General features: G+C 43.6%; 4 protein-coding genes across 4 annotated transcripts; 2 read left to right on the plus strand and 2 right to left on the minus strand.

The window, feature by feature from the left end:
• The first annotated feature begins 38,780 nt into the window (after nucleotides 1-38,780).
• LOC147427648 (ubiquinone biosynthesis COQ9-like protein) lies at nucleotides 38,781-47,347 on the plus strand. Its single transcript, XM_086496703.1, has 7 exons — nucleotides 38,781-39,125; nucleotides 45,232-45,344; nucleotides 45,707-45,814; nucleotides 45,927-46,091; nucleotides 46,170-46,341; nucleotides 46,428-46,501; nucleotides 46,849-47,347. The coding sequence occupies exons 1-7, from the start codon at nucleotides 38,909-38,911 to the stop codon at nucleotides 46,915-46,917; spliced, it is 918 nt and encodes a 305-aa protein (XP_086352829.1). The 5' UTR covers nucleotides 38,781-38,908; the 3' UTR covers nucleotides 46,918-47,347.
• LOC147427649 (uncharacterized) lies at nucleotides 39,165-45,196 on the minus strand. Its single transcript, XM_086496702.1, has one exon. It carries the CDS (start codon nucleotides 44,354-44,356, stop codon nucleotides 43,115-43,117), a length of 1,242 nt encoding a protein of 413 aa, XP_086352828.1. The 5' UTR covers nucleotides 44,357-45,196; the 3' UTR covers nucleotides 39,165-43,114.
• A 4,950-nt stretch (nucleotides 47,348-52,297) lies between the features above and the next one.
• On the minus strand, nucleotides 52,298-97,811 carry LOC147427650 (putative prolyl 4-hydroxylase 10). The gene is made up of 8 exons (XM_086497005.1): nucleotides 97,556-97,811; nucleotides 77,792-77,882; nucleotides 54,420-54,517; nucleotides 53,995-54,092; nucleotides 53,775-53,904; nucleotides 53,062-53,249; nucleotides 52,879-52,981; nucleotides 52,298-52,564 (listed from the first exon to the last, which is right to left on the minus strand). The coding sequence occupies exons 1-7, from the start codon at nucleotides 97,759-97,761 to the stop codon at nucleotides 52,908-52,910; spliced, it is 885 nt and encodes a 294-aa protein (XP_086353131.1). The 5' UTR covers nucleotides 97,762-97,811; the 3' UTR covers nucleotides 52,298-52,564; nucleotides 52,879-52,907.
• A 31,395-nt stretch (nucleotides 97,812-129,206) lies between these two features.
• LOC147427651 (uncharacterized) lies at nucleotides 129,207-129,929 on the plus strand. Its single transcript, XM_086496743.1, has one exon. It carries the CDS (start codon nucleotides 129,207-129,209, stop codon nucleotides 129,927-129,929), a length of 723 nt encoding a protein of 240 aa, XP_086352869.1.
• Nucleotides 129,930-144,179: the final 14,250 nt, after the last annotated feature.

Genomic DNA, 144,179 nt, shown 5'->3' on the forward strand with positions numbered 1-144,179 from the left:
TATTAACATGCCATTGTAAGGGTTCCAATTGTTCTATCCCATCAAAGGAAACATTCTATCAAACCCTTATTCAAGGGGTCTTTTCTGCCAAAAATTTGTGGTCATTTTACCATTGAAATTAGGTGTAATCTTGTTTTAATTTTTATTTTATGTGTCTGAAACCATGATGTCATCTATGCATACCAGCATGATGTATCCCCCTGTGGAGCTAACTGTCTGGAGGACTCTAGGACCAACCTAGCATATCTATCTTTGGTAGTATCCCATAGGCTCTGTACAAAGGAAACTGATCTAGTAAGCACCTCAATCTCCATAGGGGGGCAACTAGCTCTGCTCGAATGATATCATGCGGTATGGAGGCCTTGGCTCTAATCAGCCGAGAGATCCCAAGGGTCTCTCCATACGTCTCCAACCATCTTGGCATACAAAAGCCTGAAGGTCCCCAAACCTAACCCCATATAGCATAGTAGAGGCAACCAAAGTATCAAAGCGCCATAACTTTGTCCTAGGTTCCTGGAACTGAACGTGCAAACACATCCTCTCCATCCTCCCAAAGCCGCATAAGCTCTAGTCAGTCTAGTCTCTGTTGCTCTTCTCAGACAAAATTTTGACCCAGTAAAGAATACCCCCAGGTAAGTGTATGCATCTGTATACTCCACAATCTCCTAACCATATGTGAAAGTAGGTGTTGATCTCCTGATCCATTGTGGTATGGTGTTAAACACCATGACCTTGGTTTTACCAAGGTTTACACACAATCCACTATCCTCTGCAAAACTGTGTAGTGTATCTAAATGTTGTTGCATACCCTCTGGTGAGTCAGATATCAACACAATATCATCAGCACATACAAGAATGGGATCCACGTCCTCGTTAGCTAGGCACCTCTGTCACCGTCTCTTTCAATGTAATCAAACACCTCATCAACATACATACCAAATAGAGTAGGAGACAATGGGCAGCCCTGTTTCACCCCAATAGTAGAGTGAACTAAATCAGATACCCCTTTTGGAGTGCGTACATGTCCCATCATTGATCTGTACAAAGCCATAATCCCCCAAATCAACTCTATGGGCACCCCCATCTCCTATAGTTTGCGCGTCAATTGAGCTCTTGGTACCATGTCAAATGCTTTGTGGAATTCCACAAAGCTACAATAAATCCGTCTCCCATGTGACCTGCCGTCCTCATTGATGGCTCAGAGTGTCAGAATATGATCAAAAGTGGAGAAAACCCTTTTGAAACCGGCCCGACCCTTTGCTCGTACACCCTCACCTCTGCCCAATTACTCAAGTGCTGCTCAAGAATGGATGCATACAACCATGCCAGTGTGTGTCCAACCATAATAGTGTAGTAGTTCCCAGGATTTATAGGATCACCTACCTTGAAGATAGACACAATAGTAGACAACCTCCAAGTCTCAGGTAACCCCTCACACATGGCATGATTGAACAACACTGCAAGAACCTCCATCAACATATCCCTAGCATGTATAAAGTGCTCTGCTACAAGACCATCATGATCATATGCCCTCCCGGTCCTCATCCTGTCAATGGCCCTCTGTACCATCCCAATGGTAAAGAAAGTACTCATAGTTGGGCATGGGTCTGTAGGGTCTGGAAGGGGTTCTTGTCCAGGAACCGTATATAACGATGTCGCATATTGGCCCCACACATCAGGTGAAGTAATCACTAGGCGGAGGGGAGTGCTCATGAAAGAGTTTCCATGCCTCTCCTGAGTCCCTATTCAAGAACATTTGATATAAGTCTCGCTCCATCTGAGCCATGTAAGCTTGCTTCTTCCATTGCACAAGGCACCGTAAAGAAATTCGAGACTATCTGTAAGTGATGACTCCTAAAAGAAGATCCCTCTGAAGCTGGACTCTAGTCTCTCTGCACTCCTCATCATACCACGTATTCTGGGGCATGCTCCTAGAATGTCGTCTCCTGCACTGTTGAGTGTGTGGGTATGCCACTTTTTTTGGCATCTACAAGTTGGGCAGATAGAAAGTGCGCAAGCAAGAGAGAGAGAGAGAGAGAGAGAGAGAGAGAGAGAGAGAGAGAGAGAGAGAGAGAGAGAGAGAGAGAGAGAGAGAGAGAGAGAGAGAGAGAGAGAGAGAGAGAGAGAGAGAGAGAGAGAGAGAGAGAGAGAGAGAGAGAGAGAGAGATAATTGTTTCTCATCGACAACCCTTTGGAGTCTTCTACTTTGTTACTGCCCTCTGAGGCTTCTATGACACTAGGCCTATCTACATACTTAGATGTTTCCAACTTAGCTAATGATCAATTTGAGTTCACCAGTGCTGCCAGGGATAACATCTGTAGCTCATCTGAGTGCGGACTTTTTGAATGGGAAGTGGAGTTGAAAAAATTCCTCGATGGTTGTTGTTTTTGTAGGATGTATGTTGACCTGCGCTTTTGAACGAGCAAGCCTCGCAATCTCATTAAGGATGCCTCCAAAATTTTGCACTCGGTGGGGTCCGTGCTAGTAGCTTCAATTGAACAAGTTTTTATTATTATTATTATTGTTTAGGCTTCACAATCAATACACCTTTTTACCATTTGGTAGTGATGTGTGTAAACACACTTGAGACCATCGAGGCATTTTTTTTACTCACTAGGAGGTTTTTTCCCCGTGCTTGTACTCGCTTTGTATATACACCCATTACTCTAGGACACCACTATATCACTTCCAAGGGGAATTTTTTGCCATGTATATGGTAGTGATGTGTGTAAACACGCTTCGAACCATCAAGGCACTTTTTTCCCTCACTAGGAGGTTTTTTCCCTCATGCTTTGTACTCTATTTGTATATATACCCATTACTCTAGGACATCACTATATCACTTCCGAGGGGAATTTTTTGCCATGTATATGGTAGTGATGTGTGTAAACACACTTTGACCATTGAGGCACTTTTTTTCCCTCACTAGGAGGTTTTTTCCCATGTGCTTTGTTCACGCTTTCTTGTATATACAACCATTACTCTAGGACTATCTTATCTTGTATTTGCACACTTAGTAATATGCACTTTGTTGTGTGCCTTCAGCTTCTTCTCCATCTACAAGCTATGTGTGCATTCTTGGAACCCTAACTCCAACATTTACCTCTTGTAGTTATGGCCTTTTCTTTCCAAAAAGACATTGCCTCTTTTTTCCAGAAAGACATCTATAACATCAGGAAGTTTGATGGCACAAACTTTTCCATATGGAAAGAGAAAATTTAGGATGTCTTGATCCAAAAAGGTTAGTTGGAGCCATTGTTTGAGTGCCAATAGGGTGATGGCTATATAGATGCACAATGGAAACTGATTGATGTCAAAGCTAGATCCACTATTTTGTTTGCACCTTGTGGAGTGAGTTTATTTCACTATTGTTAGTGAAGCTACTTCTAAAGCCTTATGGGACAAATTGTATAGTACATATGAGAGGAAGAGCACAAGTAATAAAGATTACTTGACAAATAAATTATTTTTAGCTTCATATGAAAGAAGGTGGCACATTTTCTAAACACTTAAATGAGCTCAATGTAGTACTCATTTAGTTGACATCATAGGGACTAGATTTTGAGGAAGAGGTGCATACTAGCTTCTTGTAATGCTCTCTACCCTCCTCATGGGACACTTTTTGCACACCCATAAGTAACTCTACATTGAAGGGAAAATTGATCTACAATGATGTAATCAATGGTCTACTCATGAAGAGACTCGTAGAAAATCCATTGAGCCTACCAAAGGTGGTGATGCATATGTTGCTAGCTCATGGAATCTGCGAGATCGCTATTACAATCGTGCCAAGTCTAAGGATCATAAGAATTTTTGCAATCACACAAGATGCCACTTTTGTAAAGACTTGGGTCATTGATTATGGTGCAAGCTTCCACGCTACACTGTGTAGAAATTGGTTCTCTACTTATGTAAAGGCTCAAAGCATAGTGAAGCTTGGAGACTCTTATGCACTTGATATACTTGGTATCAAGTTGGTGTGCATAATGGCATAGAGTTTATACTATGCAATGTCAGACGTGCTCGAGCTAATAAAGAGATTGATATTGGCTAGACAGCTAGATGATTTGGTGTACACTATAGTCTTTGAGAATAGATCTTGGATGATCAAGAAGGTGTGAAGAGCATGCGTAGATGGGTGCAAAGTGTGAGGAGGAAGAAGAAGGACACACAGTGTGGGGTGGAATAGAGTGGCAAGAAGGCACTGATTGCTTATTTTTGTATGTATATAAATAATATAAGGGTCAATGTAGTAAGTGGGTGGTCGGACATCGGACGTGGCAGTCCCTGCTCGAATGACAGTCCCTCTTGCAAATGCTCCCACTGCACCTACGTCGATGGGACTTCACACTAATAGGTCAAACATGAGATGCTCAAACACTGACAAAATCTGCACAAACTTGGCTATACTAGCCTCCTTGGTGCTATTTGTATACATTGCATCATCATGACTACTCATCACGTATGAATGTGTCATCACTAGCATTGGGATGGCTGCATTACTGTCATCCATAGGTGGAATGATGTTTCCTAGCACATTAACTCATCAGCCTCTAGCATGAGCATATCAAAGAACTCCATGTATGTCATCTCTGTGTGTGTCCCTAGGGAGAAAACCCGCTCTACCTCTATCTGCACAAACTCTATCGACACCTATTGTGTCTCACTGGACCAATCTCTCTCCACCTCCATTGATACATCTCGCATAGCCACATGCTTTGTCTCCTGAGCATACTAGAGCTCACCCACGAATGAGACACATCTTGTCTCTTGCTGCTACATGCTAGTGTATTCACTGAGACTATGACATCTTGCATTTGAGAAACATGCATTGGATAGACGATGTAAGACCTAGCTCTTAGTGCAATGACTAGGCGACACAACTATATTTGGAAAGAATGATCTTGAGGTAGTACCTGACAATCACTAATCTCTTAAGCATCTCACTGAGATTAAGCTTTGTGAAATCTCAAGAACATAATGCGCATGTTGTAGCATATAAGATGGCCCACCAGGTAATAACAAGCATACATCATTATCCTCCATGCCATATGCTGATCCGTCAGCTAGATGCACATTACCAAGGCTCCCACTAGCAAAAGTACTAAACCACTCATGGCATGATGTGACGTGGAGCACTACATACTCATCTAGCAACAACCAATGGGATAAAGTGTCATCTCTATCAAGCATAAATGCAAGAGGAACATGAGAGGTAAACATGACATTACCTTCACTGGCATACGAAGCCGCCTCTCTATTCTATGCCAATTCCATCTCTGCATCATGCATACATCTACACTGCTACCTCATACGTCTGAAACAACGGAGTCTAATGTGCCATTGTGACCACAAGGTCAACAAAGCATGTATAGATAGGAGCAAGACCACTATCTCTCACGAATCATCACTGCCGACTCTGATCTATCACACATAATGGATGTCATATTGGTGAAGAAAAACGCATATGACTCGACCACTACGCTAATCAAGCACGAAACCGCATCAATCCAATGCTTGCATATGCAATCAGTAGCTCGACTAATCTCTACTACGGGATGTACAGAAGCGGTGTCCAACATCTGCTCTAAACAAAGCAGAATCCATGCAAAAACAAGCGCCAAGTAATAATGTAGGCACAAAGAGTACCAACAACTCAAGAAATGGGATAAACATCTCTCAATTGAGCATAAAGTTCATAACCATACATGCAATTCATGAGCAAACATTGTGCTAAACACTAATCCCACAAGTAGTTTTGCAAATTTGACAATTGCATAAACCTACACATGTAAACATGTAGTAGAGTGACTACCAATAAATTGTATGCAATAGACTTACAATCGGAATGTTCGTTGATAAAAAATAGTGCATACCATAAATCTATTTGTAGCCACTACAAGCATACCATAATCTCACTCCTGTGGGAGTTGATACAAGAACATTAAATCCGTGTCCAACCTGACAATATCTGTCAAATGAGAGTCAAAACTCGATCACTGTCAAGGTGGAAGTAAATCTTGTGTATGTGTGTGTGTTCTACACACACTTTCCTCCTTGTGACTGCTCTTGTGGCTATGTGTGTGTGTGTGTGTGTGTGTGTATGTAGCATGCACACATACACTCCCTTTGCAACTTCTATGTGTGCTTTCACTTGCGCTACCTCTATGGTGCAATTTGCGTGCTTATGTTTTTAGCACTTCAATATTTCTCCCTCAACCATGTTGCCTTCCAGCTTTTGCTTCCCTTGTCTTAAATCACTTTGAAGTCCAACGCTACCAAAATCTACCAACGCTATTGGACTTTCACTTTGTTGGGTTATTCCTTAGAAGAGGATTTAGTGCTACCTTGGTTTTAAGATACCAGCACTATGCTCACTTACTAGCTCAATTTAACCCAAAAGCCTTAGTTCAAGGCTCTCATTTGCTCACAATTGTCTAGCCTAGAGCTCTTCCAAGAGCTCCCATTCACCGAGCTCGAACCACTTTTCCAAACTCTGGTCACTGTAGCATTCTAGGCACTGATCAATTTCAATTTCTCCACTATGTGTTGAGACCTTTGCCAAGAAAACCTTAACTTGCCGTGAAGCATGTGCGCATGCGAAAATGAGTGAGGAGTGTGTGAAGAGTGTGAGGAGTGTATGACTCTAATACCACTTGTGAAGAGTGTGCACGAATGCATGTAGAGCGCGAGGGAGAAGAAGCAGAAGACACAATGTGGGGTTGAGGAGTGGAAAGAAGGCACTCACTCATTATTCTTCTATGTATATAAAGAATAAGGGTTAGTGCAGTCAGACACCAGATGTCCGGCCCAAGGCAAATGCACATCCACCTTTAATCCCAACAGAAGGGTAAGCTTGTGATTATCAAAGGTCATAAGCATGGTACTCTTTACTCCATGCATGTGTCTTATGTATAAAATGATTTCATCTCTATAGCCAAGCTACAGTTTCTTGAATTGTGACATACCCGGCTAGGCCATATGAGCCAGAAGGAAATGAAGACTCTAGTGCATTTTGGTTACTTGCTTGTGTTGAGTTTCAATTTATTTATTTTTTGAATGTGAGCATTGCATTTATGGCAAACAAACTAGATCTATACACTTGCCATTGGGTAGAAAGCATCTTGAACCACTAAAACTAGTATATAGCAATGTATGCGGTCCTATGCCTACCGGGACTAGCTATTTTGTGACATTCATAGATGATTCTACTAGGTAGGTGTGGGACTATCCTTTGAAACACAAGGAAGAGATCTTCTCTACATTTTAGAAGTTTCTTGCATTATTTGAAAATTAGTAAGGCAAGAAACTGAAAATTTAAAGGACAAATACGAGGGAGAATAAGCCTCCAAGGAGTTTATAGATTTCTATGTTAGAAGAGGGATTTGGCGCCCATTTACTGCACTTTACACAACTACCCAAAATGTAGTAGCTGAAAGAATGAATTGTACAATTCAGCAAAGGTTCACAAGTATGCTTTCTATGGAAAACTCGACTCAAGGTTTTTGGGATGCTATTTTCACAACGGTTCACATTATAAAGAGATTACCTAGTACGACGTTAAATTACAAGATTCTAGAGGAATTGTGGTCAGGTAGGAAACCACAATATGATTATTTATGCATCTTTGGTTGTGAGGCATATGCACATGTACTGAAAGAGCTTCGATGGAAGCTTGAATCAAAGTCACACAAATGTATCTTCATTGGTTATGGTGTAGATGGAGAGATGGGCTATTGTCTCCAACATCAAAAATCTTGTAAGATCATTAGAAGCTCAGATGTCATATTAAAAGAGTCCAAATGCATAAGAAGCCTATCAAAGAGGTAGAGTACAGGAGAGTCACATTCAAGGACGTTGCCTCGAGTATCCCCATGCCAACATATTTGAACTTAGCAAGAATGATTCTCCTAAGTCTAATGCTGAGAAGGCCGAGTTGACTAACATTCTATATTCCTCAATAGTGGGTCATCTCATGTATGCTATGGTGGCTACGAGGTGAGACATTGCATTTGGGAGTGGTGAGTCGTTACATGGCTATCCTGGTAAGAAACAATTGAGATGCAGTGAAACTTATCCTCAGGTACTTGAAAGATACAATGAGTGCTTACACTTGAAAAATAGTGACACATCCATGGCTAGCTACATAGATCCAGAGAATGTAGACAACATGGAGTATAAATCTAGCTATATTTTCATGTTTTCTTGAGGGGATATTTTTTGGAGATCATGTCTTCAAAATTGTACGTCCTCTTCCACTTCACGGGCTCAATATGTTGCAACGTCAGAGGCCAGCAAACGAAGCATTTTGATTTGCACATTTAGTGGGAGTCTGGTGTTTGCAGTGTGATAGCCAATGTGCCATTGATTTGGCAAAGAATCTTGTATTTCATTCCAAAATGAAACACATAGAGGTGAGGTATCACTTCATACAAGATGTGTTGGTACATAAGCACATTGAGCTTGTCATACATAGGAAAACCCTGCCGATTCTCTTATGAAGAGCTCAATTTTGTAGCGGTTTGCACATTTCATAGAGATGATGGGTGTGGAGTGAAGCCAATGTAATGCTTCACAATTGTATATAGTTTTGTTTTACTTCACTTAGCCCAATTGGCCGTTAAGTGGGAGGTTGTTGGGATAATGGCCAATATGGTAGGCCAAACACACCCATACTAACCACACCTAATCTTATTCTTATATTGGACATGAATAAGGAGTCAATGATTGTTATCTCCCTCCAGGCTCCACCATACACTATGTACTCTCTTCCTCATTGCACTCGCACTCCTTTCAACGATGGTGTGCAATAAACCATGGATAATGCTCCGGACGTAAGGGGTCAGGAGCAATCCCTACTCGTGAAATGATGCCTGCATACATGACAAGCACAATATTGCCTTCATAATATGCTATGAGTTTAGATGCTTCACTTGAGAGCCCTTTCACAATCTTTATAGCATGGAACTCGTCTATAAATCCATCTTCAAGCATTATCACTTTAGCCATGATGCTGAATCTACCCTTGTCAACATTGCAGAGGAGACAAGCACTCAATGTAGGCATGGTGCACGATACGGAGCATGTGGGACACAAGGCAGTCTAGATGTGGTGGTGATGGGGCTATTGGCACCCCCACCATTGTTGCTTGGGTCTCTCCACTAAGACAAGGCTCACCATCCGTGTTTGGATGCTTGTTCTTCCTCTTCTAGTTGTCGTAGAGAGCCGCTACCAGCTTCATGCGAACCATAATGCGTGATCGAGTCTTCCAAACTCTTGGGTCAAGGAAGTCAATAATCTTCATTACTTGGCCAAACATTCGTGAGGTCTTGTTTGCTAACTGGCCTCCTGACAGAATATTTATGCCACAAGATGCTTTGCCAGCTCTTTGAAGTAGAACATTGTACAATCTAGCATAAGGGTGTCAACAAAGGGCTTGAATGTTGCACCCTCGAATGAGCTTGAAGATTGTCCTCTCGAGCAAAATAAAGCTTCATGCATATAAACTCCTCTATAAACCGACACTTTGGTTTTGTGAGCTTGCTAACCATGATGTGTGAAGTACCTACGTCAGATGTGCACTAATCACATAATCATAAATCTAGGAAAAAAGTAAGCAATAGATGAAAAAAATTTATTTTTATTGACATGATGACAACATACAAGCTAATGTGATCATTGTGAACATACAACAATGCAATCAAGCAAAATGAAATACAATCAAACAAACTCACAACCACCTTGAGATTGAACGTAGGGGTTTTTAGCCCCATTGAAAGAGCAAGAAGTAACAATGGATCCGAATGTCGAGAAAGATTACATTGAAAGCAACTCGCTATGAGTAGCAATGCCGCTTCTCTCTTTGTAAGAAACAAGGCTATGCCCAGGATCAAAACATAGATAGAAGCGTGAAGTTTGATAGCTCACAATATATTGAAGCTATGCTAACCCTTAAACGCATTGCATGAAGTAGAAAACGCTGTGGCGAGTCAAACAATGTATCTGGTATCTAGAGCCACACCTCAAGTAGGACCAATGAGTCAAACAGGAGGTGTGCTACCTAAGTTTTTCCTAAATTACTATGGGAGAAAGAGATTGCATCAAATCAGAACAACCCACAATAATGGTTTAATCCCAACCCCCTAAACTACCTCAAGTGTAGGATGCACTAGATTGTGAATCAAACCTTGCAGTTAGTGTTTGTCTACTCTACACACCCCATACGCAAGTAGAACACACTAGAGACTCATCAAACACACATACACGAAACTTGAAAGTATTAAAAAAATATAATTTTTTGCAGTTTAAAATTTGACTAATCATTTAAGTGTAGCCAGATAGAGAGGATGTGTCGCTAGCTAGAGAGAGTGTGTGTGTCCGTAAGCTAGAAAGAGGGTGTATATGCAAGCTAGAGAGAGTGTGTGTGTTGCTAACTAGAGAGAGAATATGTAGGTAGAGAGAGTGTGTGTGTGTGTGTGTTTGTGTAGGTAGCTAGAGAGAGAGAGAGAGAGAGAGAGAGAGAGAGAGAGAGAGAGAGAGAGAGAGAGAGCAAGAGTGAACTATTGATTGAATATGCTTTTGAACAATAGTTTTTGCACTTATATACCCCTGCTTTTGATTGATATGCTTATTGATCTATACAAATATTAATTAATCATTTGTTTGAGTAATATACGCTTATTTTTTAAAGAAACAAGTTTTTTCCATAATTCTTTCAAATAAGTGCAACCCAAGTGGTCGCCAGTTTATCGATGTTCACGATTGCCCCACCCTCCACCTACCCTCCTCCTGTGACCTCACCCAAAATAGACTTCCCGCATGTATCCCTGAGAGTGTGAGCTCACACATGACCCTCGAGTATATGTGCCAGGGTGAAACAAAGGTCCTTGAAGTAGAATGTTTCGAATTCACATTATCATCATACCATGCATGACCCTTGCATTGCTTAGACATCACCCTTGCTAGTTTTTTGCACAATGATGCTCTACAAACTTGCGCTTTCAACAAGCTCAAGAGCATGTCAATGAGTTATCTATCTAATAGGCAATCTCTAGCTGGAGCTCCGCATATGCATGGCTTCACAAAGAAAAGGCGGAATGGTGGAGACGGGCATGATCATTGGTTGCAGCTTGCTTAACAACCTTTTACAGGCCATAAAAGATTATAGACTACCCACCTAGATGGCTCACGCAAAATTGAAACCCCTCCTTTATGGCCTCGTGGTAGCATGCCAATATGCTATGGATCCATACTAGAGGGCCATTCAGATTGCACAAAAATTGCTTAGGGATAGGGCAGTGTAACCATCATTGCGCAATTCGATATATGATGAAAATTGTGAGCCTTCATCTTTAGACTCCTGAGGTCAGGTTCAAATGACACAGCGGTACAACAGCTTCGCAACAAGCCTTTTCCATCCCTTGGTTCACACAACACGTCGGCAGTATAAAAGATTGTTTATGCGGCTTGGAAAGGCTAACAGAACTTACAATGTTATGAGTGCATATAGAGCTAGAAGAGAGCAAGAGGAGGCGCTCACAATGTACAAGAACTTGGACTTGATGATAAGCTTAATATTTGATTACAAGACTTAGTACTTTATTAAGAAAGCTTGATACAAGACTTGGATTACATGACTTGAGTACACGACAAGGCTTGATTGCAAGGACAAGACTTGAACATAAGACAAGAACTAGAAGAGGGATTCCCTCATAGGAGCCTCACAACTGGTATTGGCAAGATTGAGGGGCTTGCGTCCCAAGACCCCTATTTATACTAGTGCTTGAGGAGATTACTTGAGGAGGTTAGAATCCTCTAGAACCTTCTAGTTCTTCTAGAACCTTTTGGATCCTTCTTCAACTTTCTAGAGCTTTCTAAAAACTTCTAGATTCTTTCAGAATCTTCTCCAAGCTTCTAGAAACTTCTTGATCCTTCTAGTTCTTCTAGATCCTTCTTCAACTTTCTAGAGCTTTCCAGAAACTTCTAGATTCTTTCGAAATCTTCTCCAAGCTTCTAGAAGCTTCTAGAATCTCCTTGATACTTTTAAAACCTTCTAGAATCTTCTAGATCCTTCTAGATTCTTCTAGAGCCTTCTAGTGATGATGTATGTGATGACACAAGCAGCGACTGACTCTCAAGCATCCATGACATTACCCCCTCCTCTAGCGATGAGTTCCACGAGGAACGGTGGTGTTCCTTGACTGGGGCTTCCATGGATGTTGTTGATGGAACTCTTGGACTTTGAGAGATGCATGCTGAAGATTGTGTGCTGGTTCCCAAGTTCGTTCACTAACATCATAGCCTTTCCAATGCACCAAGTACTATAACTTGCCATGAGAAACTCGAGAATCTAGAACTTTCTCAACTTCATGTTTGTCATGTCCTTGAATCTCAACCGGAGGAGGTGGTTGTAGGGCTTATCTTAGATGTGTGACAAGGTTCTAGGACTGAGACATGAAAGACCGGATGGATTTTCATGGATGAGGGCAACTGGAGTCAATCAGTGATTGAATTGACTTGACGGATAATTTTAAATGGGCCAAACCTTCGATCAAGCTTATGACAGGGACGAGATGAACGCTGATCATGCCGGAGGAGCCACACTTTATCCCCTTCTTTGTATTTTGGATGTTGCATGCGATGGAGATATGCACTTTCCTTATACTTGGATTAAGCTTCTTTGATATGAATTGTAAGCTCTTTGTGAATTGCAGATAACTGTTGTGTAAGATGAATAGCAGCTGGATTCTTGACTTGATGGTGCCCGTGGATATCCTGTTTGGGATGTTGACCATAATTAGCAAAGAATGGAGTGTGACGGGTGGAGGCATGAAAACTGTTATCATAGGATAATTCTATTAGCAATAGGAGCTCGACCCAATTATCATGGTGATAATTGATAGTACAATGGAGATACTGTTCCAAAACTTGATTTACTCTCTCTGTTTGTCCATCTCTTTGTGGGTGATTGGCTGAGGAGAGGTTGATTTGTACTCCAAGTAGCTTGAATAAGCTTTTCCAAAAGCTAGAGATGAATTGTGGGCCTTGATCACAAACTATGTCATCCGGTAATCTATGATAACGATAGATATGCTATAGAAAGAGTTTGGCCGTACCTTTATCGGTAATGGTTTTAGTGGTTGAAATGAAGTGTGTCATTTTTGTAAACCGATCCACGACTACTAAAATGGAGTCAAATCCTTGTGACAAGGGTAGCTCTACGATGAAATCCATGGAGATGGATGACCATGGTTTGCTTGGAATGGGCAAGGGATGGAGTAACCCATGACGACGATGACGAGGGGCCTTTGATCTATTGCAAGTGTCACAAGTGCCTACATACTCCTTGACAAGCTTCCACATTTGAGGCCACCAAAAGTCATGGGAGAGAAGCTCAATTGTCTTATTAACCCCAAAATGCCCTGCTATAATGGAAGATCGTGTCATTGCTGAAGTACCTCCAAGCGTGTTGGTCCTGGCGGAATATAGAGAAGACCCTTATAGTAAATTAGTCCATCAATTTCTTGAAGTCCTCATTAACCCCTTGTCCTTGTAGTTGTTGTCTAATATTCTTAGCAAGTGGGTCTTTGGCAATTTGCATCTTCACTAGAAAGAGAAGTAGAATCTTCAGGAGCTTGGCTCATGGTGGCGTTTAGCGTAAGCTGCTCAGGTTTCAAAATCACTGACTCTTGTTGATCAAATGCCGCGTCGCCTTCTCTAGGTGCAAGGTAGGATCTTCTTGATAAGGCATCTGGCTTAGCTTGTTGATGGCCAGGCCTATAAGAGATAAGAAAATCAAACCTTGATAGGATACCACTCCACCTGGCTTGGCGACGATTCAAGACGCGGAATGCCATGAAGTATTCCAAATTCTTGTGATCTGTATAGACAGTGATCTTATGAGGAGTTCCTTCAAGTAGGTGATGCCAAGTGTCGAAGGAGTCAATGATTGTTGCTAAGAGCTCTTTGTCATGGATTTCATAATTGATTTCTGCAGCTGAGAACTTGTGAGAATGAAAAGCCACTGGATCTACTTGACCATCCTCTCCTACTTCGGATAGAATAGCGCCAAGGGCAAAATCTGAAGCGTTTGTTTCTAGGATGAAAGGCTTTGTAGGATCTACGTGAATTAGAATGGGTTCGGTCATGCAAGCTTGCTTGAGAGTCTGAAAAGCTTTCGCGGCCTCTGAGTCCCAGACAATTAACTTATTATGGCATGTCAACCTTGTGAGTGCTATAACCACCTTGGACTATCCTTGTATAAAGATATGATAGAAATTTGCAAATCCGAGGAAGCATTGAACATCTCTTACCGAGGTGGGTGTCTCCCAATCAAGGATGGTTTGAACCTTCTTTGGATCCATGGAGATTCCCTTTTCAGAGATAACATAACCAAGAAATCCCACCTTAGATTGATGAAAAGAGCACTTCTCCAACTTTGCATATAACCATGATGCACGAAGCTTTTCAAGCACTAATCGTACATGGTGCTCATTCTCTTCTTAATCCTTGGAAAATATCAAGATATCATCCTACCACAAAATAATCCAAATACTCCCGAAAGATGTCGTTCATTAAAAATTGAAAAATTGCTGGGGTATTTGTGAGACCAAATGGCATGACGATATATTCAAAGTGGCCATACCTTGGGCGAAAGGCTGTTTTCCATTTATCACCTTCTTTGATTCTAACTAGGTTGTAAGCACCACAAAGGTCTATTTTTGTATTTTGTAAATATTCTTGCCTTGCCAAGGCGCTCAACAAGCTCTGGGATCAAGGGAAGGGGATAGTGATTCTTCACGGTGATCTTGTTCAGACCCCTATAATCCACGCACATCCGGAGAGTTTCGTCCTTCTTTTTTACAAAGAGTATTGGAGCTCCTACTCGGGACTTTGAATGCCATATGAAACCCTTAGCAAGATTCTCATCAATATTTTTTCGTAATTCTACCAATTCATCTTGAGATAGATTGTATATTGGGCCAAACGGGGGTTGGGTTCCCTCCTGAATCTCTATAGCACAATCATAGGGTCGATGCTCCGGTCAGAGGTCTGCATTCTTCTTCTCAAAAACATCATTGTAATCTTGACATTGACGTGGCAATGCCTCAATGGTTTTTGTTGTCGACGTGTCTGTTGGTGTTGAAAATATCAGAAAAGTTGGATACTTTTTGGTTGCACGCATGAAGACCTTGGCTCCAAGATATATAGGCCTATTATGTCTTCCCTTCTTCTTTTGGACTTTTCGTGGTTCAATTCTCCGAGCCCTCCAATCGATATTAGGATTATGTAATTCAAGCCACGGTAGCACAATAACAATTGGATTGCTTGGGCTTTGTATAATATTGAATGCTATTTTTGAAACATGCTCCTTCAATGTTACTTCTATGGGGTGAGTTTCATACCTGACATCCCTTGAAGTGAGGGGACAACCATCAATGACTTCTACAATTGTTGGATTAGACTTCTCCATGAGTGATATGTTGGAATTATGGTTGCAGAGAAACACACACAGCTTGGAGAAGACGAAGGAAGCTCAAGGCACACAATAGAGAGTGTGTTACTTAGTGTGCAATGGAAAGATAGATAGCCCTAGAGTGATGGGCGTATATACAATGCACGGGGGAAAAAACCTCCTCAAGAGGGAAAAAATGCCCCGGCGGTCCGCTGGCACATGAGTAAAGGGAAGTGCCATGCCCTGAGGACAGGATCAGTCCACAAAGGGGAGTAAGCCCAAAGCTTTGCGGAAAGCTTCAAGCTTCTCACGAGACAATGCCTTTGTGAAAAGATCTGCAAGGTTGTCCTGTGTTGGCACATAAGCCAAGCTGATCTCTCCTGTTGAGAGCCTCTCTCTGACATAGTGGTAATGCACCTCAATGTGCTTTGTGCGAGCATGAAAAACTGAGTTCCTCGCAACTGCCAATGCGCTCTGACTGTCACTGTAGATAGTGTTGGCAGTGTCTTGTCCAACACCCAAATCAGCCATAAGGCGTCTGAGCCATACACACTCAACCGTAGCTATGAAGACTGCCCTGTACTCAGCCTCACAACTCAAAGTGGCCACAGTAGGTTGCTTCTTGCTCAACCATGATATACATGAAATGCCAAGCATGAAACAAAAACCACTTGTGGACACTCACGTGTCAAAACAACCAGCCCAATCTGAGTTCGAAAAAGCATGTAAGTCTGGCGGCAATGATCCCCCCTTGGGATAAAACAAACCAAGATGTAAAGTGCCACTAAGGTAGCGGAAAATCCTCTTGACAGCCTGCCAATGCTTAGACCCTGGGCTATGCCTAAATCTGCTGACCTGTGAGACTGCAAACTGAATATCTGGCCTCGTGTTGCATACATAAATGAGGCAGCCAATAGCAGTTTGGTAAAAAGTGACATTAGCAGGATCGACAGCATCATGTAGACTCAACTTCAAACCTGTTTCCATGGGAGTGGCAATAGGTTTGCAATCCTCAAGTCCAAACTTACATAGCAATGTCTCTATGTAACTTTTCTGACACAAGGCAATACCACCATCACACTGCTTAAACTGTATACCCAAGTAATGATGCAACAGTCCCAAATCTTTCATCTTGAAAGTAGCATTCAAATCAGCCTTAAATTTAGCAATATGTCTCTCATTTGGTCCAGTGATCAACAAATCATCAACATAAAGAACCACAATGACAAGTACATCACCCTCACGCTTTACATACAATGTGCTTTCTGTTGGACTGTTACGAAAGCCTCATTTAACCAAACGAGTGGCAGCTTTCTCATACCAAGCACGAGGAGATTGCTTCAACCCATACAAAGACTTCTTACATCTGCGCACTTTGTTCTCTTGTCCTTTTATGACAAAACCGCGAGGCTGCGTTACATAAACTTCCTCAAATATGTCACCATTCAAGAAAGCAGTAACAATGTCTGATTAATGTACATCCCAACCAAAATGAGCTGCCAATGCACATAGAAAACACACAGTAGTCATACGACAAGTGGGAGCAAAAGTCTCTTCATAATCTATGCCTTTTTGCTGTGCTTAACCCTTTGCAACAAGTCGAGCCTTATGGCGATCGATCTCACCATCCGGCTTGCGTTTCAACTTGTAAACCCACTTCGTACCAATGGCCTTTTTGCCAGGAGGCAAATCACATAAAGTCCATGTGTCATTTTCTATGAGTGCATCATATTCTGATTGCATGGCAGCCATCCAATTTTCTGAATTCTGTGCTTCATCAAAAGACAGAGGCTCCTCAACATCATGTAAGCTAGACACAGCCAAAGTATAACAATCTGATGCATAAGATGCATGGCGAGAGCCTGAACGAGTACGACTAGACAAAGGTGCATCCAATTTACTGTCACGCAAAGTGTGCACCAGCCATTTTGGCATATCTCTAGCCTGCTCATTTTCAACCCTTTCCTCATCAAGTACATCATGTACATCTACATCAGTAATAGGCTGATCTAGAACATTTTCAGAAACCCCATAGGCTGTACATTTGCCTCATTGGAACTTACATTCGTATTTCCACCACTAAAAAGAGGCAACAAAGTGTCATAAATGTCCTATGAGCTTACATTACTGTATCTAGTACATGACAGCAAGGGCTGAACAGAATCTTCCACAAACACTACATCTCGTGAAACCAAAATACGTTTTGTTTGCGGATGATACAACCTGTAACCTTTGCTTTTAGCATTATAACCAACAAAAATACATTTGACAGCCTTATCATCCAATTTTCTGCGCTGCACTTGTGGCACCAAAGCATATGCCAAACAGCCAAAAACACGCATGTGCTCAATAGAAGGCTTTCTATCATGCCATGCTTCATATGGAGTAATAGGCTGCAAAGCTTTCATAGGACACCTGTTAAGTACATAAGTGGCACACATGATGGCCTCAAGCCAAAAAGAATGCAGTAAAGCTTGAATTTTGACCATACATCGTGCCATTTCTGTCAGTGACTTGTTTTTCCTCTCAGCAACACCATTTTGCTGAGGCGTATAAGGAACTGTACATTGGTGTTTTATCCCACGACTAGCCAAAAATGCATTAAATTCATGAGACATATACTCCCCCCCTCGATCGGAACGGATGGTGCCCATAGTACATTTCGAGACATTTTCAACCATAGCCAGAAATTGTTTGAAGCACATAAAAACTTCGGACTTCACTTTAAGCGGAAATACCCATGCATGCCTGGAGTAATCATCAATGAAAGTCACGAAGTACAGGTAATTGCCCAAGGACGGAGTTTGCATGGGCCCACAAACATCACTATGCACAAGCTGCAACGTGCATGTGGCCCGAACTGAACCATCCTTTGGAAATTTAGAACGCTACATCTTACCCAAAATACAGCCTTCACAAACATGTTTGACATGTGCTTCAAGAGGTGGCAAAGAAGCAACCATATCAGATTTCTGCAAACGCGGCAAACTTGCAAAATTCAGATGACCAAAACGTGCATGCCAAAGTTTTGCATCTGAAATAGCCCTTGAATCTGCAACAACATTTGCAAAATTTTGTCCACACTTTTCATACAAAGTGAGCTTATACAGCCCACGGCACAAAAGCCCAGATGCAACAATTTCATCGCCAAAACTGAGATCATGAACTATACATCTGTCATCCACAAATTTGACTACAAGTGCAAGTCTAGCAAGTGCGTATACAGACAAGAGATTCTTCTTGATCCCATGTACATAAAGTGCATCAACAAGTGTGAAGGAACTGCCATTACCAGTAGTGAGCACAAACTTTCCAACTCCCTGAACTGGATAAGAGGCGTTGTTGGCACAAGTGACTGAATTCCCATGAGGGACAGACTCGAGAGAGGTAAACAATTCACGATGTGAGGTAATGTGCTTTGTAGCACCACTGTCGAAATACCACACATATGAATCTGCAGCACAACTGACAAGCATGCATCATGGACAGCAGGATTGTAAGTGTACTCTGCACTAAAAGCCCATTCTGCATCAACATCAGCAACACAATCTCCTTTCACAGAAGACTCAACAATGGCTGCATTTGTAGTGGAACCAGCATTTGCAGTGGAACCACCCTCTTTCTTCTTAGCCTCTTTGGCCTTCAACTTAGGACACAACTTGATCAAGTGATCATTGGCTTTACAATAATGGCAATGCATCTTCTTTTTTCCCTTATCACCAGAATTGCCAGACGAAGTACTGCCAGCAGAAGCATTAGGAACAGAATTTTTGCCACTCGCAGCAGAACCATAAGAAATGGCTGCATTACTGTTACCACCCTTTCTTTGAGAAGCAATAAAAGCCTGTTCAAGTGCACGCTGCCTAGTCCCATTTTTTCTAGAAAGTGACTCTTGCAACAGCAATGTGCATAATGCATCAAACTTGACAACTTCAGGATTTCCTTGGGTCATCAGTCTCCAAGTACTAGCAGAAGTCTGGTAGGAATCTGCTAAGGCATCAAGAACAGTCTGCACAAGGGAACTGTCTGAAACGACTTCACCTGCAGAAATAAGCTGCTCATTGATATCCTTGACACTAGCAAGGAAAGTGTCCATATCATCTTCCTCATGCATAATCTTCGACTCCAGCTCTTTACACAGCAAAGCAATTTTAGCCTCATTGCGGCTTGCATAAAGACCTGCTAAAATATCCCAAGCCTGTTTTGCAGATTTTGCTGAACGGATGTGAGGAACAATGGTGCGCTTCACAGACAAGGCAATCAATGCATGAGCCTGCGCATCCTTAACATCCCAACGAGCTTGTTCTACCGTAGGCAAAACAACTCTAATAGCTGCAATCCTTGCAGCAAGACCTGCAACATCCTCAACATCGCCTACATCCTCAGAACCAGGACGTACATCAATGCCCTGCACAATGTTCCAGACACCCTTTGACACAAGAACATGTTGCATCATATAAGCCCACATAGGGTAGTTGTCCCCATCCAACCTGTGCTTAGCAGAAAACATCTTGAACACATCTGTGTTGTTGTTGTCAGCCATGGTAAATGTTGCACCTGATGTAAAAACTGCCCGAAAATAGGAGAAACGGAGCGGGAACAACCTGTGCTATATAGCACAAACCGTAGAAGACTATAAGGCACCTGTTATGCAGAAAACGGCACTGACAGAAATTCTGCACAAAATGACGAAATAGCATGTGCAGTACTGCCTGTAGTGGAAACGGAGGCCGAAATGAGCCCAAATCAAAATTCTGAGCAGAACGAGCTCTTCAAGCTCACCCAAAATTTTTGTCGACCTGCGAACGCTCGCCAAAGCTCACTGAAATCGGAGAAAGTGAGCAGGCGAGTGCTGGAGCAGCTGGCGACTAAGCCCGGGAGGACGTGACCTAGTCTGATACCAATTGTTGGAATTAGGGTTGCAGAGAAACACACACAGCTTGGAGAACACGAAGGAAGCTCAAGGCACACAACAGAGAGTGTATTACTTAGTGTGCAATGGAAAGATAGATAGCCCTAGAGTGATGGGGGTATATACAATGCTCGGGGGAAAAAACCTCCTAAAGAGGGAAAAAATGCCCCGGCGGTCCTAGTGTGTTCACACACATCACTACCACATGTATATGGTAACATGATATACCTTGTTCTTTTGCAAATTCTTTGTCCATGAAGCACCATTGCGCCTGAATCTAGTAATGCTTCACAATCCATGTGCCTACCTGACATACGGATCTTGACTGGTAGCATAAAACTTGAAGTAGAATCAGCGGGAAGAAAGAAATCTTCTTTTGCTTGTCTTTTGTCCAACCGGTCGGTCTCTATTGAGGTTGGACGTCCATGTTTTTCAAACACGTTGAGGCCATTGCACCATGAACCTTCATCCTTCTCTTCTTTGGACACTGTTGAACAATGTGCCCCTGCTCTCCGCAATACATACATAAGCCATAGTAAACTCCCTTTATCATACTTAAGCTAAAGGTCAATAGGGACTAATCCCACTAGAAAGCCCTAGTACATTTCACACAATGCTACCTAAATCGGATTAAGAACCTAAGTAACCATTGATTATTAGGAAGGCATTCCCCATGGTATTAAGAGAAGATCTCCAACGCCTAACTTGGTCAAACTAGCTTAGTTGGACTGCTTGATTTTTAAACCTAGACAAGTGCTTATGACAATAAATTACATTGAATTTAATGTTTGATACTAAGCAAATGCGTTGAATATTATGCTACCAATTACAATTAAAGCAGACAAACATGGATGCAAAAAAGATAAGGGGCAATGCTAATGGATGAGAAACACCTGTTTGTGTTGATGATCGTGCTTGGTTTGAAGAGTGAACGAGAGAAAGATTCCATGAAGGTCCAAATACTAACAACAACAACACGTTCTTGTACACACGAGGAAACACAAAGAATACCTCTAGGAGACACATCAATGGGAAGAAAGAACTTTGCTAATCACTAAACTCTAAAACAGAAACACTCCTATCGTACTAATCCTACCTACCCTCCATCACTCGAGTGATGAAAATCAAAGGTGTTTGATGACATAGGTTTCTGTTTCAGTGTACCGGATGTGAATGTGTAGGTCTGGTCAATTTTTTGACTTTTATTGTGCATACTCGTTTGCTAATTGATCTTGCTCTTTACTTTTTTTCTTTTTTGTGAGTATAAGGCTTTATATATACATTCCCTAAGATTGGAAATCTCAAGGGTCGGGGAAAGAAGGGGAAGAGGGAAATAAATCAATAGGCTGACGTGAATGAAGACTTCCCCCCTTCCTTGGGTAGGTCATACTGTATTAAATGTGTTCGTCACCCTTTGAAACCAATTGTTCCAGTTGGTAATAGGTGAGGATTTTTGCCAATAGTTTTCTATTACCTTAGGTGCCTCGTCGAGTTGCAAGGGTGGTAAGGTACTCTCCCATGATCGAACTTGAAGTGGTTCATCAGGTGATGCTTGAACATTGGGAGGTGTGGATTCCTTTGTAGCTTCATGGAGGTCCACTATTGTAGGTGGAGGCTATGGAGAACCTTTTACCTCTATGGATGCATTACATGAGGAGCTAGAAGCTTCATGGGATTCCCCCCTTCTTGAGCTAGGTGGAACAAATCGTTCTTTCTTCAGTACCCAAACTAGCTCTGGAGCGGGTGTGTAGCATTCTGTGATTTTTTTCTTTTCACGATTGTCAATTCATTTTGGATCTACAAGATTGGGCTCACATGGGTCAGGTGACAGGTAAGAACACAATCTATGTTTTGGCACCCAGATTTGATCATTTCCTTGATAGTAGCCTTGGGCTTCCAATAGTCGTTTAGGAATCCACCACCACGTTTTCTTACATTTCTTAGAGCGAGTGGGACGTTTCTTACAAGGCTTCTGTTTTTTAGCACTAGCTATGGTCGCTAAAGAAGCTTTAGGGACCCACTTGTATGTTTTCTTCGTTATATTAGGATGAGTATTATCAGAAGCTATATGCAATGCTTCTAGCATATTTAAGAGTACGAGCATTTCATCCCCCTCAGGTGTTACCCAGGTCGTCCCCCTGTTTCCCCAAATGTCTATGGTTGCTGCTAGGTGGAATCAATCCACATTGTCAGACTCAGTCATTCCAGATAGAACATCCATATAAGCGAATCTTCCCCAACATCAATGTCCGCTTTACACGTGTAACAATATTGCAATTGGGTCGAATGAACTGTGGTGTCAGATCTATGATCAATTATGAACCTATTTCCTAGAAGATGTGCTCGACCAGTTACAAGATCTACTCGAATAACAGAATCTTGAAACTGCAAGTAGACATGGTTTTTAGACCAGTCATGCACCATTTTTGCTTCCCTCATGAAAGGACATCCTAAGATCATCTCAGATGCCATAGTGTGCTTGGAGAAATCCATAACAATGAAGGTAACTCTTATTTTATGTCCAAAGCCCTTGATCTTGAGATCTTCTAGCATCCCAATAGGTTTAACATTAGACCCATTGGCCATCTTCACTACTATGGTTGTGGTCGCAAGGTGAGGTCTTCCCATAGTTTCCCAGCAATTTTTAGTCACAATGCTAACCCCAGTGCCACCAACAAGGATTCCCTTCACAATTAATCCCTTAGTAGTGATTGGTATGGTCGCATTGGATTCATCACCCTCAAACTATTGTCCCAACTTGTTAACATGTATTTTTACCACAAGGTTCTCATTTAGGTTGGGTTGTGGATCTAAGTGTTTCTCCTCTATTGGCATCTCCTCAACTCCATCCATCTGTGCAAATCGTGGCAGCACAGACTTTAGTTCTCCATTGAGGAAGGCTCGAAGAGCTGAGACTAGCTCAGGGTCTTTATATAGTTTGGACATGATGGTGGTTCTAACTTCTGAAGACATGAAATCCATCAATTTGGCAATGTTTAACGGCACATTTTGGACTTCAGTCCCTTGGCGTGGGGAAGATGGGATCTCCATTTCTTCGAGACGATCAGGTAGTCCCTCTGTAAACATTCTTTCCATCAAGAAGTGAGTATGGCCACTTTCCCAGCATGACTTTAAGTCACTTTCTTCTTGGATGACACTAGGTATAGCTAAGGGTCTATGGACTTGGTGAGGTTGTTGTTGCGTAGGGAACACGGTGTCTGTAATCTGGATCTGCCTAGGTGCTGGTTTAGATCCCTTTGGGTATCTTCTACCAAACTCCTTAATTGCTTGACTCGCTCGATCTCCTCTATAGGGTTTGGATAAGTTCCTATCTTCTTCTTGGATCCTGGCCATTGTGGCTCATGAAGATCTTCCTTGTTGGTTTCTATCTTAGTGGTCGTTTTGATCTCCATGATTTCACCTGAATCAGAATCCTCTTCAGCATCGTTCATATATACGGGGTCATCACCAGTCCCTATGTTAATCTGGGGTCCGACTTCGCTGCTTTTTGCGATCTCTTCCTTCGTGTTTTCTTCTTTTTTTGACATTGGGCAATTGATGCCGTGTCTCTTTCCTCAAGAATATAATTTTGTTTTTGGAGCATCGATCATGTGAGTACGTTTACCGGTACCACAGGTGTACTTTGTGATGGCTCCTTTGTAACCTCAATCAGGTTTAATGGCATGATCTTCGGTGCATTTGGATTATTTGGACATTTGGGCAATCAAATGATCTATGGCACATCGATTACACATGAGTATCGGCATTGTATACATGCTCGCTTGATTGGTTTTCATTAGTGTGTCGTTCTTTTGTAGCCCAATAGGACACTCTGCCACACGATGTGGACCTTCACACTCCTAGCATTGAAGAGGTGGTCTTTTAGCAGTGTAATTGATATTTTGGCCTCTTGCAGCAAGAGCAGCTACTTGATAGACATGTTTGAATTGTCCCCAATAGTCCTCCATGTAGTATTGTGGACTTTCTTCAAGTGCATCCATCCCATAGGCAATATTAGGGTCTATATCTTCCTCACAGCCTTCCAAACAAGCAATAGATGACTCACAACCCACTTGATTTACAGAAGTGATTCTTGGATGTGGTGGTTGCGGTCCTAGTACTGGAGGTGGTAAGGGTGTTGTTTGAACAATATTCGGGGCCCTAGGGACCATATGTTTGTTCAAGAGGTGGGATCGACATCAATGCAGGCACTTGAGGTGTGTTTGTCCCTGCTAAGGTTGGTCTATTGGCCATCGCGCGCTTAAATACTATGCAATCCTTAGCTTGATGACCATACCTCCCACAGGCATTGCAGTTCCCATTGAATTTTACTCTAAAAGTAGGGCATTCACTGGTACTATGCGGTCCATAGCATACTGAGAACCATTGTTGCTCCCTTCTTGGATACATATGATTGTTTTGTGGAGCACGATTGTCTCTAAGACTCTCTTGAATGGCCTTGGTGAGATTTGCTAAAGTCATCTCAGATATCTGTGGCTCATTAACAATAGGCTTTAGGGTCATTGGCTGATGCCGCGATGCTTGCGAGCTAATAGATTTAGGCTCAACAGACACTCTTTCTCCTTGAATCATTAAATTATCCTCCAATTTGAATTGCATTGGTGGTGACTGCTTCCCAAGTGGTGATACCTCTAATGACTAGGCCATTGTAGATATCCTCATGTCGTAATCCCCTAATGAATCTATCAAGCAATTGATTATTATTGAAGCGCTCATTTGGATTAAAACGAGAATTCAAATGCTTAAAACGACTAATAAAGTCTCTCACCCACTCTCCTTCCTCTCGTTGGGCCTTCTAGAGCTGAGAGGCTACCACCCAAACCACTCCCTCTCGTATGTATTCGTTTAAGAACAGTCTCCTAAGAGTAGGGTAATTTTTTTTTTCTTCCACCCTTAGGGTTCTATACCAATCCCCAACCTTTCCACTTAAGGTTAGGCTTAAAGCAGTACTCTTATGCAGGTCATTGTGTTCTGTTAGAGGATCGCATATTTGTTCAAACACTTCGATATGCTTTCTCACATCCCCGTCTCCACTAAATTTTTGTATGAGCTTGGCTATTTGTATTGCCTTACCTCTAGGTTCTCTATCAAGCGTGTTACGCATATTCTCAGCAATAGATCGACCGATACCTTGAGCAAATGTTGCCAAGTCACCTAAGTGAGCAGGAACCGTGGGTGGAGGTGCTCCAGAGACTACATGTGGAGTAGGTATTGGCATTGGGCTTGGCGCGTAGGAAGCCCTTGGGTTCCACGTTTGGTACGGTGTTGTGCCATGTGGCGATCCAAAGTTCATATGTGGGGCCCTAGGTACAACAGACATCGGATGTGACATGCTAATGCTAGCCGGTATGGTCCCATGGAAATAAGGGCTTGGGTGTTGCGGTTGTGGAGCATAGGTAGTTGAAACAATGGGAGGGGTAGGGACTACATGAGTACAAGGACCTATAGGTATATACGATTGGTACACACTTGTGGGTACTGTTGCAGGCATTGAGCTACCATGTAGTGGTGTTTTACTAACAAATGAGGTCCATGGTGTGTTTCTTGGCATGCCCATCATTGGGGTAGGCATGGTAGCCGTGGCGTCATCAAGGGAAAGATGAGCTAGACTTGGAAAAGTAAAGCTATCACTGGTGGGCTCAGATTACACTGAGACCCCTGGCGAAACAACTTATGGGGGATCCATCGGACTTACCGAGGGAGTCTCCATTTGCAATAAGATTGGTTGTTTAGCCTTCCCTGTATCCAAGAATCTCATGAGACCCGTTGAAGGCATGTGGATCCCCTTGTTCTGTCTCTCTAGCTCAATAACCCTATGGATGACCTCACAAACTCTTTGTTGTTCATCCTCCACACTAGTAGCACCCATTGTGGATTGTAGGACATCTAACCAACCTACGTGATAGGTGTGACCTGTGTATAGGTCGGTTAGAGTTTTCCGTTTGTAGTTCGTACTCCTAGTTCTCATTTAGGAACGCTCCATCTAGGCTTGAGGTGCTAGGGGTGTCCTTTGAACTAGATGCAATGTGGCTCTCTATGGGTTGACCCTTAGTGGTTGCTAAGTTAGGAGCACTCGATTGCTCTCCTAGCAAGGATATTGATCTAGGAGCTTTCGCTTTTAACTCTCTTCGTTGCTCCACCTTGCGTAAGCTCTCAATTTCCTTTTCCCTAGTCGCAATGATATATCGCTCAACCTCTTGCACTTCGGCAAGGCTTCTACCATAAGGTAAAATGACCTTGGAAAATAGCTCTGAAGAGTGAGGGGGTGCAGTGAATGGAGTATTCATGTGCACACTCTCTAAGAGTATAGGATCTACGTTGGTCATGAATGGCGAATTTACTTCCCCAACCCCCCTCATTTACATCGTTAGCTCCATGTTCGGAGCGAGTGGCTCTACTAAAGGTTTCCTTCAAGCGGCTAAGCACATTCGGCCCGGACCGTGGACCCATGGCATGCATGTTTTGGCTTGAGCTATCAGGATTAGGCATTGGGAAACCCTCCATAACATCGTAGTCAGAGGAAGACACTAGCCGCTATGTTTGGGTCTTGGAACCTAAGGTAGGTGGATATTGAGAACTCGCGTAAATTGAAATGCTCTCTAGTTGCTCGGCCTCTAACACACGACCAGAGCGCAGATGCATGTGCCTTTGGCACCCTACAAGCGTCGACGAATAACCTCAAAGGTTAACCGCTTACTTTTTTAGGCGTCTGTTTTCACTCGTTTTTTAATGTTTTTTAATGATTAGAGCATGTGATAGATCGAAACAAGCGTATTGCTCAGGGGGTCATGGTGTGCTTTACAGCACAACGTTTGATTACCTGAAACTCCGTTGGCTCTCAAAAAGGTCGATTTTTACCTACGCGTGAGACTAAATATGTAATTTAAAGGGGATTGAGGCTTGAGCCTAAGCGTGAGCTTGGGCTTCAGTCTGGGGGATATTCCCGATCCCGGTCCTACTTGTTTTTTTTTTGGTATTAGGTCGTTGCGGCCGTGCTGTGCATGCAAGCACACACACACCTAACCTACCTACTTACAACTAATACAGATATTGTTACACACTAACACACTACTACAACAACTCATTAGCTAATAGAACTACTTACTGTACTTTACACAGAACTAACATTATGGATCTACTACCTTAATCCTACACCTTATCACAGAGAAAACACAGTACCTTTCAACACCTTATTAACAAAAAATACACATCAGCAATACAAACTCCTTCTCAACACATGTCATAATAATCAATATCTAATTCTCCTAATGATTTTCTCATATTAAACTGATCATTTAATGTGGGGAAGTGCCAGGGGAGAAAAAGCTAGAATATTGGTTAAGCTAGCAGACCGGCCACACTAGGGATCCAAAGGAGGGAAAATAGGGATCCAAAGGGGGGGCCATCTGCAAAAGAGCCATGTGCAACAATGGGCTAAAAAGACCCTAAGGTTCAGCCCATTAAGACTTCCAAAATGCTAAGGTTCCAAAATTCAAAGGTTGTGTCCAAAGGTCAACCCTAGGGGAATTGAATGCTTTGTGTGTGACCCAAAAAGTCTTTACAAATCCCTACATAGGAGGGGGCGAGCCTTGGGAGTAGGGGATGAGAGAGAAAGTCACACACACACACACAAGCTCCCTTTACACAAAGGGAATGAGGGACACATGTCAGCTCCCTAGGCCAGATGCCCACAAGGTGTACCCAATTCCTATTGGATGGTCTTGGAGGTGGACCAATGAGAATTAGGCTAGAGTAAATCTAGTTTAATTAATTTAAAACACTTAATAAAAGAACCAATGAGAATTAAGTCTCCTAGATGAGTATTGGACAGTCTCCCAAGGGGTCCAATGAGCATTCAGCAGCCCAATGGCTTGCCTGATTCCTATTGGCTAGGAGGCAAAGGGGTCCAATGAGAGTTTAGTTGAATTATTAAATTACCTAAAGCTCTCACAAAAGGGGAAAGGGGGACACATGTCAGAAGGCTATCACTTATGCTGCTTAATAATCATTGGCTTGACTTGGGGAGGCCCAATGAGGGTAGAGGAAGAGCAAATAGCAAGAGGGCTCACCCAAGAGAGAGAGAGAGGGGGCTGATTTTTGCAAGGCATTATCACACACACACTCACACAATCTCATGTGTGAAGAAAGAGAAGACTATCTCTTCCCAAGCTTTAATGGAGAGCTCATCACCTACTCCAAGCTTGTGAGATAGAAGCCTACATCGATACACTCTTGGCATGTGGATGCAAATCCAAACAAGAGCCAAGCTTCAATGCATGCTCATCTCCTCTACCAAGCTAATTACTAATCTAAGCTATGCTAATATGAGTGATTATGTGAGGAGATGTACATCTTTCTCGTAAGATACTCCTTCTTCCTCTCAATCTACTCTCATACCCTGCTAGCTCTCACCATCTTCGAAGGTGTGTGAGGTCTTGGGTCTGAGACCGGGGATAATTGATGTTGTGTTTGCTGAGTGTTTTTCTTAGTGCATGAAGCTTTCATCTTCATTGCACTAGCTAATCTTGAAGGAACACAAAGAATTGTATTGTACAATGTCTCTCTTGATGGGAGAAACCATAATACAAAGCCTTTTGGAGGGGGGACCGGCTCCATGCAAATCCGGTCCTCAACTGTTGTCAATAGCTTAATTTCTCTCTCTTTTGAAAGTATTGTTCATGCTATCTAACTAGGTGTTATGCTTTTTGTTGCTCTCTCCACCCAAGCACTCTTGTAATTCTCATTAGGAATCTATTCTAATGAAATGCCCACTATGTTCATGCTAATTTCCGCTACACACAAGTTTTTAGGCCATTAAATGTTACATTGGTATCAGAGCACAAGGTTTCTCTTTTCTTGCTCAAGGAGGGAGGTCCTCAAGCTAGCTATAAATGGTTGGTATTATTAATTGCCTGTGAGTAAGTAGAATAGGGATTTTTCAGCCTTGCAGTGTGCCTGCCTTCGTGCAGTTAATGGGGCATCACCGTCGAGAGCTATGGTGTTAATAGTGGAGTCCTATGGGGCTTGCCTACGGCTTAACCACTATTGAGCTATTAGAAGCTTGACAGGAGCCGGTGCTGGTTTGGTGTTGAAAGACCCTCTCTTCTATTCCTTGCAATTAATGGTATTCAAGCCGCGGGTACAGTAGCTTGAGTGCTTTTTCTAAAGGGGTAAAGAGGAGTAGCAACTAGGGCTTGAAGTGCCAAAGTACACCTAAAAAGTTTACACCTAAAAGTTGTTAGAATGGCTGACAATAGTAAAGAGAGTGAAATTAATGTTGATAACTTTGATTTTGCTAATGAGCAAGCTACTAATGATGCTCCGATGCTTGTTAAATATCTTGTTTCTAGGCTTCAACAAGCCATGGGCAATCCATCTCTCCAAAGTGAAGTGCAACGGCAGCTCCGTGCTCACGGGATTCTCCAAGCTCATTACCATGACGAGAGAACACCTGGGAAGCCTCCTTGTGACACTTCCAAAAGAGGTCTCTCTCCGATTCAAGAAGAAGAAGAGAATCCATATGAAGGGCTCAAGAATTTACTTCTTGATGATGCATCTCCTTCCCAAAGGAGAACTCAAGAGCCTCCACCGAAGGAGCGAGAAAGAAGTGAGTCTCCCGCCACCTCGACGGAGATGGCTCCACGAAGACGGCGGGCTAAACGCTCTCCATCACCACCAAAGCGGAGAAGACCATCGCACTCTTCTCCACACCATAATTTAAAGAGGGATGATAAAAAGCAAGAGAAGAAAAAGGCGAGAAAGAGGACACCCTCTTCTCCATCTTCTTCATCCTCTTCCTCTTATGAAAGTGATGGTGAAAACGACGAAGATCAAGATAAGAAAAAGGTGAGAAAGAGGTCACCCTCTTCTCCACCTTCTTCAAATTCTTCACCTTCTGAAGAAAGTGATGGTGCAACCTTTGAACCATAAAAAAGAAGAGGCCATAGGAAATCCTATGCCGCATGGAAGAGGTCATCCAAGCTAAAGAAGTTCAAAGAGGGAGGGAAGAGCATCTCTTTCCTTACCTATGATAGTACCTTTGGTGCTACGGAAAAAGTCTTGGCCTTTATCCAACAGTTCGATGCAGCGTTTGGAGATGAGGGCTTCATGGAGTTCTCTAAGCTACGCCATATAGCTATGCACTTTCAAAAGTCCGCCAGGCAATGGTGGTCTAGCCTACGGGCCAACGGTGAAGCTCCACGAACATGGAAAGCTTTAAGAGCTTCCATTATGAAGCAGTTTTTGGCCACCGATGCCAAAGACAAAGTACTCACCGAATGGCAAAGCTTAAAGCTCTCTCCCTATGAATCCATCCACAAATATGTAGACAAGTTTTGGGACTTACAACTCAAAGCCACTGTCTTCAAAAAGTTGGATTTTGGAGAGCAAAAGCAACAATTTTGTGCGGGCTTAACCGAAGAAATGGCGGAGTATGTCAACTCCCAACGGCCACGTATCATATCGGCGGTAATACACCATACTATGGTGGTCTCTCGAATCAATTTCCAAACGGGGGCTAAAAGAAATAATAAGCCCACGGAAAACAAGGGTTCCAACGAGCCTAAGGGGAAGGACAATGTCCAAAAGTCTCCTAAGGGCAACTCCAACAAAGCTAAAGAGAAGGGAGTTTACAAAGGTAAAAACAAACTCTCTCCTGAAGAGCTTGAGCGTTATCGCAAGGATGACCGGTGCTTCAAGTGCGGCGAACAAGGGCATGCGTACCGTGCTTGTCCCCAAAAGAACAACCGCCAAGATCCTCCTAGAGCTTCCTTGGTTGAAATCCAAGAGGAGGAGACTCACCAAACTCACCACAAAGGATCTCCTCTATGCCATGCTTGGGGAAAGGTAAGAGAACCTGATGCTTTTATTCTCTTTGACCCTAGTTCTACTCACAATTTTATATCTATAGAGTTGGCCACCAAGCTAGGTATACAAGCTTACGAGATGGGAGATGTCCTATCCACAGACAATGCTTTCAAGGAGCAAGAAGCTTCAGTCACTCCCTTAATCGGGAAATTGAGGCTTCATGTTCAAAGCTATGTGGACAAAGAGGACTTCTTTATCTCTCCTCTCAAGCATGAGGATGTAATCCTAGGGGCACCATGGTTTGACCGCTTGGCTGCCAATGTTAAATTTCCTGAAAGGAGAATCTCCTTTAAGTTCAGGGAAAAAGACATGTATATAGATGCTAAGGAAATGGGTAACACTATCCCCATTGTACATACACCAGCTTTCAACAAGTCAATAAAGAGCTCTATTTCCGTGTACATGATTTTTGTTAAAGATTCTCAAAATGAACCTAATGCTTTACAAAAGAAAATAAAAGCAACCAAAAGGAATTAGAGTTATCCAATTTTCTCAAGGGGTTTCAAGATGTTTTTATTGACGACATCCCTTGTGAGCTACCTCCTAAACGAGGTAATGATGACCATGCAATTGAACTTCTTCCAGGAAGTTCACCGCCTTACAAACCTCCTTATAGAGTTTCTCAAGCTCAACAAGAGGAGATTATATGGCAAGTGCATGAGTTAGTTAAGAAGGGCATGGTTAGGCCTAGCTCATCTCCATTTTGCTCACCTGTGCTATTAGTGCAAAAGAAAGACGGCACATATCGTATGTGTGTCGACTATAGAGCACTAAATAGGATCACTATCAAGAATAGGTTTCCCGTTCCACGGGTAGAAGACCTATTTGATAAGCTACAAGGAGCGACCTACTTCAGTAGGATTGACCTAAAAAGTGGCTATCATCAAATAAGGATAGTTGATCAAGACATTGTAAAGACCGCATTTCGCACCACATTTGGTCTTTACGAATACATTGTCATGCCTTTTGGCTTGACCAATGCACCAGCCACATTCAACCGCTTGATGGAGAAGCTGTTCAGGCCTCATCGAACCTTCACTGGAGTGTTCTTTGATGATATTATCATCTACTCTAATTCATTAGACGAACACAAGCAACACCTCCAGGTAATATTTCAAGTTTTAAGAGAGAATAAACTTTATGTTAATCGAAAGAAAAGCGAATTTTTCTTGCAAGAGATTCAGTATTTAGGTCACATTATTTCTCAAGATGGCATCCAAATGGATCCATCAAAGTTAGAGGTAATAAAAGGATGGCCTAAACCAAGGAATCTTCATGAACTAAGAAGCTTTATAGGTATGTGTGCATACTATAGACGCTTCATAGAAAAGTTCTCACAAATTGCGGGACCATTACATGACCTAACAAAGAAAAGCGTTAGGTATATATGGTTTGCTAAGGAGAACAATTCTTTCAAAAATCTTAAAGAAAAGCCTATCTCTCAACCTGTGCTTACACGACCGGATCTCTCAAAACCATTTGAGGTCCAATGTGATGCTTGTGGTGATTGCCTTCGAGCTGTTTTGCTCCAAGAAGGGCACGCCATAGGCTATGAGAGTCGAAGGTTCGACCCTGTTGAGCAAGCTCTAGGCATATATGAAAAGGAACTCCTTGCAGTTCTACATGCCTTAGACTCATGGAAGCACTATTTATTGGGGACTCCTTTCATTCTGCGAACGGATCACCAAAGTCTTAAGTACTTCATGATGCAGACCAAGTCTCCGATAAACAAATGAGGTGGACAAATTTCCTTTCGCAATTTCATTTTCATATTGCTCACATTGCTAACAAGCATAATCAAGTAGCTGATGCACTCTCAAGACGGCCGAGAGTGAATGCGGTTTCCATAGCAACTCACAATGATCTATCTTCAATGATAGATGAGTATGCTATTGATCCCGATTTTAGAGATGTGATTTCAGCCCTTGCATTAGGGAAGAAAGAAGAACCATTTACTTTACAAGATGGTTATCTTCTCTACGACAATAGACTATGTGTTACTAACTCACTACGTGAGAAAGTAATGTATGAATCTCGTGCTCCTCCTTATGCGGGGCATAGAGGGATTCAGTCTACCTTAAAGGGAATTGAAACATATTTCTATTGGCCTACCATGAAAGTGAACATACAAGAGTATGTTTCTAAATGTGTGGTATGCCAAAAGACAAAATTTGATAGAGGGAAGCAACTTGGATTGCTTCAACCCTTGCCAATCCCTAATTCACCATGGGAGAGCATATCCATGGATTTTATCTTTGGATTGCCTAAGTCTATCCATGGGAATACGGGAATATGGAAGATAGTAGACAGGTTCAATAAACAAGCTCATTTTATACCTATCAAAAAGACTATCAAAGCCCATCAAATGGCAACCCTCTTCATTTCACAAATTTTCAAGTACCATGGCTTGCCAATGTCCATAGTGTCGGATAGAGATCCTAGAATGACCAGTAATTTCTGGAAGGGTCTCTTTGAGAATTTAGGGACAAGGCTAAACTTCTCTTCGGCCTATCATCCACAGACGGATGGCCAAAGTGAAATAGCTAACCTAACCATTCTCGATCTACTAAAAGCCTATGTGACGGAAGTAGATCAAAGATCCCAATGGGAGAAGTACTTACCCTTAGTGGAGTATGCTTACAATAACACTGTACAGACTTCCACGGGAAAAGCACCTTTCGAGGTAATTGAGGGGAGATCAAAAAGTCCCTTGCTACTTAAGGTACATGGGAAGATCTTCGCTACAGATGAGTATAGCCGAGACCTACAAGAATCTTTTCAAAAGATTAGGGATGCTATCTCTATCTCACAGCAAAGGCAAAAGGCTGCTGCTGACAAGCACATAAGAGCCCAAGCCTTTAAAGAAAATGATTGGGTCTTATTAAAGTTTCCCAAGGCTCGATTATGGCACACGACAGGCAAGAATCCTACGGGCCACCAAAAGTACTATGCTAAACTAGCAAAAAGGTACTATGGTCCCTTCCAGATTCTTAGGCCAATCAATGAGATGGCCTATCAACTCAAGTTGCCCAATCATTGGCTCATACACAATGCTTTCCATGTGAGCCTATTAAAGCCTTACAAAGGAGAGCCACCTCAAGAACCAACTACTGAAGACCCACCGGAGATCGAGGACCAAGAGGAGGTGCTGCAGCCCGAGTCCATTCTCCGACATGAAGACAAGGAGGCGGTAAGACTATCCGACGATATCTTATTAAGTTTAAGAATTATCCTTTTGAAGATGCTAGATGGATGCAAGGCATACAATTGAAGGATAACCTAAACCTTGTCAATGCTTACAATGCTTCCCAAGAGTAAGCAAATGTACAAAATGTTAAAAATGAACAAAGTTTCTTTTTGTCTTATAAGACTCTCTTTTTCTTTATTGTGCACAAAAGACTGATAGGACTAATGTGCAAACATGCTTGCGGTAGCCTCAGGCTCTGAAGCGCCAAATGGACTAGTCATCCATTGTGGAATGATGTCGTAGGGTAACATAGGGATCCTCTACCCGCTAAGAAAAGGACTCATGAATATGCTTTATCTTCTCTACACCATAGTCGAGGACGACTGTGATTTCAAGAGAGAGGTAATGTCATAATAATCAATATCTAATTCTCCTAAATGATTTTTTGATATTAAACTGATCATTTAATGTGGGGAAGTGCCAGGGGAGAAAAAGCTAGAATATTGGTTAAGCTAGCAGACCGGCCACACTAGGGATCCAAAGGGGGGTTCATCTGCAAAAGAGCCATGTGCAACAATGGGCTAAAAAGACCCTAAGGTTCAGCCCATTAAAACTTCCAAAATGCTAAGGTTCCAAAATTCAAAGGTTGTGTCCAAAGGTCAACCCTAGGGGAATTGAATGCTTTGTGTGTGACCCAAAAAGTCTTTACAAATCCCTACATAGGAGGGGGCGAGCCTTGGGAGTAGGGGATGAGAGAGAAAGTCACACACACACACACACACACACACACAAGCTCCCTTTACACAAAGGGAATGAGGGACACATGTCAGCTCCCTATGCCAGATGCCCACAAGGTGTACCCAATTCCTATTGGATGGCCTTGGAGGTGGACCAATGAGAATTAGTCTAGAGTAAATCTAGTTTAATTAATTTAAAAACAGTTAATAAAAGAACCAATGAGAATTAAGTCTCCTAGATGACTATTGGACAATCTCCCAAGGGGTCCAATGAGCATTCAACAGCCCAATGGCTTGCCTGATTCCTATTGGCCAGGAGGCAAAGGGGTCCAATGAGAGTTTAGTTGAATTATTAAATTACCTAAAGCTCTCACAAAAGGGGAAAGGGGGACACATGTGAGAAGGCTATCACTTATGCTGCTTAATAATCATTGGCTTGACTTGGGGAGGCCCAATGAGGGTAGAGGAAGAGCAAATAGCAAGAGGGCTCACCCAAGAGAGAGAGGGGGCTGATTTTTGCAAGGCATTATCACACACACACTCACACAATCTCATGTGTGAAGAAAGAGAAGACTATCTCTTCCCAAGCTTTAATGGAGAGCTCATCACCTACTCCAAGCTTGTGAGATAGAAGCCTACATCGATACACTCTTGGCTTGTGGATGCAAATCCAACCAAGAGCCAAGCTTCAATGCATGCTCATCCCCTCTACCAAACTAATTACTAATCTAAGCTATGCTAATATAAGTGATTATGTGAGGAGATGTACATCTTTCTCGTAAGATACTCCTTCTTCCTCTCAATCTACTCTCATACGCTGCTAGCTCTTACCATCTTCGAAGGTGTGTGAGGTCTTGGGTCTGAGACCGGGGATAATTGATGTTGTGTTTGCTGAGTGTTTTTCTTAGTGCATGAAGCTTTCATCTTCATTGCACTAGTTAATCTTGAAGGAACACAAAGAATTGTATTGTACAATGTCTCTCTTGATGGGAGAAACCATAATACAAAGCCTTTTGGAGGGGGGACCGGCTCCATGCAAATCCGGTCCTCAACTGTTGTCAATAGCTTAATTTCTCTCTCTTTTGAAAGTATTGTTCATGCTATCTAACTAGGTGTTATGCTTTTTGTTGCTCTCTCCACCCAAGCACTCTTGTAATTCTCATTAGGAATCTATTCTAATGAAATGCCCACTATGTTCATGCTAATTTCCGCTACACACAAGTTTTTAGGCCATTAAATGTTACAACACACACACACACCTTCCTTCTCTACAGTTCCTACATATCAAAATGCACCACAAAGTAGCATAGAGTGCTACTCAATCTTAATGCAAGGCATTCCCCGGCAGCGGTGCCAAAAATGTGCACGTCTGTTGCACGTGTCAATGCAAGGAACTTGTCGATACACTGTGTGCGAGCCACAAATGGCTGCAAGCACACAACCAGACTAATCTAGCAAGCTCAAGAGAGCAAGGGTGTGTCACTCACCGCCCTACGCTCGCCTTCGTGGAGGATTCCTCGTCGCGACTTGCCGATACACTATGTGCGAGCCACAAATGGCTACAAGCACACAACCAGACTAATCTAGCAAGCTCAAGAGAGCAAGGGTGTATCACTCACCGCCCTACGCTCGCCTTTATGGAGGATTCCTCGCCGCGAAGAAGAAGCAGCTACCGCCGTGCCGCGCTCAACCGCCTCGCCACCGCCGTGGGGTCGTCGCAATGCTCGATCACACACACACACACATTCTCTCTCTCTCTCTCTCACGCATACATACACACACACAAGGAGATGAAGAAGAAGAAGATGGAGATGGAGCAAGAGCACTCTTCAATTGCACAAATGAAAGAATGAGTGATTTTTAGGTTTAGGTGACTTTTATATGAGCTCGCCCCATTCACACTTGGGCGCCCTTGCTTAGCCAACTAACCCTTAAATGTTCCAGTTAGAGTGCGCCTCTCATCGGCGATCACTCTTACCCTTTTCCTATTGGACCGACAAGCCCGGTACCTGACTTTACCAAATAAATAATATGGCGTCTGTCGTAGGTGATAGGAATGTGCGTGAGGGTTAACAGCGTTCTGAGTTCAAATCCTATGCAACGTCCACGTGCACGATGAACCTGCGGCGACTGTCGCGGGGAATTTTCTCTTCCGAGGGCGGTTGCCAGAGAAGTGGTGGGCCGAGCGATGGGATGCTTTTGGCGCAACCAATCAAATATGTCCATGCAAGGTAGCTCTTCCCTTCGAAGATCCAACCTCACACAAAGTTGGACATCCCAATTTCCAAGCGCTTTTGGCAACGTGATTCACTCATTGCTTTCTATAGTGTCGGTATAAACATACAACTTTTTGGCAGCAGTTCCTACCCAGCACTATAGACCACATGGTCTTTAATGAAGACCAAGCGGTGGGATCAACGATGTGCATGCACGCTCAAAATTTAAAAACATCGTGGGTTGTCACATCTGGTTTGAGTTTAATTTTTTTATCTGAGTTCATTTTTCGCGTTTGTGTCTACAATATAAGGATTTGTTTCGCCTTGGATGCCATCAAAACCTATGCGCCCTCGTGGTAAGAGCATCCGCCTCTCAACGAGCAGGTCGTGGGTTCGATTCAAACAATGGGCGTTGATCATGGAGTTTTTTCTGATCGTCCACTTGCCTCGAGATTCCCACTCTTGACAATGGGTTGGATGGGATCAATGGCCCATGCCTTTTTTGGGGAGCGCAGAGGGGAGCGCGGACATCATGGACCATTGATCTCGTGACGCGCCCCGAATTTACCCGTTTGCCCGAATTTACTAAAGCCGCCCCGAATTTACACACCGACGGGTTTATCATAAAACTCCTCCTAGTCCCATTGCTTTCAACGAGCACGCGCAGGTAAGGTGGTTAAGCTGATAGGCTTGCAAAGGTGGCGTCCGAGGTTCAAGTCCGAGGGATGACAGGGGGAGGGGGGGAGGGGCACCCGAACTTACAAGGTTTGGTGTGCTCGAATTTACCTGTTTTCTCGAATTTACATAAGTTGCATCGGACGGCTCATATCGCATCGGATCCCCGAAATGGGTGTTGGCCATTGATCCCATCCAGACCATGCCCGTGTGAGATAGTGAGGAGGGGAGTGGTCGCCACAGGTTTCGGACTCTGCAAGTCAGCGTGACAACCCAGTTCACTGCCTGGCCTATATCTCACACGGACATGGGAGGAGATGGGATCTACGGTGGAATGATTGAGCACCGTAGATCTCGTGCTTCCGTGGACAATGTAAACTCGGGTACAATGTAAACTCGGGTACCCGAGTTTACTTCGTCCCTTCCCCCCGTCCCCAAGGATTGAACCCACAACCTAGGGTTTGAGGGCCATGTGGCCTATCCACCACGCCCGCGCATGTCACTGTGGAATGTACACCTTTCCATGGAGTTTTGACGTGCAAAAGTATCGGGGCGGGCAAAAATAAACTCGGGTATTTTTTACAAAAATATTCGAATTTATTTTTGCGACAAGATCTACGGCGCGCACCTAATGTCGGGGCCCAAAAGTGATGGGAGCCTTTGATCCCATCTCCCATGCGCGTGTTAGATATAGCTGAGGAGTTCACTGCTCTAGTGTGACACCACTTGTGTGTCAACACAAGTCAAATTGGAGGCTGCCGGGTTCTGACAGGGGCCTTAGTGACCAGGGCCAGGGTTCCTCTTATTTTGTGAAAACCACCTGAGCGTGGAGGGCGGTGATGGCGTCTTTGTGTACCCGATCGGCTCGCAGTTGGTGCAGAAGGGCCTTTCTCCGACGCCTCTCTCCTCCTTTTTCTGATCATCAAGCTCCGTCACCGTCGTGCTTTGTTGCTGGACACGAGTCACCTGACGCTCAGTTTCCTTCGTGGTACACCACCGTCCGTGCTTTCTGTGCTCCTCATACCGGCAAAGACGGCTTTCAAACTCCTCCTTCAGGTAAGCACGTACATGCTCTCTCTCTCTCTATCACACACACACACACCTTTTTTTTTTTTTTTTGTAAATCTGCTTTGATTAATTTACAAGTGGGAAACCTCAAAGCGAGGAAAACCCACCAAAAGAAAGGGATACAAAAGACGGAGCACTATAACAGTCAAAGTAAATCCTGTAGGCATCAAGAGTGATGTCTCCAGCTTCATAGGCAAAATGTAGCGCTTAACCAAGAGATAATTTGAAATAGGGAAAGGGGTCAACAAAAGTGCCCTGGAACATTAAGGAGTTCCTATGATGCCAGATGGCCCACATAGTCCAAAATCTGACCCAGGTGAAGAAGACCTCAAACTGAGATTGTGGTGACCGAAGCACCCCAAAAAGCCAAAATCGTCTGTGAAAGAGCGGAAGGAAAACGTAGTCGAAGAGCAGCCGACACTTGCCGAATGAAGGCTCTAGAGTGACGACAACACCACAGCAAGTGTGGCATGGTCTCCTCAGCTTCAAGGTATCTGGGGCAGCGGGAAGGTGCAATATGCCGAGCATGCAACACACTGCCAACAGGTAGAGCTCCCACCAAACACCACCACAAGAAAACACGTTCCTTCAAAGACAGATGACTCTGCCAAATGCGAGACAATGCGTGTTGCCACCACAAGGATGACTCGGAAAGCGACCATAGCTGATTATCCCGATGCACAATCCATATATAAGACTGAAGAATGGCATAGACACTGGCAGCTGAGATGCAGTCCAATCTAGTAGTAGCCAGATTCCAATCAGAGAAGCGAGAGTCTTCATCCAGCGGAGGAATGGGCAAATGAGCAGCAAGCATGTTTTGAATCTCCCGCCAGAGAGGAGAATAGTGAAGACCCAACCGAAAGCGGGAGACGGCATTAACAAAAGAAAGAACATAACCCGAGTCATCAACTACCTGATGCACCTGACAGATTCCTTTTTGGGAAAGAAAATACGCTTTGCGAGGAGACCGTTGAACCAAAGTCGAAGCAAAAACCCTGCTCCAATGCAGACTCTCCAAGCGAAGAGAGTTACCCCCATAGGATTGTCGACCATCTCCAGCCAAATGTGAAGTAACAACCTTCCAATCAACAATTAGAGAAGAAGTAAAGGGACATCCAGGAATGTGTCCTTCAAGCTTCCCAAAAACAACATCCCAATAAGTCAGGCCAATGACCAAAAGAATGGGTGACAATGTGCGCACATAAATGTGTGACCATGAGAGCTCAAGTTTGCTGTTGCTCCACCAAAACTGGCAACAACATAGCTGTCCGAGCCAGAAGATGACGTCTTAAGTCCAAAATATTCAACCCTCCAAGCCGCTTGGGAGAACACAGCTTGTCCATAGATAAAAGCCGAATGCCCCTCTTGGTAGACGAGGTCCGCCAAAAATGTTCTAAAATATTGGACATGAGAGACTGCAAGCACAACCGAGGCCAAGACAACAAAGGCAAGTAAAACTGCACATAAGCCACAAGGATGCATTGGACAATCTTGAGACACACATGAAGTGGCCACGTGGACAATTTCCAATAATTCAACTTGGAATGTAGACGTTGGAGCACCCAATCCGTTTTCTTCATAGTCGATACATTCCAACCCAGCGGATAACCCAAATGGCGAACCAGAACATGGGGAGGAACAATCTCCCCAGGCCACAATATCCTATGCCAGTCACACTCTTTCAAAGGCAATAGCTTGGATTTGCAAAAGTTAACTTTGAGACCTGCTGCCAATCCAAACAAATGAAGAGTATGCATAATCTGTTGTACATCATCATAGTTATTACGAGGCATGAACAAAGAGTCATCCGCATAAGCCTGACCAGCAAACTGTCAACCAGAAGGTAAAGTAAGGCCATGTAGCCTACTAGTGGAGGTCAAGGAATCCAAGTACATAAATAAGGGATGAGTAGCGATCGCATAAAGCAAAGCACTTAGAGGGTAGCCCTACCGTACCGACCGTCCCAAAGGCCAAGATTTTGTGAGAGAACCATCTAGCGAGCCTGCAGAAGTACTGTTTGCATACAAGAAAAGCACGACACGGGATAGCCTAGGCCCAAAGCCCAAATGTCTCATGGTATCCGCAATGTAATCCCAAAGAACAGTATCAAATGTCTTTTCAATGTCAACCTGCATGACTAATACATCCTGTCGAGTATATTTTGCATATTCCATACCAATAATGACATTTGCGAGGTTATCAGTAATTTGACGTCGCGGAATGAAGCCGTATTGAGATTGATGCAAGCCTTCATGCAGAAATCATTTGAGTCGGTTAGCAAGCATTTTTGCCATTATTTTATATACCACAGACATAAGTGTAATAGGCCGCCAATGTGAAAATTCTTTACACAATGCATGCTTAGGGATCAGCTTGAGCAAACCTTCTTTCCAAGAGGGTAATTCCTGTTGTTCCCAAGATGTATTCATCATGAATAATAGAGGCCACTTCAAATAATCCCAAAAAGACAAGAACAATTCCACAGAGAGACCATCCCAACCAGGAGCTCTCCATCGACCTAAATCAAGCAAGCTGACATACAATTCAGACACAGTGAAAACAGCTTCCAAGTCTTGAGCTTGCCGCAACGAGAGGATGGAAGTAACATGCGATATAAACACGTGACGCGCTTGGCGAGCTTCTCTCGTGGGAGAAGAAGGGGCCTCAAAAATCTTGCCATAATGAGAGCGTAGGGCTAGTGCTAGCTCTCGAAGAGTGGAGGTCCACTCCCCTGACGGTAATTTAACTCTCCGTATAGCTTGAGACTACGTCGAGTGATGCAAATGCTTAAAGAATTGTTTAGAAGCACATCCTTAATCTGCAAAAGCTTGTTGACGAGCTCGAGTTTGTCATTTGGCCAATTTCCTCTCATCATTGTGCCTTAAGATTGCACGAGCAGAAAACAACTCAGTCATTTGAGCATCAGCAAGAGAAGAATGATTATGATGACTTTGTATGCGAGATGACGATTGATTATGCTATGTCTCTCAGATCATTTTCCCGTGTGCTTGAAACTTCGTTTTGGCTCTTTTGATGTCAATGATCGCCTACCCAAGAAAAGACTTCCGCATGTCAATAATGCTTATCTCAAGCATGAGCCTTTTCGCACTATGATTGTGAATATCATCCCACCTTTGCTATCCCAGATGTATGTTCACTTGGACATAGCATGGTTTTGTTTTGTTATGCGTGTTCAATCAGTTATACAGGATTATGGCAGGGATTATTTGTCACAATTAAGGGAACAGGTTAACCAGGCAAAGGATGCTTGTAGCCGATTAATGCACTTGGCTGCATGTGAAAAAGATACCAGCGATCCAGCCGAGCGCGATACATGGATTGAGCATTGTGTTGAAAAGCAAAGCCTGGATCAATCGCATGCAAAAAGGGCCACAAATCAAGCCCATTACAGGTCGACATAAATTGGTCCCAAGATTGCCGCTCCATATGAAGCATATGAGAATGGCCAGTAGTATTATTATCCGCAAGGTTTGGTGCATTATTAAAATCCCCGCAGAGAAAGGCATTGGAACGCCAACAATAAGAACAGATAGCACTCCACAACCGTGCTCTATCTGCAAAAGCTATGTATGCATATAATCCTCCAAATTCGAAAACTTCTCCATTAACAATACATTGGATGACCATCCATCTCCCAGCCGGGTCATTAAAGACCAAAGTCGGGAAGAGTTCATGTCGAACAAGCATAAGCACTCCAGAATGGTGAGCTGATCCTGCATAAGCTATCCAGTAGCCCGCAAAGCAAGAAGTTTGTCCTGCAAATTGATGCTGATTTTGCTCTTGAAGAACCACAATGTCTGCTTTACATATATGTACATAGTGCCAGGTAAGCCGCCACTTGTCGTGATTGCATAACCCACGCACATTATAGGAGATGCAATTCAAAGAACTATGCATTCTATATGGTATATACAGCGGACGAGGAAAGAGGGAAAGAAAGGGGGGAATAAAACTCAAGTACCAGTGCCCATCGACATATCCTCCCCAGCTGAAGGTGCCTGAGAAGGTGGGTCAATACTTGGACCTGGATAATTGAAAGGAAATGCACCTTGCGATGAAGAAGCTTCTCCAGTTACAACCTCCTTGTAAGAACAAACATCCTTGTCCCAAGCTTCAGCCAAAGAAGTGTTGTCATTACAAGGGAGTTTTTTATGAGCAACATTCTTCAAGGGAGACACATAATTACGAGAAGATGCTGGAACACGAGGTGTAGCAGCTTTGACTGGTTTCTTGGGCACTATCCAAGTTTGAGAGGTCGAAACCTGTTCTTTTCCCTTGTCTTTAATATTTGGAGAAGCAGTAAGTGCAGACAATTGTACTTGTTTCCCCTTTCCTTTAATGGCCCTAGCTGACGGGGAGGAGGTTGAAACTCCTTTAGTTTGAACCTCAGTAGAAGGTTTCGAAGGCGAGCGAGGTTGAGGAGCAGGGACGGCTGAAGGAGGTGGTTGCCAATTTGATTCCGGACATTCGGACTGCATACGACCAAATTTGCCACATCGGAAGCAAGAATTCGCAAACTTGCCCCATTTAAGCTTAAATGGGCGCTTTTCAACCACTGTATCCCCAGAATCGATCGAAATACCTGCTGGTGTGGGGATATCCGTGTCCCACAAAATACAAAAACGGTTTGTGTTTGCTTCCAGCTTAGGAGGGCAAATGACTTTGCCTAACTGAGCAGCCAACAAAGGAAGAAAATGATGCCAAGTGCGAGGAAAGTCGACCACCTCAACCCAAACGGGACACTTGTGACGAATGAGACTCTGATAGTCCTTGGTAAGAGCCCAGGGCAGCACATGAGTCATCTGCGTATTGAAGAAAAGAGGAGACATTTCAAGCAGAGCATCCCGAGCATCCATGTCAGCCAGCAAGACTTCGTAGAACCCTCGCGCACCAAAGTAAACCCCTCGAACTGCTTGCCGTTTGAGTAGGAAATCAACCCATTGGCCTACATCTTGAGCAGTAGGCATTCGACCCGGGAAAAAAAGAATCACAGCGTTGAATGCATATTGAGCAACAGGATCCATGAGCTCTTGTATAGGGATGCGCACTTCCATTACAGGAGCGGATCCTTCCCAGGCTTGACGTGCATCCTCGAAGTCCTCATGCAAACATTCTTTGATAAGACTCAAAGCATCCATCTCCGAAGTTTCCATGGCTTTCCGACGCTTATATATACACTGATCAGTGGAATCCATGCGAAGCTCTCACACACACACACACTCTTCTTTTTTTGGGAGTTTTTGATATATGACTGCTATCTACACAGGCAGACACACACACCAGCTAGCTGTACAAAAACACACCCCCCTCTCTCGCACACAAGACGACGGAAGGACCGCGTGCAAGCGAAATCAAACTTCCACCCCCGACGCGCTGTGAAGGGCCTGCACAGGGTAGATGTTGTGTAGAATAGAGTCGCGTGACAGACGAGGCCGAAGCACACCCTAAAACACACACAGTGGCGAACCTGTACAGAGCCAGCGAGGGCTGGCTGCGCAGAGGAGTAACAGCTGCGACGAAACACACACACTCACACACCCCCACACAAACTGACAGGAAACCCTTGCTGAAGCCTGCCCGCTGCTGAGGCTCTCGTCATCTTTGATGGGCCACGTGCAGGTGAGGGCAAACTGCAGCCACTGGCTCACTGTGTAGAGTCTGCACAGGGCAGAATTGTGCGACAGAGGAGCAGCAGAAGTGTTCGCGACACCTCAGAGATTCCACCGCGCGCACACACACACATATATGAGAGGCCTCATGACCACACACACACACACACACACACACACACAAACTCACATGCACGCTTGTGAAGAGCTCTGACCTATACAAGGCCTCCCGCACTCACAAACACGCCAAGCAGAACATTAAAGAGCCCCTGGCTGATTTTTCCCAAGCAGTGCTACCTCTTACATTACCCTCAATTCAAACCAAATGCACACTGCGCATGATGATTGTATTTTCAGCTGATTCTTGTTCGTGTATATAATGTGCTCACACCACAGGCATCTTAGATTGTAATATGACTGGCTACATATTTTCATGCAGACAATTTTGTTTCCTTGAGCAGATCCACACACAAAGGAGCCAGAAGTAAAGCCTAGTCCAGACAATCATTTCAAAGAAAAAGAAGAAGTTCCAGACGAAAAAACCCAAGTGCTAAGAGCTGCTTTGCTGCATGTGGTGAGTACTGGGTGGACCCTATCCTATGCCTTTAACGATATTAATGTGAATTGGAAGTCTGTGAAAGCTGAAAGTTGTGATTATGAGCCATCAACAAGGTTTCCAATGTATGAATGATCTCATGTGGTTTTTCTTTATAGCCATAAAAGCCTTGTGTAACATAGCAAGTTGGATGGTTCCCATATCTTTAGACTCTTAACTCAATTTAATGTAAAGCTACACTTGACCAAGAACGTGTTATTGAAGATTCTATTCAATGCTTCTTTTCTTTTGCAAACAAACTTCAAAAAGTACTTCATGTGTTTGAAAGTCAAAGTGCAAACCACTTCTTGTCTGATTTGCTATGCTTTTTTGTTGTACAGCCAAAACTTGGGTGGTCTGAGTCGGCATTGGTGGCAGGGGCCAGAGATGTTGGTCTTTCACCTGCCATTGTGGGGGTTTTTCCTAGAAAGGAAGCTGCTCTAGTTGAAGTGAGCACTTGTAGCATTGTGAATTTTGTATTTGACATGAGCAGATGCTCTTTGGATCAGTTTTGAAAAGTGCCCATGCCGATTCTTTTGTTTGTGTGTGGTGCATATGCAGTTTTTTATGGACGAATCGCTTCACAATTTGCTTGATTATATCGAAAGCCATGAAGATGAGCTTGCAAGCATGCTTCTCCAAGAGCGACTAGCGAAGCTTGTTCAATGTCGCCTAGAGATGCAAGCTCCTCTCATATCACGTTGGGCACAAGCATTGAGCATTCAAGTGTGTGTCTATTTGCAGGGGTAATTGTTTGTATGTTACAATCCCATTCAGATAACAAATTCATCTTTTTTTTTGTAGGCCAACCCAGCAAATGTACCTGCATCTTTCAAGCAAAGGGCTGTTCTGGTGGATGACATATGGCATGCTGTGGGTGATCACTCTTCTGATGTAGATTGGTATGCAAAGCGAACAATTCTGGGAGGGCTTTACACTGCCACAGAATTGTACATGCTTACAGATCATTCACCTGGTAACTTTGGTGTTGAGATCCCTTGTTTGCAATGTATGAAGTCAAATGTTTTGTCAAAGGAGCTTAATTGGGATGCTTTTATCTAGGGTTTCGCGATACCTGGTCCTTTTTGCAAAGACGTGTGAAGGATGCACTTGACTGTCGGAAAACAGCACAAGAGGTATTGATGGTTCCCTTGTGGAACAAAGCTTGTGGGTGCTGTATGTCTTATTAATTTAAGTAACTATGATTGCGTCTGAAAAAGGCTTTGCTATTTTAAAGCTCCCATATTGTTTTGTTTGTATTTTGTTCAGTATATTATCCTCTTTACTATTGGCTTTCTATCAGAAGCCTTTGTAAAGAAATGAGATAGGCATTCAGTTGACTTTTGCATGTGAAGCATTGGTTTTATAGTTTGTAAATGGATGCTTTCATTTAAGAGCCTCGTGTGTTCTTTTTTTTTTTTTTTTTTTTGTTTTAGAATGCCAACATGGCCCTTCACCTTGTTTTATATTGTATACAATGCAGGCAAGTCAGATCGCGCAAGCCATTGGTGCAGGCCTTGGAAATAGTCTGCAAGGGTTGTTTAGGCGATGAGAGTCAGTAATTTCAGAACTCCTGTGCAGTTTTCAAATTGGGAACAATGAGTCCTCCTATTCCCATTCTCACCTTGTCTTGCTGTATATAGCAGAGTCTGGCTCGACAATAAACATCTAGAGAAGAACTGACTTTGATAACTAATAACCAAAAAGAACTGTTAAAAGAACCCTGCTTTTGATGCTTTACATGATTTCTGTTGGCTATCGCTGAACGTTTTGCCAAACACATTCCAGCCCTCTTCCTTCCATCCTTGTACCATTTTTAAGGCCGAAAATCTAAGCTCCAAAGTATGCCTTTACCCAATTTTCTTGTATAGAACCAGGCTTGTTTGTAGCTGTTATCTTTCGCGCTCCTCAATTCAGCTTCAGTTTTGAAGGCAAACTGGTTTGTGTACGAAACTGCAGAATTCAAATGGATCTATTAGTTATGATTTGCATAACTGTTGAGCCTCAGGCCTCCTAAGGCAAGAGAGGCCTAAGGCAAGAAGTACTCTTTTGGTTTATAGTTCAAAATTGTATTAACTGGTTTCAAGTATTATTCTGACGCATGTCGTGTGTGTTAGTTGGAAGGCAGAGCATATTGGCAAGATTATGTGTGCAGGGCAGGGGCAAGCAGGCACCGTTGCTTGTATTAGTCACACGTCTTTCTTGCTAACATCAGTGGATTGATATATTTTGTCTTGTCATCTGACACTAGTGTGATAATTTCTTTCTATGACTTGCAGGAGAAACTCTTATATGGTGGAAGGTACCACCCTTCTTTTCTTTTTTTTGCAAGAAAAAGATCCTTCCGTTAGTTAATAAACTGCCCAAAGGCTACAAAACCACCTCTGCGAGAGAGGGCTACAACAGAAACATGGGGAGACTCTCCCAATGAAGAAACAAGTATGTACAATGAGGGCTTGATCACGAGATGGGAGGAAAGAGCCACACTGGTGGCCGGTAGTGCCATCTAGGTGCGCCTTGAACCACGGTGAAAAAAGGCCCAGGTGCCAAAGTTGCAAGAAAGCCTCATAAGTGCTCCCACATTTGGTCAGAGTTGCCTTGGAGTCTCTCAACTTAGTGTGTGAGCCAGCTTCAGCCAAATGTCACGAACAGTCTCTGTCGGTGGGACAGGGTGAGCCACGAAGATGCGAAAGCAGCGAGCCCGCAAGATGAACCAAAGTGTCAGGCTGAAGACGAGCTCCCAACACCACTCTCTATCACAGCACCACTCTGGGGGATGAGCTCTGTGGCAGGCTGGAATGTAGGTCGACTCCCCTGAATCACAATGATCCCGCTGGTGGAAGCCAACTCAAAATGGAGCGCAGGGCACGTGAGAGTGGACCAAGCTGCAGCACCGAAGTGTACTCTCAAGCTGTGGAGAGGGCCGGCATCAACCGAAGAATCTGAAGCCAAACCTGTTGTGCCAAGGGGCAATCCCACAAACTGTGACATTGACTCTTTTGTGGATGGCCACAGGCTGCACATGCTGCCGAGCAGCCACTGTGTACCGATCAACTCCCAACTGCTACAGCCGTGTGGGCAACTAGCCACTGAAACATAGAAACCTGCCTTGGCTGTCTGCTGTCCCACACCAGAACCCTGCCAAGAACTCGGCTGTGAGACCCTCCTCCTGCCAATGAAGTGCTGCAGCTGGGTGAACCTTGCTCCGTGCTGCCAGTATGCGTTGGGAGTTTGTACTGGAAAAAAGGGGTCCCTGGGTGATTGGCTGAGGAGAAAGGATCCCGCTAGAACCACTCGCCTGGGTACCACCCTTCTTGTTCTGTCTTGTTAGGGAGAAGGACCTTTTTATATATATTTGTATATGCTTATATAACGGTATACATCAGTTTAACGACGACCTTGTGCCATTCTGGTTTTCACAACGGGATCCTTAGAACTCTTTGACCACTCTCAAAGAAACATCATTTTTCCATTCTCACATGGAAGAGTAAAGCAGCCACATCTAATGATATTATTTTAATCACATCTAGTCATAGTCATTGCATGTGAAAATCGAAATAAGATAATCAGATTTGCAAAATGGGTTTCTTTTTTGCGTGGGTAGCATTTTTAATCTCTGTTAAACAAGTAAAACTTCCATATCCCTCTTTGGACCATGAAAATTGTCTACTTCGCTTACTTTTTTTATGTCCAAATTATGGTCCCTCAACAATAAGACATGGGAAGCTATCTTTCAAGTTGTATTAGAGCTTGAGGTTGCACTAGCATAAACAAGAAAATTTGGGTGGTTTAATCTTGCCATTTGTGAGATCTACCAAATTCAACATCAAGAACATTTCCAGGTTCTCACTTGGTAGTCATTCCCATACATCGATAGGTCCCATATATCCGGAGGAAGTGTCTCTTCTCTCTCATTTATATAGCACGACAAAGTGGGTAGAGACATTTTTCCACTATAGGCTTACTTGATGGAGCATGTCTTGATGCCAAGGGTGTATGGAATATTGTGCCTAGTCATGATGTATGACTACCTTTAAGGGATACATAGTTTGTTGGGGATGGTGCACATTCTAGTAGTTTTCTGCTAGACTCGTCTGGCCCAATACTAAGCAACCACATTGCATTGGTAGAGATGGATATGCCAATGCATTAACTGGACTTTCTGTTAAATTTTCCATCAGTCCACAGTTTCACATGTGAAAAACAGAGAGAGAGAGAGAGAGAGAGAGAGAGAGAGAGAGAGGGATTCGTTCTAAAAGAACAAGGTATTTACTACGGCCTACATAAAGCTATTGAGAGGAATTTAATAATAAGATGCTTCTTCGTGAGAGAAAATGCAAAAGTGACACTAGCGTTTCAAAACTTCTGTTACAATAAAGGACTAATTTTTTAAAAACAAGTCACAACAAACTATTTAAATTACAATATATACAAAAGCATAAAAATAATGCTTGCATGCCTCATAAAGATACATTCAACAACTCTCTCTCTCTCTCTCTCTCTCGCCGTTTCCCTCTTGAATAACAAGTCGTGAGTTCAACTCTCCTTGTCAGATAGATTTTTAAGGTCTATTGGGATAGTTTCCTCCGATGTTAAAATTCTCTTCTTCCTCTCTTTCTCTCTCTACCTCATACACACACACACACACACACACAAACAATAAGATTGTTGAATCCATTCTAAGGTTGCTAGCAACCTTAAGATACAATATTAATAACCTCTCCTTGCTCATATTTTGAAGTAAAAACGAGTACCATGCAGTGAGTTGCACCCAAAGGATGAAATAATGAGGCCTTTTCTCAATAGACTTCGATAATTGCCTCCCTTAGTGCTGCTCCGCAACGTAGGATCTCAAGGCCCTCTCTTTTTTGCCAAATAAGGGCTTGCTTTTGGCATGAAAAACAAAAAACAGTAAGATGTCACTTTGAAGAAAATGGCATTACAACATTTGCAAGTGACATATCAAGTTTGCGAGTACGTGCAATGTAGAGTACCTCGTAAGTAAAGTAACCAATGGAGGTATCAGATAATCTTTTTCTTTTTTGGTAGCAAATCATACATATCCTGTGTGAGACAGTACAAACGTCTGTGAACGCTGCCAAGGTCGCTTGGCCACACTCAAACCCATGACCCGGGTCACAGCGATCAAGTGCTCAATCAACCAAGCTAGCTCCTTTGGACATGTATCAAATAATCTTAAGAGGGCTCCCCCATATACCCTCAAAGTGTCTTTAGAGGACCCTCAAAATTGGACGTGTGCATCCCATAACTTTCCCTAGCTTTGAGGCAACCTCATCCACAAAATATGGTGGTAACCTAGAGCTACCCCTACATTTTAGGTAGGGGTGGCCTCAACCACCCTCTACATCAAAAGTATCACCATTTGGATAGGCTACAAGAGGTGAAAAGGGCTGGATCTCTGAAATTAGAAAAGGATGAAAGGGCGCTAGCAGGTCACCTTTGAGAATAGTGAAGATATGGGGAGCTGCATGTCATATTCGACGGGTCCTCAAGAAAATAAAGGGCCCTTGAAAGATTTTAAGTTTTTCTTCGGCTCTTTTAAAGTAGCGGATAATGGGTATTTCCAGCAGTTCACATTTCTCAATATCATTGCTTATCTATTGCAGCCATTAGCCTTCATATCCATCAAACTCTCCAACCTACCTTCCTGTTTATTCCCTTCAAACCTAATCAATCATGCTTAACATGCATGTGTAGGTCCCTACGGCTAGATGTGTGCGAGCACACGTCCCCTTCTTGTTGACATAGATCTCAGTCATGCCACATAGAAAATTGTTCTCTCATTGATTTAACACTAGCAACATATCCCACACCGACGGTTTCTAAGCTCCAACTTTAACCATTTTACACAGCAATTTTCATTGAAACATCCATAGGGACCTTATTCTATCTGGATTCTAACATCAATAGCTAGTTACCCTCCAGAAAAAAGCTTGTGTTAATGATCATCATCAAACGCACATAATTTCTTTCCTGCAAGCCCTAATCTTATGCGGTAGTCACCATCACTGACACACTCAAGTACTTTCCCTTCAAACCTAATCAATCAAGCTTAACATGCATGTGTAGGTCCCTACGGCTAGATGTGTGCGAGCACACGTACCCTTCTTGTTGACATAGATCTCAGTCATGCCACATAGAAAATTGTTCTCTCATTGATTTAACACTAGCAACATATCCCACACTGACGGTTTCTAAGCTCCAACTTTAACCATTTTACACAGCAATTTTCATCGAAACATCCATAGGCAATCAAGCTCATCCAAAACTACTTCTAATGAAGATTCATACGTACACTTCCCAACCGCAATTCCTCTTTCCTGACATTGATATCTGACTTGTCCGCACCATGAGGCTACCCCCCACAATCACCACCATCAAACCCTTAAATAATTCACTACAAGTACTGCAAAAAAAACAAACAAGGCAAGACTATTTCTTGCAAGGAAAGCCCAGCTGTGATATTGCAAATTCTGGATCTACATAAGGCGATTCTTCAACACAAAAATTACAAATACTTGCATACACAAAAGCTGAGTAAATAAAATATAAGCCACAGCTGCTTGCACTCCAAGCAGTGTTCGTGAAAAGTTTGTTTCAGCTTCTAATCGTGCCGCTTGAAAATTCAAAGATGATGGTTAGGAGCAAGAGAAAAAGGAAATATTCTGCCTACACTAAGAGAATGTGAAAAGAGCTCAAATTTCTAAAATTTCCTCTTTGAAAATGCATAGAGCGGATTTCTATACGGTTAAATAAGCAATTTCTCCCGAACATTTGACTCCCGAGCCACCATTTTTATCTAGTAAAACATTAGGATCATTTACAGATTCCTTAACAAAAATCATTTATGCGGAAATCCCGAGGTTCACACTCCTATCATAAATCCAGCTCAGACTCCACTCAACCCAAAGTACTCAAATTTCTTGGTAGATCAGATTATTGAGATTTCAATTCGAAATCAATAAAAAATACGATGACATACAGCTACATTGTGTGTAGTTACATTACCAAGAAGGATAATACATTAGGGGGATGACCCAAAATCTTAGAAGGAGCATTTGCCTCCTGTCCATTAACAAACAGTTAGCCACTGAAGGATCCAAAATTTCCCGTCTGGAGAAGTAAATGATTCTTGTGTATGCTGCACCCCTGTCCAGGGTTCGAAGGTGTTTGTGGACCTGTTAGTTAAGATGGAAACGCAAGTGAGCCATTTATAATAAAAAGATAGCTTGATTAGACTAGATATATAGAGATTTACAATGAGCTTCTATATAGGCAAAGAGATAAGAGACATCCTGTTGAAAAATGGGGTCATATGTGGCTCCTCGTGGCTAGCTTTATGGGCTATGCTTTACACACGTTTGTCTACATGTAAGAGGAGGTTCACACAAGGGTATGGGGCAAAGCCCAACCTCAACACAACCCACAAACAAGCTCGTTACAGTCAGCAAATGGACTTTTAAACACCGAACGGCAGGATGCTGAAAATTACCTTTTATAAATCAAAATCACAATTTTTCCTCAGACTTTGTATTCATGCATGCGCATCCACTTCGTTGCTGACCACTTGTTCCCAGAAATGACCGGACAACCCCCTGAGATAAGCGAAAGTAAAAGGTAAGTTTCAAAGTCAAAATGACTGCATGCCATGCCAACAATAGCAGAGGCTGATTACCATGAAGACTTGATGGATCAGGAGTAGCATCAGGTCTCATACTCCAAAATAGCAAGGCATCCCCAAGTTTGGGCCTCACTGACACGCCACCTCTGCCACATTCAGACAGCTCATTCCAATTAGGAATCGAACTGCTGTTCACCTTCGCAGAAGGAAAGACGGTTTCCCCACCAGCTTCTACATCTGAGCTGCCAAAATCATAAATGTTCATCAGAAATTTAGAAAGCTATTAGTCATCACAAAGAAGAAAAGAAGAAGAGGAGAGAGGTTTTGTAGCAAGAATCCCAAGAGACCTCAAAGATCTATTCGACAAGTCCTGAACTCAAGACCTGATACTCTACAGAGAATTGGGATAACCAATCTACAACACTCGGGTGATAGAAAGAGTTTTCCCCCCTTCTTCACACACGCATGTGCACGGTTATTCAAGTTTCCTCCTCTCTCTCTCTCTCTCTCTCTCTCTCTCTCTCTCTCTCTCTCTCTCTCTCTCTCTCTCTCTCTCTCTCTCTCTCTCTCTCTCTCTCATGCATGCATGTGCACGCGCACACACTCTCGTTGGCTAGACCTCAAAGATCTAGCCAACGAGTCTTGAACTCAAGACCTGATACTCCACGAGGAACTAGAAGGAACTGCGATAACCAATCTACCACATTTGGGTGATAGAAAGACTAAACAAGAGTTAGCAACCGGAGACTAGTGAAGAATATACTTACAGATACATTAAAAGCGTTGCGATTCGCTGGCCACCATTTTGCGTATTAAACTGATCATGAAAATAGTCATAGTGTGCTTCATACTTCTGTCCAGCTTCATAATGAAGAATTTGAATTCCCTCTCCTTGCTCTGCAAGGATCACCATTGCATTGCTTACTTTTTCCAGGTGAAGGACAGTAGTGAACCTCAGCATAGCAGCCTTCAAAGAAATTAACTTACCTACTGGAATAAAAGAGAAATCTGCTATTCTCTTTTCAATCTCCCGAATAATTTTATCTTGACCTCGAACCAAGAAAGTCCCTGAGCTTGTGCGTACCCTGATTACAGAACAACATATTTTAATGATGACTGAACTTTAAGGGTGATGAGTTTAACATCCTGTTCATGATTGCATGTGGAGCTGTAAGAACATAACGTACAATTCCACCATGCACAGGCTAATTTATTTTATTTCATTTCACACGCAACCCTAAACGGCAGATCATCTTTTTGATCCTTTCGCTTTAAATCCTAAATATCTCTCATTTTCTACAAGCATTGAGAACGAACCTTAAGATTCTCAATCTGGTGAATCTAGTCATGTGTTGCAGTATCAAAAATATAGGCAACATAGACAAGCAGACAAATGATGGGATGAAAACTACCTGCTGTCCTTGCTCCTTCCCGTCGCGCTGTCAACCACAGTGGATTTCACCATGTGAGGCTTCGCAAGACTAATTAGATACTCACACTCCTCCTTTGACTGCAACAAAACAATTCTCTCTCTCTCTCTCTCTCTCTCTCTCTCTCTCTCTCTCTCTCTCTCTCTCCACAGCAGTTACTTTTTAACCGCACCATGTGTGAAGGCTTGCTTGATACTTGGAGCCTATCTACTATCGTACCTATCTTCAAGTCAGGAGACCCTATGGAGCCTGGGAATAATCGCACTATCATGATTGGACACACATTGGCACGGTTGTACGCATCCATTCTTGAGCAGCAGCTCAGTAGATGGACAGAGAGGGAGAGAATAAGCGCAACCAGGGTTCAGGAGAGGCTTCTCTACTCTTGACCATATCTTGACAAGAGCCATCATTGAGGAGGGCAGATCACATGGGAGATGGATCTATTGTAGCTTTGTGGACTTCCACAAAGCATTTGACACAGTACCCAGAGCTAGATTGATGCGCAGACTACAGGAGATGGGAGTACCCATAGAGCTCATTTGGGGGATCATGGCATTATACAGGTCAGTAGTGGGGCATGTACGCACCTCAGAGGGTCTATCTACACCGGTTCACTCCACTATTGGGGTGAAGCAGGGCTGCCCGCTCTCTCCTACTCTATTCGGTATGTATGTGGATGAGGTTTTTGACTACATTGAGAGCGATGGTGATAGAGGTGCACAGCTGGCAGGAACATGGATTCCACTATTGTTATATGCTGATGATATTGTGTTGATCTCCGACTCTCCGGAGGGGATGCAACGTCACTTGGATGCTTTGCATAGATTTGCCCACGAAAGTGGTTTGTCTGTCAACCTTGGTAAAACCGAGGTTATGGTGTTTAATACCACCCCACAGTGGATCAAGAGGTCAGCACCTACATTCACATACGGCCAGGAGACAGTGGAGTTTACATATGCTTACACTTGCCTTGGAGTGGTTTTTAGCGGACCAGCATTTTCATTGAGGAGAGCAGCAGAGACGAGATTGACTAGAGCCCATGCAGCATGGGTAGATTGGAGAGGATGTGTTCACAGGTTCAGTTTCAGGAGCCTCGGATGAAGCTCTGGCTCTTTGACACTTTGGTGGCTTCTGCATTGCTCTATGGAGCTGAGATATGGGGACCTTCATTGGATCATCATGGGAGGTCTGGTCGCACTGATGGATAGGGGGACATGGAGAAACCTCTAGTCTCTATGATCTCGCGGCTCATTAGAGCCAAGGCTTCAGTACCACGTGCCATTATCCGAGCAGAGCTAGCGGCCCCTCCACTAGTGGTTGAGGCGCTCATCAGATCAGTATCCTTCATACACCGCATGTGGGAACTTCCCAGAGACATATATGCCCGCCTTGCACTTGAGTCCTCTCGACAGTTAGCCATGCAGGGAGGTACAACATGCTGGTATGGGGAGATGACATCATGGTTTCACGCGCATGGGTTCAGCATAGACGGTTTGCCACCCTTCCAGTACTCAGTGGATGCACCATCTCTCACTCTTACATAGTCTGAGATCACCAGGCTCATCCGCCAGGACTTGACTCAGCTAGACACCAGGAGGACATGGATACAGCCAGCACAGGAGTTGGGCACGAAGATGGCATTCTACAGAGAGCATCTTCTCCAGCTTACGAAGGACGGTTTTGTGACGAGACCCAAATACATGGACACCCACCTGTCTCATGGGATACAATGTGCTATTGGCCAGATACGCACATCTTCACACCAGCTGCGGATTGAGACTGGGAGATACAGCGAAGTACCAACAGAGGCCAGGACATGCCCCTTGTGTGACATGGAGCCTGAGACACAATTGCACTACACATGCCGCTGCCCCGTCTACTATGAGATACGAGGCCGCTTCCATTGCTTGTTCAGAGAGGGTTTTGGACCACTCTCCATAGTCATGGGGTACGAGGATCAAAGATGCCTGGGTTTGTTCTTGCTCGAGTTGCGCAGACACAGAGTGAGCTTGATGGGAGGAGAGGCTAGCCAGTCTCAGAGACGGATCACAGATTTCTTTAGAGCAGACACGGAGCTACTACCACAGGAGGGCTCACATTTGTCTCACACCAGAGGCACACTGATCGACCGAGCGATTGAGCTCGGGAGATCCAGACGCCCACGACTGCGGAGGACTACACAACATCGATCGAGGCTGCATCAGAGGATTCAGATCACTTTGGCCAGACATGCATGACGCTCGGTCAGACTACTGACCATGGAGGAGATTGATGAGATCCGCCAACGACCGATGCTAGATCTCTTGTGATTTAGCTATTTAACTATCCTAGCCAACTGCTTACTTTGATTAGTTCACATCGAGCAGCTTAGGATTCCATAGTATTTTTATTTTGTTATGTTGTTATTTTGTTACTCTGACTTTGTATCAGATCCACCACATTGTAACTTTCTGGTCTCATAGGTCACTTCGGCCCTTTGAAGACGTTAATATAACATTTCATTTCATCTCTCTCTCTCTCTCTCTCTCTCTCTCTCTCTCTCTCTCTCTCTCTATTGAATAATGACATATGGGAGTTCTATAGAGATGGAGACATCGTTCTCTTAGGAGACTTTAATGCCAGAACGGCCAACTCTCAAGCAGTATTCTATGATACTTCTGAGGAAATGCTCAGAGAAGTTGATTTATCACAGAGGGGGCTTACTAGAAACTCACAGGATAAAGAACACACTGAATATGGGAGACATCTCATGGAGATGGCAACTATACATGGTTTGGCCATACTTAATGGTCTAGAGAATTTCCCGTTATCCGGGGGATTCACATGCTTCCCGCATAGGCATGGGGCCAGTACAGTGGATTATGTCATGACTTCACCAAGCTTTATTTCTAGTATCGAGAACTTTAAGGTGGGACCCAGACCGGTTGGGATTGCAGTGGATCATGCTCTCTTGACCTTATCAATCTCCTTCCAATACAATGCCTCTCAAGAACAAAGGAAGAAGACACACACAAGATATACTTTCACGCCAGAAACTGATTCAGTCTATGTGGAAAAGATCTATAATAGGATGTGGACAGCCGAGCCAGTATATACTGTAGAGGAGATTACTTCTCAATTAACAGAGAAGAGAGGATCTGGGAACATGCCTCAAAACAGTTGGTATGACGAGGAATGTAGAGAGACTGCTTATATGTGATGATCCCAAGTGTAAGCTCTTTTTGGACCTGGGTTCTCGCAGAAGAGAGGATCTGGGAACATGCCTCAAAACAGTTGGTATGACGAGGAATGTAGAGAGACGAGAACCCAGGTCCAAAAAGAGCTTACACTTGGGATCATCACATATAAGCAGTCTCGGATTGCTCTTCGGCGTATAGTACGTCACAAGAAAAGGGCATTTTTAGCCAAACTGGAGAAGGATTTATATCAACTCTTCTTGAGTCAGGACTCACATGAGGCCTGGCGCTTATTTCACGAGCACTCACCGCCTCCGACAATTACTTCTCCTGAGATTTGGGGTCAATATGTAACATCATTATATATGGTATCTGGACAGCCTCCATTACCAAATCCACTAGAGCCATGCCTTGCTACTAGTACTTTCTTTACTACGGAAATGGTGAAAAAAGCCATTGATAAGATGAAGACAAGAAGAGCATATGATCATGATGGTTTAGTAGCAAAACATCTGATCCATGCCAAGGATCTACTTTCAGAAGTCCTTGCTCGTCTATTTAATCGGGTCATGTGTGAAGGATTACCTGAATCTTGGAAATTATCTACTATCGTACCTATTTTCAAGTCAGGGGATGCTATGATACCCGGGAACTACCGTACCATTATGGTAGGTCACACATTGACCCGACTGTACGCATCCATTCTTGAACAAAAATTGAGTAGATGGGCAGAGAATGAGGGCATAAGGGCAACAGGACAAGCTGGATTCACAAGGGGTTATTCCACTTTAGATCATATTCTTACGCTCAGAGCCATTATTGAGGAAGAAAGAGCAAACGGGAGAAGGATGTATTGTTGCTTTGTGGATTTTCGGAAAGCTTTTGATACAGTACCAAGGGCTAGATTGATGCGCAGGATGCAAGAGTTAGGGGTCCCCAAAGAGATTATTTGGGGGATCATGGCCTTATCCGGGTCAGTAACTGGTTATGTACGTACTCCAGAAGGGGATTCCGACATTGTTCATTCCACCGTTGGAGTAAAGCAGGGATGCCCACTGTCCCCTACTTTATTTGGTATGTACATAGATGAGGTATCAGATTACATTGATAGAGAGGGTGACGGAGGTGCTCAACTTGCAGGGTCATGGATCCCTTTGTTGTTGTATGCAAATGATATTGTATTGATAGCAGAATCACCAGATGGAATGCAGAGGCGGCTAGATGCATTACATAAATTCGCGGAGGACAGTGGGCCGTCGGTAAACTTGGGTAAAACCAAAGTTATGGTGTTTAACACCACACCGCAGTGGGTTAGGAGATCGGCACCTACATTTGTATATGGCCAAGATACAGTAGAGTACACAGATGCATACAGATACCTTGGTATGGTATTTGCAGGACCGAAGTTTACTCTTAAGAAAGCAGCGGATGCTAGATTATCCAGAGCCTCTGCGGCCTTGGGAGGGTTGGAGAGGATGTGTTCACAAGTGCAGTTTCAGGAACCACGAACAAAACTTTGGCTCTTTGAAACTGTGGTGGCTTCGGCTATGCTTTATGGGGTCCAGATTTGGGGACCATCTGTGGATCAAGATAATTGGAATTCAATGGAGAGACCTTTGGTATGTATGATTTCCCGAATGATTAGATCCAAGGCCTCCGTACCACACGCGATTACCCGAGCGGAACTAGTTGTCCCTTCGATAGAAATTGAAGCTCTTACCAGATCAGTGTCCTTTATACATGGTTTGTGGGATACAAATAATTGCCAATATACTAGACTGGCCCTCGAATCCTCTCGACAATTAGCAATGAAAGGGGATACATCATGCTGGTATGCGCAACTGTCCTCGTGGTTTCAGAGACACGGGTTCAGTATGGAAAGATTACCCCCATTCCAATACTCTCTTGAGGCTCCATCACTGGCAATTACACGAACGGAGATTAATAAAATCATCCAACAGGATCTTATACAGTTGGATACTAAGAGGACATGGGTAGACCCTACACAAGAATTGGGCACGAAGATGGCCGACTACAAAGAACACTTCCTACAGCTATCTGAAGATGGATTTGTGATTCGCCCGAGCTACATGGATACCCACCTGTCTCATGGTTTGAGATGTGCTATTGGTCAGATTCATACATCCTCACACCAATTGGAAATTGAATTTGGAAAATTTAGGGGAATCCCACCTAAGAGCAGAATTTGCAAGTTATGCGGAATGGAGCCAGAGACAGAATTACACTACATATGTCACTGCACAGTATAATATGAGATACGTGGGCGTTTCCATTGCCTATTTAAAGAAGGCTTTGGACCTCTAGATAGAATCATGCATTACCAAGATCAAAGATGCTTAGGCTTGTACCTACTGGAACTACATCGGCACAGGGATAATCTAATGAGAAGACAAAGAGCAATACAGCCTCAGAGGCAGATCACATATTTCTTCGGATCGAGAGAAGCAGGAGTGGAAGGATAAGCAAGAGGCCAGCAGCCAGCACAAAGGAGTACCCACATTCATACCAAAGGCACCCTAATTGACAAAGCGATTGAGCTTAGGAGATCGAGACGACCACGACCAAGATGCAGAAGCACACTTCACCGGAGGAGACTACAACAAAGGATTAGAAGCATTCTAGCCAGACACCCAGAATGCTCCTAAGAAGTTTATTTAATACTTTGTATTTAGTTTTTCACATTTATTTTCACACTTTCACACTTAGTACTAAGGTACCCAAACATTGTAACAGATTCACCACCGTTGTATCAGTTTGGTCTCATAGGTCATTCTGGCCTTTTGAAGACGTTAATATAACATTTCATTTCATTTCATCTCTCTCTCTCTCTCTCTCTCTCTCTCTCTCTCTCTCTCTCTCTCTCTCTCTCTCTCTCTCTCTCTCTCTCTCTCTCTCTCTAGGAGGACGTGGATATAACCAACGCAAGAGCTGGGCACGAAGATGGCTTTCTACAGAGAGCATCTTCTCCAGCTGATGGAGGACGGCTTTGTGACGAGACCGAGATACATGGACACCCACTTGTCTCATGGGATTCGATGTGCTATCGGCTAGATACGCACATCTTCACACCAGCTTCGGGTCGAGATTGGGAGATACAGGGAGTACCAACAAGGGCGAGGACATGCCCCCTATGTCACATGAAGCCTGAGACAGAGTTGCACTATACATGCCATTGCCCAGTCTACTATGAGATAGGAGACCGCTTCCACTGCTTGTTCAGAGAGGGCTTTGGGCCACTCCCCAGAGTCATGGGATACGAGGACTAGAGATGTTTGGGTTTGTTTCTGCTCGAGCTGCGCAGACACAGAGAGAGCCTAATGAGAGGAGAGAATAGCCAGTCTCAATGACGGATTGCATACTTCTTTAGAGCAAACATTGGACAACCGGAGGAGCTACTACCACAACAGAGCCCACATTCTCCTCGTACCAGAGGCGCGCCCTGATCGACCGAGCGACCAAGCTGGGGAGATCCAGACACCCCAGACTGCGGAGGACTACAGAGCATCGAAGGAAGCTGTATCAGAGGATTCGGATCACTTTGGCCCGACATGCACGACACCCGGTCAGACTACTGACCATGGAGGAGATTGATGAGATCCGCCAGCGAACGATGCTGGATCTCCTGTGATTTAGCTCTTTTTGAGGATACACCCACATTGTGTTGTATTAGCTCCCCATTTGCTTCACCATCCCCCCCCCCCCCCCAACTCATATCCTACACAATCCCAGCTAGCTGCTTAGTTCACATCTAGAAGCTTAGGATTCCATAGTATTTTTTATTTTGTTACTCAGACTATGTATCAGATCCACCACATTGTACTTTCTGGTCCGATAGATCACTTTGGCCTTTTGAAGACGTTAATATGACATTTCATTTCATCTCTCTCTCTCTCTCTTACACACACACACACACACACACACACACAAATCTTCTACTAAAATAAACGTCTCAAGGGCACAGCCTCAAGATAAATGTACAAAGCTGATCACCACAAGCTGCAATCCCAAAAAGTGCTAATAAAATATACAATAAATACCCAAGTCTATTTCTTGGGTTTCAAAGAGATCTCCTAGCATATCATAGTTACAAGGAATGGCCATTTTCAGGTTCTTGTTCCCCATTCCCCATCCTAATATCCCATTCCGGATCCCCGTTCCACGTTTCAGACGTGAGTATCCGAAACAGGGAATGGCATTTCATGCATGTTGCCATTCCCCGTTCCCCGTTCCGGGTAACTATGTCTAAGCATATGCATTCTTCTATGATCCAAGACAGGGAAAGCTCTCCTCAGACTGTGTCATAAGCACATCAAGAGGAAAATCGTCTCTGTCAAAACTGCATGAAGGTACAGTAGGATACCCAAAAACCCTAATGGGTTCACGAGACATAGGCGGTATCTCTTCTAAAGGAAAGCAAGCCTATAGAGGTGGATCCTGTGGTGGATCCCTGTGTTAGTATATCTATCTGTCAGCCTCTGCCACCGCCTTCTCCTCTTCTTTGCTCCTCTCCTCCTGGCTCTCTTAGCCTCTTGACCTCCTAGAACCTGATGATACACACACTCTTGTCTCTCCTAAAACACTGTCTGCTGTCTCTGCTCTAGACGCTTTGTCCTTCTAGAGCATCCAACTACCATATGACCTGCTCTGCCACTTACAAAAAAAGTTTCCTAGCAAACCCAATGAAAAAATACTCTGTTGTATGTCAGTTCCCTGGATAGTAGGGAGAGAGATGAAGAGAGGGGGTTGAAGAATCAACCTGAGTGTCACAAAGTGATTACATGGCAATAAAGCTTGCCAAAGCAAATAGTTGGTGAATTGATGATGTGGCAGCTGGCCGTAAAACACGGAGCAAATTGCGGATGCTAACATGGCACCTGCCCCAAAAATGTGGAAGCAACTTTTGATGCTTTAAGGCTTGGGGCCTTTAAATATGTGCCTCGGACGTTGGGGGAGAGCTCTGGCAGTCTTGTAGCTGCAGAGTGTCTCTCCCATGCAATTGTACCTTGCTAAGAATCAAGATCAATATAAAAGAAATACCGCCAGGGTTTTAAGACAGGAGCATCTGCGAGTGGAACTCGGCCACTCCGTGTCTATTGTATGGAATCTCTCTCTCTCTCTCTCTCTCTCTCTCTCTCTCTCTCTCTGCCCTAAGCCGAGCCCTTCTGTGCACACACCGTCTCCCCCTGGGCGAGGGCGGCCCTGTGGAGAGGCATCAAGGTATAAACCCTGCCCTATGCCCAAGCTAGAACCCTCTCTGCCTGCTGAACCCTACGCCCTCAACTCCAGTGCTGCTTTTTTGCAAAACTCCTCACGCACCTTCTCTGCACAGCGTCAACGCCTTGCAGCTCTTCAAAACTTCGCACGCACCTCCTCTGCACGCTTCTGAGTGGATCCTCGACAAAAGGTCTACAATGATTCCCTTGCTGCTTTCACAGAGCTTAGCTTAATTAAAAAACAAGATTCACTTCAAGCCTTTGTTCTCACTTCACTGTCCGACACTAGAGTTCCAAGGTAGCTGGGCACTCTCCAAAGACAGCCTTTGAGAAGGTGGCACTAATGTCTTCCTTTGGCACCCCTGCTTCACGCAAGAGCTTTCTTGCGGTTGCAGCGGCGCCAAGGAAGGCCCTTGCCGCCCGCCAAGAAATAAGGATCGTAGCCCTCGAGGCGCAGATCCGAGAACTGATTGAGGAGAATGAGAGACTCAAACAGCGGTTATGTAAGCTTGAAGACGAAAAGGAAGTAGAGAGTCAAGCTCTACTTGCAAAAGCACACGAAGTTGAAACGTCCCTCATCGAGACTATCATGTTGGCTCAGAAAGAATCCCATGAAGTAGCACACAAGAAGATGTTGGAATTAGGGTTGCAGGGAAACGCGCACGGCTTGGAGAAGACGAAGGAAGCTCAAGGCACACAACAGAGAGTGTATAACTTAGTGTGCAATGAAAAGATAGATAGCCCTAGAGTGATGGGCATATATACAATGCACGGGGGAAAAAACCTCCTAAAGAGGGAAAAAATGCCCTGGCGGTCATAGTGTGTTCACACACATCACTACCACATGTATATGGTAACAAATCCCCCCTGGGAGTGATGCGGTGAACGAGGGCTGGCACGAAGAGTAAAGGGAAGTGCCATGCCTTGAGGACAGGATCAATCCACAAAGGGGAGCAAGCCCAAAGCTTTGTGGAAAGCTTCGAACTTCTCACGAGACAATACCTTTGTGAAAAGATCTGCAAGGTTGTCCTATGTTGGCACATAAGCCAAGCTGATCTCTCTTGCTGAGAGCCTCTCCCTGACATAATGGTAATGCACCTCAATGTGCTTAGTGCGAGCATGAAAAATTGGGTTCCTCGCAACTGCCAATGCGCTCTGATTGTCAGTGTAGATGATGTTGGCAATGTCTTGTCCAACACCCAAATCAGCCATAAGGCGTTTGAGCCATACACACTCAACCGTAGCTGTGAAGACTTCCCTGTACTCAGCCTCACAACTGGAAGTGGCCACAGCCTCACAACTGGAAGTGGCCACAGTACGTTGCTTCTTGCTCAACCATGAAATACATGAACTTCCAAGCATGAAACAAAAACCACTTGTGGACACTCGCGTGTCATAACAACCAGCTCAATCTGAGTCCGAAAAAGCATGTACATCTTGCGGCAATGATCCCCCCTTGGGATAAAACAAGCCAAGATGCAAAGTGCCACTCAAGTAGCGAAAAATTCTCTTGACTGCCTGCCAATGCTTAGACCCTGGGCTATGCATAAATCTGCTGACCTGTGAGACTGCAAACTCAATATCCGGCCCCGTGTTGCATACATAAATGAGGCAGTCAACAACAGTTTGGTAAAGAGTGACATCAGCCGGATCACCAGCATCATGCAGACTCAACTTCAAACCTGTTTCCATGGGAGTGGCAATAGGTTTGCAATCCTTAAGTCCAAACTTACATAGCAATGTCTCTATGTAACTTTTCTCACACAAGGTAATACCACCATCACAGTGCTTAAATTGTATGCCCAAGTAATGATGCTACAGTCCCAAATCTTTCATCTAGAAAGTAGCATTCAAATCAGCCTTAAATTCAGTAATATGTGCCTCATTGGGACCAGTGATCACTAGATCATCCACATAAAGAACAACAATGAGAAGTACATCGCCCTCACGCTTGACATACAATGTGCTTTCTCTTGGACTGTTACGAAAGCCTCGTTTGACCAAATGAGTGTCAGCTTTCTCATACTAAGCACGAAGAGATTGCTTCAACCCATACAAAGCCTTCTTACATTTGCACACTTTGTCCTCTTGTCCTTTCTTGACAAAACCGCGAGGCTACATTACATAGACTTCCTTAAAAATGTCACCGTTCAAGAAAGCAGTAACAATATCGGATTAATGTACATCCCAACCAAAATGAGTTGCCAATGCACGTAGAAAACGAGCAGTAGTCATACGACAAGTGGGAGCAAAAGTTTCTTCATAATCTATGCCTTTCTGTTGTGCATAGCCTTTTGCAACAAGTCGAGCCTTATAGTGATCAACCTCACCATCCGGCTTGCATTTCAACTTGTAAACCCATTTTGTACCAATGGCCTTTTTGCCAGGAGGCAAATCACATAAAGTCCATGTGTCATTTTCTATAAGTGCATCATATTCTGATTGCATGGCAGCCATCCAATTTTTTGAATTTTGTGCTTCATCAAAAGACATAGGTTCCTCAACATCATGTAAGCTAGACACAGCCAAAGCATAACAATCTGATGCATAAGATGCATGGCGAGAGCCTGAACGAGTACGACTAGACAAAGGTGCATCCAATTTACTGTCACGCAATGTATGCACCAACCATTTTGGCATACCTTTAGTCTACTCATTTTCACCTCTTTCCTCATCAAGTACATCATGTACATCTACATCAGTAATAGGCTGATCTGTAACATTTTCATAAACCTCCATAGGCTGTACATTTGCCTCATTGGAATTTACATTCGAACTTCCACCATTGAAAAGAGGCAACAAAGTGTTATAAATGTCCTGTGAGCTAACATTATTGTCTCTAGTACATGACAATAAGGGTTGAACAAAATCTTCCACAAACACAACATCCCGTGAGACCAAAATACGCTTTGTTTGCGGATGATACAACCTGTAACCTTTGCTTTCAGCACTATAACCAACAAAAATACATTTGACAGCCTTATCATCTAATTTTCTGCGTTGTGTTTGTGGCACCAAAGCATATGCCAAACAACAAAAAACACACATGTGCTCAATAGAAGGCTTTCTATCATGCCATGCTTCATATGGAGTAATAGACTGCAAAGCTTTCGTACGACACCTGTTTAGTACATAAGTGGCACACATGATGGCCTCAAGCCAAAACGAATGCGGCAAAGCTTGACTTTTGACCATACATCGTGCCATTTCCGTAAGTGACCTGTTTTTCGTCTTAGCAACACCATTTTGTTGAGGCGTATAAGGCACTGTACATTGGTGTTTTATCTCACAACGACTAGCAAGAAATGCATTAAATTCATGAGACATATACTCCCCCCTCGATCAGAACGCAAGGTGCCCATAGTACATTTCGAGACATTTTCAATCATAGCCAAAAATTGTTTGAAGCACATAAAAACTTTGGACTTCGCTTTAAGCGGAAATACCCATGCATGCCTGGAGTAATCATCAATGAAAGTCACGAAGTAAAGGTAATTGCTTAAGGACGGAGTTTGCATGGACCCACAAACATCACTTTGCACAAGCTGCAACTTGCATGTGGCCCTAACTGAACCGTCCTTTCGAAACTTAGAACGCTGCATCTTACCCAAAATACAGCCTTCACAAACATGTTTGATAGGTGATTCAAGAGGCAGCAAAGAAGCAACCATATCAGATTTCTGCAAACGCAGCAAACTGGCAAAATTCAGATGCCCAAAACGTGCATGCCACAGTTTTGCATTTGAAACAACCCTTGAATCTGCAACTGCATTTACGAAATTTTGTCCACACTTGTCATACAAAGTAAGCTTATACAACCCACGACACAAAAGTCAAGATGCAACAATTTTATCACCAAAACTGAGATCATGAACTGTACATCTGTCATCCACAAATTTGACTACGAGACCAAGTCTAGCAAGTACAGATACACACAAAAGGTTCTTTTTGATCCCAGGTACATACAAAGCATCAACAAGTGTGAAAAAACTGCCATTTGCAGCAGTAAGCACAATCTTTCCAACTCCTTGAACAGGATAAGAAGCATTGTTGGCACAAGTCACCGTATTCCCATGAGGGACAGACTCAATAGAGGTAAACAAATCACGATGTGAGGTAATGTGCTTTGTACAACCACTGTCAAAACACCACATATGTGAATCAGCAGCAACTGACATACATACATCATGGACAATAGGATCATAAGTGCACTCTGCACTAATGCCCATTCCGCATCAACATCAGCATCACAATCTCCTTTGATAGAAGACTCTACAATCGCTGCACTTGTATTGGACCCTGTAGTGGATCCAACCTCTTTCTTCTTAGCCTCTTTTGCCATCAATTTCGAACATTGCTTGATCAAGTGATCATTATCTTTAAAATAATGGCAACGCATCTTCTTTTTGCCCTTATCACCAGAATTGCCAGACGACGTGCTGCCAGCAGAAGCATTAGGAACAGAAGTTTTGCCACTCGCAGCAGAACCATAAGAAGTGGTTACATTACTGTTCCCACCTTTTCTTTGCACGCTGCCTAGTCCTATTTTTCTGGAAAGTGATTCTTGCAACAGCAATGTGCATAATGAATCAAACTTGACAACTTCAGGATTTCCTCAGGTCATAAGTCTCCAAGTACTAGCAAAAGTCTGGTAAAGCATCAAGAACAGTCTGCACAAGTGAACTGTCAGAAATGACTTCTCCTGCAAAAATGAGTTGCTCATTAACATCCTTGACACCAATAAGAAAAGTGTCCATTTCATCTTTCTCATGCATAATCTTCGATTCCAGCTCTTTACACAGCAAAGCAATTTTAGCCTAAAGACCATACAGCCAGAATATCCCAAGCATGTTTAGCAGATTTTGCTGAACGAATGTGGGGAGTAATAGTCCGCTTCATAGACAACGCAATCAATGCATGAGCCTGCGCATCTTTTACATCCCAACGAGCTTGCTCAACTGTAGGCAAAATAACTCTAACAACAGTAATCCTTGCAGCAAGACCTGCAACATCCTCAGAACCAGGACGTACATCAATGCCCTACACAATATTCCAGACGCCCTTCGACACAAGAACATGTTGCATCATGTAAGCCCACATAGGGTAATTGTCCCCATCCAATCTGTCCTCAGCAGCAAACATCTTGAACACATCTACGTTGTTGTCAGACATGGTAAATGCTGCACCTGATGTGAAAATTGCCCAAAAAGAGGAGAAACGAAGCGCGAACAACACGTGCTATATAGCACAAACGGTAGAAGACTGTAAGGGACCTGTTATGCAGAAAACGACACTGAAAGAAATCTACACAAAATGACGAAATAGTATGTGCAGTACTGCCTATAGTAGAAACGGAGGCCGAAATGAGTCCGAATCAGAAAGTGAGCCGGTGTGTACTGGAGCTGCTGGCGACTAAGCCCGGGAGGATGCAACCTGCTCTGACACCAATTGTTGAAATTAGGGTTGCAAGAAAACGCACACAGCTTGGAGAAGACGAAGGAAGCTCAAGGCACACAACAAAGAGTGTATTACTTAGTGTGCAATGGAAAGATAGATAGCCCTAGAGTGATGGGCGTATATACAATGTACGAGGGAAAAAACCTCCTAAAGAGAGAAAAAATGCCCAAGCGGTCCTATTGTGTTCACACACATCACTACCACATGTATATGGTCACAAAAGATTGACACCAAAATACAGACGGCCTTACAAGAATGCCAGCTACAAGAATCTCTTGGCCTCAAGGTCAGGATTGGGGGGCTCCACCCACCGTGGTGGTGCACCAGCGAGGACACCCTCGAGAAAGCGATCACCAAGCTCAATGATATTCTTCAACCTGTCTACATTAAGCCTGAAACTATCTCTTGGATCAACGACACACATAGGCACGTACCTCCCGAGCACTGCATACTCACTTTCAAGGACAAAGATAAATGGATGAAGTTGTTACCCCAATCTCGACTTCTCAAGGGAAAAAAGTTTTGGATCGCTAAGGAACTGACTACAAATCAACTCAAGAGAAAAGCAAGCGAGCTCAAGAAGATGCATGAAGCACGCAAGCAAGGTGAATGGGCTATCTACCGAGGTGGCAAAGCCATCATCCAGGAGTTCCGAACTCCCAAACCGGCTCTCCCCTTAGCCGACCCTCCTTAGGTTTTGTTCTTTCCTTTTCCCTTTTGTTATCCTATCCTCCTGATGGACCCTCAGTCCTTAACTGATATGTATCGACCATCCTCACTTGAAAGGAGATGTTGTAATGTTTTGTTTCCATCCCATGGGTCATATTTGACCTCCGTGGACGATAAGTCAATCTCTCTCTCTCTCTCTCTCTCTCAGTTTTCAGTTGTGTTAAGTGCAAAAGTTTGTTCCAATTCTGTTCTTTTCAATTGGCACGTGGTGCCCATCGGTTACATTGAGAGTGGAGGTGTATACACCATCTAAAGGTGTACCATCCTTACCCAACACAACACCAAGACTATTGCCAATCTCTATAACATGTGGATGAAACTCTGGCAATAGACACTCTCTCTCTCTCTCTCTCTCTCTCTCTCTCTCTCTCTCTCTCTCTGGCAACAGAGAGAGCCTTGTTTTGTTCAGTCTGTTCTTTTCTATTGGCACGTGGTGCCCGTCTTGTGACAGCTGCCTCCAATGCTATCCGAGGGGTCCTCCAGCATATTCAAGCTCTCCCCAATGCATCACTAATATGTGTGAGGCAGGGACTCCACAATATGTGACCAAAACTCAGTCTGTGCACTCACATGGTTGGGTGAATAGATGTTCAAGAAGCCCACAAGGCTACCTTGAACTCACATGGTGACCCATTGGGCCTTGCTTGGCGCAATAATATCTCTGCCCACAATGGCCGGCTGCCATGAGTCTGCAATAGTCATACATACACCTCCCTGAATGCCAGCTGACCAAAATGTCTCATACCTACCTCGCAAAACAAGGCCACATCACCGAATGGGGCTCTCACATAGATGGTGCTCCTGTAGCATAAGAATATCAAATAGATCCACCCACAAGGCATCTATGAAGCTCCTGTCTCAAACGACCCTCATGCGTACAAACTATGATCCTCCAAGGCCCTGAATATTCCATGTGACAATCCTCATGGGGTCAATGAGAGAAAACAGATGCTGCTATAGCAGTGAGGCGAGCAATCTTTGAGGCCGGTTTGGAAGGTAAGTAATCCGCATTCGATCGACCTCGAGATAAGCGAGTTTACATCACACGTCTCACCCACGCCCAGGAGGCCCGTACGGTCCTTTGAGCCACATCCTCTGTCCAAGAATCCTCATGAGTAAATACATAGCGGGGGAGCTACGCATCTGCAAAAAAATAAATAATAATATATGTGCAGCATGTGGCATCGAGTAATGTCGCTATGAACTTGACCAACGGCCACAAAGCAAGCTTCTTGTTTATGTTCTTGTATCTTAACTAATTCATTGCCAAGTTGGTTTGTTCAGCTCTCTCTCTCTCTCTCTCTCTCTCTCTCTCTCTCTCTCTCTCTCTCTCTAGCAAACAAGGCGAAAGAAACCAAAAAGAATTGAAAACATCGTAGATGGTCGCGCAGGGGACAACGCACAGCAGAGGTGAGGCCAGGGCTACTCAGGCGAACAGTTAGGCTGCGCGCACCTGCACCTGGACTGGTCGCGGGTGAGCTAGAGGAGGTAGCGCACCTGCCTTGGGCAGCGAGGGCGAACGGGAGAGCAATACGCAGGTGGCCTGGAGGCACACGCAGTCAGCTCCTCTCTCTCTATCGCCTAAGGCTGTCTATCGTGAGCTTCATCGCGTAAGGCTGTCTATCATGAGCTTCATCGCGTAAGGTTGCCTATCGCGAGCTGTTGAGTTAGCCTATCGCCTAAGGCTGCCTATCGCGTGTTATTGAGTTAGCCTATCGCCTAAGGCTGCCCATCTCTCTATCGCCTAAGGCTGCCGGTTGCTGCTCCTTCACACGCGAGAAATTCCCCAAAAGGCGCGTCAGTTGCCGGAGTTTGGTTCACGCACACGTCAGTTGCTGCTCCTTCACGCGCGTGTCAGCCTGAAGAGTCTTAATACGATCTCCATTCTCCATCAGCTTGTAGCAGGGGTCGCCACATTTGTGGGTCTGGTTCGATGGATCCGCCTACCTAAGGGGAAGGGCCGGGTGTAGATAGCTACACCACCCCAAAAAAAACAACAACTACATTTAAGCGGAGAAACAGAGATACTGTACTATCACCAGGATCATTACGAGTGGGGAAAACGTCCAAGATACATGATGAACTAATGATGGAGAAGGTCCAAGTGATGCTCAAATTAGAGCTAAACTACATGAGAGATGACATCAGGAAGGAAATGCACGCGAGCGCTGAGAGCTACAAGAACTCCATGTATGGAGACATGATGAGAGAACTAAGGAGAGAGATCCGGGGGATACAGAATGAGGAGATTCAGAGCTTGAAAACGGAATTACGAAACCTAATCAAGGCCGAAGTAAATGTAACAGAATGCGTTATGCAAAAGAAACTCGATGAGGCAGTAGCAAGTTTTGAAGCATGGAGAACAAATATGGAAAAACACATGGGGGAAAAGGATGCAATAATCGAGGAGCTAAAAGGAGAACTTGCGGCTTGCAAATCTGCAACTAAGAAGAAGGGAGACGACCAACCTTCGGTGCTGAAGGAGCTCGAGGACATGAAGGATTAGATGAAAACTCTACGGGAAGGAGATGAACAAAAATCGAAAACGGCATCTTCATGGGCAGAATGTCTTGTGAAGACACAAGAAAAGGTTGATGAAGCAGAGAAATGGATTGAGGATGCGAAGAAAGGGAAGGCCCAGATGCTCGAGACCACACCTACTTCTACCATTATTAATACGACCATTGAGGAAGAGCAGAAAAGGAAGACTCGGGCTCTGCATGTGCGGGTCAAAGGAGTCAAAGACAAAGAGAATGTAGATGAAGAAGTGAAGGAACTGCTACAACGCATGGGCATCATAGAGCCTACTCACACAAGTGCATGGAGAGTGGGCAAGAAAGGAATCGATAAGAAGGGAAACGTAAAGGATAGGGCACTTATTCTCCGATTCCCGAATATAGAAATAAGGAAAGAATTTCTAAAAAAGAGGCCAACTCTTAAGAGAACTGGTATTTTCCTGGGAGATGACCTTACATTGGCACAAGTGACACACATGCAAGAGTTGATGCCAACGATCAGGGCAGCAAGAGAAAAGGGGAAAATTGTCTTTTATAGAGGAGGGAAAGTAGTGGTTCTGGAAAAGCGCTCAGCATGATGGTGCGAGACCTATGGGGCGACGCTCCGGATAGCGGCGTGGAATTGTAATGGATCATATAGGCTAGATGTAGGTGCCTTTAAAGACAGCTTTAGGGACAGAGACATAGTTTTCTACTCAGAGACACACTAGATACCGGGACAGCGTATGCCACATGTGAAGGGTTATTTATGGGAAACAACTGGTCGACCAGACAAGAGATCTCTACAGGGTAGCCGAGGTTCAGGAGGAGTAGCAGTCTTATTCAAGGAGGAGCTGAAACCACTACTACAGATTATCAGGAAAGATGAGCAAGCAAGGTATATGTGGGTGAGAATGAGAGCCGAGACAGGTAGATGTCTATATATCGCTATATGCTACTTCCCTCCGAGTACCTCAGTCTACTCCCCTCACCTAAAGGACAATCCCCTTTCTCCATATTGAATAATGATATATGGGAGTTCTCTAGAGATGGAGACATCGTTCTCTTAGGAGACTTTAATGCCAGAACGGCCAACTCTCAAGCAGTATTCTATGATACTTCTGAGAAAATGCTCAGAAAAGTGGATTTATCACAGAGGGGGCTTACTAGAAACTCACAGGATAAAGAACACACTGAATATGGGAGACATCTCATGGAGATGGCAACTATACATGGTTTGGCCATACTTAATGATCTAGAGAATTTCCCGTTATCTCGGGATTCACATGCTTCCCGCACAGGCATGGGGCCAATACAGTGGATTATGTCATGACTTCACCAAGCTTTATTTCTAGTATCAAGGAATTTAAGGTGGGACCCAGACCCGTTGGGATTGTAGAGGATCGTGCTCTATTGACCTTATCAATCTCCTTCCAATACAATGCCTCTCAAGTACGAAGGAAGAAGACACACACAAGATATACTTTCACGCTAGAAACTGATGCAGCCTATGTGGAAAAGATCTACAATAGGATGTGGACAGCCGAGCCAGTATATACTGTAGAGGAGATTACTTCTCAATTAACAGAGATACTACATGGAGCAACACAAGAGGCATACCCACATACTCAACCTGATCAGAAGAGAGGATCTGGGAACATGCCTCAAAACAGTTGGTATGACGAGGAATGCAGAGAGACGAGAACCCAGGTCCAGAAAGAGCTTACACTTGGGATCATCACATATAAGCAGTCTCCGATTGCTCTTCGGCGTATAGTACGTCGCAAGAAAAGGGCATTTTTAGCCAAACTGGAGAAGGATTTATATCAGCTCTTCTCGAGTCAGGACTCACATGAGGCCTGGCGCTTATTTCACGAGCACTCACCGCCTCCGACGATTACTTCTCCTGAGATCTGGGGTCAATATGTAACATCATTATATATGGTATCTGGACAGCCTCCATTACCAGATCCGCTAGAGCCATGCCCTGCTACTACGGAAATGGTGGAAAAAGCCATTGATAAGATGAAGACAAGAAGAGCATATGATCATGATGGTTTAGTAGCAAAACATCTGATCCATGCCAGGGATCTACTTTCAGAAGTCCTTGCTCGTCTGTTTAATCGGGTCATGTGTGAAGGATTACCTGAATCTTGGAAATTATCTACTATCGTACCTATTTTCAAGTCAAGGGATGCTATGATACCCGGGAACTACCGTACCATTATGGTAGGTCACACATTGACCCGACTGTACGCATCCATTCTTGAACAAAAATTGAGTAGATGGGCAGAGAATGAGGGCATAAGGGCAACAGGACAAGCTGGATTCACAAGGGGTTATTCCACTTTAGATCATATTCTTACACTCAGAGCCATTATTGAGGAAGGAAGAGCAAACTGGAGAAGGCTGTATTGTTGCTTTGTGGATTTTCGGAAAGCTTTTGATACAGTACCAAGGGCTAGATTGATGCGCAGGATGCAAGAGTTAGGGGTCCCCAAAGAGATTATTTGGGGGATCATGGCCTTATACGGGTCAGTAACTGGTTATGTACGTACTCCAGAAGGGGATTCCAACAGTGTTCACTCCACCGTTGGAGTAAAGCAGGGATGCCCACTGTCCCCTACTTTATTTGGTATGTACATAGATGAGGTATCAGATTACATTGATAGAGAGGGTGACAGCGGTGCTCAACTTGCAGGGTCATGGATCCCTTTGTTGTTGTATGCAGATGATATTGTATTGATAGCAGAATCACCAGATGGAATGCAGAGGCAGCTAGATGCATTACATAAATTCGCGGAGGACAGTGGACTGTCGGTAAACTTGGGTAAAACCAAAGTTATGGTGTTTAACACCACACTACAGTGGGTTAGGAGATCGGCACCTACATTTGCATATGGCCAGGATACAATAGAGTACACAGATGCATACACATACCTTGGGGTGGTATTTGCAGGACCGAAGTTTACTCTTAAGAAAGCAGCAGATGCTAGATTATCCAGAGCCTCTGCAGCCCTGGGAGGGTTGGAGAGGATGTGTTCACAAGTGCAGTTTCAGGAACCACGAACAAAACTTTGGCTCTTTGATACTATGGTGGCTTCGGCTATGCTTTATGGGGTCCAGATTTGGGGACCATCTGTGGATCAGGATAATTGGAAGTCAATGGAGAGACCTTTGGTATCTATGATTTCCCGAATGATTAGAGCCAAGGCCTCCGTACCACACGCGATTACCCGAGCGGAACTAGCGGCCCCTCCGATAGAAATTGAGGCTCTTTCCAGATCAGTGTCCTTTATACATGGTTTGTGGGATACAAATAATGGCCAATATACTAGACTGGCCCGCGAATCCTCTCGACAATTGGCAATGAAAGGGGATACATCATGCTAGTATGCGCAACTGTCCTTGTGGTTTCAGAGACACGGCTTCAGTATGGAAAGATTACCCCCCTTCCAATACTCTCTTGAGGCTCCATCACTGGCGATTACACGAACGGAGATTAATAAAATCATCCGACAGGATCTTATACAGTTGGATACTAAGAGGACATGGATAGACCCTACACAAGAATTGGGCACGAAGATGGCCGACTACAAAGAAAACTTCCTACAACTATCTGAAGATGGATTTGTGATTCGCCCGAGTTACATGGATACCCACCTGTCTCATGGTTTGAGATGTGCTATTGGTCAGATTCGTACATCCTCACACCAGTTGGAAATTGAATTTGACAGATTTAGGGGAATCCCACCTGAGAGCAGAATTTGCAAGTTATGCGGAATGGAGCCGGAGACAGAATTACACTATATATGCCACTGCACAGTATACTATGAGATACGTGGGCGTTTTCATTGCCTCTTTAAAGAAGGCTTTGGACCTCTAGATAGAATCCTGCAATACCAAGATCAAAGATGCTTAGGCTTGTACCTACTGGAACTACATCGGCACAGGGATAATCTAATGAGAAGACAAAGAGCACTACGGCCTCAGAGGCAGATCACATATTTCTTCGGATCGAGAGAAGCAGGAGTGGAAGGGGAAGCAAGAGGCCAGCAGCCAAACCAAAGGAGTACCCACATTCATACCAAAGGCACCCTAATTGACAGAGCGATTGAGCTTAGGAAATCGAGACGACCACGACCAAGATGCAGAAGCACACTTCATCGGAGGAGACTACAACAAAGGATTAGAAGCATTCTAGCCAGACACCCAGAATGCTCCTAAGAAGTTTACTTAATACTTTGTATTTAGTTTTTTTCATATTTACTTTCACACTTAGTACTTTAGTACTAAGGTACCTAAACATTGTAACAGATTCACCACTTTTGTATCAATTTGGTCTCATAGGTCAGTCTGGCCTTTTGAAGACGTTAATATAACATTTCATTTCATTTCATTTCTCTCTCTCTCTCTCTCTCTCTCTCTCTCTCTCTCTCTCTCTCTCTCTCTCTCTCTCTTCTTGGGCTAGAAAAGGGGTTGTATTCTGTGTACATAAGAGACCTCGGGGGATGCTCAATGGCCTATCACCCAGAGTAAGTACAAAAGAGGAGTGACAATGTGTAGGCTATGTAAACATAACGGTGGTCTGTAAGACGAATACAAAATGAACCACCGTGGGTGCATAATGCCATGTGATGTGATCCTGACCCCGTCGGAAAAGAACTGGTGATCGCGCCCATGTGTGAAGAAAGACGCATCGACGCTTCTCCGCTGCCCTAGAGGAGCCGGCTGAAGAATCCCACTGACTACGAAGAGTATGACCACCGAAGCTCGGCTCATACTGAAGATCTTGAATACCAAGAACACACCGCCCAGGAAGAGAGCAACTTGCAAGATCCTTCACAAGACTTGAATAAAAAATTTCAGATCAGCAGGACAAGTTGATGAAGAGACCGAAGAGAGAGGTATTAAAACTTGCATAAGAATCCGCTGGAAAAACAACAAGTCAATGCTGAGGGAACCTGCATAAACATGCACAATGTGCGGCAGCAGGCAGCAGCCTCAACATACAATCGGGCTGGACACTCTCTCAAACCCACCCTAGTAGGCCAAGCACCACGCACCCACACAGACTCATGCACACACACAAACCCACGCGCACACCTGAATGCTTGGACCCCAGCATCCACGTTGCACCTGAGCACGCAAGCATGTAACATGCAACTCCCCCACACCCACTTACAAACCCAAGCGCACACACAGGTAACTTACACAAAAACCGTACCGAACAGAACACTTGAAAAGCAGCAACCCGTATTAAAAACATAAAAAGGGAAGGCAATCAAGAACAAAAGAAAATGGACAAGATATCCCAAATACAGAAAACAGAAAACCCACTCAAATACAAAAACACAGAAATAAGGGAAGAAAGAACAGAAAAAATAAAGGGGAAAAGAGGGAGGGGGGGAGGGGAGCAGGGGTTGTTTCTAGTTTTGCATCCATGAGACCCCCAGAATTCCTGCACTATGACATCAAACATAGAGCTACTTCTCTTCAAGGAAATGAAAAGAACTATTCAAACAATCGCTCTCCATCAAGTAATCAAAACTGCTGTGAAGACCTCTTGGAAGTAGGAGTGAAAATTAATAATGAGAAATCAAGAGGACAAGATATTCCAAATACTAAAAAAAGAAAACCCACTCAAATACAAAAACACAGAAATAAGGGAAGAAAGAAAAACAAAATAAAGGGGAAAAGAGGGAGGAGGGGAGGGGAGCAAGAGTTGTTTCTAGTTTTGCATCCATGAGACCCCCATAATTCCTGCACTATGACGTTAGAACATAGAGCTACTTCTCTTCAAGGAAATGAAAAGAACTATTCAAACAATCACTCTCCATCAAGTAAATCAAAACTGCTGTGAAGACCTCTTGGAAGAAGTAGGAGTGAGAATTAACAGTGAGAAATCAAGAGGAAACTGCTGGAAAAATAGTTTGAAAGTAAAAACCTTACAGTTGTGTCGGACAAGATTACAAAATAAAACAAACCTGCAGTCACTGTGACAATGGCTCAACAATTAGCAACCTCAATTTCTTTAAGAGTTCAAAGAACCAAGGAGATGGCTGACCACACCAATCAGCTTCAAAACTCAGCTACTGTTGACTTCTCAAACAGATGTTCTTCTTCCAATACATTTATCAGGCGAATTGATCAAAAGCTAATAACCTAACCAAATACTTGATGAAAACTGAACTGAAGTAGGTTTTGAAATATTTGGACCACATTTTGCACCAAAAAATAACCAAATGAGCAAGCCATACCAAGAATTTGTGGTAAACAAAAGCCCGTGGCTCCCAGGAGATTAGTTCCACCCATGGTTTACTGCTGGCTTGCACCAAATTGTCGTTAGACCTAGACAAGAGAAGAAACCAACCAAAGTTGAGCGAAATGTCTTCCATTGTTTTTGTGAAGAAATTAGAAGTAACAGACCAGCTTGTACATTAGTGTTGCTACAAAACTGCCTTGTACATGTTAATGTGACCCAACACTAGAGCCCTATTCAGAAGTTGCAAAGCTAGGACTGACTAGCCATTTCAGGCATCTGTATTTACAAAAACAAACCCTGGAGCCGGCAAGAGATGGTCGGTTGGTAGTAGGAGACAACAAGGTGGGGGCTCCTGTGAATCAGGGCCAAGGATAAAATGCTAGTAGACCACTATCTAGCACCAAGGCCAGGGCTATAACGGTTAACCGGCCAGTACACAGTGGAGGGCGGTACTTATTCAATTACCTCTTAACTTTACACAAACAGTTGAGAAGGACAAAATACAAATGCATCCAAGGACTAGAATGTCGCGCGCACACAAAGACCGACACCCTGTAGGCCCCAAAGATTGGCGCCCCTTTCGGTATTTCTTTATTCAATTGCAAACGAACCACCCGAACACTTACACCAAACTCTCACCAAGCTGTCCAAACCTATAAGGGCTGAAACTGCAGGTTTTTGACCCAATTTCGGTGTCCAAGTTTGTTACAGTGGTATCAGAGCATCTGGACGTAGAGTCTAAGAATGAGAGCCTCCCACTCCCTTGTACTTTGAGTTGCAGATTTAATACAAAAAGAAATACCGAAAGGGGCGCCAGTCTTTGGGGCCAATATCTCTAGGCACAGAACTCCGCCGGGCCGTGTCGAATCAATTGTGAACTGTGAACTGTTTTGAAGTGAATCCTTGTCGTGTCGCGGTAGAATCTTGACTTGAAGTGTCCAAGTCTGTTACAGTGGTATCAGAGCCAACCAATATGACTTTCTGGAGGATAAAAGCAAGAAAGTCCGAGAGTTTAAAGGTGGACAGTCAATTAAATTTGACACGTTTTCTAGATATCGAGATACTTCGAAGGCTTTGACCTTCATACAGCAGTTTGGCATAGCTTTCTTTGGAGGGCGTTACTCAGAGCACTCCAAGATTCGGAGGGCTACCTCTTACTTTAGGGGAAATGCTCAAACTTGGTGGTCCAGCCTTCTATTGAACAAGAAAGCGCCAGTTCAATGGCTGAAATTTAAAAGGCTTTTTATTTCTTCTTGGTTGACTCGGGAGTACGAACGTGACATACGAACTGCTTGGAACCATCTTCGGATGACCAAGAGAGATTTATTGGACACATACTGCGAGAGATTCTGGAGCTCTTTTCTACCAGCCTCTTCATTTAAGAAGATCTCGTTCAAAGAACAGATTGAGCGGTTTACATTGGGACTTCCTACAGAGATCTGAGATCATTGCTTAGAGCAAAAGTTAGATTCTATTCAGGAACTGATGAGTCATGCGAAACGGGGTTTTGACATTCATTCAGGCAGTTTGACCTACCCTACAGATGAAATCATGACGCAAAGGACCGAACAGACTTCGAACAATGAAAGTAGAAAGAAGAGCAACCCAAAAAAGAAAGAAAAGGATGCACGACCCAAGCTTACTCTTCAAGAGAGAGCTAACTATATCAAAGAGGGGAAGTTGTCACAACTTGGTGACGTGGCTGCCCAATACACACACACACACCCTCTGGCAAGGACTCTTGGCTGCAGGTGATGACGTGGCTGCCTTGTACGGACACTGAAATGCTAACGTGGCAAGGCTGTACAGCAACCCCCGGAAAATGCGGAGTTCGCGATTTACGGCGCTGCTTTAGGGCAGTTTTGCGTGGGCTGCTTTTCTACGCAAAAGAGGGGGGGGGAGAGAGAGAGCTTGTGAGAGACAAAGAGCTTTTGCTTTATTTGGCAAGGCTTTTAATTTTTTCAGCTTTTGGGGCTCTGCTTTTGGCATCCCTTGTAAACCAGCCTCCCACTTCTCAGAGCGTCTGGACGTAGAGTCTGAGAGTGAGAGCCTCCCACTCGCTTGTACTTTGAGTTGCAGATTAATACAAAAAGAAATACCGAAAGGGGTGCCAGTCTTTGGGGCCAACATCTCTGTGTGTCACGTGAGACATCTAACCCTATGTGTCGTGGACAAGCTACTTCATGACAAGGGTTCAGTCCAGTTCAGTCAGTCTAGAATAGGAAGTGATCTAGCACTTTTGTGAGTTTGTTCGCAGACCGTGCATGTCCAGACACTTAAAGTAGATGCATATCCTCTGGTTGCACACAGCATGATCATCAGCAGTACCATCAGAATCCATCAGGAGCATTTTCCAGTGCATTAAACCTATTTTCCCTATTTTTGACATTTTTCACTTATTATTTTTAAGTGACTTTTGTTGGAAACTGGGTAGGGCAATTTGCATAAGACAATATATAAGCAAACCTAGCGCTAGCATTCCAAAGCAGAAGAGGCAGCAAGAGCACTTGCTCAACAGGCAACTTCTCAAGCAAGAACCAGCAAAACCTGGCGTTTTTCAACAAGAAGCCCAGCGTTTTGAAGGCCCCACTTCAGCGTTTTCAGCAGCCACTCCCCTCGCCAGTAGCCCCTCACATTAGCGCTTGCAGACTTAGAAACTCCAGCGTTTTCAAAGGCCTAAGTTCCGCGTTTTTGAAGCCTCTGCCCACAGCGTTTTCAGCCCCCTAAGACCAGCATTTTGGGATCAGCACTTCAGCGTTTTTCATAGCTTGACATCAGTGATTCCATAGCCATCATACCAGCGTTTTTCCATGCAGCAGAGATAGCACTTTTGCAGTAGTAAATTCAGCGTTTTTGCAGCAGTAAATTCAGCAAAGAAGGAACGGTACGAAGGAGCATTTTCAGCCATACGACGTCGCCGTCATCTCCAATCTAGATCCATAGTGCATCTCAGTCTCATGACTTGCATCAGCATCTTGTACCAGATTGGGCAATCAATACAATAGACTTCTCTCGCCATCGAGAGAAGGGCCTTCGAAGGAGGGTTTGACAACTTGTCTGGTGTCGTATTCTTCTCTCTCTATCTCTCAGTCTCAGCACCTTCATTCACAGTATTTGTCCACTTTCTTTGTGATCACTTGCACTCTCTCATTAAAGGACGGAAGGCTCTCCCTTCCATAAGTAAAGGGAACCTTGAGCACAGTTCGGAGCACTCATCTTGAGCAAAGTTCAACATTCACTTCCGATGCACCTTACACTAGGCACGGAACTCCGTCGGGCCAATGTCGAATCAATTGTGAACTGTGAACTGTTTTGAAGTGATTTCTTGTGGTGTCGCGGTAGATTCTTCACTTGGAGTGTCCAAGTTTGTTACAGTGGTATCAGAGCGCGGCCGATTTCTCTTCTACCGGGAAATGCGATCCTTTTCACGCGGCACTTATGGCTTCAAACAGAGATCGGTCGACTCCCTCTGCATCTGGAGATGCGGGAGGAGATCACGAAGAAGATTCACGCAAGTACGGCCCGCCTCGGGCTACTCCGGCAGAGCTTGAAGAGATGGAGCATTGATGACTGACTAATCGACGACGCAGGAAAGATGATGCAAAATTTTCCGAAGGACCCGAAATTTGCAAAATTTATGACTCAGACATCCTTCGACGAGGTGTATGCACAGTGGCAGCAAACCACAGAACCACCCCTCAAACCACTACTCAAGAAACCTCCTACCCCAAAGATGTTTACTGAGAAGGAATTAGAAGAGGTGGCTTTGTGACGCGTAGAACAAAGCAGAAAAGCACGACAAAAAGCAGAAGAAAGGAACTCACTTCCCAGGTTATTTGGGTCGTCAGTCTACTTTTGACTCGGCCAAGAAGCAAAACAAGCGTGTGCGGTTTGAAGGATTACATAGTTCTTCTTCTTCTTCTTCTTCTAGCTCTTCCGATTCGAGCGAAGAAGACAGAAAAGGCAAAAAGCGAAGCAAAAAGCAAAAGGGCAAGAAAAAGACAAAGAAGTCTAAATCTCGCCCAGTTTCGGACAGTTCTACAGAGGACTCGTCTTCAGATAGTTCGGACTCCGACCACCGCAGATTCTATGCAAAGAAGAAGAATTTTTACAAAGCCGACCAGTATGACTTTCTGGAAGATAAAAGCAAGAAAGTCTGAGAGTTCAAAGAAGGTGGACAGTCAGTTAAATTTAACATGTTCGAGATGCTTCGAAGGCTTTGGCCTTCATATAGCAGTTTGACATAGCTTTCAGAGCACTCCAAGATTCGGAGGGCTACTTCCTACTTCAGGGGAAATGCTCAAACTTGGTGGTCCACACTTCTATTGAACAGGAAAGCGCCAATTAAATGGCTGAAATTTAAAAGGCTTTTTTTTTCTTCTTGGCTGACTCGAGAGTACGAACACGACATACGAACTGCTTGGAACCATCTTCGGATGACCAAGAAAGATACTTTGGACACATATTGCGAGAGATTGTAGAGCTCTTTTCTACCAGCCTCTTCATTTCAGAAGATCTCGTTCAAAGAGCAGATTGAGCGATTTACCTTGGGACTTCCTACAGAGATCCGAGATCACTGCTTAGAGCAAAAGTCAGATTCCATTCAGGAACTCATGAGTCATGCGAAACGGGGTTTTGCCATTCACTCTGGCAGTTTGACCTACCTCACAAATGAAATCATGACACAAAGGAATGAACAGACTTCGAACAATGAAAGTAGAAAGAAGAAGATTAACCCAGAAAAGAAAGAAAAGGATGCATGACCCAAGCCTACTCTTTCACAGAGAGCTCTTTACATTAAAGAGGGGAAGTGCTTCGGATGCGAGGAAACTAGGCATATCTCCGCGAAGTGCCCTAAAAAGGTACCGAAAGAACAGAACGACAAGGATGAAGACAGGCCTGAAGGTTCGAGAGCAGCTGAGGAACGTGGACGAAAAGGCAAGATGAAAGAAGGACTGGTTCCAGATTGCATGGGTACTGACCCAAGCACGATTCATGAGTGTATAGAACTTTGCCGAGCTTGGGGCAAAAGTGAAAGACCAAGAAGCCCTGATTTTTCTTTGATGGAGGAGCCAAGGCCAACTTCATTTCACTTGAATTGGCGGCGCGGATCGAGATCACACCCGATCAGATGGGACCACTAGCAGAGGCAGTTCTAGAGGCACTCGGCAGGGACGTAGCCATTACGCCTGTCATTGGCAAACTTCGGTTACATTGTCAGCGGTATTTGGGGTATGAGGACTTCTACATAATGCCTTTGGAAGGTTGTGATGTCCTCTTCGGAATTCCTTGGTACCACAAGAACAACGCCGTGGTGGACTATCGGGCGAGAAAAGCGACTTTGACCACAGAGAAGGGCAGAACCATTGTACTTGATGTGAAACTTAAGGGCGAGTCTGTCCCTATTGTATCGGCTTCGGCCATTTCAAAATTAATGAAATCCAGCCTGTTTGTTTACTCAATCTTCTTGAGAGAGATGAATGATAAGAATAGGACAAATATGTCTGAACTTGATAAAGAACGCCAAGATTTTCTCCACACTCATGCCGATTGCTTTTCAGAGGGCCTGCCAGGCGAGTTACCACCCGCTTGTCCTGAGGATCATACCATTCATCTGATACCTGGAAGCACACCACTGAACCGGCCATCTGTCACCAACATGTGACTACTATCTATCCTTTTTGTTGATTTCTTTCTTATTATCTATTTACTTTCACTTTTTGGAAACACCCCTCGGGAAATCTGACTGCCCTGCATTGCATAGCTAGTGTGGAACTGTCCAGAGGGATTCCACGCCTGAGGGCAAGAGAGCACTAAGGTTGGACAAGGACTATGGTTAGCCAAAGTGGGGTCATTGACTAGCCAAAGTGGAATCCTTTGCTACAGAGGCTACATTTCAGTTCTAGGTGTGGCTGCAGTGTACAAAGAGGGTCGGATGACCTAGAAAGATACAATGGCAGCATCTCCTAAAATTTAGGGAACTGCTATTTTGGGACCTAAAAATGTGTTTGCGTCATTACCTTTGGAATGACAAGGGGAACATTTTCTTACTCTGCCGTGAAGTCAACTGGGCAACCGGTTGGGAGATTTTTAGGCGGCAACCCCGAAACGGGAAAATGCTTGTAAATGTGCCAAGTGGCACCTTCTGGTGCACTGCAACAAGAAGTGGCGCTGAATTTTAAGCTGGGAGAGGCTCATTTTCAGATTTTGTCACAGGTTAAGAGCTATGGAGTGCTTGCTTTCCCTCCTATGTACAGTGCGGTGCCAGGAGTGATGCCCTGCACGCTACGCACTGCCCTCTCTCTCCTCTATGGCAGTATGTTATGCCCCACTAGTGGGCTATTCATTTGACCAATGTACAGTTGTGTGGGTTCATGCGCGATTGCCGAGGTAAGAGCCTCTAGCACAGGTACTGGTACAGGTGAATTCGGAGAGGTTTCACGCTAGAAATCTCGTCCGATTCACAGGGCAAGTAGCCCTACAGGTGCGGGAGCTCGAGGACTTGCTCTACGGATGCGACCGGCATGTAAAACGGAGCCCGAAACAGTAAATTACAGCCTGCTGTGTATTTTTGCAGGTTTAGGGTTTTGGCCCTAAACGGACCCTAATACCCCCAGGAGGTTCGGGGACACGAGGGGACCGCTGTACAGGTGATCTGGTGCATTTTCGGGGCTGAAAACAGAGAATTCAACGTGCTGCAGATTCTCGCCAGGTTTTGCAAAGTGCCCGTATGCGTCGGGAAAGTCATTCAATGCGTGGGAATACTGACTGTGAAGGATCCTAGTACAGTTATGCTGCCGAAATCGGGCCGGAACAGTTGAAATTCAGCCAAGTTTGTGCGGGGCAGCTTGTAGGGAACCACAGCGTTTATTCCCTCTTTTGAACAATAAAGAAATACCGAAAGGGGCGCCTAAGTTAGGGGCCAATCTAGTGTTGGTCTACCTATACAGGTGCAATCTAGCAGCCTGTATCCCTCTCCCCTTTGTTGTGTCTTGAAAGTACAGGTAAAGTGGACGACAAATTAAATGGGTGAAAGCAAATAAGGTTTAAGTTTAAAGTCTACCGCCCTTTTTGAAAGTACAGGCCGGTTTCATGGTTCCATCGACGGGATTAAATCACTTTTTTCCATGAAGTGAGCCTTGGTCAGTTTGGGCTTGAGGACACAGGGGATCATAGACTAGACACAGGGAATTGCAATTATGGCTGACAGACCAGATGATGTGACTGAAGAGGTTTCCTCTTCACAGGGTCAACAGACACATGAAGTGGGTGAGTCTTCAAGACCACCACAGACGGATGATGATATATTCAAGACCCAGTTGGCTACTGCTATGGCTATGTTCACACAAGTAATGCAGAACCCGAGGTTTTTAGCCTTTCTGCAACCTCCTGTTCCGTCTCAGCAAGTTGGGTCACTGGATCACATTCAAAAGCCTGTTAAGGCTCGAGCACAAGTGATTCATACTGCAAAGTCAATGGAAACACCTGTACACTTGACGGAGAACATGCAATCTCCACAACCTGTGCCTAAGGTGCAAGAACAGGTGGCTGAGATGCCAATCTTTCAAGCTATACCATTTCAGCCAGCCACTTTTCGGCAACCTATAACTGGTTCTAATGGGCAGGGAAGCAACCTACAGGCTATGCAACAAGTCTTCCCACCACCTTCAGTACACCTTGGCTATTTTGGAGGTGGATCCGTATTCCAGAGCATGGCTGGTCATGCACCTGGAAATCAGTTTTACACGCCAGGAACAGTGTTCGGGGGTGCTCAAACGATGATGCCTAACCCCATGTATGGTGTCACGGGCATGCTACTAGGGTTTCAAAGCACTCAGGGCCAATTTCGGATGCCACAGGCAAATTTTGGGATGGCTGAAATTACAAATCAGCAGCCAAATATGGCATTTCCAGGTCAACTTGATTGCGGACAGGGAACACAAATGACCCCTAACAGTGTTCCCATGTTTCAGTCACTTCCATATGAAAATTTAACACCGCTGGAGAGGCCAACTCCGTACAAAGAAGGTGGCAAAGGTGTGACTTTCACAACCTTTACAGGGTTTGATGACAGGACGAAGGTTCTCTCATTCCTCCAGCAATTTGACAAGGCCTATGCAGGGGGAAACTTTACAGAGGCTTCAAAGGTCCGCAAGGCAACCACTTTCTTGACAGGGAATGCGGGACAATGGTGGACAACTTTATTGCTTCAAGGGCAAGCTCCGTCCACATGGATTTATTTCAAGCAGATTTTTGCAACAACATGGTTATCTGATGATTTCGAAGCAGATGTCATGACAGAATGGCACCAGCTTAATGCTGCCACTTGCAAGAATCTGGATGATTACAATCGGAAGTTTTGGAAAGCTCTACTTCCAGTAACTTCCTATAGGTTTGTGCCATTGACAGAACAAATTGAAAAATACTGTTGTGGCCTACCCAAAGGATTGAGGAAATACTGCACGAAGACCAAAGTCACTACTTTGACGCAGCTCATCGAGGTAGCAAACACTGGCAATGATTTGCTCAAGGGAGAAGATTGTGAATTCAATACTGGCGTCAAGGAAGGATCAGCCAAGAAAAATTCAGCGAAGAAGTATGTTCCCAAGGAGGCTCCGAAAGGGACTCAGGAGCCGGCCAACGTAGGGAAAGACAAAGCTACGGCTGAACCAGAAAAGGGACCAGCGAAGAAATGGAAAAGACGTTTTTCTCGCAAGTCAGAAGAGCAAAAGAAGATCCTGAGGTCAGAGAACAAATGCTTCATCTGTGAGCAGCCTGGCCACATTGCTTACAATTGTCCTACAAAGAAAAGGCCAGCTGATTCTGAAGACAAGGAGGACAGGAAAGGAAAGAAGCCCATGGCTGGTCTAGTGCCAGATATGGTGGGCGACAAGCCAAATTCAGATGCAAGTGAGCTTTGCAGAGCATGGGGAAAGGTCAGGGATCAAACAGTGCTTATCTTTTTTTAGCCAGGTGCCAAAGCCAACTTCATTTCCCCAAAATTGGCTTCAAAGTTGGGAATCAGACCTATAGAGATGGGGTATACAACAGAGGCAGGTTTGGCATGTACTGGCCATACAGAGGCTGTGACACCCATCATTGGAAAGTTGCGCCTACATATCCAGTCCTATGTAGATGCTGAAGAATTTTACATCATGCCACTGGACGGATGTGATGTGTTGTTAGGTATTCCTTGGTTATTTCGTGTACAGGGAATCATGGATGCCTACAACAAAAAGATCATTGTACAGAGCAGGGGAAAGACTCACATTCTGGATGTAAAGCTTAAAGGGGAGTCTATTCCCACTGTATCAGCTTCTGCTATTACTTCTGTAATGAAAAAGCATCTTTCTGCGTACTTGGTTTTTGCACGTGAAGTGTCAGATTGTGATGAATCAAATTTATTTGTGCTAGATAAAGAAAAGTCAATGTTTTTACAACAGTATAGTGACTGTTTCTCCGATTCATTACCGTCTCAATTACCGCCAGAGAGACCCGAGGACCATGCGATAGATTTGGTGCCAGGCAGTAGCCCACCAAATAAGCCTCCGTACAGGGTTAGTGCGGCTCAGCAGAAAGAGATAATGGGCCAAGTACAGGAGCTGTTAGAAAAGGGGCTGATTCAGCCCAGTTCATCTCCATTCTGTTCTCCAGTGTTGTTGGTGCAGAAAAAGGATGGCTCATGGCGTATGTGCATCGACTACCGTGCACTGAACAAGAATACCATCAAGAATAGGTTCCCTATACCTAGAATTGATGATATTCTGGACAAATTAGAAGGAGCAGCTATGTTTAGCAGGATAGATCTAAAGAGTGGGTACCATCAGATCCGCATTAGATCAGAGGATGTGGACAAGACTGCTTTTAGAACGACGTTTGGCCTTTATACGAATTTTTAGTGATGCCCTTTGGTCTCACAAATGCTCCTGCTACATTCTCATTGCCTATGAGAGCCGATTGTTTTCAAGGCCGGAATTGACAATACAGATATGTGAGAAAGGGCTTTTGGTGGTTATCCACCTCTTACTCAATGGCGACATTACCTACTCGGAGCAGATTTTACTGTTTTCACACACCATCAGAGTTTACGATACTTCTTGCCACAGAAGCAGCTATCGGAAAAGCAGATGCGGTGGGCGAATATCTTGTCACAGTTTCACTTCCAGATTGTCCACGTGCAGGGACAGAAGAAATTGGTGGCAGATACTTTGTCCCGGAAGCCGTTTTGGCTATTTCTGCAATACATCATAGAAGCTTCGAGGCTATGGTCGGTCAGTACGTCAAAGATACAGATTTTGCATATGTATTCAGTTGAATATAGAATGGGGAGGTAGTAGCGGGATATTCCTTTCGGGATGGCTACTTGATGAAGGAAACGATGTTGTTGAACAAAGTGAGTGGATATTGTGCGTGCAAGTGAATGAGACTGAGAGAAGGAGAGAGAAGAGATACGACACCTGAGAGGTTGTAAAACCCTCCTCCGAAGGCCCCACTCTCGTCGGCGAGAGTGGTCTACTTTTGATTGCACAAAGGTGTACAATGCGTATGCAATGGACTGATGCAACTTGGACTATGCCGATGACGACGATGGTGATGATGACGACGACTTAGGGCTGCTAAGTCTGAAATCTGGGATCTTCTATTGGCTGAATTTAGTGGCTGTTTCGGGGCTGAAAATGATTGTTTCACTGCTGTCTTTATGGCTGAATATGATGGTTGTGTCGAGGGTCATGCTGAAGACAAAAACGCTGAGGATCTGTCTCTGTCAGGCTGCGTTTTTAGGGCTGTTTGCACCTGCTGAAAACGCTGCCATAGCTGTGGGTTCCATGCTGAAAAACGCTGCAGTTTGCAAGTTTATCTCAATGCTAAAAACGCTGAATATGGCTGATGGTGCTAGCGTTAGTAAATCCTTGAAAACGCTGCCTTTGGCTGGGATTGCTGAGTCAAAACACTGATATGGCAGCCGGTGGTAGAGGGGAAAAACGCCAGGCAAGCAGGCTTGATGGCGATGTTGTGGGAGATGGAAACGCCAGGCAAGAAGGAAGCTAGGCATCTCACCAAGGGGATGACTTGGGGAGGTCTTGTTGAGAGAGGGAGGGAGCACCTGCTGCTTGGGGAAGCCTGTTGTGCTCTTTGCTCATCTGCCTAATTGTGCTAACTTGGGTTTGCTTATATATTAACTTACCCAATTTGCCCTACTGAGTACCCAACAAAAGTCACTTAATAAATAAGTGAAAAATGTCAAAAATAGGGGAAAATGGGATAAAGTCACTTGAAAAATCCCCAAACTGACTCTGATGGAATCTGATGGAAATGCTTATGCTTATGCGGTGTGCAACCAGAGGATATGCATCTACACTCTGTGACTGGGCATGCACGGTCTACGAGTAGACTCACAAAAGTGTCAGATCACTGCTAATCTATACTTGACTGGACTGACTGAACCCTGCTGTGGTATAGCTTGTCCACGGACACATAGGGTTGGGATGTGTCACGTGACATCCCCTCCTTTTCAAAGTGAGGTACTAGTACCGAACTGTATGGCGTCGAGGGAGATCGCCAACAGCATCCGGAATCTTGGAAGGGACTCGCCGGCCCACTCTGATGTGTGGGTCGTGCGGTACTTGAACTTCATAAAGGTCTGCAACGCTTGCTTCTTTGGGCCGCGCCGAAAGCGACAAAGTCGTTTGAATCTCCTTTCTTGCGTCAACTTCGTCTAGAGATCTGCTTCTTTCGTCTTCAAGAATCTCCATGGCTGAAAATTCCTGAAACCATCTCCAACACAAAACCATGAACATACCCATTTCATGTAAAGTGAAGGAAAAAAATCTTGTCTTCTCTAAAGACTGTGTATGCAATGTATATGAACATAGAGACGGAGTGACAACCCGTTCATCAAACACATGCAAACAATGAGGTTGAATCTTTTCTGTTTGATCGAAATCAATCAACTATGGCAAATCCCAATGGAAATGCCCATGCGTGGTGCTCCTACTATCATGTGCTCTTTCGGGTACTGTGTCATGCCAAGGAAGAGACATGGAATGTGGCTTCCTTACATACATATCTTTCAGCTTTTCGTGAACGATCCGCATACATTCGTGCTCATCCATGAGAGAAACGTGCTCAACATACAATATGTCATGCCTAAGAAAAGGGATAACATAACGATGTTGACTAAAATACAGCAAACCGTCACGAATGAAACACTCGAACAATACGTGCGTATCAATCATGCGAACACATAATACTTCCTGTGATGGTTCGTTGGACCTAGGCTCGAGAGCCAAGATTGATCCTTCCTGAATGATCGAATCGTCCTGTGGGGGTTCGTTGGACCTCGACTCGAAAGCCAAGATCGGTTCTTCGTGACTAATCGATTATGCAACGAGGTTAGCTTCGCTAGTAAAAGCATCAACTAACACATCATCCTTGTGAACAATCACGTCATCTTCATGCAACTCATCATGCTTGTGAGAAATCACATATTGATCATGCAAATCATCATGTTTGTCTTTATCATCCAAATCATCATGCAAATCGTTATCATTCAAGTCATCATGCTTCTCATAATCATGCAAGTTCTGTGTGTCATGTTGTGGAGAAAAAGAGATTGAGAGAATCTCCTTATCCCAAATCCTTTCAACCTTGTCCTGCATATTAGCAATGAGAGATGGAGAAGGAGCAATGTCCTCTCCATGAATGACAATAGGAGAATCACTGTCGGCATTGAGAGTTATAGTGTTAGTCGCAAATTTCATAAGAGCGTCATTATCACGAAACCATCGAATGCCCAAAATCATATCACATCCTGAGAGAGGAGAAACAACAAATCTTCTAGTGAAGGCAGTCTGTTGAATTGCAAACAACACATCAAGGCACTCCTCCGTGATGAGAGCGTCCATACCGGGACGAAAGCCAGAGACCTCAATAGGAGATCTCAGACTAACTTCGAGGCGGGCTCACTCAACAAGAGAGTAATTGACCGCATCATGCATACTACCTAGGTCAGACAATATGACAAAACAGTGCCCCAACGTACGACCATAACATTTAATGAGAGAATCATCAATAGGAGGGTCCTGAGAAACTTGGGGCACACTCGTGTTATCATTCATTGCATTGACAGAGGAAGTGGGTGTTGTGGGTTCTTTAGATTCATTCGATTCAAGCTTAGGACATGTTCTTTTTATGTGACCCTTAATGTGACAATGAAAACGACGACCTTCCTTAGAATAAGTGCTTTGTTCTTCTGACGTGATGTATCCTCCTACAATTCCTTGTGCTACCTTTTCATCTGGAGTAAGCTTAGGTTTAGCAATTGTGTTAGCCTTACCCTTAGATTCATTGGAAGAATTCTTTGATGAGAGATTGTTGGAAGATTGGTTAGAAGAGTTATCATTCTTACAATTCTTACCGTTCTTATGTTCTGAGAAGTCTGCGAGGTACTTGTGGAAGTCTTGTTCTCCTTAGGCTTTCCCTTGTTGTGCTTCATCTCTTGTGCGAGAGCAATCGCTACCGCCTTGTTGAGATCGATTGGATCGAAGAATTCTACATCGAACTTGATATAGTCGTCTAATCCAAAAAGGAATGCCTCTTTGCGTTCATCATCCGACATGCGTAATTGGGTACCTAGCTGCAAAACACGATTAGAAAAGGACATAACCGGCATACCATTTTGCTTGAGAGCACGCCAATCGTCCTTCAATCGTGCGAGGTACTGAGGTGGCATAAACCGCGCCTTGAGCTTGTCTTGGAAATCAGCCCAATCGAAGGAAAGGGGCGTTAATCTGTGGGCTGCCTCTAGGTGCGCGGCTAGCTGTGCCTCTTGCCATGCGTGGTACCAATTGATGGCATCACCGGCAAAGTACATAGCTGTCGTCAAAACTTTGCTATTTCCTATCTTCTTAGTTGTCGCAAAATAAGCATTAAATTGATGCAACCAAGAATGAATAACTGTAGCATTCATCTTACCGTCATACTTACTGAAAGTCAACTTTTCTGTGACTGGATGGTTGAAATCCGCGTCGTGGCTTGCGCCACTTGACGAATTCCCAGGATCTTTGGGTGGTTCGGTCTTTGAGGCTAGTGCTTGTCGAAGCAATTCTTGAGTGCGTAGCTCTCGTTGAGCTTCACGCTCGGTCTCCAAGGCCAATCTTTGAGCAACACCATCGGCCTCCAAGGCCGCGTTTCTTGCCGCCTCTTCTGCCTTTCTTAGTTGTTTCCGTTCTTTGCATTCGTTGCGCTCGCATTCTAAAGCAAGTCGATTGTCTTCTTGTTTTGCGGCAAGTTTTGCGTTTCTTTCGTCACGCTCGCGGTCCTGAGCAAGGTGATTTGCTTCTTGTCTATCCATCATGGCCATCATCTGCTTGACCATTGCCTCCATAGGGTTTGGTGCACTTGGTGGCGTAGATGGCGAAGGGGGAGGGTTGAAGAAATCATCTCCGGGTGGGGAAGAGTCTTCGTCGCCTCTCTCATGCTCACCTGTATGCGAAGTATCCATTCCGCTTCGGGTGACGACCATGCACTATGATCTTGGGTTCTTAAGTTCGCGAGGAACTTGGGTTCTTGAGGGTCTTGAGGTTCTTGAGGTTCTTGATTCTTGAGGGTCTTGGGTTCTTGAGGTTCTTGAGTCTTGAGGGTCTTGGGTTCTTGAGGTTTTCTTTCGCTTGCAAATCGCGTTGGAGAAGGATCTTCTCTTCACCCAAGTTCTACTCCTTTCTGCGGGCGCACCCCTTGGAGGCCTTGCTCACACCAAGGTTGCTTTTTCCCACCTCACGTTGATTGGCCAGCCGCTAAGTGCACGGTTCGCTCTCAATGAGTGAAAAGAGACACAAGGGGAGGCTGGACAAGCCGTTCTTTCTTGGGATTCCTGTCACTCTTCAACAAAACACGATTAGGAATCGACACGCCCAAGCGAACTTGGGTTTGTGCGACCGCAAGAAGCGAAAAAAAAAAATCTTGTGGTTCTTCCCTTGAGTAGTACAGAACACTTCCAAAGCTCTGATACCGATGTAAGGTGCAACGGAATGAATGTTGGTTTTTTCTCAAGATTAGTGATCTATATTTGCTCAAGGTTCCTTTTAGTTCTTAGGGAAGGAGAGAGCCTTCCGTCTTTATGGAGAGTGCTATGATCACAAACAAAGTGAGTGGATATTGTGCGTACAAGTGAATGAGACTGAGAGAAGGAGAGAGAAGAGATACGACACCCGAGAGGTTGTAAAACCCTCCTCCGAAGGCCCCACTCTTGTCGGCGAGAGTGGTCTACTTTTGATTGCACAAAGGTGTACAATGCGTATGCAATGGACTGATGCAACTTGGACTATGCCGATGATGACGACGGTGATGATGACGACGACTTAGGGCTGAAATCTGGGATCTTCTACTGGCTGAATTTCGTGGCTGTTTCGGGGCTGAAAATGAATGTTTCACTGTTGTCTTTATGGCTGAATATGATGGTTGTGTCGAGGGTCATGCTGAAGACAAAAACTCTTGAGGATCTGTCTCTGTCAGGCTGCGTTTTTAGGGCTGTTTGCACCTGCTGAAAACGCTGCCATAGCTGTGGGTTCCATGCTGAAAAACGCTGCAGTTTGCAGGTTTATCTCAATGCTAAAAACGCTGAATATGGCTGATGGTGCTAGCGTTAATAAATCCTTGAAAACGCTGCCTTTGGCTGGGATTGCTGAGTCAAAACGCTGATATGGCAGCCGGTGGTAGAAGGGTAAAACGCCAGGCAAGCAGGCTTGATGGCGATGCTATGGGAGATGGAAACGCCAGGCAAGAAGGAAGCTAGGCGATGCTCACCAAGGGGATGACTTGGGGAGGTCTTGTTGAGAGAGGGAGGGAGCACCTGCTGCTTGGGGAAGCTTGTTGTGCTCTTTGCTCATCTGCCTAATTGTGCTATCTTGGGTTTGCTTATATATTAACTTACCCAATTTGCCCTACTGAGTACTCAACAAAAGTCACTTAATAAATAAGTGAAAATGTCAAAAATAGGGAAAAATGGGATAAAGTCACTTGAAAAATCCCCAAACTGACTCTGATGGAATCTGATGGAAATGCTTATGCTTATGCGGTGTGCAACCAGAGGATATGCATCTACACTCAGTGACTGGGCATGCACGGTCTACGAGTAGACTCACAAAAGTGTCAGATCACTGCTAATCTATACTTGACTGGACTGACTGAACCCTGTTGTGGTATAGCTTGTCCACGGACACATAGGGTTGGGATGTGTCACGTGACAATTGTTTATGGCCCAGATCTTCACATTACATGGCAAGTCTAAGACGATTGTCTCCGACAGAGACCCCAGATCCACGAGTTTGTCTTTGAAGGCTATTTGGGAGAACATTGGCACGCGGTTGCAGTTCTCGTCATCGTTCCACCCGCAGACTGACGGGCAATTAGAGATTGCTAATCCAGTGGTACTGGATTTGTTGAAGTCTTCTTCTTTGAATTTGAAAACTACATGGGAAAAGGGTTTTTATCTATGGTAGAATATGCCTACAAAAACACGATTAACTATTTGATGGGAAAGGTGCCATTTGATATTATTGAATTTGTTACGAAGGTTTCACCCTTCCTTAGCACGAAAGATAAGATTTTTCTTTGAAGCCGACCGGTTCACGAGGAACTTGAACTTGATCCGGAAGGCAGAAGAAATCTCAGTAAAAGGCAACAGATTGACATCGTCGCAATTTGAAATTGAAGGAGAACAATTGGGTGCTCTTACACTTTGAGCTTGAAAAAGAAAAAGGAAAAGGAGCGGCTTTTTCGAAAGCTTAGCATGAGATACTATGGACCTTTCCACATTTTCCGAAAAGATAAATGGTCTCTCCTTTGGACTGAAGCTGCCTGAAACTTGGATATTCACAATGCTTTTCGTGTGAGTCTCTTGAAGCCTTTTAAAGGCGATGTGCCCGAAGATGGGGAGCCTCTGATGAGCAACCTGAAGTGGAAGAAAACGAGGAGCTACTCGTTCCAGAACAGATATTGGCACAGAAAGATAGAAGGTAAAGCGATTAGACGGTTCTTGGTTAAATTCAAGACCCACTCCACATTGAATGCAAAGTGAATGGAGGAGGACCTGGCAGATACTCCTCGGATTGTGAATCTTTACCTTGAAGCATTTAAATTAGCATAGTCTATTCTAAATGGAACCCCGAACTCAACTTGGGCGGAATCTGGTGCAACGGGTATGCACAAGAGGGGAGTCGCTCCGCTCCTTTGTCAACAAATTTTTGATACTAAAGTCATTGGTGTCTCTTTGAGTTTTAGGGATACTGTGAGCCGACAATATTCTGATGAATATTGTCTTTATTCTGATGAATGACTTTATGAACTGGAATTTTCGAACATGATACTGACTTGTTTAAGTGCAGGAACTGATAGACGAAATGACTGCAGCGTTTCGGTCTGAACGATCTCGATAGACATGGTTGCAATAAGGATTAGCCAATCAGGCATCTGTGAGGTCCCGGGTGGATCTAGATGCGATTGCTAAATACGTTGCCGATAAATCGTGGTCAAAAATCCGAATGAATTTTTGAATGTAATTTGTCATGTGATGTCAAGTGATGTCATGTGATGTGACTGTCGATCGGTATATGTGCTAGATGTGTGTTCCTAGTGCGTCGATACTAATAGTCAGTGTCTGCTAAGACAGTTTATGGCTTCGTCTATTTTGCAGGCATAATCAAGGGCGATCACAATACTTTCAAGAGGGGGGTATGTCACAAACCGGTGATGTGGCATAGCCATTTGGACACGAGAAACCACACACACACCGGCCGACATGGCAACAGTCCCGGATTTCACGCTAAAAATGCTGACATAGCAGTACGGCTATTTTAGGAAATCGCGGTCTAATCTACGGAAGCTGACTGATGTGGCATGCTATACTAAATTCCACGTTTTGCGTTGGGGGAAAGCAGCTAAAAAGCCTACACAATTGTTGAGGAGCTTTTGGGGGAAACTTGCTTTATTTTAAGCCTAGTTTGGAAGTATATCTGGACGCAGAGTCTGAGAGAGAGCACCCGCGGGAGTTGTGCTTTGCTCGAAGATTAATATAAAAAGAAAGACCGAAAGGGGCGCCAGTCTTTAGGGCCAATACCTCTTGGCACAAAACTCCGTCGGGCCGGGTCGAATCAATTGTGAACTGTTTTGAAGTGAATTTGTGTTGTGTCGCGGTAGATTCTTAACTTTGACTGTCCAAGTTTGTTACATGCAAATAAACACAGCGAGATGTAATTCTCTGTTTTGGATCGTTTTGAGCGGAGAAAACACGTCTGCATGTCTCAAGTGTTCCCACACGCAATGGGACACTTCCCCTTTGATTTGAACGAGTTTTCACGCAAGAAAACTTTCATGTTTCGCAATCTTTCGCAATGAAATTGTGCGTACTTGTGGGGGATTAGCAATTCATCTGAGTAGCCCAACTAGTAGGGCATTGCCATATGTGTAAAGAGGGAGAGAGATGCACGAGAGCGGAATCATTGCGCTACATAAGACAAGGGAAGAAGGAGGCTTTCCATTAAAACTTCAAACCTGAAAATCCTCTCACAAATGCTCAAAATGCAGCCTCCACTCTCATATTGGGCGCCCCCAACTGGGAGAGAGGAGAGGGCTTCTGAAGTGTGTTTTGGCCTGCAAGTTGCTCTCCTACTGACATGTGTCCGCTATGCCCCTTATGGTTCAGTTCCCTAGCCACTAAGTTCTTAGTGACTTGCCGAGTGGCCCACGATCTATTTAGGCGCGCAGAAGCTTAAGATGATTGGGTGCTCTTACGCTTTGAGAAGGCACGCCTAAGGAAACGAAAGGGAAAGGAGTGTCTTTTTCCAAACCTCAGCATGAGGTATTACGGCCCTTTCCACATTCAAGAAAAGATAAATGATGTATCCTTCACACTCAAGTTGCCAAACACTTGGAAGATTCACAATGCTTTTCATGTGAGTCTCTTGAAACCTTTTAAGGTGAGGTGTCAGTTGACAGGGAGCTTGATGAGCAACCTGAAGTGGAAGAGAGAGAGGAGATACTTGTTCCAGAACATATACTGGCTCACAAAGAAAGGAAAGTGAAAGGTAAAGTGATTCAGTTGTTCTTAGTGAAATTCAAGAACTATCGGGCATTGGATGTGAAGTGGATAGAGGAGGAGAACCTTGAAGATACTCCTCAGATATTGGAACTTTACCTTGAGGTTTTCGGTTTAGATGCGTCTATTCCGAGAGATCCTGCACATCAACAGGGTAGCAGGGCTGAATCTGGTGCATACGAGACTGCACAAGAGGGGAGTTACTCCGCTGCTTCGTCACAGATTACCTAGATGGAATAAAGTCACAGATTTTCCTTTGGATTCTGTTGTATGACTTTATGAATAAAGAACTTGGAAATGGAAATTCCCAAAATTGAATATGATTGATATGTACTCTCTCATGTGATTTTGTTTGAGTGCGGGATTGAACGATGGAATGATTGATTGCAGCATTTCAATCTTGAGATTCTATAGACATGATCGCAATAAGAATTAATTCACAGTATAAGGTTTGATGGCCATTGGCAACTGCTTGCACTTGGCCCTCTCAAGTCAATAGCCACTTAGGAGTCTTTTCGACCCATGTTGCCCCGGCACATGGGAAAGAAAGCTCTAACCAAATCCGATTTTGCGAATGGAGAAATTCAAGCATCTACCTACTTGTCTATGGCAGATCAGAGTCATAGAGAAAAAAACAAATAAACAGAGAATGCATGATGTACTTACTCAGTAGCATGCTCCATTATGGACACAGCAGGCATGCGGAGAGAAACGGCTGCGCCGTTGGGAGATCTTGGGACGGCGACGATGCCGAGAGCGAGCAGCAATAGTAAAGTGAGGGAGAGAGTAAGCATGAGAGAGATCGCAATGGTCCATAGAGAAGGCCCTCCCGCAGACGACGAGCTCTTCTGACTCCGCGCTCCTTTCGCCATCTCCACTAAGCTTATAGACAGGGGAGATACGCACGCAGTAAAGACTTAAGCCATCCGCCGACGAATAACCAAATAAACCGAGGGCCCCACGTGTGCAATCTGAGTACACCCACCACCGTTTAGCTTAGGCTGGATACACACCAACAACGCGCCTGCCCATCTCACCTTGGGACGGGCGGGCAGCGTTTACAGACTGCGCAAAGCAATATTTTATGTATTTAATTTCGCAGCCATATTTCAGCTAGCGCTGGTTAGCTGATTGGTTCAGCCGTCCCTTTTCAGGCGTGGGGTCCACGGCTCAACCCCTGCCCATCTTTGGACGGGGGAGCTCCGCTGCCCATCTCATGTCCACATCGAATTTCGCGCAGCCTGTACTTTTTTGACACGCCCCTGCCACGCTGGCGCTCGCAATGCCTGCCCATCTTTGGGCACCCCGGTCTGTAAGCACCCTTATAGAAAACCAACGACGGGTTTATACAAGGTGGCCTACAATTGCGTATTCAACTTGAGTGCTAGCTCGATTAATAGAGCAAGAGCCTCTTGCGTCCGAGGACTTGGGTTCAAAGCCCCTTGAAAGCTCGTGGGACATATAGCCCTTAGGGCCTGTTCCCCTGGTACATATGATGAGTTGGCCAACCTTATCCGATTGGGTTGCTCCACCTCAAGGAGCCGGATGTGTGAGTTGTAATTTCTCATTTGGACTTGTTGAGCTTGAAAATAATACACAAGCTCAATTTTATGAGACCCTTGATCCTCTCTCTCTCTCTCTCTCTCTCTCTCTCTCTCTCTCTCTCTCTCTCTCTCTCTCTCTCTCTCTCTCTCTCTCTCTCTCTCTCTCTCTCACACACACACACACACACACACACAAGTCATTACGCCTTTTTCGCCATTAGCTCACACGATACTTGCAAAAGGAGCACGCTACATCCTGATTTGATTATATCCACTAAAACCATCCAAAAAGATTTATATTTCCTCCCCAGCTACTGCATCCAACATGGTGTCACAATATGGTCAAGGAAGTGGATTCATAATTGTGGCATCCTTCAGTTTCTTGTAGTCCACAATTTATCTATCTCTTTTTTCACCTGTTTGGCATAATTGGGGTCCATCCTGTACCTCTGCTACTTCACTGGCACTGCATTTGTTTTCAAATTTATGGTGTATTGGCATACATCTGGATCTACTCCTTTCATATCAGTATACAACCAAGAAAATACATCCCTAAATTCCAATAGCAAAGCTTTCAATGCTTTCTTGAACTCAAAGTCAATTCAGTGGATACCTTCACCATTTTTGGGTCATTTTCAGCTCCCAAATTCATATCTCCTAGTTCATCTTCTCTGACTCTAGAACTCTTGGATATTTGTTCTTTAAACATCTTCTCTGCATGTTTGATGGCCTCAATTGCTTCCTTTTCCTCCTCTAAGCTTTGCTCTTTGGTTGTTTTATATGTGTTCTTCCTGATTGCTTTCAATTCCAACTCATGTAATTGTTTTTGTTTTTCAATTGTATCTGCAATCTTCTGCACATTAACCTCAAAGATTGGAACCACTGTTGTATTTCTTTGAAGAAACTCCTCTTATTCATCTTCCCTTTTTAGCCCAAAAAATACCTTGTTTTTTACTTCGTTTGCTTATCACGCCCCCGTGACAAGCCTTCTGTTGATGTGGCAAGCCGAGGGTGAAGGTACACGGAATTTCGCGTAGGTTGGACCGAATAGGGGCACCTTGAGCTCGTGAGCAATTTTTGCTTCTTGGCCATCATCATCGGAGGCCTGTAGCAACCTGCACGATCTCCTCTTCTCCCTCCTTGAGCTTCTTCTCGATGCATGTGCGCTTTTTCCTCCTTACCCCCCCCCCCCCACACACACACACACATTAAAACCCTCCTTGATTTTTTATGGGCAGCCTTTGAAGCCAGGAGGCCTTATTTATAAATGCCTACTGCATACAAAGGTACGAACCCAAGTGGAATAGTCTTCTTTGGCACCATCTGCATCCTCAACTTTTTCTTTTTATGTTTGATCACAATTGTATATGCAACCCATAACTACTTCACTTTAGCTGCCTTAAACCATGGCCTTCCCAAAATCATTGGGTAAGAACAATGTTGACTCTTCCAGCTTCAAAACAACAAAATTGACCGCAAAAGGTAATCCTTTTACACTTATTGTCTGATTTCTTAGAATCCCCAAAGGATGCACCCTTCTTTGGTCAGCCATTTTTACCTAGAAAGGTGTTGGTTCCCACTTCATGAGATTCAACTTTTTACAAACAAATTTAGGGAGAATATTCACTCTTGAACCTCCATCCACCAATACATCTAAGAGATACACCATCCCAATGGATTTATTTATCACATGCACTTTGTAATCCACATCTACAGGAGCTACATCTCCACAATTAATTTGAGCTAAGTTGATGATATTGCTCTTCCCCTTTTGATTCCCCTCCTTCTCTTTGATTTCATTTGTCAATTTTTTGAAAAAAGTTTGACTAAAATGAGGGACTAACTTCAGTAGTTTCCCCACCTTCAATGAGATGTGTGCTTCCAAAAAGGCTTCAAAAAGATCATCTATTAACCCTTTATTAGGTGCCTCCTTGGACCTAGCTGCCTCTGCTTGAAAATCTGAACTTTCAGGTTCTAAAGGTCTCCTGTCTAGATTTTCCCATAGTACCTGCATCTTCCCTGCTAGCCATGGACTTGGAAATTCTTTAGTTTTCTGGTTTAGCTGAATTTCTTTTAAGACCCCTAACCTGATCTTGTCATGGGCCTCCCAATTGTTACCATATACATGTGGTAGTGATGTGTGTGAACACACTTAGGACCGCCGGGGCGTTTTTTCCCTCTTTAGGAGGTTTTTTCCCCTTGTGCATTGTATATACACCCATCATTCTAAGGCTATCTATCTTTCCATTGTACACTAACTAAAACACTCTCTGTTGTGTGCCTTGAGCTTCCTTTATCTTTGTTAACCCTCACGCACATTCCTGTCACCTACATAGACGTCGTATTATTTATTTGGTAGAGTCAGGTAGCTGGCTTGTCGGTCCAATAGGAAAAGGGTAAGAGTGATCGTTGATGAGAGGCGCACTCTAACTGGAACATTCAAGGGTTAGTTGGCTAAGCATGGGCGCCCAAGTGTGAATGGGCAAGCTCATATAAAAGACACGTAAACCTGAAAAACACTCATTCTCTCATTTCTGCAATTGAAGAGTGCTCTTGCTCCATCTTCATCTTCTTCTTCTTCATCTCCTTGTGTGTGTGTATGCGTGAGTGAGAGAGAGAGAGAGAGAGAGAGAAAGAGAGAGCGCGATCGAGCATTGCAACGATAGCACGGCGGCGGCGAGGCGGTTGAGCGCGGCACGACGGTAGCTCCTTCTTCTTCGCGGCAAGGAATCCTCCACGAAGGCGAGTGTAGGGCGGTGAGTGATACACCCCTGCTCTCTTGAGCTTGCTAGATTAGTCTAGTTGTGTGCTTGGAGCCATTTGTGGCTCATACATAGTGTATCGGCAAGTCCCTTGCATTGACACGTGCAATAGACATGCACATTTTTTACGCCGCTGCCGGGAAAATGCCTTACACTAAGCTCGAGTAGCACTCTATGCTGCATTGTGGTACAATTTTGAAATGTACGAAAGGTAGAGAAGGAAGGTGTGTGTGTTGAGAAGGAGTTTGTTTTGCTGTTGTGTATTGTTTTGTTAATAAAGTATTGAAAGGTACTGTGTTTTTTCTGTTCATAAGGTGTTTTCTCTGTGATAAGGTGTTAGGATTAAGGTAATAGATCCATAATGTTAGTTCTATGTAAAGTACAGTAAGTAGTTATGTTAGTTAATGAGTTGTTGTAGTAGTGTGTTAGTGTGTAACATAAACTCTATTAGTTGTAAGTAGTGTGTGCTCGTGCGCACAGCGCGTCCGCGGCGACCTTATCCCAAATAAATAAAAAATAAAAAATTTAAAGGTAGGACCGGGATCAGGAATATCCCCCAGACCCAAGCCCAAGCTCACGCTCAGGCTCAGGCCTCAGTCCCCCTTTAAAATTACGTATTTTAGTCTCACGCGTAGGTAAAAATCAACCTTTTTGAGAGCCAACAGAGCTTCGAGTAACCGAACACTGTGCTGTAAAGCACACTACGATCCCCTAAGCGATACGCTCGTTTTGAGCTATCACATGCTCTAATCCAAAAACCGAGCATTAAAAAACATCAAAAAACGAGTGAAAACGGACGCCTAAAAAAGTAAGCGGTTAACCTTCGAGGTTATTCGCCAACGCTTGTAGGGTGCCAAAGGCACATGCATCTACGCTATGGCCGCGTGCTAGAGGCCGAGCAACTAGCGAGCATTTCGACTTACGCGAGTTCTCAATACCCACCTACCTTAGGTTTCGGGCCCTCGGCGGGGACCCAAGGTAGTAACAAACTAAGACCCAAACATAGCGGCTAGTAACTCTTCCTCTGTCTACGACGTCATGGAGGGTTTCCTTATTCCTAATCCCGATAGCTCAAGCCAAGACATGCATGCCATGGGTCCACGGTCCGGGCCGAGCGTGCTTAGCCGCTTGAAGGAAACCTTTAGTAGAGCCTCTCACTTCGAACATGCAACTAATGATGTAAATGAGGGGGTTGGGGAAGTCAATTCGACATTCATGACCAACATAGACCCCATGCTCTTAGACAGTGTGCACGTGAATACTCCATTCATTGCACCCCCTGACTCTTCAGAGCTATTCCCCTCCGAGGTTATATTACCTGATGGTAGAAGCCTTGTCGAAGTACAAAAAGTTGAGCGGTATATCATCGCGGCTAGGGAAAAGTAATGAGAGCTTACGCAAGGCAGAGCAACGAAGAGAGTTAAGAGCAAAAGCCCCTATATCAATATCATTGCTAGAAGAGCAATCGAGTGATCCTGAATTAGCGACCACTAAGGGTCAACCCATAGAGAGCCACATTGCATCTAGTTCAAAGGACACCCCTAGCACCTTAAGCCTAGATGAAGCATTCCTAAATGAGAACTGGGAGTACGAACTACAAAAGGAAACTCTAACCGACCTATACACAGGTCACACCTATCACGTGGGTTGGTTAGATGTCCTACAATCCACAACGGGTGCTACTAGCGTGGAGGATCAACAACAAAGAGTTTGTGAGGTCATCCATAGGGTTATTGAGCTAGAGAGATAGAACAAGGGGATCCATATGCCTTCAACGGGTCTCATGAGATTCTTGGATACAGGGAATGCTAAACAACCAACCTTATCGCAAATGGAGACTCCCTCTGTAAGTCCGATGGATCCCCCATATGTTGTTTCGCCAGGGGTCTCAGTGCAATTTGAGCCCACAAGTGATAGCTTTACTTTTCCAAGTCTAGCTCATCTTTCCCTTGATGACACCACGACTACCATGCCTACCCCAATGATGGGTATGCCAAAAAACACACCATGGACCTCATTTGTTAGTAAAGCACCGCTACATGGTAGCTCAATGCCTGCAACAATAGTACCTACAAGTGTGTACCAGTCGTATATACCTATAAGTCCTCGTACTCATGTAGTCCCTACCCCTCCCATCATTTCAACAACCTATGCTCCACAACCACGACACCCAAGTTCTTATTTCCATGGGGGACCATACCGGCTAGCATTAGCATGTCACTTCCGATGTCTGCTATGCCTAGGGCCACACATATGAACTTTGGGCCACCACATGGCATAACACCGTACCAAACATGGAACCCAAGGGCTTCCTATGCATCGATCCCAATGCCAGTACCTACGCCACATGTAGTCTCTGGAGTGTCTTCACCCACGGTGCCTGCTCACTTACGTGACTTGGCAACATTTGCTCAAGCTATCGATTGATCTATTGCTGACAATATGCGTAACATGCCTGATAGAGAACCTAGAAGTAAGGTTGTACAAATAGCCACGCTCATCGAAAAATTTAGTGGAGACGGGGATGTGAGAAAGCATATCGAAGTGTTTGAACAAATATGCGATTCTCTAGACACAATGACCTGCACAAGAGTAATGCTTTAAGCCTAACCTTAAGTGGGAAGGCTGGGGATTGGTATGGAACCCTAAGGGTGGAAGAAAAAACGATTTACCCCACTCTTAGGAGACCGTTATTGAAAGAATGCATACGAGAGGGAGTGCTTTGGGGTGTAGCCTCTCAGCTCCAGAAGCCCAACAAGAGGAAGGAGAGTCGGTGAGAGAATTTATTAGTCGCTTAAAGCATTTGAATTCTCGTTGTAATCCAAATGAGCACTTCAATAATAATCAATTGCTTAATAGATTCATTAGGGGATTACGACATGAGGATATCTACAATGGCCTAGTCATTAGAGGTATCACCACTTGGGAAGCAGTCACCACCAATGCGATCCAATTGGAGGATAATTTAATGATTCAAGGAGAAAGAGTGTATGTTGAGCCTAAATCTACTAGCTCGCAAGCATCACGGCATGACCCTAAAGCCTATTTCTAAGGAGCCAAAGATATCTTAGATGACTTTAGCAGATCTCACCAAGGCCATTCAAGAGAGTCCTAGAGACAATCGTGCTCTGCAAAACAATCATATGTATCCAAGAAGGGAGCAACAATGGTGCTCAGTATGCTATGGACCGTATAGTACCAGTGAATGCCCTACTTCTAGAGTAAAATTTAATGGGAATTGCAATGCCTGTGGGAGGTATGGTCATCAAGCTAAGGATTGCATAGTATTTAAGCGCGCGATGGCCAATAGACCAACCTTAGCATGGACAGACACACCTCGAGTGCCTGCATTGATACCGGCCCCACCTCTTGAACAAACGTCACAACACATGGTCCTTAGGGCCCAAAATGTTGTTCAAACAACACCCTTACCACCTCCAGTGCTAGGACCGCAACCACCACATCCAAGAATCACTTATGTGAATCAAGTGGGTTGTGAGTCATCTATTTCTTGTTTGGAAGGCTATGAGGAGGATATAGACCCTAATATTGCCTATGGGATGGATGCGCTTGAAAAAAGTCCACAATACTACATGAAAGACTATTGGGGACAAGTCAAACCTGTCTATCAAGTAGCTGCTCTTGCTGCAAGAGGCCAAAATATCAATTACACTGTTGAGAGACCACCTCTTCAATGCTATGAGTGTGGAGGTCCACATCGTGTGGCAGACTGTCCTATTAGGCTACAAAAGAGCACCACACTAATGCAAACCAATCAAGCGAGCACGTCTACAATGCCAATACTCATGTGTAATCGATGTGGCATAGATCATTTGATTGCCCAATGTTCAAATAATCCAAATGCACCGAAGATCACGCCATTAAACTTGATTGAGGTTACCGAGGAGCTATCACAAAGTACACCTGTGGTACCAATAAACGTACTCACACGATCGATGCTCCAAAAACAAAACTATATTCTTGAGGAAAGAGACACGACAGCAATTGCCCAATCTCAGAAAAAGAAGAAAACACGAACGAAAAGATTGCAAAAAGCAGTGAATTCAAACCCCAGCTCAAAGACCAACATAGGGACTGGTGACGACCCCATATATATGAACGATGCTGAAGAGGATTCTGATTCAGGAGAAACCACGGAGACCAAAACAACCACTAAGATAGAAACCAACAAGGATGATCTTCATGAGCCACAATGACCAGGATCCAAGAAGAAGATAGGAACTTATCCAAACCCTACAGAGGAGATCGAGCGAGTCAAGCAATTAAGGAGTTTGGTAGAAGATACCCAAAGGGATCTAGAACCAGCACCTAGGCAGATCCAGATTATAGACACCGTGTTCCCTACGCAACAACAACCTCACCAAGTCCATAGACCCTTAGCCATACCTAGTGTTATCCAAGAAGAAAGTGACTTAAAGTCATGGGAAATTGGGCGTACTCACTTCTTGATGGAAAGAATGTTTACAGAGGGACTACCTGATCCTATAGAAGAAATGGAGATCCCATCTTCCCCACGTCAAGGGGATGAAGCCCAAAAGGTCCCGTTAAACATTACCAAATTGATGGATTTCATGTCTTCAGAAGTTAGAACCACCATCATGTCCAAACTATATAAAGACCCTGAGCTAGTCTAAGCTCTTCGGGCCTTCCTCAATGGAGAACTGAAGTTTGGGCTACCACAATTTGCATAGATGGATGGAGTTGGGGAGATGCCAATAGAGGAGGAACACTTAGATCCACAACCCAACCTAAATGAGAACCTTGTGGTAGAAATACCTATTAACAAGTTGGGACAATACTTTGAGGGAGATGAATCCAATGCAACCATACCAATCATCACTACTAAGGGATTGACTATGAAGGGAATCCTTGATGGTGGCGTTGGGGTTAGCATTGTCACTAAAAATTACTGAGAAACTCTGGGAAGACCTCACCTTGGGACCACAGCCATAGTAGTAAAGATGGCCAAAGGGTCTATTGTTAAACCTATTGGGATGCTAGAAGATCTCAAGATCAAGGTCTTTGGACATAAAATACGAATTACCTTCATTGTTATGGATTTCTCCAGGCACACTGTTAACCCTCACGGCTCACGGACATCCTATCACCTGCGACGGACGTTGTAACCTACGGCGGACATTGTATTATTTATTTGGTAGAGTCACGTACCGGGCTTGTCGGTCCAATAGGAAAAGGGTAAGAGTGATCGCCGATGAGAGGCGCACTCTAACTGGAACATTCAAGGGATTAGTTGGCTAAGCATGGGCGCCCAAGTGTGAATGGGGCGAGCTCATATAAAATTCAACTAAACCTAAAATTCACTCATTCTCTCATTTGTGCAATAGAAGAGTGCTCTTGCTCCATCTCCATCTCCATCTTCTTCTTCTTCACCTCCTTGTGTGTGTGTGTGTGTATGTGTGTGTGAGAGAGAGAGAGAGAGAGAGAGAGAGTGTGTGGACAATCGAGCATTACGAAGGCACGGCGGCGGCGAAGTGGTTGAGCACGGCGAAGCGGCGGCTTCTTTTTCTTCACGGCGAGGAATCCTCCACGAAGCAAGCGTAGAGCGGTGAGTGACACACCGTCGCCTTCTTTGAGCTTACTAGTTTAGGCTTGTTGTGTGCTTGGAGCCATTTGTGGCTCGCACACGGTGTATCGGCAAGTTCCTTGCATTGACACGTGCAACATACGCGCACATTTTTGTCGCCGTTGCCGGGTAATGCCATACACCAAGCTCGAGTAGCACTCTGTGCTTCTCCGTGGTGCAATTTCAATTATAGGAAAGGTAGGGAAGGAGTGTGTGTGTGTGTTGAGAAGAGGGATTTGGTGTTATACTGTGTGTTTTTTTTGTTAATGGAGTTTTCAAAGGTTCTGTGTTAATTCTCTGTGTATTAAGGTAGTTAGTTTCTTTGTTACTAGAGATTTCAAAGGTTCTGTGTTTATTCTCTGTGTATTAAGGTAGTTAGTTTTCTGTGTACAGTAAGTAGGAAGTAGATTAGTGAGAGTTAATAGAGTGTGCTAGTGTGTAAAAGTAGGTATATTAGTTAGAAGTAGGTAGATAGAGTGTCTGTGTGCTCTCGCGCAGGCCGCGGCGACCTTATCCTTTTAAAAAAAAAATAATAATAATTAAACAAAAATTTAAAGGTAGGACTGGGATCGGGAATATCTCCCAGACCCAAGCCCAGACCCAAGCCCGAGCTCACGCTCAGGCCTAGGCCTCAGTCGCCTTTAAAAAAAACGAATTTTAGCTCACACGTAGCTAAAAATTGATTTTTGAGGACCAACGGAACGTCAGATGCCCGAAAATTGTGATGTAAAGCACACAGCGACCCTTTAAGTGATACGCTCGTTTCGAGCTATCACACACTTCAATCAAAAAAATCAAACATTAAAAAACATTCAAAAAACATCAAAAACAAGAAAAAATCAAGTAGAAAACGGGGTGCAAAACACCCACAAAACAAAGCAAGTAACCTTTAAGGGTACTTGCCGACACTTATAGGGCACCCAAAGCACATGTATCTACGCTCTGGTCGTGTGCTAGAGTCCGAACAACTAGCTAGTGCTTCGATTTACTGGGGTACTCACTATCCTTCGACACTAGGATCTATGCCCTCGGCGGGGACCCAATGTAGTGCAACCCAAGACCCAAATATAGTGGCTAGCAACTCTTCCTCTGACTATGATATTATGGAAGAGCATCTTACACAAATCCCCGAGGGAACAAATGAAACCGTACCTAGTTGGGCCCAACAACCTGGAACTAGTGTTTTTAGCCGTTTGATGAAAACTTTTAGTAGAGCTACGCGCTCTGAACCTACGGCTAGTGAAGTAAACGAAGGGGGTGGGGAAGTAGAATCACCATTCACATCTCCTGTAGACCCCACACTCCCTCAGAGTGTCCACGTGGACATTCTACCTACCTCATTTAATGAGGGCCTTACCGAGCTACCACCTTCCAAAGTCGCCTCTAAGGTAGCGGTGACTAAAAGTCAAAACACGAGAAGCAACATTGCATCCACCTCACGGCAACCCTCTAGTACACCAAGTTTGGACGGGGTATTTCTCAATGAAAATTGGGAATATGACCTACACACGGAGACTTTGATCGACCTATACATGGGCTACACATACCATGTGGGTTGGTTAGAAGTTGTACAATCTACATCTAGTGCCACTAGTCTAGAGGAACAACAACACATGATCTACAATGTCATCCATAGGATTATCCAATCCGAGAGGCAAAATCAAGGAATAAACATACCTTCAACGAGTCCTATGCGATTTTTAGACACGGGCAAAGGGAAACAACTCACTCTATCACAAATGGAGACTCCCCCAGTGAGTCCCATCGATCCCCCATATGTTGTTTCGCCAGGGGTCTCAATGCAATCTGAGCCCACAAGTGATAGCTTTACTTTTCCAAGTTTAGCTCATCTTTCCCTTGATGACACCATGGCTACCATGCCTACCCCAATGATGGGCATGCCAAGAAACACGCCATGGACCTCATTTGTTAGTAAAGCACCACTACATGGTAGCTCAATGCCTGCAACAGTACCTACAAGTGTGTACCAATCGTATGCACCCATGGGTCATCGTACTCATGTAGTCTCTACTCCTCCCATTGTTTCAACTACCTATGCTCCACAACCACAACACCCAAGTTCTTATTATACCGGCTAGCATTAGCATGTCACATCCGACGTCTGCTATGCCTAGAACCACCCATATGAACTATGGACCATCACATGGCACAACATCGTACCCAACGTGGAACCCAAGGGCTTCCTATGCGCCAAGCCCAATGCCAATACCTACTCCACATGTAGTCTGTGGAGCACCTTCACCCACGGTGCCTGCTCCCTTAGGTGACTTGGCAACATTTTCTCAAGCTATTGGTCGATCTATTGCTGAGAATATGCGTAACACTCCTGATAGAGAGCCTAGAAGTAAGGCAGTACAAATAGCCAAGCTCACACAAAAATTTAGTGGAGACGAGGATGTGAGAAAGCATATCGAAGTGTTTGAACAAATATGCGATTCTCTAGGAGAACACAATGACCTGCACAAGAGCAATGCTTTAAGCCTAACCTTAAGTGGAAAGGTTGGGGATTGGTATAGAACCCTAAGGGTGGAAGAAAAAACGATTTACCCTACTCTTAGGAGATTGTTCTTAAAAGAATACATACGAGAGGGAGTGCTTTGGGGTGTAGCCTCTCAGCTCCAGAAGCCCAACAAGAGGAAGGAGAGTCGGTGAGAGAATTTATTAGTCGCTTAAAGCATTTGAATTCTCGTTGTAATCCAAATGAGCACTTCAATAATAATCAATTGCTTAATAGATTCATTAGGGGATTACGACATGAGGATATCTACAATGGCCTAGTCATTAGAGGTATCACCACTTGGGAAGCAGTCACCACCAATGCGATCCAATTGGAGGATAATTTAATGATTCAAGGAGAAAGAGTGTATGTTGAGCCTAAATCTACTAGCTCACAAGCATCACGGCATGACCCTAAAGCCTATTGCTAAGGAGCCAAAGATATCTTAGATGACTTTAGCAGATCTCACCAAGGCCATTCAAGAGAGTCCTAGAGACAATCGTGCTCTGCAAAACAATCATATGTATCCAAGAAGGGAGCAACAATGGTGCTCAGTATGCTATGGACCGTATAGTACCAGTGAATGCCCTACTTCTAGAGTAAAATTTAATGGGAATTGCAATGCCTGTGGGAGGTATGGTCATCAAGCTAAGGATTGCATAGTATTTAAGCGCGCGATGGCCAATAGACCAACCTTAGCATGGACAGACACACCTCGAGTGCCTGCATTGATACCGGCCCCACCTCTTGAACAAACGTCACAACACATGGTCCTTAGGGCCCAAAATGTTGTTCAAACAACACCCTTACCACCTCCAGTGCTAGGACCGCAACCACCACATCCAAGAATCACTTCTGTGAATCAAGTGGGTTGTGAGTCATCTATTTCTTGTTTGGAAGGCTGTGAGGAGGATATAGACCCTAATATTGCCTATGGGATGGATGCGCTTGAAAAAAGTCCACAATACTACATGAAAGACTATTGGGGACAAGTCAAACCTGTCTATCAAGTAGCTGCTCTTGCTGCAAGAGGCCAAAATATCAATTACACTGTTGAGAGACCACCTCTTCAATGCTATGATTGTGGAGGTCCACATCGTGTGGCAGAGTGTCCTATTAGGCTACAAAAGAGCACCACACTAATGCAAACCAATCAAGCGAGCACGCCTACAATGCCAATACTCATGTGTAATCGATGTGGCATAGATCATTTGATTGCCCAATGTTCAAATAATCCAAATGCACCGAAGATCACGCCATTAAACTTGATTGAGGTTACCGAGGAGCCATCACAAAGTACACCTGTGGTACCAATAAACGTACTCACACGATCGATGCTCCAAAAACAAAACTATATTCTTGAGGAAAGAGACACGGCAGCAATTGCCCAATCTCAGAAAAAGAAGAAAACACGAACGAAAAGATTGCAAAAAGCAGTGAATTCAAACCCCAGCTCAAAGACCAACATAGGGACTGGTGACGACCCCATATATATGAACGATGCTGAAGAGGATTCTGATTCAGGAGAAACCACGGAGACCAAAACAACCACTAAGATAGAAACCAACAAGGATGATCTTCATGAGCCACAATGACCATGATCCAAGAAGAAGATAGGAACTTATCCAAACCCTACAGAGGAGATCGAGCGAGTCAAGCAATTAAGGAGTTTGGTAGAAGATACCCAAAGGGATCTAGAGCCGGCACCTAGGAAAATCCAAATTACAGACACCGTGTTTCCTACGCAGCAACAACCTCACCAAGTCCATAGACCCTTGGACATACCTAGTGCCATCCAAGAAGAAAGTGACTTAAAGTCATGGGAAAGTGGACGTACTCACTTCTTGATGGAAAGAATGTTTACAAAGGGACCACCTGATCCTATCGAAGAAATGGAGATCCCATCTTCCCCACGTCAAGGGACTCAAGGCCAAAAGGTGCCGTTAAACATTGCCAAATTGATGGATTTCATGTCTTCAAAAGTTAGAACCACCATCATGTCCAAACTATATAAAGACCCCGAGCTAGTCTCAGCCCTTCGAGCCTTCCTCAATGGAGAATTGAAGTTTGGGCTACCACAATTTGCACAGATGGATGGAGCTGGGGAGATGCCAATAGAGGAGGAATACATAGATCCACAACCGAACCTAGATGAGAACCTTGTTATAGAAATACCTGTTAACAAGTTGGGACAATACTTTGAGGGTGATGAATCTAATGCGACTATACCAATCACTAATAAGGGATTAACCGTGAAGGGAATCCTTGATGGTGGCGCTGGGGTTAGCGTTGTGACTAAAAATTGCTGGGAAACTATGGGAAGACCTCACCTTGCAACCACAACCATAGTAGTGAAGATGGCCAATGGGTCTATTGTTAAACCTATTGGGATGCTAGAAGATCTCAAGATCGAGGTTTTTGGACATAAAATAAGGGTTACTTTCATTGTTATGGATTTCTCCAAACACACTATGGCATCGGAGATGATCTTAGGACGTCCTTTCATGAGGGAAGCAAAAATTGTGCATGATTGGTCTAAAAACCATGTCTACTTGCAGTTCCAAGATTCTGTCATTCGAGTGGATCTTGTGACGAGTCGAGCACATCCTCTAGGAAACAGGTTTATAATTGATCATAGATCTTACACCACAGTTCACTCGGCCCCATTGTAGTATTGTTATACGTGTAAAGCGGACACTGATGTTGGAGAAGATTCTCCTTATATGGATGTACTACCTGGGATGACTGAGTCGGACAATGTGGATTGGGTCCACCTAGCAGCAACCATAGACACTTGGGGAAATAGGGGGACGACCTGGGTAACACCTGAGGGGGATGAAATACCACCACTTGTACCTTCAAATATGCTACAAGCAATGCATATAGCTTCTGACAAGACTCATCCTAATGTAACGAAGAAAACATACAAGTGGGTCCCTAAAGCTTCTTTAGCGACCATGGCTAGTACTAAAAAAGAGAATCCTTGTAAGAAATGTACCACTCGCTCCAAGAAATGTAAGAAAACGTGGCGCTGGATTCCTAAACGACTATTGGAAGCCCAAGGCTACTATCAAGGAAATGATCAAATTTGGGTGCCAAAACGTAGATTGTGTTCTTACCTGTCACTTGATCCATATGAACCCACTCCTGTAGCTCCAAAACAAATCGACAATCGCGGAAAGAAAAAAATCACAGAATGCTACACACCCGCTCCAGAGCTAGTTTGGGTACCCAAGAAAGAACGATTTGTTCCACCTAGCTCAACAAGGGGGGAGTCCCATGAAGCTTCTAACTCCTCATGTAATGCATCCATAGAGGTAAAAGCTTCTCCACATCGTCGACCTGCAATAGTGGACCTCCATAAAGCTACAAAGGAATCCACACCTCCCAGTGTTCAAGAATCACCTGATGAACCACTTCAAGTTCGATCCTGGGAGAGTACCTTACCACCCTTGCAACTCGATGAGGCACCTAAGGTAATAGAAAACTAATGGCAAAAATCCTCACCTATTATCGACTGGAACAATTGGTTTCAAAGGGTGACGAGCACATTTCGAACGATATGATCCACCCAAGGAAGGGGGGAATGTTTGTTCATAGTCATCATTCACTCACTCCCCTCTCAACCTTCCTCCCTGACCTCTTAATCTCCAATATTAGGGAATGTATATATAAAGCCTTATACTCACAAAAAACAAAAATAATAAAGAGCAAAAGCAATTAGCAAACAAGTATGCACAATAAAAGTCAAAACATTGACTCCGACCTACACATTCACATTCGGTACACTGAAACAGAAACCTATGTCATCAAACACCTTTGATCCTCAGCACTCAAGTGATGGAGGGTAGGTAAGATTAGTACGATAGGAGTGTTTCTGTTTTAGAGTTGAGTGATTAGCAAAGTTATTTTTTCCCACTGATGTGCCCCCTAGAGGTATTCCTTGTGTTTCCTAGTGTGTACAGGAGTGTGTTGCTGTTGTTAGGGTTTGGACCTTCATGGAATCTTTATCTCGACTCACTCTTCAAATCAAGCGCGACCATCGACACAAACAGGTGTTTCTTGTCCATTCGCATTGCCCCTTATCTTTTTTGCATCTATGATTGTCTGCTTTGATTGTGATTGGTAGCATAATATCCAGCACATTTGCTTAGTAACAAACATTTAATTCAATGTAATTTTTTGTCATCTTGTCTAGGTTTAAAAATCAAGCAGTCCGACTAAGCTAGTTTGACCAAGTTAGTTGTTAGAGATCTTCTCTTAATACCATGGGGAATGCCTTCCTAATAATCAATGGTTACTTAGGTTCTTAATCCGATTTAGGCAGCATTGTGTGAAATGTACTAGGGCTTTCTAGTGGGCTTGACCCTATTGACCTTTAGCTTAAGTATTATAAAGGGAGTTTACTAGTGTGATGAGCCTGGGGAGGTGTATCAATGTTATATGACCCCCCAAAGTTACAAAATTAAAATGTTGAAAACGAACAAAAAAAAACAAATCAAAGTGCCACAATGTAAAATCTTAAGCTGGAAGAGAAATCTCAGCTTGATTGGGTACTTCACTCACATGTATTGCCTATGGTGCTAGAGCCCTAGAGGTTCCCAGTGTGGGCGCTTTTCCTAGAAAAGCAAAAAACCCAAGGCATACAAAATAAGCACACACATCAAAATTGAATCACTGTGAAAAGACTTTGGGGGTTCAAAGAAAAGGTAGTCAGTCAGGCGATGATTTCATGAGAAATTCCTTTTATCGTAGCTTAACTACAAGGTCTTCTAGGTATAGCCTCTAGTCAGCCCTCGAACATGAAATACTTGGCTCTCGCGATTAAACAATTAATTGACCAGAGAAAATTAAGAAGCTTACCCATGGTATTAATAGTCGATCTCTAGTGCCTTTCGACCGTTAAATTAGCGACCCCAGACTTGTTTAATTTTTTACCTTTACATCTGTTTATGCATTTGATTATATTGCAATTTAATGTTTATTGCTGACAAATTGTTTAAAATTCTGTTACCAATCAATTTGTCTGCCTAAAACTGCATATGATTTTTAATCGCTTATGAGAATGCAATTACTATGCCAATGTTGTTTGATTTTGCAATGACTGAAGAAGGCTAAGTACATTCATCTCAAATGCTCTTCCACCTCGACGAACGAGCTTCAACTCAATAGCTTCCGAGGACGGAATCTACATCAGGAAGGGGGGCATGTTAACCCTCACGGCTCATGGACACCCTATCACCTACGACGGACGTTGTAACCTACGGCGGACATTGTATTATTTATTTGGTAGAGTCAGGTACCGGGCTTGTCGGTCCAATAGGAAAAGGGTAAGAGTGATCGCCGATGAGAGGCGCACTCTAACTGGAACATTCAAGGGATTAGTTGGCTAAGCATGGGCGCCCAAGTGTGAATGGGGCGAGCTCATATAAAAGTCAACTAAACCTAAAATTCACTCTTTCTCTCATTTGTGCAATAGAAGAGTGCTCTTGCTCCATCTCCATCTCCATCTTCTTCTTCTTCACCTCTTTGTGTGTGTGTGTGTGTATGTGAGAGAGAGAGAGAGAGAGAGAGAGAGAGAGAGAGTGTGTGTGGGCGATCGAGCATTACGAAGGCACGGCGGCGGCGAAGCGGTTGAGCGCAGCGAAGCGGCGGCTCCTTCTTTTTCGCGGCGAGGAATCCTCCACGAAGCAAGCGTAGAGCGGTGAGTGACACACCATCGCCTTCTTTGAGCTTACTAGTTTAGGCTTGTTGTGTGCTTGGAGCCATTTGTGGCTCGCACACGGTGTATCGGCAAGTTCCTTGCATTGACACGTGCAACATACGCGCACACACACTATGGCATCTGAGATGATCTTAGGACGTCCTTTCATGAGGGAAGCAAAAATGGTGTATGACTAGTCTAAAAACCATGTCTACTTGCAGTTCCAAGATTTTGTCATTCGAGTGGATCTTGTAACTAGTAGAGCACATCCTCTAGGAAACATGTTTATAATTGATTATAGATATGACACCACAGTTCACTCAGCCCCATTGTAGTATTGTTACACGTGTAAAGTGGACACTGATGTTGGGGAAGATTCTCCTTATATGGATGTACTACCTGGGATGACTGAGTCAGACAATGTGGATTGGGTCCACCTAGCAGCAACCATAGACACTTGGGGAAACAGGGGGATGACCTGGGTAACACCTGAGGGGGATGAAATGCCACCACTCGTACCCTTAAATATGCTAGAAGCAATGCATATAGCTTCTGACAAGGCTCATCCTAATATAACGAAGAAAACATACAAGTGGGTCCCTAAAGCTTCTTTAGCGACCATGGCCAGTGCTAAAAAATAGGAGCCTTGTAAGAAATGTCCCACTCGCTCCAAAAAATGTAAGGGAACGTGGCGGTGGATTCCTAAACGACTATTGGAAGCCCAAGGCTACTATCAAGGAAATGATCAAATGTGGGTGCAAAAATGTAGATTGTGTTCTTACCTGTCACCTGACTCATGTGTGCCCAATCCTGTAGCTCCAAAGTGAATTGATGATCGTGGAAAGAAAAAAATCATAAAATGCTATACACTCGCTCCAGAGCTAGTTTGGGTATCAAAGAAAGAATGATTTGTTCCACCTAGCTCAGGAAAGGGGGGGGGGGGGGGGGTCCCATGAAGCTTCTAGCTCCTTATGTAATGCATCCATAGAGGTAAAAGCTTCTCCACGGCCTCCACCTACAATAGTGGACCTCCATGAAGCTACAAAGGAATCCACACCTCCCAGTGTTCAAGAATCACCTAATGAACCACTTCAAGTTCGATCCTCGGAGAGTACCTTACCACCCTTGCAACTCGACGAGGCACCTAAGGTAATAGAAAACTACTGGCAAAAATCCTCACCTAGTACCAACTGGAACAATTAGTTTCATAGGGTGACAAGCACATTTCAAACGGTATGATCTACCCAAGGAAGGGGGGAGTTTTTGCTGACAGTCATCATTCACTCACTCCCCTCTCAACCTTCCTCCCCGACATCTCAATCTCCCAATCTTAGGGAATGTATATATAAAGCCTTATACTCACAAAAAACAAAAATAATAAAGTGCAAGAGCAATTAGCAAACGAGTATGCACAATACAAGTCAAAACATTGACCCAAACCTACACATTCACATCCGGTACACTAAAACAGAAACCTATGTCATAAAACACCTTTGATCCTCATCACTCAAGTGGTGGAGGATAGGTAGGATTAGTACGATAGGAGTGTTTCTGTTTTAGAGTTTAGTGATTAGCAAAAGTTCTTTTTTCCCACTGATGTGCCTCCTAGAGGTATTCTTTGTGTTTCCTCGTATGTACAGGAATGTGTTGTTGTTGTTAGGATTTGGACCATCATGGGATCTTTCTCTCATTCACTCTTCAAATCAAGCGCGATTATCAACACAAACAGGTGTTTCTTGTCCATTAACATTGCCCCTTATCTTTTTCGCATCCATGTTTTTCTGCTTTAATTGTAATTGGTAGCATAATTTCAACGCATTTGCTTAGTATCAAACATTAAATTCAATGTAGTTTTTGTCATAATCATTTGTTTAAGTTTAAAAATCAAGTAGTTTGACTAAGCTAGTTTGACCAAGCTAAGCGTTAGAGATCTTCTCTGAATACCATGGGGAATGCCTTCCTAATATCAATGGCTACTTAGGTTCTTAATCCGATTTAGGCAGCATTGTGTGAAATTCACTAGGGCTTTCTAGTGGGCTTAGTCCCTATTGACCTTTAGCTTAAGTATTATAAAGGGACTTTACTAATGTGATGAGCCTGGGGAGGGTAACAATGTTATATGATCCCCCAAAGTTACAAAGTTAAAATGCTGAAAACGAACGAACAAAAAATAAATAAATTTAAAGTGCCACAATGTAAAATCTTAAGCTGGAAGAGAAATCTCAGTTTGATTTGGTACTCCACTCACATGCATCGCCTATGGTACTAGAGCCCTAGATGTTCCCAGTGTGGGTGCTTTTCCTTGAAAATCAAAAAACCCAAGGCATACAAATAAGCACGCACATCAAAATTGAATCACTGTGAAAAGACTTTGGGGGGTAAAAGAAAAGTAAATAAGTCAGGCGATGATTTCATGAGAATTCATTTTATTGTAGCTTAACTACAAGGTCTTCTAGGTATAGCCTCTAGTCAGCCCTTGGACATGAAATACTTGGCTCTGGCGATTAAACAACTTAATTGACCAGAGAAATTTGAGAAGCTTGCTCATGGTATTAATAGTTGATCTTTAGTGCCTTTCAACCGTTAAATTAGCGACCCCATACTTGTTTAATTTTTTATCTTTACAACTGTTTATGCGTTTGATTATATTACAATTTAATTTTTATTGCTGACAAATGGTTTAAAATTATGTTACCAATCAATTTGTCTGACTACAATTGCATATGCTTTTTAATTGTAAATGAGAATGCAATTTCTGTGCCAATTTTGTTTGATTTTGAAGTGACTGAAGAAGGCTAACGACATTCATCTCAAAGGCTCTTCCACCTTGACAAACGAGCTTCAACTCAATAGCTTCTGAGGACGGAATCTACATCAGGAAGGGGGACATGTTAACCCTCATGCACATTCCTATCACCTACAACAGACGTCGTATTATTTATTTGGTAGAGTCAGGTACCGGGCTTGTCGGTCCAATAGGAAAAGGGTAAGAGTGATCGTCGATGAGAAGCGCACTCTAACTGGAACTTTCAAGGGATTAGTTGGCTAAGCATGGGCGCCCAAGTGTGAATGGGACGAGCTCATATAAAAGTCAACTAAACCTAAAATTCACTCATTCTCTCATTTGTGCAATTGAAGAGTGCTCTTGCTCCATCTTCATCTTCTTCTTCTTCATCTCCTTGTATGTGTGTGTATGCGTGAGAGAGAGAGAGAGAGAGAGAGAGAGAGAGAGAGAGAGAGAGAGAGAGAGAGAGCATTGCGGCGGCATGGCGGCGAGGCGGTTGAGCGTGGCGTAGCGGCGTCTCCCTCTTCTTCGCGGCGAGGAATCCTCCACGACAGCAAGTGTAGAGTGGTGAGTGACACACCATCGCCATCTTTGAGCTTACTAGTTTATGCTTGTTGTGTGCTTGGAGCCATTTGTGGGTCGCACATAGTGTATCAGCAAGTTCTTTGAATTGACACGTGTGACATACGTGCACACCTTGGTTGAAGAAGGAGTGCTAAAAAGCAACCCAATAGGACATGAATGTTTGTCCTCGTCATCAAGAGAACTAGCTACAAGTAGTAATTTTGGTGTCCTGCAAATGTGGGAGGAGTCAAGGCACCTTCTAGAAAATTTGTAGTAGTTGCCTCCTTTTTCTCAAAAAGGCAGAAGCGTAATGGGTTTAACACCTTTAGAGGGCCTATGGGGGAGCCATCTTACACAAGGGGACCTTCAAAGACATCTTTGCAACTCAAACAAGTTGTTGCATGCTTCTAAAGACCCTGTTCTTGAAAGTATTGTAAATATGGATATGCCATTAAGAGACATGAGAATGTATATGATTTTGGTCTTTGGGATTTTAAGGATGCCTTATCACATAGATGGACACACAAGGAAAGTCGCCTATATAGAGCCAAGTAGCACGGTTATGTTGGTGCATGTATGTGTGTAGTTTGAAATGTTTATTGTGTATAAGTGAGATGCAAGTCATAAACAAGTAGGGGAGCTATTTATTATCTGATTTTTTAAGGTTTTGGGTCAAAGAGCTTCCCTCATTCTTTTGGATGTTAGTTTTTGCCCTTGACTAGCCTTCTCTACACGTAGTCATGCTACGGCAGTCTTTTGTTCGAGTCAATTTATCCCATAATTGTGTGCAATTTGAGATTTGATCAAGTTTAACACTTTGTTGTAGATATTACAGAGAAATTTAAGCACATTATTTGGAGTTGTGGGGTTACAATTATGGTGTTTTCTCCACAGTACATAGGGTATGGTAGTTTGTCAATAACTTGGTGTCGAGAGTATGTTGGGAGGTCAATTATAACGTGAGATATGTATGATTTGAAATCGTGATGATGTTTTCTAAAGAGGAGGATCTTTCCTTCAAGTGTATTGGTTTGTGTGTGCTATAAATCCATGCAAAGGTACCTGCTTTTGTGCTTCCATGCATTAGGAGGGGAGTGGAGTCTAAGGGGGCCTCTTTATTTGCCATGGAATTGAAAATGAGATTATGGAAGGGACAACTGGGTGGATGCCATGTGGACTCAAATGGTGGGTATGGCTTCTTGGGCACACCACTAGAAGGGAAGAATCATGGACTGTAAGCGAACCTATGATGAGAAGTGGCTTGAAAAGGTGCAACATGTGTATGTTGCTTCACAACTGAAGCTAGAGACAACATTGGCTCCATTGAGGTCTCGTGGAAACTATAATTTCACTCTTGTGCCAAGTTTCTAGATTGTCTATTTTGTATTTTTTCCTTATACGTTGCTTTTGATGATTGTAAGATTCACAATGCTTGTTCATTTTTGCAAATGTTTTCCTATCCAATTTTGTAGAGTGGGAGCCAATACAGTCCTTCACAGGAACCTTTGAGGCCATCCACATTGACCTTGGAAAATTGCTCAATGCTGGTTGTCCATCCTCTAAGCTTGCCTCACGGGACATTTTTTTATATAACCATATTTATGTTACACCTAGCAGAAATGGGTAGGGTAATCTTTCTCCGGTTCACTCACCAACCTATTAGAGTCTAGAATGGTCTAAGCCATATAGTAATGGGTAGGGTAATCTTTCTCCGGTTCACTCACCAACCTATTAGAGTCTAGAATGGTCTAAGCCATATAGTGCCTTGATAGTAGCAACCAAAAGGAAAATTGAGGCAGATGTGCATGCATCAATGAAGTGCACCTATGGTTCCCACAATGAAACATAAACATGGTTTATATCTCTTCATGTGTTTGTGTATATCTTTTGATTACAAAGTGTTCACAGGATACCAGTAATGTGGACTTGCAAAGGGGGAAGTGCGATGAATGGCTTCCTTGCAGTTGGATGGGAGACCAAGGTGGTCAACCACCAGGGAGATAGAATTAAGTGCTCTTTAGTTATCGAGCAATTGGTGTTCAAATACCATATTGTGAAACAAAGCGTGTCAATGGTCTTCCCTATAGAAGATGGAAGCTGACAATGGGAGAATGAAAGGCGCTAGACTCTGATGTTGCTGCTAGAGAATCCATGGACGTGTAAATATGCCTCCACAATGATGCGGTGCACAACATATTTGTGAATAGCAACTGGCATCTCAATCAAATTTGTGAGTATCTTAATCTTAGATATACATTGCCCAAGCAATACTTCTTTGTAATCAATGACAAGGTTGTTCGGTCCAAAAAAGAGGAGCTTTTTGTGCGAGGACATTGCGTTTTCATGATGTTATTTTGGAAAAGCTTGTAACTGATGAGAATTTCAGTCCCATCAATGAACATGGTGTTTTGAATTTTGTCTCTGAGCATATTTGTTTTTTTCAATTTGTTCAAGATTTTGATTGAAATGTGCAATTTTCATTGATTTGGAACGCTCATGCCTTCAACCTCGGTGTATATTTGATGCTTTGTCCTATAATTTTGTTAAAAACTATAGTTTTAAGTTAATTTCATGTTAATTTTAAGTGCTTTTAAAAAAGCGACCTTGGATATATAAGTCACTTTCTAGGTTTTTTAACTTCATTTGTCACATTCAGAAAACTCCAGCTCTAAGCTCTCTTGCCATCTTCTTTGCGAGTGAACCCATCGCAATGTCTTGGGATGCACTTCTCGCACAACTAAAAAGGTAGGCCTTGCGGATCAAGTACATGAACCAGTCAGTGTGTTCAAAGGGATAATCAACATGGAGGCCATTGCCAACCTGCATGCAGAGGCATTCCAAAGTTTTCTTGACTACATGGCATAGAACATGGAAGAATATGCCATAGTGTTTCATGAGGATTCGACATGGCATGGTTGCCAGTGGATTTCCTCAAACACCTCTATCTGGTCGGCAAAGACTTTTGCTTTTTCTTGTTGAGGTTTGTTAAATGGCTCACTGAACGGGACTACAAGACAGAGAATGAGGATGACCTCATATACTTGGGCATGGGGTCTTGGGACATGTTTTTGGTCTTACTCATGCTTGAGGGCATGGAGAAGGGAAAACCAAAGGAAAAGGCCAGCAAGAAACCCCCTGTGACCATTGAGGAGGAGTCAAATGAAGTTATTAAAGAGGTTGATGAGCAGACTGAAGCATCTATGGCACTTATCCTCTTGCAAGAGCCCAACTCCACTGAGGAGGAAGATCGGATGATAGAGGGAGATGAGGTGTTGGAGGAAGTCCATGAACTCCAAATTCTCACTTTGCATGCAGTGGTGGTGGAGGGTCATCAATTTTTGTTCCTTGATGACATTGCTAAAAACATTAGGACTCAGAGTAGACGAGTCACTCTTAGTGCTTGCTATTTATGCGGGCATGAAGGATCCAAGTGGAAAGGAAGAGATGGTCAAATTTGAAATTGACTTTGAAGACCAAAGTCTTTCGGAAAGTCTCTTCGTCCTCCCCAATGAAAATGAACAAATGTTGGTGCAAACGGTGGCAAGTACCCTAGTGGAGATTAAATCATGTGCCTCCTTTTATGAAAGCATCCAGAAAAGAACTTTCCATCCACACCATGATCGCTCTAGCATCAACCTTATGAGGAAAAGTCTTGAAGAAACTGAGGTAAACATTTTTTAACCTAAATGATTGTCTATGTCCCTTACAACAAGTGTTAAAGTCGTTTAAAATGTTTTGCAAACCACATATCATGTTGATAAGTTTGCAATGTGAACTAGAGGTTCTCACAACGTGCCTATGGGTAAGGATAGTGATTTGTGGCACTATCTGAGCCACCTGGGACCATTGATTCTTTGAGTTTCTGACACAAAGTTCTCCAAGCATGGTATTGCAGAGCTGCTCAAGTGCAAAGCGTTATGTGCCATCCTTGCTGTGAAGATTCCCTCACCCTTAATGCTACAAATGTATATTGGTGGACCAGGAGGCGGCCTTGTATGCCTTTACAAGAAAATACCCTGGGTCAATCCTCTTGCACTGTGTCTTAAGCCTAGGTCAAGGGGTGACAAACCCAAAAGAGATTATAAAAACCCTTGACATTAGGTCAGCCATTTGTTCCATACCCACATATGTAATTTGTAGAAAAGCCATGATGTACTTCACAAAGCAATAAAGACTAATTTTTCCTTTTCTAATGTTTTTTGCTAACATTTTGTACTTTATATGTTTTTGTTCACATTGTCCAAAAAAATTCATTTGCGCAACACGTGCACAAAACAACCACCACAAAAACTTTCGGTGGCCGTGCGACACCGTTGGTCAACTTTTGCCAAAATCGGGCAACGGGGGACCGTATGGAGGTGGCAGGATGCCCATGTTGCACGGTGGAACCCAACGAGGTCGGTTGGTGCAAAAAAACCTATGGCTCACAGGGAGTAGTTTTGACACCCTTGTCTGTCACGACACGTAGGAAGTTGTTTTGACCTTGCCAAAACTGCTCCTTGCACGCCGTGGCGCACAAGATTTTTTTTTTGCATTGGCTGACTCTGTCGAGCATTGCCATGCAATGTGGGCATCCTACCACCTTCATACTTTCCCCTCATTGCTCAGTTTTGGCAAGAGTTGACCGACGGTGTCCCTTGGCTGTAGAGAGTGCGTGATTGTGGTAGGGAGTTCTTAAGAAATACAAATACTAAAAGAGCACAATGTACATAGTCATTTGTTACAGTTGCACCCAATGATAGAAATTCGAGTCATTGATATAATATGAAAAGATTACAAATCTTATAAAGAGAGGTTACATGAGATAAAATAATTCTTATGTAGGCACCCTTCATTTTGCAAATTGATTGTTAGGGCTAAATCCGTGTTTTTTTAGGGTTCCTCGCTTTGCGTGTACTATATACAAGGAACACCATCCTAGGACAGTTGCACCAAAACGTCCTCAACAGCATCCTGTAACCCAATCCAGATGCCAAACAGCCTCCCCAACCTTCAAATCCATAAGATTAGACCATGATGCAACATATTTTTGGTGATGTCCAACCACTACATCATGCCAACCGCACACCTCTATCTGATCCCCACAAATCTCATCTCTACACAGAGCCACACAAGAAATAGGATAAGGTGAAGAAGAATATTGGGGTCCACTATCAAATCACTAGGTCTTGCCTATTGTCATTGAACCTAGCACTTAAGCAACCACGGCATCCACATAGCAAAAATATTCCCAACGGTTCAAACAAAGGGTGATCAAAGTAATACCAGGTGGCCCCGTTTTAGAAGTGCTAGAAGCCAAGCTATGGCCAAGAGAGCCTACTTGGCTAATTTACAAGCATGGGTAGAGGTAGAGGACAAAGCTTGAGCCACCCAAGAAGAAAAATTTGGGATCTCTAAGCCTTCAAAAGATTCCCAAGAGAGCAAAACAATGTGCAAAGAAGATGAAAGACAAACTCACACCCAAAGAGGAATGGGCCAAGGAGGAGAGAAGGACAAACTATAAAAATGACCCTCCTCAATGGGCCAGGTAGCCAGCTCCTCCACCATCGACAAGAACATAAAAGAAACGGATATGGAGGCTAGGAACAATGGCTTTGTGGGAGATTCAAAAGTATTAAAACAGCATTGAGCCGATCATACCGAAAGCGGCCTTCTCTTGGGTGGTGAGAGAGCTAATGGATGAATACAGTGATTCTATAATGTGGATATGATATGCTGTTTTATTGGGTTATCTACATGTGGTTGAGGTTGTGGATTTGAAGCAATGGATTCAACATGAGGTGTTGGTTGCAGATTTACTATGGTGTGAGTGGTGGTGGTGATATCGATGTGCGTAGTGGAAGATATGAGTGCAAGCTCATTTGGACTCGATAGGATCTTCGTGCAAATGAGAAATGAACTTCCAGTTGTGAGTTTTGACTTATATAGTACTTAAAGTTTTTTAAAATTTTAAAAAAACTAATAAAATATAAAAAAACTCCAAAATAGACAAAACTTCTCGCACAAAATCACTCATTGAAAGAAAACAATGTTTAGTTCAAACATAGATGCATTTTGACTCTAGAGGCCAAGTGTTCAACCCACCATGTAATGCGTTATGTGTGTTTCCCACCATGCATCAACGATTTACGTTGTGAAACTATTTATTACAAACTTCAAGGTGGATATCTCATCAGAGATTAGCCTTGCCTTTTCAAGCAGACAAAAAATATAATCAACAGATTGCCACACACGAGCGTGCCTAATTTTGAGGGCTATTTCGTTACCTCTGTAGGTGGTAGTGTCATACACCTTTTTCCACAACTAAAACTTAGTGGGACTTTGGGAGTCAGAATAGTTTGAAAGAAAATGCCTAGCTTTACTACCACCCATACATATTTTGTAAGGGCAATCACGTGTACTTCTAGATGCCTTCTTGCACCATGTAGACGAACATTCAATAGAATAGCCTCGAGTTCTCTTATACACTCTTCCCTCATTTTTGAAGGTTCCATCTTCCAAGCATAATTAATATGGAGGATTAACAACTTGTCAAGAATTCATAGTCGGGCATGAAGGGTGCACACATACACATTTATCAGTGGAATTGGTAGAATAAGTTCCCAATTTGGATCTTCCATGTTTTGATTAGGAGGTACACTTTGATCACAATGGAGGATACTTTGAAACCATTGTTGCAATCCTTTACTTAGTGTTTGTGTACTGCCCACACCTTTCGAGAGTTCACTGTAACTTTGCCACCGTTTCCTTACCACCCTTTAACTTGCTGGCCTTTGCGCCCTTGCCCTCAATTCCCATGGAGACGTTACTGTGGCAGCAATAAATACATGGAAAGAGGGTCATTGCACCTTCTTGCATCCTAACATACAATTGAGAGTTTTCAAGTCTCCTGTGAAATGCCACTTAACTTGGAACATACCCAAACCTGAATCTCGCAATCTTTGTCCTTCCTGTTGTTGCCAAATGATGTCAATGATTGGCGTGTGATTGAAATACCATTTCACGGACTCATGTGTCTCATGCGGGAAATGAAAACTTACTAGCCACCAAATATTATTCTCTAACTGAACACGTAGATACATGTTTCCCTTCTCGGTAGCATTTAGCTCAACATAGATGCCCACCAAGGCCCTGTGCATCAGTGTAATGCTTACCCTTTCAAGCCATTGACCTTTGATAATCCAACACTCATCAAGCTTCATAAAAAATATAACTTTTCCATCACACTCTTCATCTATCAACCCACAAAATCTGATCATTGATTTCAAGAGCTTCAACAAGTCAACATACACATTGTTAAACTCATTGTAGTGGAAGGATTTGTTGTCTTCTAATAGCATGATGTAATGAAAATGGCCTATGAACTTTGAGAATAGCAAAATTAAGAGAATTAGAGTGAGCATTTTCATAAGACTACTTTGAGAACATAGAGGGTGAACTTAATTAGCAGTAGCAACATAACCATTATACTTATTTAACTTGGCATGAACAATACTTCAGTGCAAGAAAGAGAGTTAGAGAACATGACAACAGTTGAGGAACGGATTTATGTGGAGTTGGTCCCCCCTCCAAAAGGCTTTTGTATTATAGATTCTCCCATCAAGAGAGACTTGGTGTAATACAATATTTGTGTTTCTTGTGACCTAGGTGATGCAACGAAGATGGAAAGCTTCATGTATCATGAGCATAACATAAACTTTGTAAAAGCATTAACCATCCCCGACCTCAGTTCAAAGGCCTCAAACACCTTCAAAGGTGGAGAGAGCTAGCGTGGAATGAGGGTAGGGAATAGGAAGAAGAAGCATTCATAGGAGAAAGAAATAGTTCCTCACTTATCATCACTCTTCTTGCCTAGCATAGCATAATAGCATAGTAATGAAGATGAAGAAGATGGAAAGCTTAAGCATTGAAGCATGGCTCTTGGTTGGATTTGCACTCAATAGCCAAGAGTGTTTGTGTAAGCTCTCAACTTCTCAACAAGCTTGGAGAAGGAGATGGAGCTCTTGCACTTTGCACTTTAGACAATGAGAGAGAGAGAGAGAGAGAGAGAGAGAAAGAGAGAGAGAGAGAGAGAGAGAGTAACCCCCAAGCTAGCCCGTAGCTTCCTTGGTCGACCCCCCTTGTAGATCATGCTAGAAGATGATTAGACCCCTATAAGCCTAGCCAATCAAATGCAGGGTGAATATCAAGCAACCATGCTAGTCTTGGGACAAGTGTCCCCCTTTCCCCTTTGAGAGAGAGGACTTGATAAATGCATAATCAATTAAATAAATGAGCTAATTTATCATTGGACCCCTTGAGAGGCCAACCGATAGGCTTTAGGTACACCATGAGGGCAACATGAAGAGGAGTTGACATGTGTCCCTCTTGCTTCATTAGGCAAGGCTTGACTTGGTGTGAGGGTGTGTGTGTTCTCTCTCTATCTCCTACATGGAGGGCTTGCCCCCCCTTGAGTAGGGAACTTGTTGACTTTTGGGAACACCTCGAACCCCTTAAGCACCTTAGTCATGGAGCACCTTAGCACCTTAGTCATTAAGCACCTCAAGTAGCTTAGTCAACAAGCACGGCAAGCACCTTGGTCAACAAGCACGACAAGCACCTCAAGCACCTTAGTCAGTAAGCACAACAAGCACCTCAAGGTTGGACTAGGTTCCCACCTCAAGCACAACCCTAGCTTTCCTAAGGTCAAAGGACTTTTAACACTAACCTTTGGAGGTCTTTAATAATGAAGCTAACCCTAAGGTCTTCAAGCTCCATTAGCTAGCCTTGCTCTTTGACAGACCATCTCTCATTTGGACCCCTTTTAACCTTGGCCCTGTGTTGAGATAGATCCATCAGCACATGTCTATATTCTAACCCTTGTTCCCGTTTATTCTCCCACATTAAATGATCAATTTGATATGAGAAAATCATTTAAGTTGGTTAGATATTAGATTTTATGACATTACCTCTCTCTTGACATCATAGTCGTCCACGACTATGAGGTAAAAGAGATAAAGCCTTAGTCATTAATCGATGTTTCTTAGCGGGTAGTGCATCTCTTTTTACCCTACGACATCATTCCAAGATGATTTTATGACATTACCTCTCTCTTGACATCATAGTCGTCCACGACTATGAGGTAAAAGAGATAAAGCCTTAGTCATTAATCGATGTTTCTTAGCGGGTAGTGCATCTCTTTTTACCCTATGACATCATTCCAAGATGGATGACTAATTCATTTGGTGCTTGGGAGATGCAACTTCCGTAAGCATGTCTGTTCTTTAGTCCATTTCATTCTCCCAAAGTAGAGTGACAAACTCTACTTGGTGTTTGAGAAACGTCATCATCACAAACATGATTCTAAGCATGCATACTATTTTGTGCACAATAAAAAGAGAATTAATCTTATAAGAAAAAAATATTAATCATTTAAAAGAAACATGTACATTTGCTTACTCTAATGTAGCATTGTAAGCATTGACAAGGTTCATACTATCCTTAAGCTGTATTCCTTGCATCCGTCTAGCATCTTCAAAAGGATAATTTTTGAACTTGATAATCTTACCATGTCATAGTACCATGTCCTCATGCCGAAGGATAGCTTCGGGTTGTAGCACTATGACATGGTAAGATTATAGCGTTGGATAATCTTACCATACCATAGTACCTTGTCCTCATGCCGAAGGATAGCTTCGGGTTGTAGCACCTCTTCTTGATCTTCGATTTTTGGAGGGTCTTCAATAATTTGTTCTCTTGATGGCTCTTCTTTATAGGGCTTAAGTAGGCTCACATGAAAATCATTGTGTATAAGCCAATGGTTGGGCAACTTGAGTTGATAAGCTATGTCATTGATTGGCTTCAAGATTTGAAAAGGACCATAGTATCTATTTCCTAGTTTAGCATAATACTTTTGATGGCCCATAGGATGTTTGCCCGTCGTTTGCCTCAATCGAGCCTTAGGAATCTTAAGTAAGACCCAATCATTTTCTTTGAACGTTAAGGCCCTTTTGTGCTTGTCAACATCAGTAGCTTTTTGCCTTTGTTAAGAGATGGATATAGCCTCCTTAATCTTTTCGAAAGATTCTTGTAGGTCACAGCTATTCTCATCAGCAAACGAAGATCTTTCCATGTACTTTAAGTAGCAAGGGACTTTTAGGTACGTCTTCCCTCTATGATCTCAAAAGGTGCCTTTCCTGTAGTAGTATGGATAGTATAATCGTACGTGTTGGGATTGAGGCCAACTGGCCGGACATCCCATTTACCACTAACCCATCTACTAACTTAACCATTATATACTTATTCTTTAATACAATAGAATAAGGAGTTGCAAAACAGGATAACGTTGCTATGCGCTCCACCCAAAGCAGGTCTCTCTCTCTCTCTCTCTCTCTCTCTCTCTCTCTCTAACCCTAACTCTAGCACAGGTTGCCACCGCCACCGTCCTCTGTCCCCCAGCCTCCCCCTGGGCGAGGGGCTGCCCTATGGGGAGGTATGAAGCCATAGCCCCACCCCCTCCAAGCTAACCTGCGGCATCCTCGTGACCTGCTGCTGTGACAGCGTGTAGAGCCGAGACGACACCAGCAACGGAGACTCGAGAAGCCTAACGATGGTGAAGGCGAGCCTCCCTCTCCTGGGGACGACGAGGGGCTGCTGAAGCTGTTGGAGTTGCTGCGGCAGGTGGTGGCACCCGAGCCGACAGAGGAGACTCCTCCTCTCTCTCTCTTTCTCTGGCCACTCTGAACCTAAAGAGTCCCCGCCCCCCTAAAAGCTAAGGGCTTCAAATCAAACCCAAATAAATCTCTGTGCACTTTGGGACAAAGTGAGCAGCAACCATCACAGCCCGAATTTTTACCATGAATACACCAAAGGTCACCATGAGGAGCCGACCCAGTTTTGCAGCCGTTGTGGCAGCACCGAGCAAGAACGACCGGATTGGACAGCTTCAAAGAGCCCTTGACCAGCTTATGGAAGAGAATCGGGATCTCAAGGCTCGCCTCGGTAATCTTGAGGCGCGCTTAGACTCCATGGTCGATCTTGCCACAGACAAAGTAAGAGAAGTTGAGGTGAAAGTCACCAATGCTCAGTCTGTGGCTTTGGCAAAAGTACAAACTTGTGTGACGATGGAGCTTCACGAGCAGAAACTCCAGGAAGAGAATGCCCTTAAGATCCGAATAGGTGGGCTTCCCTCACCATGGTGCACTACCGAGGACACGCTTGAAGAAGCAATCATCAAGCTCAACGATATTATTCAGCCCATCGCCATCAAGCCAGAAGACATTTCTTGGATTAACGACACACACAGGAAAGTATCACCGGAGCACTGCCTTCTCACTTTTAAGGACAAAGAGGAGCGAGTGAGGCTATTGCGCCAATCTTACCTCCTCAAAGGAACAAAGGTTTGGATTGCTGAGGAGCTGACCATGAATCAACTCAAGGTTAAAAAGTGCGAACTCAAGAAGGTCGGAGAAGCCCGAAAGCAAGGCAAATGGGCAGTCTACCGCGGGGGGAAGGCCATCATTCAAGAGTTTCGAACTCCCAAAGGGGTTCTCCCCTCATCCAACCCTACTCAGGTTTAAGTCTTGTTTTCCTTTTCTTTTCTTATCTTCTACCCTGCTGACTTAAAAGGCTGCGTTGTAGTGTTTTTTTTTTCTCCGGTCCAATGGGTCATATATGACCTCCGTGGACGATAATGCTATCTCTCTCTCTCTCTCTCTCTCTCTCTCTCTCTCTCTCTCTCTCTCTCTCTCTCTCTCTCTCTCTCTCTCGCACTTGCACTTGCATACGCTTCTCGTGGCACCTTCAACAGGTATCAGAGCGAGGTTTGTGCTTGCCGTTTTCGCATCCGTGCGCGTGCACTTTCAAAAGTGCAAATAGGTTTCTGATTTTGGCATCGACAAATTCAGCATTCCGAGAGTGTTTCCAGCAGGTGTCCTGACGTTTTACCCCCCTTTTAAAGTTGTTCGTGCAGTTGAAAGCTTCATCCGAGCTACGCTTTAGGATTTGTATTTTTCAACTCCACCTTTGCTACAGCTTCAGGTACAGGTTCAGGTACATGACACAAGTGCAGGTTGTTCAGAGACTATTTTGGGATGGTATATAGCCGTTTTATGGCTATTATGTGTTATTGAGATGGTGTTTATGGGCTGATTAGGAGCACTTTTTGGCATCGACATTGTCTCGGGTTTTTCAGGCATCCATCTCCTCACACGTTCTTGTATACATACAGGACATCCAGGTTTCTTACAGGTTGCAGTGTTTAGCATCAACATAGATTTCATTGGGAGTACTTGATGCGGATATGCATTGTTTTGGCACTTTTGATAGTGCTTGAGCTCTTTTGAGAGCGGTTTTACTCCCCGCAGGGATTTGTTTACTGCTTGCACATTTCGTTTGGCGCATGTTTGAGCGTGTATACTGCACCTTGCAATACTGTTGACGGTGGATGTACGTTGAGTTGTGGAAACTGCCATATGTACCTTTTGTGGAGCCGATTTGGCTTGTTTCTGGCAGTCCTGACCGTTTTTGAGACTCGGTTCGGAGGCCCTTTCTAAGACTGGGCTGGTTCTTGTCTGCATAACCTTTTGTGAGGGTCGATAGCGTGAGGTTTTCTTGAGCTGGGGGATTCTCAAATGTTGAGATCCTTTCAGTGATACAGGTTGTTGGAGTACCCCTTTTTTGTGGCCTCGCCATAGGACATGTATAGAGAGGGCTAGGTGCATTTGACACCGTGTTGGCAGTCTTGGGTCAGCTTTTTGACTTTTTATGCACAGTTAGTGGTTGATGCGCCCGTCTTATGCTCTGAGAGCATACTGTTGATGCGTTACTGATTTCTTGTGACGGTTTTGGAATGAGATTTTGTCAGTTTTTCTGGGAAAACTTTGCCGATTTTTTCCCAGAATTACCAGTGTTTATTGCCATATTATCTTTAGCTTGCAGCCATGTCATCTAGTGGTGAAAAGGATATTTACAATATCCGAAAATGATGGGACAAATTTTGCTATCTGGAAAGAGCAGATTCAAGATGTTCTTATACAAAAAGGCCAGCTGGATTCTATCATGGAGCACTCAGAGGGCGAGTATACAGATGTTGAGTGGGAGAAACTTGATGCTAAGGCTAAATCTACCCTCCATTTGCATTTGGCCGAATCTGTGTACTATACTATAGTTGGAGAAAGGACTGCTAGAGATGTATGGGATAAGTTGTGTTCCAGTTATGAGAACAAAAGTGCCACTAATAAGGTTTTCTTGATGAAGAAGCTGTTTGACCTTCGTATGAAGGAAGAGGGCACTATTTCTACTCACATTAATTAGTTCAATATCATTTTCACTCAGTTGACCACTCAGGGTTTGGTCTTCGATGAGGAAATCAAATGTATCTTCTTGCTATGTAGTTTACCCTCATCTTGGGATACGTTATGTACTGTGATTAGCAACTCAGTAACTGGTACCGGTCTGGTGTACAATGACGTCCTTGGGAGTCTGTTTACCGAGGAGATTTGTAGGAAATCTCTCAAAGGCAAGAAGGATGGTGATGCGTATGTTGCTAGTGATAGACAGAGGGGTCGCACTCAAAGTTGTGCCAAAAGCAAGGAACATGGGGGCTCATGCAGTAAGTCTCGGGGTTCTATGCATAATGTCGAGTGCTATCACTGCCATAAAAAAGGGCATGTGAAGAAGGATTGTAAGAAATGGTAGGAAAGCAAGAAGGATAAACAATCCGATGAAACTTCTAAGTCTGATGATTCAAACAAGGGCAAAGCAAAGTTAGAGGAGATCAATGTGCTAGAGTCTTCAAATGCTCCTATTGTAGAGACTCTTCTAGCGGTTGTTATGCCACTTACCTCTGACGTATTGGTCTTCACATCAGATCTACCTATCGAGGCTCTTGTTATAGAAGATGCACAGTATGCACATAATTGGATAGTAGATTTTGGTGCGAGTTTCCATGTGACACCACATAGAGAGTGGTTCTCTACTTATTCTCACTCTTGTGGCAAAGTGAGACTTGGTGATGCTTATGAACTAGACATTGAGGGTGTCAGAAACGTCAAATTGCATCTAAGGAATGGCACGCACTTTACTTTATGTAATGTCAGACATGTGCCCAAGTTGACTAAAAGCTTGATTTCTGTTGGTCAGCTTGATGATTTATGCTACAACACCACATTTGGCAATGGTTCATGGATAGTACGCAAAGGTAATCTTGTTGTACTCAGAGGTCAGAAGCATGGTACCTTGTATTACATGCATGTGTCAGATGTTGGTCATGATTACATATCTATAGCCGAGCTGTCGTCTACTGAGTTGTGGCATTGTCGGCTAGGTCATATTAACCAAAAAGGAATCAGAACTTTGACTCGCTTTGGCTACTTACATGTCTTGTCTTATGTTGACTTTCCTATTTGTGAGCACTCTATCTATGGAAAACAGACTAGGTTCGTGCACTTACCATTGGGTCAAAAGCGAGATGAACCTCTAGATTTATTACATAGTGATGTTTGTGGGCCTATGTCAACCAAATCTCTAGGGGGGGCCATCTATTTTGTGACATTCATAGATGACTCTACTCGAAAGGTGTGGGCATATCCTTTGAAACATAAGGATCAAGTTCCTCCTGTGTTCCAGAAATTCTTAGCACTCGTTGAGAATCAGTCTGGCAAGAAACTCAAGAGGTTGCGGATTGACAATGGTGGAGAGTATGCCTCCAAGGAGTTTGACAATTTTTGTGCTAAAAGGGGGATTATAAGACAGTTCACTGCACCATACACACCAGCTCAGAATGGATTTGCTGAGCGCATAAATTGTACGATTTAGGAAACAGTCACAACCATGCTTTCTAGGGCAAATCTCACACAAGGCTTTTGGGCAGAAGCCGTCTTGACCGGAGTGCACATTATAAATCGTTCGCCTAGTACGCCATTGAATTATGAGATTCCAGAAGAGTTATGGTATAAACGTAAGCCCCACTATGACCATCTACATGTTTTTGGTTGTGAAGCTTATGCTCACGTGCCTAAACAACTTCGACAAAAGTTAGAGCCAAAGTCACACAAATGTATTTTCATTGGATATGGTGCAGATGGAAAGATGGGATATCGTCTCTGCCACTCGGAATCTCGTCAAGTCATCCGTAGTTCAGATGTGATCTTCAATGAGTCGAAGATGCATAAACAACCTATCAAGGAAATAGATATTTGGAGAGTCACTTTTGAGGATGTTGCCTCAGAGACAGTGAAATCAACTCAGTGGGCTAGTGATGTACCTTCCACTGGCAATGCTCTAGAGGGAGCGGATAGCAATGGTCAAGGAGTGAGACGGTCTACTAGAGTCTCTCGTCCACCTGCACATTTTGCGCCAGGTCTTGATTACATCATGTTGACCGATTGCAGTGAGCCAAGCTACTACCAAGAAGCCATGATGACGGATGATGTGGTGAAGTGGGAGCAGGCTATGGAATCTGAGTATAACTCAATTCTAGCTAATGACAGTTGGTGGGACTTGGTAGAACTGCCAAATGATGCAAAAGCTTTACCTTGCAAATGGGTTTACAAGAAGAAATTTACCTCAGGTGATCCAAATCCAAAGTACAAGGCTAAACTTGTAGCCAAAGGGTTCAAACAATAAAAAGGAGTCGATTTTGATGAAATCTTCTCGCTTGTGGTCAAGATGACAATGCTTAGAACCGTATTTGGTCTTGTAGCAATTGAGGACATGGAACTTGTCCAAATGGATGTGAAGACAACATTTATTCACAGGGATCTCGATGAGGATGTTTACACACATCAGCCTAAAGGGTTTGTTCAGGAGAATGCATCTTGTGAGGAGCTAGTATGTAAGCTCAAAAAGGCACTTTATGGCTTAAAGCAGGGTTCAAGGCAGTGGTATCATAAATTTGATGCATGTATGAGGTCTCAAGGATATAAAAGGAGCGAAGAGGATCACTGCGTGTACACAAGGAAGCTAGATGATGGCTCCATGATCATTCTAGTTTTGTATGTTGATGACATGCTTATAGCTCGGCAATCCATTGCGGAAATTGCCAACTTGAAGAAAACACTTAGCAATAATTTTGCAATGAGAGATTTGGGGGATGCTACACACTTTCTTGGCATGCGAATCAAAAGAGATCGCAAACGTCGTATTCTTCAGTTATCTCGGGAAACATACATTGAGAAAGTTTTGCAGCGTTTCAATATGCAGGGGGGGAAAGCATTGAGTACCCCAATGTAGGCATTCTTGAAACTCAGCAAGGAAGATGCACCCAAATATGATGCTGAGCGAGCTGAAATGGCTAAGGTACCATATTCTTTGGCAGTGGGCAGTTTCATGTATGCTATGGTAGCCACAAGGCCAGACATTTCTTTTGCAGTGGGAGTGGTGAGACGATATATGGAAAATCCTGGCATCAAGCATTGGGAAGCAGTGAAGCACATTCTTAGGTACCTCAAAGGTACGTTCGGCAGGTGTTTACGCTTTGGGAACAATGATGCATCCATCATGGATTATGCGGATGCAGACTATGCGGGTTGTGTTGACAATAGGAGATCAACATCTGGCTATGTTTTCATATTTGCTAGAGCAATAGTATCTTGGAGGTCATGTCTTCAAGATTGTACGTCGTCTTCCACTATGGAAGCAAAGTACGTTGCATTGTCAGATGCAAGTAAAGAGGCTGTATGGTTATCTCGCTTGGTCAAAAATCTTGGCATTGATGAGACTCCAGTGATATATTGTGATAGTCAGAGTGCTCTTGCATTGGCAAGGAATCCCGTGTTTCACTCCAAATCGAAACACATTGAAATCATCTCGTGAGAGATTTCTTGGCCAAAAAGCTCATTGATTTGGTCAAGGTACACACTGACGACAACCCAACAAATGTTTTGACAAAAGGCTTAGCTTTGGAGCGGTTTACACATTGCAATGAGTTTATGGGTATAGGTTGAAGCCACTAGATTGCTTCACAGTTGTACATACCAGGTCACTTGGGCTGCGTTGGCCTTCAAGTGGGAGTTTGTTGGGATTCAGGCCAATTGGTCAGACATCCCACTTACTAATAACCCATCTACTAACTTAACCATTATATTATTATTCTTTAATACAACAAAATAAGGAGCTGCAAAACAGGATAACGTTGTTGTGCTCTCCACCCAAAGTAGGTCTCTCTCTCTCTCTCTCTCTCTCTCTCTCTCTCTCTCTCTGCTCTCGCACTTGCACTTGCACACACTTCCTGCGGCACCTTCAGTACGCATACTCTACAAGGGGTAAGTACTTCTCCCATTGTGAGCGTTGATCTACTTCGGTAACATAAGTCTTTAGTAGATCAAGAATCGTAAAGATTGGCTATCTCAATTTGGCCATCCCTTTGTGGGTGATAGGCCAAATAGAAATTCAATCTTGTACCTAGATTTTCAAAGAGACCTTTCCAAAAATTATTGGTCATTCTAGGATCTCTATCTGACACGATGGATGCTGGAAATCCATGGTGTTTGAAAATCTGCGATATGAAGAGGGTTGCCATTTGGTATGCCTTAATAGTCTTTTTGACAAGAATAAAATGTACTTGCTTGCTAAATCTATCAATGATTTTCCATATTCCCGTATTCCCATGGATAGACTTGGGTAATCCAAATATAAAATCCATGTATATACTCTCCCATTGTGAATTAGGGATTGACAATGGCTGGAGTAATCCAGGTTGCTTCCCTCTATCATACTTGGTCTTTTGGCATACCATACATTTTGAAACACACTCTTGTATGTCTACTTTCATAGTAGGCCAATAGTAGTACGTTGTCAGGGATTTTTTGGATCAGCATAAAGTCACTAAGTCATGCCAAAGAGCTTGCCCACTAGCCTCATGTATATATGTGTAAATAGCCCTGCAAGTTTTGGAAGTGGCCCTGTAAAAATTCATGTACAAAGGTGTGATTTTTCCAAGCTTAAATGACAATGTTTTGTGTTGTTCGAGTCCCCAAAATATGATTTTTAATAATTATTTTCAGCCGTGCTTTATAGCTTGCGAATCGGACTTGTGCATCATGAGTTATGGGCATCCGAAGTGGGCGGTCTCAACTTAGAAGGTGATTGCGGGTGCATGCAACAAGGGCAATTGGGCCAACTTGACAATTGGAATTATAAATGTTAAGGTTTAAGAATTCTATATGTAGCCAAGATGATGGGCTTTGAGCCGTGTGTAGTAACGATGTGTCATTCGGTGATCGGAGCAACAAGTTATGCTTGGGGGGAAGTTTATCCGAGAAGCCCTCCTGCTTTGGGGGAAATTTGGAAATTTGTGGGCACAAGGGATTTGGGAGGATTGAGGAGGAGGTTTCCATTTGGCTGGGGGGTTTATCCCACATGGGAAGGAAAAAGTGGAAGGTACGGGGTATATAGCCTAAAGGGGGAGCCCATTATGGGTGTATCACTTGGTGAGAGGCCCTCAAGGCTTGCCATGGAGGGGCTTGTGGGCTTATGGGGAAGAGGGGGTGCATTTTGAGAGTCCACAATCAGTTGGACAGTCACCTGGCACAATTTTTTGGTCCCTGACTACTTGCCCCCACCCCATTCCTTGGTCAAAGGGTCACCGACAACACATTTTTCACCCAAAAAAGGCCAAAATTGAACCAATTAAAAGGTGCCTACAAATGAAGCCTTGTCGGTTGAGAAGAGAGAGAAGATTTGTGGGGAATGAAAGATAAGAGATCACCCATTTTAATAGTTGCCACACTTGCACAACTTCCAGAGAGCTCATTTTTTAGCAAGAGAAAGGACACCTCCATACTCGAGTGGTCATAACTTCTTCATTTCTCATTTGCTTTTTGCCTATGGATACTCTACGGACATCTCCACAGGACGAGCTTCATCATGATGTCCTTTGTTTCTCCTAATTTTGAGTGTATTCTATGCTTGGAGGGTTTTTCATAAATCTCTACAGGTGTTTACCACAGGTGTTTTCGGCGATGTGATAGTTCTTCCTTCTGATTGTGTGATTCGTGCAAGGATATAGAGGCACTCATTTTTTTTTCCATTTGCATGCTAACATCGTTTTGGTGCCCCCACCGAGGAGCAAGTTCTCCCATGCTCCAATCCTTGTGAAATATGTCTATTTTGCAAGCAGAGAATGTGAAAGGGATGTGGGTCCTTATGGAAAACCGCCTATGTACGTGCAAATTGTGGACAGCACTTGAGGCGGCCGTATAATTGGATTGCAACCTTTGGTGGGTCGTAAGGTTTTGTGAAGCCAAGCACTCGGGGCTGGGTTACCCAGTGTGAGGTGGATTAGGTACTGGAATGATCCATCAACATCCCTTGAGCTTTCGACGTTACATGTAAGTGTTTTTGTGGCAATCAAACATGGCAGACGAGTTCCCACAGTTTTATGGATTGCCTAATGAGAATGCACATACATTTATTGACAAACTAGAAGTCAATTGCTTAGTGCAAAATATACTAGACCAAGCTATATTGTTGTGGCTGTTGCAATACAATTTACAGGATGAGGCAAAAGTTTGGTAACACAATCATGAAGAGTTGATGCAGGCACAAACTCCAGGGATAGTTTTTGACTACAATAATGTGAAGCAAGATTTTCTAGTAGAGTACAAATCCATTGAAGTGCCTGATGAAGTCGGGCATGAAATTTTGAGGTACACTTAGAAGGCTAATCAAATTGTTGATGATTTTGTCATGCAGTTCACCTATTTATGGGATAAATGGGCTCGAGCTTTGGGAAATGAAATCCCTCCATCCATGTTAAAGAAGGATCATTTCGTGGCAAACTTAAAAGAAAATCTGAAGTTCAAAGTTGAGCTGAAGAGACCCGCCACTTTCAAGGAGACAGTCGCTATCGCCAGGGAGAAAGAATGGCTCGAAAACTTAATGAGTATGGAAAAGCAGTCCCTATGCAAAGTAATGGTGGCCAAAAGGAGGAAAATCACACAAAGGTTGGAGCCCAACCTGCTCAAAGGGTTGCTAATATTGAACAGTTACAGCAAAATATGCAAGACATGATGACCATGATGCAGGAATTGTGAATCAGTGTTCTTGGAGGTGGTCATGGTCACGGTCGTGGTAGAGGAATGGCCCAGGTATGTGAAGCTTAGCCTAATGCGAATGTGGGTCATGGACAAGGAGTCTTTGATCCATAGAGGAGGTTCATTCTTACTTGTTATAATTGTGGTGACCTTGGCTACATAAGCACTTATTGTTCAAAGCCAACAAGGATGGGAGGTGATATGTTCCCACTCCGCCAGCAGATTCCTAATAGGGATAATGATTATGCATTGGATATATGGGGAGATCAAGGTATTGAATAGGAAAATAGGGCCTCAACCTCTGGTGGTTATGTGGATATTGTGCGGGTTGAAAAGAAAGAAGCAAATATGTTGCCCATGGGCAAAAGAGAGAGGGAAGGCTATGCCACTCCAGGTCCTAGCACAAAGAAAGGGAAGGAGAAAGAGGGTGAACATACAAAATTCAAGAGGAAGAGAAGACCTCGTAGATGGTTTGAAGTAGCAGATTTACCTTTGGGAGAATAAGTCCAAACAACTTACAGTTTGAAGGAAGACCTGATTGGGAGGAAAGATTGTACTTTTGGACAGTTGATGAATATGGTGCCCAAACTCAAGAGGCAATATAAGTCATTAGTGAATCCAAAGAAAGAGCCGAAGCATGGACAAGTCAGAGTGTTGGCTATGGGAGAGTTACCCGACATTTGTTCTGTGATGAATATTTGGCACAAAGGTGTGGACATGGGAGAGGCCTACATTGATGGAGGTGCTCAAGTAAGTGTGATCAAGCTCTGGGTTTTGGATTTGACTAGCAAACCATGCTAAAGTGAAGTGTTTGGGAATGATTAAGAATTTGGAAGTTGAAGTCATTAATGTGAAGGTTATAGTAAGCTTTCATGTTATGCTAGCTGGTCTAGGAGCTTTTCCTCTCATTTTGGGACGACCTTGGTTGAGAGCTGCTGGTGTTGTGCAAGATTGGGGCAAGGGCACAATCTGTGTGTATGGCAAGAAGGGTGAAAAGAGGGTGTTTGATATGACTACCAAGCAAACTATGGCACTAGAAAATGTGAGTAAGAATGATGAATCCAAAGTTACCAGTGACGATAGTTCTAAAGATTCAGAAAGTAGCTTTGCTTCTAGTTCCACTGACGAGGTTGAAGTGTCATTCTTGTCATTGGACGAGAAGAAGGGAGAAGTGGGTGAAATTTTGCAAGTGTCAGGGAATATAAATGCTTCAAGCCGTTTAGAGCATTTTGAAGAGTTAATGCAGCCTAAATAGGGATTGCCAGTGAAGAAAGAGTTGATTCAAAATATGTTGAGTATTGATTTGACGCAAGGAGAAAGAAGGGATTACTTAACAATGTTGGACACGTTTCAGATCTTTTCATCACTTCATACCAAGGAATAAGGGGTTTTGTTGGGGATCTTGTGAAGATTGAGCTAGTTGAAGGGACAAAGCCAATACAACAGAAATTAAGAAGGATGGATAAGGAGAAAATGAATGATTTAAAGGAAGAAGTGGATAAACTCTTGGATGCAGGGTTCATTGTGCCAGTTGATAATGTTGAATGGGTGAGCTTTGTAGTGGTCACTCCAAAGAAAGATGGGCGTTGGAGAGTTTGTGTTGATTATAAGCCATTAAATGCAGTGACCAAGAAAGATCTTTACCCTTTGCGTTTCATTGATCAACTTTTAGATGCAGTGGATGGCTTTGAAAGATACAGTGTCTGTGATTGTTATTCATGATATTTTCAGCTTATCCTTGCTCCTGAAGACCGGAAAAATACTACTTTCATCACGCCATGGGGTTGTTTTGCTTTTGCTGCCTTCCTTTTGGGTTAACAAATGGGCCTGGAGCTTTTGAAAGAAAAGTGGCTTGGGTCCTTACCCCGTTCCATGGAAATTTGTGTATATAGTTCAAGGAAAGAGCATGTTCAAAAGCTTAAAATGACTTTTGCAAGGTATGATGACTGCGGGGGTCAGTTGAACCCTAAGAAATGTCATTTGCCAAGGGTAAAGCTTCTTGGACACGTGATTTCAAAAAATGGAATTGAAGCAGATCCAATGAAAGTGGAGGCTTTGTTGTTGCTGTCATCTCCAAAAGATACCAGACAATTGGCCACTTTTATATAGAAAGTTAAATATCTGTTTCGTTTCATACCTTTGGCATCACAGCTATTGTATCCATTGTAACAAACAGTTAAGAATGATCCCTTGGAGTGGTCTCGTGACTGTGATGATGGTTTTGAGTACACTACCCATTATGAAAGCTCGTGACTGGGAAAAGGAGTTTTATGTTAACTCATAAGTGTGAAATGATGCTATTGGGGCCATGTTATTGCAAAAAGGGAAGGAATCTCAGTATATGAAGCCTGTTCATTATGCTAGCAGAGTGAAGACTCCCCATGAAAGAGATTTCTCTGAAATTGAATTGGTGATGACCAGTATGGTTTATGCTTGCAAACGATTCAAACACCACCTGCTGCAAAAGTCATTCACTTTTCTCACCAGTTATTCATTGCTTTCCCAGCTATTCAATAATTCAAATATATCAAAAACAGTTATGAAATGGGTTATTGAACTTCAGGAGTTTCAATTCACCTTTCTGGTGGAAGAGAGTACTCGGGCTACCCTGGTAGATTTACTGACTTATAAAGACACTCTTGTTTTGGTTAAAGAAGAGGTGGTGCAAAAAAAGAATAGTCAAGACTCTTGCCATCTTTGATGCTTCATCGTTATACTTTGATGGTTCTTATCGGAGAAGTCATGGTGCTACTTCAGGAGGCATTGTCATTTATGATGCACAAGGAAATCTTGTAAGGAAACAAGGGCTAAAACTTGATGCAAAAAGTAACAATGAAGCAAAGTACATGGCTCTTGAAGGTGGTCTGCACATTTGCTTACAATTGGGAATTAAACGCTTGCAGATCAAAGGAGATGCCTTGTTGATCGTGAAGCAAGTATTGGGAGTATGGAAGAATAAGAATCTTAAACTGAAAACTTATGCTTCAAGGTGAAGTTGTTGCTCAAAAGACAGAAAAGGTTGTTAGATTTACAATGTTTGCAATTGGACAGGATTTTAGCTTTGAGCTACTATGAAGAAGTGACAAAGAAGGCTCAGCTAAAGGCTAATGAATGCGTACAAGATAAGGGAATTGAAAAGGGTGATGTTGTATTGTGATACAATAGTAAATTGGACAATACCTTTCAGAAAAAGTTTCAACTCAAATGGGAAGGTCCTTTTACTGTTGTGAAGAAATTTAATAATGGCACATATTAATTGGCTGATTTGAGTGGTGCACAACATAAATATTGTGTTAATGGTTACAAATTGAAGAAATACTTGGCACATTTGATGACAATTGTGACAGATGAGATGATATCAATAGAGGAAGATAGTGTGGAGACATTTGAGAATGTAAATGAGGTTTCTGGGAATGATCTGCAGCAGTTGTTCACCCTTGGAACCTCTTCTTGTCATGAGTGATCAAGCAAGCTAGGGGGGGCTGGCAAGCTATGCCAAGCATTTTTTGGATGAGCATAAAGGCACTAAGTCATGCCAAAAACTTGCCCACTATCCTCATGTATAAATGTGTACATAGCCTTCCAAGTTTTGGAAGTGGCCCTGTAAAAATTCATGTACAAAGGTGTGATTTCTTCAAGCTTAAATGCTGATGTTTTGGGTTGTTCAAGTCCCTAGAATATGGTTTTTAATAAGTATTTTCATCCACGCTTTATAGCTCGTGAATCGGACTTGTGCATCATGAGTTATGGGCATCCAAAGTAGGCGGTCTCAACTTAGAAGTTGATTGCGGGTGCATGCGACAAGGGCAACTGGGCCGACTTGACAAATGGAATCAGAAATTCTTAGGTTTAAGAATTCTAGATGTAGCCAAGATGATGGGCTTCGAGCCGTGTGTTACAGTGTGTCATTCGGTGACCGGAGCAGCAAGTTATGCTTGGGGGGAAGTTTGTCCGAGAAGCCCTCCTGCTTTGGGAAAATTTTGGAAATTTGTGGGCACAAGGGGTTTGGGAGGATTGAGGAAGAGGTTGCCATGTGGCAGGGGGATTATCGCACATGGTAAGGAAAAAGTGGAAGGTAGGGGATATAGCCTAAAGGGGAAGCCCATTATGGGTGTATCACTTGGTGAGAGGCTCTAAAGGCTTACCATAGAGGGGCTCGTGGGATCATGGGGAAGAGGGGGTGCTTTTTGGGAGTCCACACTCATTTGAACACGCATCTTTTTGGTCCCCGACCACTTGCCCCCACCCCATTCCTTGGTCAAAGGGTCATCAACAACTCATTTTTCACCCAAAAAAGGCCAAAATTGAGCCAATTAAAAGGTGCCTACAAATGAAGCCTTGTCCGCTGAGAAGAGAGAGAAGATTTGTGGGGAATAAAAGATAAGGGAGCCCCCATTTTTAATAGCTGCAACACCTACACAACTTCCAGAGAGCTCATTTTTTAGCAAGAGAAAGGACATCTCCATGCTCGAGTGGTCATAACTTCTTTATTTCTCATCTGTTTTTTGCCTATGGATACTCTACAAACATCTCCACGAGATGAGCTTTGTCATGATGTCCTTTATTTCTCTTGATTTTGAGTGTGTTTCATGCTTGGAGGGTTTTTCATAAATCTCTACAAGTGTTTACCACATGTGTTTTTGGCGGTGTGATAGCTCTTCCTTCCGATGGTGTGATTCATGCAAGGCTATAGAGGCAGTCATTTTTCTTTCCATTTGCACGCTAACAACGTCTCTACTCCTCAAAGAGTAGGTTGAATGCCTCTATGCCATGTAAAGGGAGGAGCATGGGATTCATACATAACTTTCTCACACGAAGGGATTGGGTAACACATAACCTATTGCCATGGAGAAGATAACCATCCTGCAAGGTGAATGGTTCTTCTTTTTTCCCCAATGCAAGGGTTGACATTATGTCTCTAAAATCGGGGTCAATAAAGTACTCATCTATCATAGAAGATAGATCATTGTGAGTTGTTATAGACACCACATTAACTCTTGGTCGTCGTGAAAGTGCATTGGCCACTTGATTACGCTTACCATCAATGTGAGCAATATGAAATAAAATTGCAAAAGAAAATTTTCCAACCTCATTTGCTTGTCGGAAAGCTTGGTTTGTGTCATAAAGTACTTGAGACTTTGGCGGTTCTTGTGCAAAATAAATGTAGTCCCCAAAAGATAGTGCTTCCATGTGTCTAGGGCATGTAGAAGAGCTAAAAGTTCTTTTTCGTATATGCCCAAGACCCATTCATCGGCATTGAGCCTTCGGCTCTCATATGCTATGGCATGCCCTTCTTGAAGCAAAACTGCTCCAAGGCAATCACCACAAGCATCACATTGGACCTCAAATGGCTTTGAGAGATCCGGAAGCATAAGGACTGCTTGGGAGGTAAGCCTCTCTTTGAGCTTGTCAAAAGCATTTTTCTCCTTAGCAGTCCATGAGTACTTAACGTTCTTCTTTGTGAAGTCATGCAATGGTCCCGCTATTTGAGAGGATTTGGCTATGAAGCATCTATAGTATGCACACATACCAATAATAAAGCTTCTTAGCTCATGTAGATTCCTTGGATTAGGCCATGCTTTTATTACCTCCAACTTTGATGGATCCATACGGATACCATCTTGAAGATAATATGGCCTAAGTCTTGAATCTCTTGAAGGAAATATTCACTTTTCTTTTGATTGATAAAAAGCTTATTCTCCCTCAAAGCTTGAAAATTTACCTGGAGATGTTGCTTGTGCTCCTTCCAAGACTTAGAGTAGATGATGATATCATCAAAGAACACTCCACTGA

Source organism: Adiantum capillus-veneris, chromosome 23 (assembly GCF_014529385.1).
Source record: "Adiantum capillus-veneris isolate H3 chromosome 23, ASM1452938v2, whole genome shotgun sequence".
Lineage (NCBI taxonomy): Eukaryota > Viridiplantae > Streptophyta > Polypodiopsida > Polypodiales > Pteridaceae > Adiantum > Adiantum capillus-veneris.

What these genes read in the sequence shown, in the direction of transcription:
- LOC147427648 (XM_086496703.1), top strand. Translation starts at nt 38,909, where the DNA reads ATGGCGTCTTTGTGTACCCGATCGGCTCGCAGTTGGTGCAGAAGGGCC. An exon ending in AGGAAGCTGCTCTAGTTGAA is followed by an intron (nt 45,815 to 45,926) that starts GTGAGCACTTGT and finishes GTGCATATGCAG; the next exon opens with TTTTTTATGGACGAATCGCT. An exon ending in GTCGGAAAACAGCACAAGAG is followed by an intron (nt 46,502 to 46,848) that starts GTATTGATGGTT and finishes TATACAATGCAG; the next exon opens with GCAAGTCAGATCGCGCAAGC.
- LOC147427649 (XM_086496702.1), bottom strand. Translation starts at nt 44,356, where the DNA reads ATGGATTCCACTGATCAGTGTATATATAAGCGTCGGAAAGCCATGGAA.
- LOC147427650 (XM_086497005.1), bottom strand. Translation starts at nt 97,761, where the DNA reads ATGGCGAAAGGAGCGCGGAGTCAGAAGAGCTCGTCGTCTGCGGGAGGG. An exon ending in TTGTTTACCACAAATTCTTG is followed by an intron (nt 54,518 to 77,791) that starts GTATGGCTTGCT and finishes GTTTTGTTGCAG; the next exon opens with TCAAAGGAGGAGTGTGAGTA. An exon ending in GGAAGGAGCAAGGACAGCAG is followed by an intron (nt 54,093 to 54,419) that starts GTAGTTTTCATC and finishes TTCTGTAATCAG; the next exon opens with GGTACGCACAAGCTCAGGGA.
- LOC147427651 (XM_086496743.1), top strand. Translation starts at nt 129,207, where the DNA reads ATGAATACACCAAAGGTCACCATGAGGAGCCGACCCAGTTTTGCAGCC.